A 144179-nucleotide genomic window follows, 5' to 3' on the forward strand; every position below is an offset into this window, starting at 1 on the left:
ACTGACACTGTACTTTTTTCAGGTGATACCAGAGAAAAAGATTTGATTGTGTAGAAAGGTGGCGTCTTTACTGTGGAGGCTTGACAGCCAGTCAGGAAATGGGAGCCTAGAATGAAAAGAGAAGGCTGCTATCAGCAGTTCTGCATCTGAAGTCTTTTCAATTTGAGTTGCAGTACTGCATTTTCAATCTGTGTTCACTGACCCCCATCCTGATAAGCGAGTAATGAATTTAAAAGCTCTGGGCAACAGACTGGAGCTGTGATGCAAACTTTGTTTATCATCTAGATTGAAAGTATGTCTTCCTTGCATAATATCCATTTTCTCCATAGCCAATCTTGAAGCATTGGTTATTGGCACTTTCTTGCATGCCTCTGACTCACAGTTTTCAGTTACTTCCATTGGATGCAGATGTTACTATGATAATCCTTGTTTCTGATATGTATTTGGGTTTATTTCAGTGTCTTTCAAAGACAAAAGCTGGTTTTAAAAAAATAAAAGGCAGCTGTCATTCACAGTGGGGTATTTCACATGGAGCTGGCTATGCTCTCCAAACTACATGGCCACCTGAAACTGTCAGCTTCAAAAAACAGAGCTTTAGCTGTGTGGCAGTCATTGATTGTGAGACTAAGTGTGCTACTGGAGAGGTTCTGGTGATGTCTGAGGCTGTGGAACAGCTGGGCTGTATGGAAAGTGCCTGGGGAAGCAGCTATCGAGAAATACCAGTTTGTATAGAGAACTGGTATAGGTTCTCCCTAGATCCGGACAACAGTGATCCTAAGGTTTTTTTTACTATTTTTTCACACTGGGCCATTCTGTTGCTCTCTGATGACTGCTATTACATATTAACTTATTACAATTACGACTTAGATGTGCTACCTACTGGAAGCTCAGAATTGACCAGCATGTGCTGGTAGGTAAGGGGCATGTGCAGACCAGAATGATTTTTGATATTAAAATAAATCAGTAACGCTACTGCTATAAAAGTCTTCATGGTAATGATTTGCAAAGTTACTTACGTTCTAAATTAGCTGTGGTAATGAATTTGGTGATATGAAGTCTGTGTTAAGGCGGGCTGCCCTCTGACGGAAGCTAGATGAAGCGGAGGAGACTCCTGCATTGCTGGACAGCTGCACGGGTTGCCATGGGATGAATAAGGGACACCCAGGCAAAAAGCAGAATCATCTTCATTGCTTCAGCGGGAGACCTGAGCCTAAATAAAGTACATGCATTCGTGGATACTGCGGGTCTGCGGGCAAAACGCGTGCTGAGAGCTCAGCGTCCAGCTGTACGGTGCGCCGGCACAGCCTCAGCCGCCACCTCCGTCCTCCTGTCAGCGCGACCGCGGGCGGTTCGCGCCACCTGCCTGAGGCGATAACGGCTGCGCGCGCTGGGGCGGTGGCAGCGCGGCAGACGGCGACTGCCCGGCCCGGCCCCGCCGCGCGTGCGTCTGCCGCGGGGCTGCGCGGTTTGGGGGTGGGGGGTGGGGGGGTGTAAAGGCGAAGGTGCGCGCGCGCGCCGTTCTCGCCCGCCCTCGCGCCGAGGTAGCGGGCTCCAGTCACGGCGGAGCGAGGAGGCGGACGGGTAGGTTCCGCGGTGCGGGGCCGCCCGCTCACCCCCTTCAGTCTTCCCGGCCCCGCAGGAGCGAGGGCCTCGCTCTGCCTCCGCCCGGGACGCCTCGGGTCGCTATGAACCATGAAGCCGCCCGGCAGCTTCTCCCTGAGGCGGCCCCGCCGCGGCCGCCCCGCGCTCCTGCCGCTCCTCGTCGCTCCGCTCCTGCTGCTCCACGGCTCCGCCCGCTCCCGGGCTGCGGCGGCAGACGGTAGGTATGGCGGCTCCGCGTGCCGGGCGTCCGCCGCCCTCCGCGCCCCTCTCCCGGTCCCCTGGTCTCCCTGCTGGGCGCTGAGCCCCGCACGGCGCGACGCCACCGAGCGAGCTCTTCCTCCGCTCCTTGCAGCTTTCTGTACGCGTCCGCTGCTCCGTACGCGGCGCCGCGCTCGGTGGCTTTCTTCGCTGTTTTGCGAAACGGGACAAACGTTAAGGCTTCCCCGGCTGCGCTCCGCTGAGGCGGTGCTGCAGTGCGAGGAGCAGCGCCCGCTGAGGAATGCGACAAAAAGGCATCGGGGGCTTCTGCGCGTGTGAGCGGGAGCCGGCTTGTTCAGCCGTGCCGCCCGCCGCCGCTCTGCGGGTCGCCTCGCTGCCGATTTCACGCTGTACGTTGGCTGACTGCATCTTAATGTGAGAAGATAGAGCATTTCGGCTGAAAAGGTGCCTCCGAAGCGCAGGGCTCTTGTTAACGGAGTGGATAACAACTTCCGATTATGTACCGTGTGTGTGCTTTTAGAATTCGGTTTGTCTTAGAAGGGTGACAAGCGTTCTTCGTCTTTTTGTAGATGTGTATTTATTTTGTGTGTGTACGTGTATCTTTCAACATGGAGGAGACCTTAGCAAGCACAGGAGGCTGTACGGTATAACGATGCGTCCAGTAAGGCTCGTCAGCCTTGTTGGCTGAAAGGTGTTGAAATATTTATAATCTGTGACTGTATGGGAAACGTACGTATGTGCATTTAAATAATTAATGTTATTTCCAAAACCGTTTTATTTGTGAGTATGAATCAGATCTAGCTCAGTGAATAAACTGTCTTTTTGTTTTCTTTAGAAGTTGATTAAATATTAGAAAACTGCAAGTTGCACGTGTCATTTTTAATGGAAATAAACATATTCTGCCATCTAATTTATGGCCGGCGTATCTTTTTTCCTCAGACCTGCACTGGAATGAAACAGCAGGCAGAACTGAGGAGGTACTGACAGATGGAGAGAATGCATTTCAGCCAAATAAAAGCAGCAACAGTGAAAATAACAGCTACAACAGTGCAATCCAGAAAGAAATCACACTGCCTTCAAGACTCATTTATTACATCAACAAGGACTCTGAAACCCCTTACCATGTCCTGGATACTAGGGCAAGGCACCAGCAGAAACACAATAAGGTGGGGTAATATGAGGCTTCTTTATGGCATTAAAAAAAGGAAAAAAAAAGAAGTAATTTGTAATGCAGAACTGCATATGTTTTATTTTGTAAATCTTCAGGACTTAATATTGACCCTTACTGTTGTTTTTAGGAATTAATATTAAACGTTATTAGACAAGAGTGTTATTTCCCATGTCTTAATTAAAAAATATTTTAATTTTCAGTGCAGTCCAGTAGTTGAACTGTAGATAAAATGAATGGTAATCAGTCAGAATTGGTCGGACATCGGTCGTTTTTGTAGCTTGACTTTATACCATCGTCAGCATAATTTTTCCTAAACTGCTCTGCAATGGAGAAATGTTCCATGGAGTTTTTTTCTTTATCAGTCTAAACTGAAGATGTGAGTTACTTGATGCTGAGTGGATCATGCTCTACCTAATAAATGCAGTATTGGTTTCCTGCCTGTGTATGACGGGCAAAGACCAATGTAAGATTTTTTGGGGTTGTTGGTTTTGTGTCTTTTTATGGTCTAGTCTTGTCTAATATTTTGTACGGATAGAAATGTTTCTGAAATCGCATGAGACTACATAATTCTTTGTTTTATTTTTATTTTTTCATTTGGAATAACTTGATATAGAGGTAAACCTCTTCTAAACCTTATTACTTTGGAGGCACCGCTTAAAATTACTCCATTATAATTTTATAAATTTATATTTAAAAAAATAATAATCATTTTTTTCCAGTAAGTTAAAAAGGCAAAATGAAGATAGAGTGTTTGAGTAGGAGGAGGTTATCATGGTAGAAAAAGACAGTAAAGCAGATAAGTCTTCCAACAATACCATAGATCAACACTTAGCTGTAGTGTAGTTCTTACCTATCAAATTGCACGAGTTTTGGAATATGGATTTAGTATGTGTTCGTTTTTGTTGATACTGTGACATTTCAGATGTGAAATTAATATGGAGTTACTTTATAATGTTAGAAATAGTTGTATAGTTGTGATATTTTCATGAGAGGAAAGGTTACTTCTTGGACACAGTGCGTTCAGATGGGTCTAAATGCATCAACGCGTTGGATGGTGGAGAAAAATTGTCCCCGTGTTGGAAAATGAACCACTTAAAATAATACTGTCCTCAGAAGTTACACCACAACCTTCTTGAAGCATGTGAGATTTTCATTTACAGCATGTTTAAAAGTGTCTCAGATGTTATTTAGGAAACAGTGAGCCGTGTCAGTGTTATATTACAAAAAAAAAAACAACCTTCCTTCCTTCCTTGCCCCCACAGCACGCGTGCAGACTGAAAGTGCTCTGTTTATGCAAACTTCAGAGACGTGGAAAAAGTGTAGGTCCTTCCAAATTCTGTTTTCTAAAGCTGTTCATGAGTATTGCCGTAGCATTTCCTTTCTTTGGGGAAATGCAGAGTCTCATCCCCTGACACCTAGGGAGCTGCCCTGAAGTGAGACCGCTCTTCAATTAGCTGACACACTGTGGGCTCTGTCCCTTCTTTGGAGAGGGATATGGTGGAAAGGGATGTGCAGTTGGTTGGCAGCCTGCCTTTGGGAGCATTGCTCCTTCCATGTTTCTGTGTGCGTTTTTCATGAAACGCACAGAAGTGAAAGTCTTCTGGGCTCTTCACTTATCCAGCATTCTCACAAGAACATTACTGCCATTGCCTTCCCTTCCTGTGCCCTACCTCTCTCTACTTATTGGGGTAAAGCTCTGCAGAAATCAGTGCTGACCGAGTTGGTATTGATTTCCTTGGGTATGTGTGGTGCTGAGTGTTGTGTAAAATGGATCTTTCCCCTCAGTGTCAGTTTGAAGTCTAGCCATTGCTAACACTGTGGTTCTTCCCACAGAAAGGTTCAGATTTGGATTTTCATGGAGGCTGACATTATGTTGACTTTCTTCTTCTGGCATAGTACTTATTTTGCTTTGTTGCCTTTAACTGAATAAGAGGGTTGATTGTATTCCTTGTCTGGATCCATTGTATTATTGTTGTTGTTGTTATTTTTATCTTATTTCTTTTAAATTTCCTCTTCCTGGAGCACCACATAGAGCTTCTCTCTCTCCTACAGCTTTTTCCCTCACCCAGTTTGATTCTTGCATCTGTCATTGCGTGTGTTTGGTTTTTTTTTTCTTCTTTGCTCCTCCTTCTGTTTCACTGATAACACAATAACCAATAAGTATTTTGGTTATTTTGTCCTGTTTAACATTCACTGTAATCAAGGAAGAAAAAAATCTTTCTAAGATGCCAAGGGAAAACAACTCAGAAACAAAACAATAAAAGTGCCACTACTTCTACTGGATTGTAGAAGGTGCACATGAGAGCTGTCTTTCTGGAGGAAGAGTGAATGAACTTTTTAGTGCTTGCTTTTATCCCTTTCTAGATTTAAAACAAATGCTATGTTTTAATAAATCCTCATTGTTAGATTTTACTGTCTCCTACACAGCTAATATAAAGAAAAATATTGTTATAGTTGGGTCAAGAAAGAAATCTGTATTTAGGATTGATGGTTTGCATGCTGAAAGGAGAGAGACTTGCCCTTAGATACATTGGGCAGAAGTGGAATTAGAATGCCAGGATGGCTTATTTTTCTTTTTTTTTTTCCTGTGTATATATTTTCCCCTCCATTATTTTTAGAACTGTATGTTCTTTAACCTAAATTTTCATATACATTACATGATATATTAATACTGATGGTTTGTAGGTATAGATATACTCTCTAACTGTGTATGTTGTTGAGGAGACCCCTTTGTGTCAAATTTCACTATAGTGTCAAGAATGTAAGCCGTTAGGATAGTCTGTGGGGTTAGGCTGGAATGCTTCAGAAATGCTGAATCACTCTGAAGGAGGGGAGAGTAGTAGAAGTTATGCATGTGTGTGGAAAATGAGGCTAAGCTAGAGAAGTACAGTTACGTAAAATGATTTGAAATAAAATCTGCTTTTGTCTAAAAATCTCTTCATAAAGTTGAGAGTCTGCAACCTGCTTCACTTCACTTCACTGAAGAGCTGGCTAATAGAACAGCGGACCAACAAATCCAAAATATTAAACTGCCTTCTTAGCTCTCATCTGCTCTATCTCCTTCTACATCTGAATTTGTTTAAACACCATTAGAAGAGGGCATGCACACTCTAAAATGTTGGTAGAATCTCTCCCGTTCATTCTTGTTTTTTCCAAGCACATTTCCTTGCTGTGAGCAGAAATGCATGTTCTGCGTGGCTTTGACTTGGTGAAACGGTCCCTCTCCAGGGAGGACAGAATTCTAGGGTGTAGTCTACTTTCTTTTTAGGCACTAAAAAAATATTTTGAATACTTGATGCTTGAAGACTCTCCAGTCTGAACACCTCTGTTTCCTTATGGTTAAGGCTGGCTTTTCTTCTGAAGTTATTTTTAGTGCGAAATGCTAAAAAATGAGTACCTTTATAAAAGCATGCCAAAGAAGCTTGCCAGAAACCTGAAACTTGCTGAAAAACTGAGTCATCTGTGTTCTGCTTGTGTGTCATTCTGAACTTCTGCAGGTAGAAGCAGCCTTTTGATAAACTCTTGATTGAACCAGATAACTGCTTTGATACATTTGCACAGATTGCATATACAGATTGTTAGGACAGAGGGGGAAAACTGCACAGGCCACAACTTGGTACGGAATGCTAGGAGCAAATCCTTGTGATGGTGATCAGAGGAAAAACCTGTGGTTTTGAGGTCACAGTTCAGGGCAAACAGAAAATTTTGAGTGGAAAAAAGCTTGAATTAAATCATAAGCTGTGAGGAAGCAGTGTATTTTACATCTTCATAATTCTTAGCGTAGTTTTGGAAAAGAGATGCAAAGACAATAATGGCTGAAAGAAATACGTAACAGTAATATGTAGTAAATGAAATTCTGAAGACAGTTCTATCCCCCAAAATTCTATTAATCTTGTGCCATTTTCCTGGGATTTCTTTGGTTTCTTCTGCTCAGATCAGTTGTTAGTAGTTTAAAAAAGAAAATATTTCTGCCAGGCTTAATGCTGTGTTTTGTGCCTTTACCCTGTTTGAAAGGTTGAGGTACCAGTAAGTCCCAGTTTGTGAGACTTGGCTACTTTCTTGGTACGTAGCATGTCCAACTTGGAGGAGGCGACCTCAGAATGAAAGGAAAACAATCCTATTGTAGCCGTAGTGAAGGAGGTGGTATTGAGGAGAAAACAGATCTGTTTCATAAAACTTGGGAGAATATTTATGGTTAATAACCTCTGAAAAGATGGCATTGTGTGAGGTCTTAGTGAAATCCGGAGAGAATCATATGCATTAATTACTGTATTCCCTTTGCCTGTCTTAGGACAAGTCTTTGCTTTAAATCCTTTTGTATTGAAAACGTTACAGTTCTGATTTAAATAATCAAATTAATGAATTAACTTTATGTAGCTTTGGTATGAGTTTAATAGACTGTTGGGGAGGCTTTGTTGTATTTCAGCTGATGTTTGCATTTGTGTCAGAATTTTCAGTGCTGCAGCTCCAATTCAAAGTAGTTGCAAGTGGATGATTACGTGTGCGTTGTCTTTTGATTCCATATTGAGTTTGTATTAATGCAAAGGGCTTATGTGCACCCTGCAGCTTCAGGAGTTACTGACAGTAGCGTTGAAGCTGGTCTTCACATCTTCTGAGAGTAGAAGGACATCTGCTTTATCCAAACTTCTCCGCAAATATGAGGGTTGCTCCAAAAGAAATGCCTCCTATTTTACCATGATGGCCTGTGACCTCAGAGGCGGATGTTGGTAGAGGAGAGATGTACCTGCAAATGTTCCACTACCCTTTGTTGCCACATGACAGATGGCAGCAGAGGGGCAATCTGACAGAATGGTGCCTGGCATAAAAGTGCACGAGAAGCAAAGGTGTGTCACTGAATCTCCATGTGGAAAAAAATCCTCCCCGCTGACATTCATTGATGCCTACTGAACGTTGGAGTATTGCAAAGTTTGCACCTGGTGGGTCCTGCAAATGCTCACATGGGAGCAGAAAGAACACCATATGCAAGCAAGTCTGTCAGGACCAGTGAACCAATATGAGGCTGAATGTGACTGTTCCCTGGATCATATCATTTTATGTCTTCCCATATTTGTTTTCTAGCTGAAATGTTGGCTGTGATATTTGTGAGAAGGAAATGTATATGTTCTGTCTAGTACTTATAGGCAGTTAGGTACGACAAAAAAGTGATCCAGGGTATGGATGCACTAGTTTATAGAGTCTTGTTAGCAAAGCCTGGAGAGAGAGATGATTTTTAGAGGCCAGTGTCAGCACTGTGTGTGACTGAGCATCATGCTGTGGGAATGGTGGCTTGCTGGTACTGCTATCAGAAGGAAGTTCTAGATTGAGAAGTGTTTAGATAGATTTTCGATCAAATCCTGGTTTAGATTCCTGATTCCAGAGTAGGGATGTTGGAGCCCTCTGCTCAGCAACTAAAAGGAGAGAACTTTTGGCCCTTATTTCAGTCAACGTGCAAATAAAGAACTTATCACGTGGGCATCGTTATCTCTATGAATATAGCAGACCTATAGGTGGTATCAGTCAGTTAAATAATACTGTGACATTTGTGTAAAGACTTACGGCAGATTTCAGTATTTTTTGCATTCAGAGCAGTTTTACTTTGAAGTTCACTTCTTGTGATGATCGTTACACAATTCCTGAAAATCTGGCAAATGGGAATTGTGGACAAATTATGGTCAAGCAGTTAACAGAAACAAGCTTTTGAGTTGTGACAGCAGAACATCAGACTCCAGTTACAAACTTCTACTCCTTTCATATCCTGAAACTTACAGAAAGCTAATGATTGATGTGAAAGAAACTGGAATTCTTTATGTATACATACAGATTTTTGATGTGGAAATAAAACAGAGATGCTGCATTGCACAAAAAGCTATAGTGGTCTTGGGGCACTCCTAATATGAAGAATCTTTTTCACAGTGACAGTATGAGTAATCTGACCACCTAGATCAGTGAACAAAAATGTTTCTCTTATATGTTTCTAATTTTTATTTAACTCAGACTGAGGGAGAGGAGAATGTTTAAAGATTCTCACCCTTCTTCAGCTCATTCCTGTATCAGCACGTCTTTGCTGCAGAAGAATTGCACTGAGTGTTGCTGCTTTGCAGTTGAGGCAGCCTGCACCCATCAGAGCAGGCAGCTCTGCAGAGAGTTTAAAATAATAAACACGTACGGAGCTGGTTAGTCTCCTGTGTACGTAAGTAAAGAACGTGCATTAAAGTGTTATGCAGGATGAAGTGTAACGTGCGTATCCAAGGAGCACCGATTTTCAGATTATATTTGAGGCATTGCATTACACAGTAGCTGATAAGAGAATACTTTGAAATGATTCTGGTATATACCTTATCACAGATAATTTTCTGAAATGCTGCTTCCATCATGATGATACACAGCAATTGTAGTGGCTAAAACACTGGTGGCAACTCGCTGGTGGCTTTCTGTTCTGGTCTGTGACAGGAAAAACGTCAGTTTCAGGATGAAACAGTTTCATTACCTTTATCTGATTTCTGGCTCATAGCTTTCATACGTGGTTGTACATTATTAAACTGTATGAACAAGATCAGTATTTCACCGCAGCAGTGGAGTATTGTGTTCACCTGAATTCAAAGCAGTGCTTTTGCTGAACGGCAGGGATTTAAAATCTGGTGTTCTTTTTATAACCAATGGTTTGAGCTGAGTGTGCTGGAGAATGTGCCCTACTGCAGGGTGCCAAATCACCTTGTCAGCTGCTTTACAGTAATTGCTTATGTGTACAGGCTTGCATGTATTGTAAGTGAAGCACTGTAATAGATGTTCAAAAGTAATTGCTTTCAGAAATAGCACTAATATTATTTTTAATACTACCGAATGAATCTTTTTTTTTTCTGGTGATACTCTCAATTGAGATTAGAAGTCGCTTTTAATAGCTTTAAGTTGCAGAAATGGTTGATGGGTTAGAAATTACAGTAAGGAATGTTACACATATCACCAAATGGGCTTGAGTGGACCAAATAAAGCTATAGCAGATCAGACAGGATATGTACCTATCTGTCTTGAAGAATAGATGTCCAGGGAGGGATATACGGTGTAGCGGTCGTGGGATGCTATTGTCTAGACTGATTTTTCCCATCCTTCAGCAATTGCTGAATCAGGGCCAGAATTTGTCATTTGGATTTAATAGAACGTGATAGAATTCCCAATCTTTAGATTGGAATTCTAAAAGGGTTTCTTTCCTTGTATGCATAAACTTTTGGTATCTGTGATATCTTGTGCAAAAGTTTCAGGTTTTTCACAGATTTCAAAAGGTGAAGACATAATTACAAACGTGCCACAAGCGTTTTTGAAATGTGTTTTATACGTTATCCTATGCACTTAAGCATTTCCTCGTTTTGAAAGTAAATATATTAAAGTGTTTTAGTTACTAGGTTTATAATTGGCATTTAAAGCAATAGTAGTGGCAAAACCAGAAAAGTACTTCGTACAATACTAAGTGCTTGCTGTCTCTCTTAGATGATTATTTAGCCTTGATGCTGCTTCTGTCCTATCAAGTGTTTGAGAAGAGTAGATATTTTAAGTTAAGGTTAGTTTGTTAGAGGAGGTGAAAGAAATGCTGCACCAAGACCAAACTGAAAGGTTACTCTATTTCTGTCTAAGCTGATCCTGGAAAAAATGGTCACTTTTGACGTTACTTTTCTGTTCAATGTAATCTGAGGGTAATGTTGGGGATTACTTTTCTTTTTGTGTAAATTTCATCTTTGAAACAGACTCTCTCCATCGAGTCTCCTGCTTCTATTTATACTCAAACTGCTTCAGCCTGGTAATTCAGAGCATCTGCAAGCTCACCTTGCCAGCCCAGTGTTATTTCAGCAAATTGCTGAACTGCTGAGACAACCTCTTCATTACAGAAAAGAAAAAAAAAAGATAAAAAAAAACCACAAAAAAACCAGCAAAACATCAGTGCCCGATACTGGTTTGCTTCCATATTACTGTAGATACCAACCACCTAGCAATATTACTTTTAAACTTATTGTTTAAAGTTTTTATATTTCTTAATAAAAGGAAAACAAAACAACCTAGGCTTTGGATAGGGGCTGTTTATTACTAAAGACTTTTTGTCGCTATACAATCTGTGTTTTTTTTGTTTTTTTTTCTTTTGTTCTGCTTTGCCTGTTTTCAAAGAAGCTTTGTAAAGTATCTTAGTTGTAAGGTAAATTACAGTTCTGGGGGAAAAGAGCGATAAACAAAGGAAACACCAAAGCCAAATTTAGATGCTCTGGCAACTTTCAGAAATAGATTTTTAAATTGACATTGAAGAGTTTTATAAAATATGAATACGTTTGCTGAGGAAAAACAAGATGAAAGTCAGCGGTACTCCACATAGTGCACGAATGGAAGAGGAACAAAAAGGAGTCATTATCTATGGAAAAAATTCCAAAGGTAAGCCAGAGTCACAGGTCTTGTGGGTTGGAAAAGGTAACCTTCGTATCATCTCAGTTATGCAATAAACAGGCAGGACTTCGTGTGTTTTGTGATGCATCTGAGTATCTACTGTGGCGTTTAATTATAAAGTAATATTCTTTGGTCTTTTGATTAGAGGGCACAGTATTCCAACTAAATGTAGTTACTTATTTTGTTTCTTATTAGTATATAAGTAAGCATGATTTGATTAGTGAATATTGATCAGTGAAGTTCAGGTGCAGTCTATTTCTCCCTGCTGGAACACTGTCTTCACAGGAAGAAATTCTTGGACTGCCTTCGCTTATTTTTCTAGAAAGCAGCTGAAGGTGTTTTGAATGTCTCTTGTAAGTGACATCAAGGTGACATCAAAATGTACTGAAGTATGCCATCCATATAATTGTGAAAAACTGAATATTATTAAGGTTAACTGCCTATGTGAGACTAGCTAATGTTGTTTTGTTTGTTTGTTTTGAGTAGAATCAGTCTTCTATATGTTGGTTTGGTTATAATGCCAGATATAAAGCCTTTAATTGATTATTTTGAAGTAACTCCTTCATAATGTGTAATATGAGCTTTGCCCCAATTTTCTTAGAAGCCTTGTATCGCAAATGCTTTAATTATTTTGGGTCTTTTAGGATGAATGAATGCAATAAACCTAATTAAAAGAACAGTATACTATGTTACTTAGGCTTTTGTTACACAGCCATCAAGCTATGACAAAAATAGATATTTATATGAATCTCGTTGTTTGGGAGAAAATGAGCATGGTTTCCGTAACTTGTGTCACAGATGTTAGTCACAAATACTTCTTGCATATAAAGCTCAATTATTCTTTCTGACAACTTACAGTGTTTTGCAAAGCTCTATAGTATTGCTGTGTATTCATGTTTACAGGCTGTACATCTGGCCCAGGCAAGTTTCCAGATTGAGGCCTTTGGTTCCAAATTCATCCTTGACCTCACTTTGAATAAGTAAGTGCACTATTTGAGGTTTCTTTCTTTCCTGTTCTAATTGTCTTCAACTTACAGTACAAAGTCAGGGCATGTGAAATTCCCTACAGAAAACTATGCTGTTGTCCAAGGGTATTAATATAAAACAACATGGAGTCTTTCCTAAGCAAGATTGCTATTTCCCTTTCTGACATCCGTAATATGCCTTTACAACTTTGTGACTCAGGAGGGATAATGGTACTTAAAGATAAGTATAAATTGATAGTTTGGTCCTCAGAAGCCTGAATGTAATAGTGAAAGTTAAAGGTGTTTAAAGCTGATATTTATGTTTAAATTTGTAAAGCTGTCTTTATATTAATACGCATTCAGTAATTGAATTGCTGCAATGATGGATTTAAAAATCTGTAGTTCAATTCAACCATAATTAAATTGCTGGCTGTTGGAAGTTGATGCTACCAGTCTTTTTGGTTAATTAAAAAAAGACCCTCGATGATTAAGAATAAAAAATAGCATTATCTTTGTGTATTTTATGTGGGATTTTAAAAAATGTCTCATTACATCAGAAGTAGTTACAGAATGGATGACTTTACTGCCTATGGTTTCTAAACCTGTGTGATAACACCATAAACCACAGTAACGTACAGTGAAAATTCTTCACATGTAGTAGTGAGATGATGGACAGGTGTTACTAACTTACTTCCTGTATTGGTACAAAATTTCCATGCTCACTGTATTTGCAGAATGTTACAGAAAACGCTATGTACAGCATTTCTACTTGTATCCTGGTACATCATTCAGCGTACTGGACTGTGGCTAGAGGTGTTTGCCATTGTCCTTGTTGTTTCATTTACATGTCTGCTCCGATTCAGGACGATAATATGTGTATTCATTTCTGGACACCGTGCACTTGAAAGCGTAAAGACTAGATGCATGTACATGTCAGTGGCTTATTACTCTCCATTTATAGACAGAGAAATTTCAGTAGCACCAGTATTTGAAAGGCGTTGATTTTCTTGTTTTTGATGTTGGTTTTTTTGATGATAAGATAGTGATGAACTGTCACGTAGAAGTTATTTTAATTGTTCAAGTTGCCATGTGGGAATATTGCTGGAAAATGTATTATTGTCACAGTAATCATGAAGTTCCTAATGAAGTTGGGAGTCCTAGTGGTTTGGCTGCACCATAGGTACAGCCTAGAATGTATTTACCAGTAAACAATTTTAGGTAAATCTCTGGTCAAGAAGGTCTAACGTGTAATACAGGTCAGTGTTGGTTTAGCTGCTTATATCACTTCTGTTTATGTGTCCTCAGCTGGAGATAGGGAACTGTTTGTCTTAAAATTGGAAGAGAGCTTTTGTGCCCTGGAAGTTTGCACTGATAGTTTAAAAATAATGTAGAAGTATATAAAATGATAGGTAAAATAATCTTTCATTATTGCATGAAAGTGCTTTTGCAGCTTCTGATGTCATTGGGCATTTTTGCACATTTATGGGGAAATAGAGATGTGACACAGCATTGTCCTAATGCCTGATTTATATATATAAAAAAAATAAAAAACAACAAGAAACAAAAAACTTTGAAACTATGTTCAGTAATTAATATTTTTTTCCTCAAACAGTACTGTCAATTTATGTAAAGAATGTGTGTACTTAATGATTCCAGTGTATCTGATCTGGTATATCTAATATATAGAATATATATTTTTTCATTTTTGTATGATGCTTTAAGAAAACGCTTGAGGTGCTGCTGAATTGCTTTCTCTCAGTCCATCTTCACCAACATGTGAAAGGCAAAAGTTTAAATTGCAGTCTTTCAGCTGAAGGAGAAGCAAACCAACAGTTTCTGTGGGTAACTTGTGATCTGTTCAAAGTTACCAGTATTTATGTTCTGATGTCATACTAAAACATATTAGAGAGAAATGCTGCAAAAAAGCAGTGAGTTGCAGACATGTACTTGGTGTTTTTCAGCGATGAGGGCAGTCGTCTGTATTGTCTTTGGAAGAGAAGCAGTAGTTTTTCGTCTGATGGTTTTGCATGAGCCTCTAGGTGAAGGATTCTCCTCCACTGGGGGATGGAGCCATGACAGAGCCTTCACCTATAGGAATTCTGCAGGCTGAGGAACAAATAAGCAGTAACTAGTTCAGTTACAGTTTTTGATCCTGTCATTAAAGCTATGATGAAAACGTGTTTTATAATATGGGTATGTTCAGTGTTGTGCAGTCTTCTACCACTTGCTATTCCAGCAGTGCAGCAGGAGGCAGCACCAATCCTACCACTGACCAAGAGCTTTCCTTCTTGGCTTAACATCTCACATTTTTCTCAGCAGTATTTCAGCTCCTTGTCATCTGCCTCTGTCATTCCTCCTAGAATTTTCCAAATCAGTCTTTTAAATATTTTTATTTTTTGTTCTCAGTTTTTCCACCATCTCACCCCGCTCTTTTTGGCAGAAATTTGTAAGATAAAGTGTGTGTGTGCACATTTGTTTTAATGGAAGTTTCATAGGAGAGAACTTACAATGGCAGCCATAAAAAATAACTTTAGAGTGCCTGACTTTCAAGCACACAAGTTTTGGATTTCTTTGTAGTAATGAAGTGGTGCTCCTATGTATGTTGCTGTGCAGTGAATGGCTATCAGTAAAGTCACTGACACTATAGCTTGCTTCAATGGGATACAAGGAACTCAGGCTACTTCCTGTGTGAAACCCCACTTTAAGTGCTGATATAAAAGCTCTTGAGAAGCATGTTTGTGCACAGAACATAGTGGGAGCCTCTGAGATGTCTTAAAGAATTTGGTTTTAACAATCAAAAAGCTGAGTGGATGTGCTGTTTGGCTTATTAAAATGCACACGGTGTTGTAAATGTTAGCCTTCTTGTCAGGGCACTTGCTTTAGTGTTGAAAGTACTTCATTCTGTGCATTCTTTATCCTGGAGTTAATTAAGTGTGGATATTAGACACTTCTAAACAGTCTTGAATGGTGGTCAGCTGAGATAGGACTACAGCTGCTGGACTGGTGGACTGTGATGGCCACAAGCATGGGGTGTGACAAATGCATGTATGAGGAAATAAGGAAATGCTCTGAAAATCTGCGTGGCAGAATGAGGATGTTTATTGCCTTTCCCAGCTACAGACATCAAAGAAAGGAGGTGCTTCTCACGAAAGACAAAATGCAAATCTTGTCACAGGACACAGTGCATATTACGCTGTTTACAAGAGTTTTAAAGGATTGGTTGGAAAAACTTACAGGATTTGTTTTGAATTGAAGGAAGTAGTTAGACCATTCTAACGAAGATGGCATCCCTCAACCTTATGTCAGAGGGTGATAAAATTCATGCTGATAATTCAAAGTCATCTGTTTTCCCTGCTGATTATGGAAGAAATGGATCAATTAAAATGCAGTGCTGAATGAATTCGAACCACGGTTTAAATAAAATCTTTATTTTGTCAATTGCTCTACTAGGAATACTCTGTCACAATGAATTGGACTGAAGAATTTTCCATATTACGGGCCTCATTTTCTGTAATATTGTCTAGCAGCTCATTTCTTCAGAGCCTTTCAAGTAGTGCTTTTTAAAGAGTTATGATCTTTAGTGCTGTGGTAAGAGGAAGTTCTGGTGGAAACTGAGCAAGATGCTGTTTTTAATAGCCTGAAAAACTCTTCAAACTACTGCTTTTAAAATGCTTGATGAATTAACCATTAAAATGTAGGTATTGGTGTCAACCAAAGTAGAAGCTCCTAGTTTAAGGAGATGTTTTTTTCCAATTGTATATATAAATTTAGTGTTTCCTGTGGGAAATGTTGAGTAAAAAGTGTCCTTGCAATACTTTGGTGGTTAATTTTGACAAAGTATAATCACCAGAAGTGCTAAATATGCTGCTGTAGAACGATTTGTGAATCTACCAACTAATAGGTGGTAGATTGCGTTGCATTCGACAGAAGGATTGTTCCCAAATTAAAGGTGCATTTTGTTCACAGTATGGTGTTTGGGAAGTATGTCGTCAAAAGCAGGCCCCTACTTTCTTTGTGGGGCGTTTGGAGGGTTTCTATTGATGTGCCTTGTATCCAGCAGGTCCGCAAGGCAGTAGAGCTGGAAAGTCAGTGATGATGGAAGTGAATGGTCTACTGGAAAAGCATGTCTACTGCATGCTTTCTTTATGTATGTGAAATATATGTAGGAATGTTCTGTCACAAGTATATGATGTTGGATACTCTGTAGAGCTTTGTTTACTACCTAGATGAGGGAGCCCTTTATAGCTGGAAGTAATGTGAAGCTGAAGGGTGGAGAAGGACATAACTAAGTTACAAGAGTAGCCCAACTGAAATTCAGGAGAATCACACTGAGTTCTGGAGAGATTCTGCAAAGGATGGACGAAACAGCTTTTGAGCAGCTCTTACATCGCATGCAGTGGGACAATTCTAAGGGGGCAGGTCTTGTGATTAAGCTGTATATGGCTGTGAGTCTGTGGATACAGTAGGGGACTGCTCACTGCAAGTCTAACAGAATGCCAAAAGCTCTGGAGAGTAGAAAGCCGTTCTGAGGACAGCCATGTATTGTGGCTGTGGGAGGATTTAAAGAAATAAATTTCCTTGATTTGGAAGCAGATAAATACAGATGCTGTCACTGGTTTGAGGAAACCCAATGGAACTTGGAAATTAACTTCCAAATGAAAGCAGGAATGCCTTTAAGAATCTCATTGCAAACAGAAAAAGTACTTGTGATCTTGAGGTTTGTATTAAACAAACACTCAAAATCAAAAGAATGACTCTGGCTTTTGCATGCAGTACTAGCGTATAAGGCAAGAAATATAAGCAACTATAAGACTTCAGCTTTCAGCTGTGGAGAACTATGTGTTACGGTGTGAATGTGACTTGTGCAAGAACAACTGTTTTATACTTTGTGTGTCAGTTCAGCCTCACCTCCTGAGATTAACCTCCTCTACTGTATGAAGCTGTGATTGGCTGTGATCAGAGACTAATCAAAGCATTTACTGAGCACAGTTACAAGCACGGGATGATTGAGATTGAAGTGGGAACAGTTGAAACCACTTGGTTAAGGCTGTTTCTAGTTCAGGATAGCACGAGGTTTTAACCTGGAATGGAATTTTCCATTTTCCCCTCTTGTGTTGCATCCAGTCTTGCTTTTACCATTCCTTTAAGTAGTTGAGGACAGCAGTTCTTATACTCTATAATAATTGTGAAAAAGACAAAGAAGTAAAGGATGTTATCAACGCTCTTAAGTGCTTTGTATATATAATCCTCTTTAGAAGCTTCGAACCTTGTCACATTAAATGCAGTGAGTGTTTGTACTGAAGTCAAGCACTTGTGCTCTTCAGAGTGTTTGTGTTTTCTTGCAGAAAAGGTATTGTTTACTATGATGCATATGGAGAAAGTCAAAATGATTTTATGCATCTGAATTTATTTTTAAATCAGCACTTTAAATGTGTATGCATTTAAATACTGCTATCAAAATGAAGGTTAAAACAAATGATGAGAGACCTCAGTAATTATTCATGGTTATTGCTGTTTCTTTTGCCCATACTGTGATCTCTCAGTGCTTTGAGAAAGGACTTTTAAGAGAACCACTGGTGACTGACTTCAGCAGGAAGCCTGATAAATGCAGGATGAAGAATTGATTTTGTGAGCCATTACTAACAGTCAGTGTTATCCGGACTGCTGATAGGGTATCTTGTTTTGAGACATGTTACTGTAAGTACCTGTTAGTCGTGAATTCCTATCAGAACTATTTTGTTGCACCAGGCTTTCATCAGAATGATAGTTTTTATTCATAGCAGTAGTTTTTATATCTGTGTCACTGTCAGACGCTTTCACGACTTTCACGGTCTCAGACTTTCCTGTTTGCAAGGCTCTTAGATACATTAAAAATGCTGGGAAGTCAAGCAAGGTACAGGTGATAGAGATACACCGTTGACTTCAGGACAATCGTGTATATATTTGTCCATTCTTGCATATAATGTATATAATTTTTATATATATAAAATGTGTTTGAAAACAATAGTGAATTAAGCATAAACATAAAAAGTAATGGTTATGGGCAGCTAGCAAAATTCTGAAGTCAGTGGATTTTTGTGTATTCAAGATAATCGTACTGAGAGACTGAAATAGGAGTGGAGGATGGAACATGCTTTGTCTCCTCATGCATAATCAAACCTGGTCACAAGCTGCTTGGCTTTTTTTAGCTAATTTACCAGGAAAGAAAAAATGGTTTGAAGATTCTAACTTAAGCATTAACGTGGCTGTATAAAGAGTTTTTCTCATGTTGATGTTTCTTCTTTGTTTTTGCTTTGACAGCGATTTGTTATCTTCCAATTATGTGGAGATTCACTATGAAGATGGGAAACAGAAGATTTCTAAGGTACTATGCTTTTAAAATGCAGCAGATTGGCATTTCTGAGGGAACACTGCCAATAATGTTTTTAAAAAGGGTCAAAACACCACAAGCCTTTTTATAGGCACATCAGGAAGCTCATCTGGGCCGGGGTAGGAATAGACAGTGATGGATGATCCGAGTAGTGCTACAACAGTTATGCCTTGTGAATTGTAGGGGACAGAGGGTTTTAAGTCACTGATAGTGTAGACTTTATTACATGTACTTAGCAAAAATTGCAGGAGGAATAGAGAGTGGGAATGTCAGATGTACAAACAGAAAACTTGCAGTGACATTTCTTTGGAAGAAATATACAGTTGGGAAACAGAAAATGAAAAACTTAACCGCTGGAGTCAGTAGAAAGCTAGCATGTTGCATGATGTGTAATTAATTTAGTTTTTCAAACTGGCTGCTAAGTTGAATTCAGTGCCAATAAGCTATTGATCCAATGACCAAGAGATAAAGTTATGCAACATAGTTTAGCACTAAGGAAATCAGAATCAACTTTTGATTGTATTAACAACATGAAGACTGGTAGGTTCACAGGGAAATTACACAGTACATTTACAGGGACTGACTTATTTCATAGATGAGATAAATGCTGGAACGTTTGTTGGGAGCTTACTATGTATGAAACGTGCCTGTATGTGAGTGGAGAAAAGCAAGCAGTCACATTACATTTACGCCTTCAGCGAGGGGGGACTTTTTTGGCCAAAATTAAATAACTTCATTGTTTTGCCCTTGCTATAAAGAATTACGAATAAAATGAAATAGATTAGGTCAAAATGAAACAATTACATTGCAACATAATTATTGCAATGAATTTTCTACTGAATATTTCTACTGAAAATAAATCATTATACTAAGAAAGTGATCTCTTTCATTAAGAATCGGTACTGTGCAGAATGGGCAAAAAAGCTAAGTGATGCAAGAGGAGAACTCCCTGTGGAATTTGGACCAACTCATGCAGTTGTTAGCTGCAGCACTGGCACTGAGCACTGCGGTTGCTGAATCATGAATCTGACTGGAAAATTATATCGGAACGTTAGACTGAGCAAACGTGCTGCCTTCGCGTGCTGCAGCAACTTGATCCAAACTTCCTAGGGGATCTCTGAATTTATTTGCTTAGAAACAATAACTAAGCTTTAATTTACAGCTTTTAATTAATGCATTGAAATCTTCATGACAAGTTCAGAAAATATACAAACAATTAAGGAGATCAAATGAGGACTGCATCCTAAGCTTTTTACAGTATCTTGTAATCCTTTTTAGACTAGAATAAATGATTGTTCTGCTTCTGGATGTGGATGCCAAGATGTGAGCCGTGATGAAAAATACTGTATTTTACAGATTTCTAGTAAATGAGTGAAAACGTGACAGAACAAACAGTAATTTCCTCACTAGAACAACAATCTATAAAAAAGAAAAACATTGGAACACTACTTGTGCGAGGAAGATGATCAGCAGTTGGTCATTAAAAAGCATGTTCTGAGTATTCTCACTAATGGAAAAGTAAATACGCAGCAGTTGCTTTTTGTGTAATGCTTTGATTTGATTATACAGAATGGAGTCTATGGGGAATTTCATTCAGAATTTGAATAACTCATTAAATAAGATCAAAAATGGAAATATTGGTGTGCATAATTGAAAACATTTACATTTTTTGGTAATTCTTCAAGTCAAATAATTGCAAATAAATGGTTCTAGTATGTGTGTTGGAATTCAGGTGCTGTATGACACCAGAATTGAGACTGTTTTGATGATGAATGGTACATTCTCAGTTGATGTGGGAGCAAGGCAACTTTACCAAAAGGTTTTTTGTGTAGCTGTTTGCGAAGATTTTTTAGTTCCTATCGTGGATGGATATTAAAGACCAACTGTTTAAATAAAGTACACCAGTGTCATTCAGTTTTCTTATTTTAACTTCAATGATGTTTAGCAGCAGAACTTCTGTTAATTAAAAGCTTCTAAGTTCACCAGTTCTTTCAAGCATGCTTTGGAAAATCAGAATAGTGTTTTGGTTTCTTTCTAAACATTTATAACGAGAACAGTCCTGTTCCTGATGTTTTCTGCTGATAGAAAATAAATACACTTATTTACTAGAAGAGTCAATCCGTGAAGCTGGTTTATTCTACCCTTGTTCACAGTAAGTAGTTCTGTAAGCCTTGAACAGTCTAAGCACTTTGTTCAGCAGTGTTTTATGGAATTTTAGGGATTAATGATTCTGCTGTCCAGCACTAAGGATAGAAAAAGTTCCAAAAAATCAGATTTAAAATTTTAACACTCGCAAATCTTATATGCAAATAGATGGTGGTTTGACAATACAAGTATTTCTGAATTTCCAATCTGAAATGTTTATAGTCTGGCCTTAACATATTTCCTAGCAGCCTCCCGGCCTCTGGGTAACAGAGTTGTGCTTCCTCTTTCTGAGTTCAGGAATCTTTGAGTTTTCTACAAAATGAAACTGTTTCAGCGTGTTTTACTGGACTCAGAGGGGGTGCAGTGACACATGGTAGCTGTAGATGCAGTAGCCATTAACTTGTGAGATGGGGGATGTTTCTGGAAAGTGGAGATTCAAATTAATTCTTCTCAAAGTAACCTGGGAAACTTGGGTTGAGCATTGTAGGCATTAACCAGAGGAAGGGCATTTTTATGGCACTGGTTTATACTGGAGAAAAAAGCCAACACAAAACAACCAACAGTGAAAGCCACTGCAACTGTGTTTTGTGAGGGCCTTGACCTTGTCAGTCTCTCAGATGCATTCTCAGCATCCTTGAAGCCGCCTTGGATGGTTTGGCTGCTTCTATGCCCACTTCAGAGAGAGCTCAGTCAGGAGCCAATTGCTTCAGGAGAGGAGAGCTCAGTTTAGTTTGCTCTGTAATAAAGAATTGGATGAGTCCAGGGAGCTTGCACTTTGAATTCAGAGGAAAGCACACAGTTTTCACTAGAGTTTGGGTTGCAGATGAGTAAGGCTTTTCTGGATTGGAACTTGAATATTTTATGTACCAATTTTTCTCTGTAGCATTTTAATCTTGTTTTGACCTCTTCCCCTCATATATACACACTGCAGCTTGACTAACCTTCCTGTGGAGAGCTGGCAGATATATCCAGAGTTGCAGTGAATGCCTGTTTGATAGCACATTTGCCACTAATTCTGTTCTGTCTAATCCTTGCAGCTTCTGGCTCTTCAAATCCTGCACTGCAGCATTCAGCAGGGTCTCCCTCACTTTCTATAATTAAGGCTTTAGAGAACTGAGGTCTTGGGTGTAGCTGAGTGTTGAGGTGTTGTTGGATTTGTTTTTGCTTATTTAAATATGGATGTAGGAAAGTTAAATGTTATTTTTTTAAGAGCAGGAACTTGTCTAAAATATGACTGTATATGAAACCATAAAAATACTAGCTTTTAAAAATAGATTTTGCATCTGTTCTTAATTTTTTTGTAGTTAAAATCAAGAATTGACTTCAGTCTATAGATCATAAGAGTAATAAAAAATTTAACTGTGCATTTTAATGTATCTAAGCCACATTTACTTTCTGGCTTATTCATCACCAGTAATACTGGTATATGCGTTTTAATGATATAGTGCTTAAATTAATACTTTTTTAGAGAGAGAAAATCAAAGTTGAGTTGGTAGAATGCAAATTGAAGCCAAACACACGCCAGGTGACTGATGAACATCGTATTACTTATAACTGCAGTGGACCTGGAAGGCATCTAGGAACAAGTCAGCTCATGTAACCTGCATTATGTAACAGTTCTATAGAATCAATTCACAGTGAAGATATGCATTTAAAAAAAGAAAGATGAGGAGTGCTGTGACATCAGCAAGAGAATAACATTATAATTTGAAGACTTAAAATATTCTTTACCAAGCAAGCTTTACTTTTACTATTAACCAGTAATAGTCACTGGGATATAGTTTAACTTGAGACTGCCTTCTCTGAAATCTTACCTGATAGAAGATGTTAGGTATGTTTCCCCTTCGATTTAGACAATAGATATGAAATCAGTGATTTTCTGTCTTTTTTTCTTTTCTATTTTTTTTTTCATGTGAATAGGGTGGGGAGCACTGCTACTACCATGGAAATATCAGAGGTATCAAGGATTCCAGAGTTGCTCTTTCAACTTGTAATGGACTTCAGTAAGTGCACTTTCTCATCTTTCAAACAAGGCTATTAACCAGTTGCTACTCTTGAATATTATATCGAAATGTGTGATGGACTGCAATTTTCCATTGAGATGTTTGAAGTTGCAAAATACCAGTGCCAGTTATGCCAGTCTGCTCACACCTTTTTTAAAGTCTTTTGATTCTGTCTCGTGAAACTTTGGTAAGCGGCAATAAATATTTCACTAAAATGATGTACTACAATGGAGAACGAACAAGAATTGTACTGTAGGGGGCTGAATTGTACTGTAGGGGGCTGTTTGCTCAGCATTTGCAGATGAAGCTCAGCCCACAGAAGTATTTTTCTTTTCGTTAGACTATTAAAAAAAAAAAAGTAAGAAATGAGTTACTGTGAAGTGTAACTTGCTTCATGCTGGTGCTGATATCTTAGGACTCCCTGGACCTTTCTAGGTCCAATATTTATACTCAGGTTTTTGGTCATTACAATTACTATTACATTCGGTGTCAGTTTGTTGAACTGTGCCTGATTTCTGAAAAAGTAACAATAAAAAAATTCTTAATTTTAGCCACATATGATGGTAATCCATATAGATGTGAAATTATTTCAATATTGATTGGACTTTCAGCAGTAATTCTGGTGTTATTTTGCTAAAAATCATATGATCGTGTCAAGTTAATTCTCCTGTAATCCTAATGTCAGTTCTGCTTCTTCATGTTCTAGTGGCATGTTTGAAGACAGTGCTTATGTGTACTTGATAGAACCAGTGGATTTGACTCACAGTGCAGTAAGTTTATTTTTATCTAATTTTCACTTGGTTTGGGAAAGAGTGCTCAAAGAAGAGCAAATAAAAATACTGGAATCAATCAGGAGATTAGTGATCTGTGTTGTGCACTCATGGAAAAAAAAAAGTATTTTAAAGAAGTCCAACCAGGTGTTTTAAGGCAAGAAATCTGCAGGTATGAACTGTGTAACATTTTTCTTTGCTTTTCTTTCATTTTTCTTTTTCCTAGTCATTGTTAGTCATTTAGCTGTTGGAAGTAGGGAACTAAGATGTTTTCCATAGCAGATCTCTATGCACTGTCAAAAGGTGTTTATCAGTTTGCTCTAGGACTAAAACTAAAGAATTCATAAATTTCTAGGAGGATGTGGAAGTCATCCCTCAGAAAACAGTTGGATCCAAGTTGCTCTTTGCTCTCCCATATTTCCAGTGAGATCTTAATGAAGTAGATAATTACATCTGAGTATCTATAGATGTGTGTGAAGTCACTCTAGCTTAAATTATTTTGATCTGGCATAGTCATATATTCAAATATTTATATGGGATTTAGGACTGTATTTATGCAAGAATCCTGATAACTGTGATTATTTTTGTACTTCATGTTAACTATATTATAGCACAGCTGTTCCTAAAACCATCTGTTTATAGAACTGACTACATTGCAGACAGTAATGAAACCAGGAAGGTTTCAACATCCTGAATGGTTCAAAGGTTTGGTTTTCAGCAGAATGTTTCTGTATCGTTGAGATATAAACCGTGATGATTTCTTATCTCACCTAGTCTGCAGGGTCTATTCCATGTGCTGTACCACAGCTCTCAAGCACACCTCACTCAAGTACTTAACATATATGATAAATAACATAATGCTGCAGAATTTGTGTGGTTTAGTGACAGTTAAATGTTAATTTGTAGCCCAGGGAAAGATCTGCAAAATCTTTGACTCCTGAAGCTTTCAAAGAAGGTGAACTGGCACCCAGAGGAATTGACATCATCTAGCTGGTCAACTCTTGGGTTGTGCAGGAAACTGTACAGATGCTGAAAAACGTTACATCCAAGAAGAGTGATGTTTCTCTGTCTCCTCAAAAACTGTATTAGGTGCCATGTGTTATGCCACGTAATGCATTCTGGTGTAGCACATATTCATAAAGACTGCAAAGCTGAAAGCTGACAGTACAGTTACTGTAAATTTGTGGAAATTACATTTACGATGTGTCCATGCAGCAGTCAGAGGAGAAATTCTAGAACTGAGATACCATCTGCCAGTTCTGTTAAAGATTCAAGTGGTAGAATTCTAAATGAAAAGAGGATGGATTAATGGTTTTTTTTGTTGTTGTTTTTTTTTCCTAAATGCTGAAGGTCAAAACAATACAGCTTCAGAGAATGTGCAGAGCCTCATATGTTTTATTTTTCTGAGTGAGATAAATATCTTGGCTGCAGCCTTCAGACTGTAGATGGTTCAGCTTGGTTAACCTTAACTGTAGTGGATGCTATATAAAACCAACGTTTTTTTCCAGAAGAAATTTAAAAAAAAGAAACAAAACCAGCACAAATGTGCTCTTATTCCCTTCAGTTCATTGCCTGTTTCTCTCACAGGAGTTGCAGAGCAGTAGCATCCTACCCTTTGGAAAGAATTGCATGTTTTGGCATCCTCTATAGCAGGAGTGTTACAGAAGAAAAGAGAAGTGTCTTCTAGTGATACTGAAATGTGATAAGCTGGAGCATGACAGACTTTCTAAACAACACAGGCATTAAAAGGTTTCTCATAGTATTCATGTACTCAAAGCGTAGAGTGAAACACACACACCTCTTAGAGAAGATGCCATATTGATTAGTTTCTTCCATTTTGCTGCAATTAAGACCATAGATTTTTTGCCATAAATAGAAAATGTATCCTTACATTTCTTCGGGGAGTGGAAGATTTCATCTGAACATATGCTCTTTAATTTGATTTATTGGAATAAATGATTTGCATTCTCTAGCGCTAAGGATTTTAAAGGACTGTTTTCAAGTCATCTCAAAAACATTTCTGATACCTGAGTTTTGTATGCCAGTAAATGCTCTGTGATTTGCTTAGGATTGCAAACATTTCTTCAAATGATTGCTATGTGAAATTGGTACTGTGGTTGGTTGTGTTTTGTGGAAGTGGAATAAAAATGAGAAATTTTGAAAGAAATGCCTTACTTTTCACTCCACAGCAATAGTTGCAAGAAAACGTTGCATATTTTTCTTAACAGGAAAGTAAAAGTAGGCCACATATCATCCAGAGGATCTATGGAACACAAGCCTCCAAGCAGCTGCGGGACCTTGGTATGGTTTTGCTTATGAGGTTTTTCAATACTGGAAATAACTGTATATACAACTCAAATAATTTGAGTGTTAGGCTAGTAGAGGTATTTAAAATAGCTGATCATTTAGAAACACTTGAAAAATAAATACTAAACTTATTTTTTTATAAAAACTGCAATGGAACTCAGAAGAGCAGCTGACAGCCTTTCATCTATGAAGACCAGCCAGCTTTCTTCTGCATATCATTTAATTTAATCCGTGATATGAATGCAATTGGGGGCAAGAAATGAAAGAAAACATATATCCCAAGCCCAGGCTACGGTTTTTCTACGTCCCCTTGCATGCTTTAACTCTAAATTTAGATTTCCAAGTGACTTGAGATTCGATATGAAGTAGTACTTTATGTATCCATATAATGTATATATTTTTACAGGAATTAACTTTTCAATATGAAAAGTTGTTCTAACTTTGGTGATCTGAATCTCTTTTTGGACATTACGCTAGTAGTTCAAAATAGCACCATGAAATTCTTAAATTCTGATTTGTACAGAGACTGAATCTAGTTCTGAATGGCCCTTTATCTCTGAACTACCATGGCTGCGGAGAAAGAGAAGAAGGAGAGCAGTGAGTAGAAATGTGACCCTGAGTTAAGACCATTTCTGAAAACAAAGCCCAAACCATCTGTTTTGGATTTTGAGTGAGCAGAAGCTTTAGAAAATTAATATTTCGGTAGCTTAAAATTGTTATGTACTACAATTATCAAACAATAGAATTACTCACATAAAAGGAGAATTATACATTCATCAATTGAATGGGAGTTTAATAATGAAAAGGACTTTAGAAAGTTGGGTGAGTTTTAGATTTGAAATCAGCTTGATAAAGATTATTTCTGGATGAAGTATTGCTTTTTGAAGGTAGCCGACTTGATTTTCACTCGGCGTGTTAACTAGCACGATCAAAGAAAAACTCCAAATAAGGACATCTAATTTGACTGGGTTACTGAGAGAACAAAAGTTGACAGTTCTCATGATCTACACATGCATATGCATGAGAGCAAGGGGAAGAACAAGGTTTAAGAAAATTAATTTGTATTTCTTCACTGACTTGAACAATCCACGGCTTATTTTTGGAGGGCTCATCTATTTTTAGAAACTTCCTCTTTAAGTCTGTGATGAATGGTACTGAAACCTACGAGTTTCTGGGGCGTTTAAGATTCTTTTCTCCTTTAAGTGAGGAGGGGAGCAGTGGTGACTTCCGTACTGAACTGAAAAGTAAACTCTAAACTTATTTCAAATGATGCAACTCAGATTCCCAGCCATTGTCAATTACCAAAACTCACCAAGTTTGTGGAACGGTGACGATCTACCATAGCTGAAGGTCTGACCCAGTTCTTACAGACTTACAAACTCTACGTAATATTTACAGGTAATCCTATTAAATCAGCAGCTGCAGTTATTTTTGAAAATCCCTCCATCTTCATGATTTCTCAGAGAATCTCTTTAATCCACCAGGCATCTCGTGGTGTCTTTGAAGAAATGAAATATCTGGAGCTCATGATTGTCAATGACCACAAAATGGTAGGTGTATGAATTCACTGACTTCTTTTGATGTTAATTAGTAGAGTGATGAATGACACTATACATTATCAAACTCCTTTTGGGTCAGATATTTCATTTATCAGCAGCTGCTACTGACAGTGCTGTAAGGCGTAGGCTGGAGTACCAGTACAAGCTGTTCGATTCACAGTGTTTGTTATTTGCTTAGAAAGAATTACTTCTTTTTTCCCTTTTTGTCTTGAGGGTAAACTGGAAAAAATGAGCTGATATTTGTTATTTAAATGTTAGTGCTTTCACAGATGATGCCAGGTAGTGTATCAAAGTGCCATTATGATATCCCTGTTAAAAATTGAGAATTGCCATGGGAGTTTTGCGAATACCATGTCACAGTATTGAAACATTTTAACCACTGAACTATTGAACGGAAAGTTGATTGTTGCTGTCACAGTCTGAAATTTAAGTTACATATTCTCCTTCAACCTTTCTCTCAAATTTTCTGTGATTTTTTTTTCTGCTAAAATGCAGCTGTCCCTGTAGTTGGTAAAGGATTTTTTTCCTCTGTAGGAATTATGAGGTAACTCTTAAGTCTCTGTGCAAGAGTTCTGTGTATTCCCTGTGCTGTGCTTTATTCTGATGAGTACTTTTCATTTTGTTCTTCTAGACTCCACACTGCTTTGGTATTCTGAAAATGTGGTAGGCATATTTTCAGAACTTGTTTGAAGTAATCCCTTCTTGGAGTCCAGCAGTTACATTTAAGCCAGAGCACATGGTTAAAATATTAAGTATAGGTTTAAAAATTTTCTAGCAGTGAAGGCTGTTCTGCAACTCACAGCAAGTTCCTCATAAACAATTTGATTTTGCCTCATTCTGAGCCCTTTTCCTTAGCTTTCCCAACTTGAGAGGCAGCTAAGTGCCTCTTAGTTTGATTTTGCTTCTGTGTGTGAAGAACCTTTTTTAAAAACCAAGTTGTTTATGAAACAAATTCAAATTATTTTATCTGCAAATAACAGTTTTGAGGTTTCTATAAAAGCTCATTAAATCTATCATGTTGCATCATGTTTTCCCAATTATCTTTGTTGTTACGGACTCTTGTCAGCACTGAAGGATGATTTTAAAGAGCCGGTCTCAGAGCAGGACACAGTATTTTGCAGATAATGTCACCTTTCCAGAACTATTTCCTAAACTACACACAAATATTCTGGGTTGAAAATAATTGATATTTAATTTTTGTCAAGTCAGCATCTTAGAGGGAATTTGAAAGGGTGGGAAGAGTTGGACAAAAATGTCTTCAGCCATTTTCCTTTGTAAACCTATCTGCTAGAGGAAGGGCGCTCACGTGTTAGGAATATAGTCCTAGGGTACAGTATCTAAAGTTGCAGATATTTGTCTGAGATCTGTGATTCTTATCTTGCCTGTGATCTGTGGTTGGTACTTCTTATAAAGAGAATGTTTCTGTTTGGTTCCTCTTGTGAGCAGACATGCTTACAGGACAACCATCCTGTTCCTTACGCTTCTTACAGATGGTAACTTTTGTCTCCTCTCAAGCTTTATTTGTTGGATCTTAAGATCACAAACACTCAAGAAGATTTGCTTCAGTTGTCAGTAACTCAAACTTCTTGTCAAAGAATAAAACAGATATACTAAAGGAAGCATTCATGAGTCCAAAAGTGGACTTTTAAGGTTTCCTGTTTACCAATAGAGGGCAGATTTCTCCTGCAGAAGAGAACATGTAGGAAGCAGTGTCTTAAATCTCTTTGAACATTGCTTTATTATGTGATTAATGTCTTTTCACAAAGTTTTCACTTCCTCTAGCACAAAAAGCACATGCAATTGTATTAATTTGAGTTGTTCAATGATTTACAGATAACTCTGCTTATTTTCTGCTTTAGGAGCTATGTTTAAAGACGTGCCCAATATTGGTATTGATTTGGATATGTAAATAGTTTTCTGAAAGCAAGAACGCTTTCAAAGCATATGACTGTACTTCTCCACATCTGAGAAGGTTTGATGTTGCGTCAAATCAAACATAAGAAAACAGCTCTTCCCCCACTGCTTTTGTTCTGGTGTATCCCGGTTCCCGGGAGCAAACCGGATCTCATCATGTGGCCGCTGTTGTCTGCGTGCATGCTAAGCACCAGGCAGCACCACAGCCGGGAGCGCTCAGACAGCCTTCCGGAGCTCAGCAGTGAAGACGTGCATCTGTGGGAGAGAAGCACACACCGTTCTGCAGTCAAATGAATGCGTCTCAGCCACTGTGCAACAGTTCACTGAACTCATGCTGTCTCTGTGGCATTTTGTCTGTATAAAATTAGCTCACTTGTGCAAAACTAACAGATGTGAAGTGGTGGAAAAAGTGTTATCTAATATGGAGGGGGAGTCTTTGAGGACTGCAGATCATTGCGTAGTACAATTTTGTTTTATAATTGTAGGTTTTTTGATGTCATGAATCCGTGCTTAGACACTAAGGCAGTGTCTTTGGAAAAACTGATAATGAGCAGAAGGGATTGATGGTCACCTTAACTCTTTTGACTCTTAAAACACACATTTACCACGTGTTCCCTTTTTCCTTGTCGTAACTAATGCTGCTGTCATGAAAATCTGGTGCTATAGTAAAGAAAGAATACCCTTGCAAAGAGCTGTGCATGAGGCAATTGATAAATGCTTCCACTTCAGGTTTCATAGTTACTGCAGTGGAATGTGGCTGGTACCACCTGATACCTAATCATCAGGTTAAGCACAGCTTTAATGGGTACAGCATTTGCTCATTACAAGCTCACCTTTATGAGCTCAAGAGATGCAATGAGTTTATCATATGTAATTTTGTCTTGAATGTTTGAACTCTGCTTCTAGATACAATATTTCTTGTGGTTAACTGATCTTCCAGGGATTCTTGAAGATGAAGTGTAGGCTGTTAAGTTTTGAGTTTTTCCCATAGTCTTTCTTAAAATATTAATTTCCCTTTCTTGCTGTAAAGATAGTAAGTTAGTAGTAAATATTTACATTCTCACTGTGTTCTTCTTTTTCTTGTAGTTCAAAAAGCATCGTTCTTCAAATGTGTACACAAACAACTTTGCAAAATCTGTGGTGAACCTCGTTGATGCTGTAAGTATCAGTGTGTCTTCTGAAGACTGTATCACTGGTTTTATCGGCTTAGCACTGTATCTAAAAAGTTAACGTTAGTGGACAGCAGGATTAAAAAACAAGCAGCTGTAAAAATTTCATTTTAAAACTCATTGTTGGCTTCTCTGTAGCAAGATAGCGTGGGGTGAATGTCAAAGAAACCGACAAATCATTCTTGGCATTTTTCTCAAAGCTTGTGTCCACCTGGCTTTGCCTTTATCAGGGTGGATGTCAAACCTGAAGGTACTTTCAGCATTGGTCACTGCTTAAGGATAAGATTTAGTCAAGTTTAGATTAATGAAATGAATCTAACGTTGAGTGGTTGAAGCTGCAAATTTCTTCACTTACATGTTGGGAAAAAATTGTATAAAAAATGTTCTCCTTTTTAAATCCATGTCTATTTAAATTTATAGATTTAAACAAAAACGCTGTTGTCGCGGGTAGCACTGATACAGGTACCAAAGCTGTGTTGTTGACAAGTAATTTTGCATAGAATACACAAGCTAGAAGTAAGATTTGTAGTAAAGCTTGATGTTGCTTTACAGAGCTGTGTTTGCAGTGAAAGCAGGATGGATTTTGTGGCAGCGATGAATACAGTGACTTTTTGTTTTGTTTGTTCAGCTTTGAGGAAGCAAAGCACTATTTATATTTGGTATGTTTTATGTAAAGTATGTTGAAATTTAGGTGAGTATAATTATAATACACAAAATAATGAAAGTGTTTTAGAATATTTTTGTGCAAACATCTGAAATTGCTAAATAATAGAAATAATGTTGTTAGTGTTTATATTGCATGTGCCCAAAGAAAGGGTGCTAGCCCCATCTCTTTCTCACGTGATCAGTATGTTTAGGTACTTCAGCATTCTAACAGCTATTTTTAACCATCTTTCCTTTCTCTGATCATTCCTTCTGTTTTTCCATTTTCTTTGCCATGTGTGTTTACAGAAACATTCTGCATCTCTCCAGTGTAGAATTCAGTCACATTGTAGATCTCTTGCTAAATGTCATCCTAGTGGCATTCTCTGTAACTGGAGCATAAAAGAGAGCAGAAATGTCTGCCTCGTTCTTCCCTCGTGCTCCTAGGGGCTGAGCTGTATATTGCTTATTGAATAGTATTCAGAAAGAGATACTGGCTTTCAGAGACTTGCAGTTACTCTGCTCTCTCCGCTATCTTTTCCCTCCTGTTCACTTCAAGAAGTGCAGTTTTCATCTCAGCAGGCACAAGTAAAGGCTTTATTGATTCAGCCATATATAATCTGAGTTTTAATGTTTATCATTTTAACCATCCTGTGCCTGTCCTCAGCCTGTCTCCCTCACACCAAAGCAGATTAGTATTGTTTTCTCTTTAAAACCTGTTGGACAAAATTGAGCTTGTCTGGTAGCACTCTGTCTCTTCTGTATGTTTCTCCTTTGCTTCTGAATATTATGCACTGATGTTTTTTTAAAATACATAGGATCATGCCTCGACTCCACAGTCTATAGCGTGCTGGCTGCTGCTAGCTTACTATAAGTACCACATATTAGCAGTTCACATTGCATATCGCAGGTATGACTTGGAAACAAGCTATGCAATACATATTTTTTGATATGGTGCCGTGAGGAGCTGACCAAGTAGCTATTACAAATTGATGGATTAAGCAGCTAATGGGTTAAATGTGAAAAGCTTTTTAGGTCATAACTGAGCATGTTTCATCAGTAAGTGTTCTTCGTGTCCCGTGAAATGCTTCAGATCAGCAGGCTGTTTGTTATGGATAAAGAGTACATCTTGCAGATCTGCGATAACTCTGGTTAGCAAAACGTGGCCTCTTATGTCCTGAGCCTAAAGCTGTTTTCTTTCTGTAGCAGATGCCATGCAAAGTGCTAAAATGGGTATTTTAAAGATATTTTGCAATTGTTAGGGCCTGGTTGTCATTTACTTGTCTACTGCTACAGTGATATTAAAAATGAATGTAAAATATAATATTCTTATGAAATTCTGGCATTGCTTGAGCTACATGAAGTGATGATACTGTAAGTGAAAGAGCTTGCCGTGCCTTAGATGTTGGAAGTATCAGAAGGTTATTTACTCTTGACTTAAGAACTATCTCTGGCTATTCTTTTTTATTTTATTTTAGATCACCCTGTGTACCTTACATTTCTACTTTGCTGATTATTGCACAAGTTTTGTACAAAACTGATTTAAGTCATTTGATGTGAGAATTATAAAAAGACAAGAACCACTTTGTAAAATTTTGTTATGGTTTGTTTGTTTGTTTGCCCTTTCTATCAAAAGTTAGGTTGATCAGATGATTAACTTACAAGAAATCCAAGGCATTGCCAGCTAACTGTTTCCCCATGTTTCCCTCCTGATTTATCCCTCTTGTCCTTCCGCTTTACTCTTACTGGCTATCTGTGCATGTTTGACCCAGTGTTCTACTCCTGTGCCTGTCCTGTCTCTGCCCTCAGATATACAAGGAACAGCTGAACACCAGGGTGGTCCTTGTTGCAGTGGAAACTTGGACAGACAGAGATCGTATTAATATCCACCCTGACCCACTGCAGATGCTTCATGATTTCTCCAGATACCGGCAACACTACATCAAGCAGCACGCTGATGCTGTGCACCTTCTCTCGTACGTACTGTTATACAATTAAGACCATTATAGTTCTACCTACTTTTCTGTCTATTGCTTTTGTCTACTTGTCTTTAAATTACTTTTTTGCTTGTTGCTCATTACATCAACATCTACCCGCTTTAGCAAGTTACAATTACTCTTAGTGCATTAAACTATTTGTAATGCATGTAGCGTGTACCGTGGTCATGCTTAGATTTTTATGCATATATATGCAAAATGAAAGCTTGATGTCTTTGCAACCTGGAGACAGTGTCAAACAGTTTAAATGTCTCCTGATGAGCATTTAAGAACACTTGGTTTTTCTATGACCTAATGATCTGTAAGGCCCAATGCAGAATGGGAGTGGGCATACTGACAGCAGTATGTGCTGCCTAGAACGTTTGCTGCTACATGTAACTAGTTTCATGTTACTGTAACAGGAGGTGGTCTCCTTTGGAGATACAATAGACCTTTAACCTAGTCGCTGTGTTTTTGAGGGAAATGCAGCTTGCATAGTTAGCCCCAACATCAACCTTGAGCAACTGTATCTGTTACTTCACAGCATAGTAGTTAAAGAGGAGGAAGAGTGTGGTCCCCTGTGCAGCATAAAGATTTTAACTTTTTCCCAGCCACAGTATGGAGGATGGAATAACAAATACTTCATGTGCGATTCTCCTAATATGCATTTTTTACTGAGGAGGATTAAGATAGAGGCTGGAGGAAATGCTTCATCCCCTCACATAGCTGCACTGCCTTAATATAGATGTTGAAACACAGTGCAAATTTTGTTTCTCATAAGGTACGCAAAGCACTGATGATGTGCACTTTAATTAATTTTATGCATGTATTGTCTTAGTTGCTGAATAGATGTTCTGACTCTCTGTTACTTTGATTATGAATCAAGATTCTTTTGTAAAGTAAATTTCAGCTTTTAGCAGTGACAAGTGATTGAAGACTGCTACAGGGATCTTGTCTGAATTGCTTCCTGCTTCAGTAACTGAATTCTCAAATTGCTGTTGATTGATATTTTATAGAACAATCTCTTTTAAAATAACCAGAATAAGCTAAATAAAAGTTAGTGGTGTGGTAGGATGAGGTAACGAAGAAGGTGAAATTATAGCTGCTATATAAAATGAAAGATCGGGGTGTTCAAATTAATGACAAATCTGAAAAGTATAACAAACAGCCCAAGGCTGGGCCTGACTTTCCTAAAGGTAACTGCGTATCTGATAAGATCCCATCTTATGTGTGCATGCTGGTCAACTGTCAGTTTTATTCCTTTTGCTGCTTATTTTGTTCAAAAAATGAAAAAATAAGAGTTTCTGGTAAGATCTTTCCCAGAATGTTCTGAAACACTGCTATTTCTCAAATGAAAAAGTAGAAATGACATTTTTGAGAGGCCATTTTTCTTAAATGGAGCCAGTGAACACTGACAATCTAGTGTTACTGCACTCATGTGAGAACCAAATTTGAGACAGTAGAATCATCGAATGGCTTGGGTTGGAATGGACCTCTTATCATCTAGTTCCAACCACCCGCTGCCACCAGCAGGGTTGCCAACCACTAAATGAAGCACTTTACTTAGCACGTCCATATTTTAACTTGGAGTTGAAACCGGAATTTGAGTGATTTTGCTTTTAGATGGTAGTTCTTAATGGTGATACATTTCAGTACAGAATTCCTTCTAGGTAGATAATAAACTGGAATGTAGTACTGTAGAATCACCAAGGTTGGAGACGACCTCCCAGATGATCTAGTTTAACCATTGTCTGCATCACCAGTTTTTCCCCACAGAGTCTTGTCCCTCAGTACAACATCTAATCCTTAAACGCCTCCAGGACGCTGACTCCATCACCTCCCTGGGCAGCCCCTTCCAGTGTCTGACCACTCTTTCGGAGAAGAAATTTTTTCCTAATATCCAACCTGAACCTTGCCCGGTGTAACTTGAGGTGGTTCCCTCTCTTCCTATTGCTGGTTACATGGGAGGAGAGGCTGGTCCCCACCTCACCACAACCTCCCTTCAGGTAGTTGTTGAGAGAGATAAGGGCCCCTGAGGCCTCCTCTCGTCCAGACTGAATCCTGATTCCCTCAGCCACTCCTAAGAAGACCTGTGCTCCACACCCTTCACCAGCTTCGTTGCCTTTCTCTGCACACGCTCCAGAGCCTCCATGTCTTTTTTTGTAATGAGGGCCACAAAACTGAACACAGAACTGAAGATGTGGCCTCAACAGAGCTGATTACAGGGGGACAGCCACCTCCCTGCTGTCAAAATATTCATCATTATATTTTTAAATGGGATGTTTTTGTTGTATTTTCTTAGGAATCTACCTGGTTTGTTTCTGACTGTCTTGTCTGTGGGTTGGGACTGATACTGACTCTTAAAGATAAAAATAGTATTTTTTGTTGCAGTTTGTCTTACCTCTTTTCGTGTCAAGTGTTCTTTTTGTAAACTTACACCAGCTTTTGATGTTAGATGAGCACTACTGTGCATGTAACATGAGTGGAAGTTTAATCTTTCAGTAAGTTCTTGGTGCTCAATGTTAACATGTTATGCTCACTTTATTTTTATTTGTTCATAAGGAATGTGACATTTCATTACAAACGGAGCAGCTTAAGTTATTTTGGAGGGGTTTGCTCTGTGACCAGAGGAGTAGGAGTGAATGAGGTAACTTTTTCTACCACTAAATTGAAGTAAAATAGAAACTTCTATAACCATAGAGTTCGTGTGTTTCAGTATTCAGAACTTTAAAGATCATTCATAAAGACTCTTTGCGATCTACCTTCTTGTGTTATCACTAAAGTACTGCTCACTATGCATTCCATTTAAAAACGCATCCCCTCTGTTTGCATTATATTCTCATAAGAATCTTGAGGGGTTTTTTTAGCGTGTTTGGCAAATCTGGACCAAATGTCTCAAAGTAGGATATTTGAAATATAACACTGGAATTCCTCCTCTTTTCTTCTGTAAGAGCTTTGATCTTCTGAGGTACTGCTGATGAAGTTCTTTCTTAACTTAAAAGTTAAAATCATTAAAGCTACCCCCTGTATATTGATATTTTTCTTATTGCTATTATTAATCTCAGTGCAGGGTTAAATCTAGTATGAAAATCTGAAAATCTCTTGTTTTGACATGGACTAATCATATTATACAATAATGATATTACATATATATCAAACAGACTGTTTTGTGTAGGTTGACCAGTGGACAGGGTTCCCCTCAGAATTAGAGAGGAGGATTCTTTTTCTCTTAGGTATTTCACTGTGTATGCACAAATAATTGTGACTGGCTGGACAGTTACTTTGTGGAGCAGTAGGTGCACAGGAAAGCAAAATGAGCTGGCACTGTAATCTTTTTTTTTGTTTTTGTTTTTAATATTGAAATGTAGTATGGCCTCCCATTAGCCATGGCACAGGAATTATCACAAAGCCTCGCTCAGAACCTTGGAATACAATGGGAGCCAGCTGCCAGGAAACCAAGTACGTACATGAACATGGAGCCACTCTTGTCCTTCTTATCTAAATCTGTAAGAAACTGTTTATTTCGTAATATTTTAAATGAACATCATACTTTTAACCACAGAACAAGCAATTCTGTTTTTGGAAATGTACTCACCAACATTTGGTTTTAACCAATGTAAAAATCTCCAGTTTAGCACTCGATTTGCAATGACTTCAGCAATGTCTTGAGTTAGATTAAATTAATAATCACCATTCATGTATTGTGTAACAACACTGCTTGCTTAACAACCATGGGCCAGACTTAAAAACAAACAAACAAAAAACCCTCTTATTTATAATAAAAGAAACTGTAAAAATAATTCTGGGTGCTAAAGAAAAGTTCCTTTTTTTCCACTTGCATCTTATAAGCAATTTGGTTACATTATCTCCTTTGTTCCTTCTGTAAAACTGAATAATGTTGACTTGATTTTGGAATCACTTTCAGAAATCTATGAATTAGGAAGCAGTGTGAAGGCTGTACTTTTAAAATCATCATTATCGTGTGTACTCATGCTGCCTGTACTGAGAGTGCACAGGGATGAATGTTCCTGCTATGTTTAGCATTGTAAACTGCCTGAAATATTGTCCTGAGTCAAGTGTGTGCATGTACGATGATGGGAAAGGACCACATTAATTTAAAGTACACTAATATTTCTTCAGTTGGTCTGTTTTTTAGGGCTGTATAGTGAAGCAGTCAGTTAATTTTTGTATAATTAGTCAAGGTCCAGTTTAATGTGAGTACTTGACTTTTATTGCAAGCGTATTTGTAACTGTTTTACTTCTCTGTTGTATCTTGATCTTGTCTGAGAAGAGTGTGACTGCACTGAATCCTGGGGTGGCTGCATCATGGAGGAAACAGGGTATGTCATTACTATCAGTTACTGAGCTGGAATGAGTTCATAGTTAACAGTCTGACATTAATATTTTTGTATTGGACTTCGTCCATGGGTTTCATTCCTAATAAATGAAAACCTGGAAGCAGTTGAAACAGTCTAAGCGTATAAACCACTAACCTCTATTTGTCAACAATTCATCTCTTTTTTGGTACTATTGCCATTTTAGGAAGACATTCAAAAACCCTACATTTTGAGGTACAAAGGAAGATTATCTTTAATGCTTTATTACACTTAAAATAATTCAAAAGTGAAAGGTGTCATAATACAGTTTTGATAACTGATATTTCTATTTTCCCCATAATTTTAATAATTGATGTTTAAAAATTGTAATTGGGAGTGATCAGATCTCTCTTCTCATGTTCCAGTGGATAATAGTCCAGAATAGTCAGTGGAGTTTGAAGGGGAAGAACATCTAAATGGCAGAAGATCAGGTTTCAATGTTCTCTCCCTTCACACACCTCCGAAGATTCTTTTCTTTAAAGTGTAAGCAATTGAGTAGAAAAGGAGAGCTTCTGAAATGTAGGTTTTTGAATCTGAAAATCCCTTCCTGTCAGAACTCTTCCTTGCAGTGAAAGTTTGCTTGCAAAAATCCTGGAAGAAAATACTTATTTCTAATCCAGAAGGAGCTGGGTTTGTTCATATATGATAACTGGGAATTGGTTCTGCAGCGGAATTATTGTGTGTTTTCTCCTGTGTGCTTGCAATTGCCAGTCACGAATACAGTAAACTACTTTTGTAAAGTTTGCTTCTGGAGTAGAACTTAAGACATAGATCAGAATACATACTAACTCCTTAATATGATGAACTCATCAAAGTATCTGTCTCTTTAGTAGAAAAGTTTGCAGAACAAACCTCTTCTATAGACAAAGTAACAGTAAAAGAGAAAAAAATTGCCAGGAGCAGGTGATAGTCACCCAGAAGCTGAAAAAGAAATGATGAGTGAGTAGCTAAATAATTAGCTGCAGTGTAAAGGCATTAACTTCATTAGTGTCAGAAAACTTCTATTTTAATACAGTAATTTGGTGGGGAAATGACAGCTCAGTAGCAGTCAAGATAAACTTTAAAAAAAAAAAGTGAAAATAATAGAGAACATCCTCATGGCACTGTTACCCTCATCTTTCATAGTGCAAAGAGTTCCAATGCCCAGATCTCAAAACACAATGAACAAAATTATCACACAGCTTCTGTATGAGAAATGGCTAATAAAATGTATTTTCATGAAAAGGGGGAAGAGATGGTGGACAGGTAGTAGGAGAGAAGTCTTATCATAAACTGTGTGTGGTAAATAATTACTGTCCTTCTATGTAAGAACTAGAGAGACATGAAATAAGTCTGCAAAATAGATGGCAAAAGTCAGGATGAAATGGTTCTTGTCCCGGTCTGTAATTAAGTTGTGAAATTTTGTTACATCTTGTAAATACTAAATCTATTTGGGAAAAGTCATGGGAGAAAATGCAATGAAGATTACTAAATAAGACAGAACAAAACTTCCTGAAAAAGTCTTGGAGCTGAAAATTGTTGGAAGGTGGAAAAATGCTTTGTAAGAAGTAGTGCAGTGCTGTTCTCTACTCTTCCTTGTGCATTCTCTTAGAGTCGAAGTCAGAAATGAGATTTTAGAAAAGTATTTTTTCTTTGGTCTGACCCTGTACAGTTACAAATGGCTAAAATACTTCTGCTTTAAAAATTAACCTTATTAGCAGGATCAAAAAAGTTGAATGATTTTAAACCCCTGGCATGAAAACAGTGATCTGGGACATAATCCATCTTTCAGACTGAAGCTGTGGGGAAAGAAGTGAGAAAAAACAATTGTATTCTGCATGCAATCAAGAGGATGCATAGCAGCTTTTATGATAATGTGTTTTCATATTATTTAAGATGATGGAAGAATACAGTATCCCATCCGATAGTTTGTATTTTTGTATCTCTATTATATGGATCTCTTTTCAAAATCTTATCTAGTTCTGATGTTACAGTTAGAGATGTAAGAGTAGGCTGATGTACTGTTGTGCAGCAGTGGTTCTAAGAAACAGAGATTTACAAGAATAAAACAAGGTACGATCCCTCTGCCCCCTTCCAGTTGATGTTTCGAGGCATTTACTCAGCTGATTCTTTCCTATTTTAGGGTATATCATTCCAGAAAATTCTCCAAGTGCAGCATAGCAGAATACAAAGAGTTTTTACTTCGTGGGGGAGGTGCCTGTCTTTTCAACAGACCAACAAAGGTAATATGTGTATCGGCTGTCACTACTGCTGCTACACCTAATGAAAATGAAATTGTTCCACTAAAACATCTGTTCTTGGATTATTAAAACATCAATGTGGATGTTTTCTTGAGGTTACTTGTGATTAACCGGGTGTTCACTTCCATAACATTTAAAAATAACCTTAAGAGGAATCATATCATGTGCTTTCTATTAATCCTTAATTTTGCAAAGAATGATGAACTTTGCAGTTGGTCTGCATAGCCACCGACACGTCGTTTTAGCATAAAGGCTCTACCTGTTAAGCTGGAAGCAGTGCAGAATAAATTCAGAAGGGAGGTTGTACTGCATCCCCCTCGTTCACTCAGTTCTAGGGCTTTTTGCCTGATGTTACTGGAAGAACCTAATTCTTACTGTGTTAATTGGCAAATCGGTAGTTTACTTCATATAGATGGCAGCAGCTTCTGTTTTTACATTTCATTTCAGATGTACGGTTAACAAAATGTAATTGATAACTACTTACCTGTACCGATCATCCTTTGTTTTTTTGTTAACAGCTTACCAAGGTAGTATTTTTTTTCTAAGGTGATACGAGCATGACATCCCTCTAAAGCAGCCAAGTAATGTAACAGTGCTCCATGTGGCACTTTTTGCAATGCACAATCAATCCAAAGTATTAATACTGTTTAATCATGTCAGACTTGCTGTCCTTGTAGAATTTAGTGTCACATGGACTGTTAAGAGTGTTTTTTTCTGTGATGTGTCCTTAGGGAGGCAACTACCTTGCACAATTAACAAAAACAATATTGCTTGTTGGAGTTTTTTAATCTTGAGGATTAAAATACCACTACCTCAAGTAGTAATTCTTGCTTGCAGAATAAGAATGTGAGAATTTTACAGAAGTGAAAGTAGGGAGAAAGGAAGAATAGTGTTTGATCTTTTGTGATTAAAATAAGACAATTGTCTAGCAGGGCAATGTGAAGTGATGATCAGATTGACTGCATATGGAATAAAAATGTGGTTTACTTCAGTAAAAATGGTCCCAGGACAATGGTTGAATTCTACCTGTGTTAGTAATTTGCAGTTTGGAAATTATAGGACTTTGGGGTGAAAAAAAAATCAGACATGATTTTGAATCTTACTGTTTAGAGGTAGTTGTGAGGTGGAAAATAGCGTGTTCAACTGTTGATAACTGTGTTAAGCAGTAAGCATGATGCCAGCTTTAATTTAAACTTTTTAGTTTGGCTCTCACATGTATTTCCTTTTTATTTCTTGCAATTCTGATTGACCCCTTTTCATTATCTTACCAGCTGCAGGTCAGATCACCAGGTCTGTCTGATGGAGAACCAAATTTTGGGTTCAGAATAGCAGATCTTGGCATTTCTGCAGAAGCATAGGAGTACCATAGCTTACTGAGGGGAAAAAAACAAAGAAACAAACAAATCAATTTTCTGATTTGACATTGCTGGTTAAGAAAAGTACACATGCTTATTGTTTCAGTGTAGTTTTGCCTTTTGGTACCCAAATCTGTTTGTTCTATTGATCACCTGTGTACTTTGTGCTTTCTTTCCTTTAAATGAAGTATTAGTATTCCCTCAATTTATTTTTTCTTAAGGAGTTTTAAAGCACTTTTATACGAGTAAGCTATTGTCTGGCTGACTTCACCTGTAATAACCCTAAAGCATTTGCAGAAAGTAACGGGTTGTTATTGGCAGTAGATACTCTGAGAGAACAAGGAGTGGGTGGAGAGGTGTAAAACAGATATACGAGCAAAAAATGTAGTAAGGATAAATACTGTAATTGAGAAATGAGTAAGAATATGTTAATTAAAAACAAACAAACAATTATTCCTCTGATGGCTTATTGATTGATGTCCTAACTGTGTCTGTCAGAACCACTGAACTGAAGAACATTCATAGGGCCTAGAGGTTTTAGCCTAATGCTATGCCTGAGGCATGACAGGAATTTTGATTTTACTTTATAAAAAAAACCAACAAAACTACACTTATAATTATCTTCAGCTTTTCGTTCTTTCTACTGTCAGAAAACACAGTCTAATTTGTGAATTACCACAGAGTTAATTTCCTGATTATTAATTGGCTGGGGGTGCTCTTCTGCTTTCAGCTCTTAGAAACTGCTGAGTGTGGAAATGGATATGTAGAAGCAGGAGAAGAATGTGATTGCGGTTTCCGAATGGCAAGTAAAGAGTTGTTATGTATAATTCCACAACTGAATTCTTTGTCCTGGTACATGATAGTTTGTTATAGATAGACGGGAAAGAAAGAAATATTTTAAATGGATAAAAAGATCACTTAATATTTTCTTCAGGAGTGCTATGCAGACTGTTGTAAGAAGTGCTCTCTTTCTAATGGAGCTCATTGTAGTGATGGACCTTGCTGTAATACGTCGTGTCTTGTGAGTATTTAGTTTAGCTATTATTCTCTCTGGTTGTCATTTACAGTCTGTTAAAATGAAGAGTAACAGCTTAAATATAGACTGACTGTTATTCCAGACAATAATGTGGCTAATGCCCCAAATAGAAATGGAATAATAAACTCCATTAGATATGTATTCATGTAAAAATTACTTTATCTTTACTTATACATCAGTTACGTTAAGAAAACCAAAACTGTATACTTCAGTTTAGCCTTTAAAAGATGAAGAAACTGAAATATTTTTTATCACTTTGAAATAGTTTTTGAGACTGTATTCTGTGACTAGAGAAAACCAAACCAAAACCAAAACAACAAAATCCCACCACAAATACATATGAGCATAGTGCTTGCAGAACATTAAAATGAGCATTCATTCCAAAGAGGAACTTTCAGTTTTGCTTGTATGTAATCTCATTATATTCTTCGTTTTCTAGTTTTTTCCACGAGGCTATGACTGTAGGTATGCAGTGAACGAATGTGATATCGCAGAGTTCTGCACGGGAGATTCTGGCCAGGTATGTAAGGAGCTTCTCTGCTCACACTGTTAACGTTTATTTGCAAGAGGAAAATCCGGGCTAACAAAGTGCACTATTGTATACTCACAAATAACTGTGCTGGGGAAAGAGAGGGCTTTCTTTCTCTAGAATTAGCTGTGATGTATGTTGTGGCAGCGTACCCTTTTCAAACTTTTGCCAGTCTCTTTTTGATGAAGAAACGCACCGAGTCTAGTCTGCTCTTAGCTTCAGAAATCTTGAGGCTTTTGCAGTTACACCAATTTTTTTTTCAGTACACCGAGATAATGACAGCATGATCATAGTAAAACACGTGTCTAGTCTGTGGAATGGTAGGCTACAACTAACTGCTCACTCACTTTCTTAGTGGCACTGAAATGGGTGCAGTGGAAACGCTGCATGACAGCAAACGTATCCCCATATATAAGTTACCAAATATCCTGTTAATAAGTTTGTTTTAATTTTTATTTTGCCTCAACTCCTTAATATTTTCTGGGGACATGCAGAATATTAGAATCAATCCTTGTTTTCATGGCGCATGATGTTTATTTCTTCATTTTTAGTAGCTATAAAAATTCCTGTAGCGATTATGTTGCCTACTTCCTTTATATAGTTTTGCAGTTGTCATTTAAGACCAGGAAATTTCAGTATGTGATCTTTTAATGTATAATCTTTCTTCTTTCCAGTGTCCACCTAATCTTCATAAGCAAGATGGATATGCTTGTGATTCTAATCAGGTGTGTAATGTTCTAAAACCCCCCAGCACATCGACTCATACAAATCAACCAAATGCAAGTTTTCTCTCTCCCTCTTATTTTTCTTTTTTCAAATCCTGTCTTTCATATTTATGCATAGATTTTTGTCTTTTGGACATCGACATTGTTTAGGCATTACATGAATAGTAAGAATTTGTAGCTTGAGTGAAATCCATGTGGTATCTTATCTACTTTTTGAATGTAGATATATTATCCATGTAGATACATTCTCGGTAGCTGCGTAGATCAGAAGTATAAAGTAGCTTCTGAAATCTCTGCATCGTAGACATCAACTGATCTGAGCCAAAACTGTGCTCCATCTGCCCCCTTTCATGAAAACTTACACATCCCAAGATGTGGTTTAAGAATCAAAATCAGACATTTGTCAGGGGAAAGGTAAGGTAACGGTCCTCAGTTCTCATTGCTAACCTGTTGTGTTTTGTTTAGGGTCGTTGCTATAACGGTGAATGCAAGACAAGAGATAATCAGTGCAAATATATCTGGGGATCTAGTAAGTTGACTGCTACTACCTTAAACGTATTTTATTTGTAGTTCCGTCTTTGTACGTTCACTTTTTGTTCTTGTTACTGTAAGGGTAGGGTTCCTGTTCAGTAGAGTGCTGTGTGAAACTGACTTGATTACAAAGTGAAATTTCAAGCGTGAGGGAGCGAGGACACTGAGACTGTTCTGACCTGATGTAGGTAACAGACATGGGTAGGACAGCAAATTCTTAACCCTCGTGGGGTTAGGTGAGATTAGCAACTTAGATATGTTGTTATGGGGGGAAAAGCGGGTTTGAGGATATTATTTTTCTTTAGTTCCTGACAGATGTTTTTGGTTGTTGTTGTTATTGTTGCTTTCATTTTAATGACAGCTGTGACATTTTAATGACCCTTATCTTAGCACTGGTTCACGCTAAAGCTGCTCCTTCTGTCTTGAATATATCATCCTGTATTCAAGATAGTACAGTAGTATAAATTTAAATGTCCAAATCACAAACTTAATCCCAGATGTGTTGGATAAAATTGTACCTGTAGACTGTGCAGCTGACAGGGGATAAATATTCTGTTCAATGACTTAGAGACAGTTCAGCAGAGGATGTCCTGTACTCTAGAACTAAATATTTTCTTGTATTTTGTCTAAACATAGCATCAAATGCTGATGCTGCCTATTTGAGACTGAAGAATCTACATTTTTGGGGGATGAGAGGGGGAGAATATAGCTTTACCCTTTCTTGTCTCTCTTAACACAGTATAAGATAGGGCATATAGTGTAAAATTGGATACAGACAACATTTCCATTGTGTTCTGATGCCTTGTTATGCTACCCCCCCACACTTACTGATTATATTAAGAAAAGTAGAAGTTTTTGTTAACTAATTTCTTTGCATCTCATGTGCTTATATTTTAAATCATTCGGTTTGTCTTCTATACATGTGATTCTACTGCAAATGACTCTTATTTACCTTAGTTTTTAATTGTCTTCGGCAGTGGAAAAAAATAGTTTAATGTTATATGCAGACATTAAGGAGCAAACAAAATCAGGCTGCAGATAAATTAAAGTGGAGAAAACAATACGGTCACTGATGAGGTTGATTTTTAGAATAGTTCCAAGCAGATTTTTGAACATTATCTTAGAAAAGCCATTTTGTAGGTGGTGTTGGTATGTTTGGTATTCCCATACCAGGAAACTGCTGCAATAAAATACTGTGCAGATTTTCGTAACCTGGGGAAAGTACATTCCTCTTTTTTTCCTTCTTCAACAGAGTCTTCAGGATCTGACAAATTTTGCTATGAGAAGCTTAATACAGAAGGCACAAAAAAAGGAAACTGTGGAAAGGATGGAGACCGATGGATTCAGTGTAGCAAACAGTAAGTGGGGCTTAGTAGAGCTGACTACAATTTTAAGAAAGGATTCATATTGGTTCAGTGTTTTCTGCTTTTTCATTTATTCTTCGGCAGTATTTTGCATTATTTTAAATCTTCTCCCCTTCACAAGGTTTGCAGCTTGAAAAAGTACTACAGCTGTTTCTGAAGAATCCATGTGTGACTCAGCAATATACTTTTAAATAATTCCAGATCTTAAGAATATAGCATAACTTCAATAGTCTCAGAGAGGTTGAGGGACAAAGGCTGCAAAAAATAACACTTCTATGTACAAATGCCTGAGATTTGGTGTGTGTATATATATGTATAAACATATATAATGTATAAATATATATAAAATATCCACAAATCAAGTAGGTTCTTTACCTGAATTAACACACTCACGGCTTGTCATTATGACTGTGTTTCTATGTTCCTGCAAGTGAAATAGAAAGCAATTAAAATTCACACTTCACATTAATGTGAAATGTTGAAGCTGTTAAATGTGTGTAAATGTAATTTAGCGTGGTATTACGAAGCTGCAGACAATTTGGTTCCTTTCCATTGTATTACCTTTAGAACATGGATGAGTTGTTCACATAATAAATGAATGCAATTTAAATATTGTGCACAGTTACGTTAGAATGCATGACTGCTCATTTTCTGCCTCTTGCCAGTTACACCAAGTAGTACTGTAGTTCTAAACTCACACTCTGAATGTCTGTCATATGGCTTATGTTAATATCTTACTTACTGTTGTTAGCAGCACCATATCCAGTCTTTCCTTTTTGCAGGTTTACTTCGTAACACATCAGTAACTCCTCTGTTTTTGTTTTACAGTGATGTTTTCTGTGGCTTTTTGCTCTGCACTAATCTTACTAAAGTTCCACGAGTTGGTCAAGTTCAAGGAGAAGTTATCCCAAATTCTTTTTATCATCAAGGACGAATAGTAGACTGCAGGTAAAAGATAATGGAGCGTTCCAAGACGGTTTTATTCTGTCAAATCTGATTAAACAAAGACAAATGTAAAAATGTATGATTTAAAAATAATTTCTGTCTTACAGCAAAATTATTATTTGGATGGTATTCCTTGTGATTAAAAGAAACCATTCTATATTTAAACAGGGTGAAAAGTGGGCTGCCCTCTCAGTCATTCTGTCTGAAATAGTAGCAGAATAGCATGGTCAAGAGCTTAATGTTCAGCAGTATATTTTTCTGGAAAAAGTAATTGTAACTGCCAAAGATCCACAGATTAAAGATAATATATGCAGGGAAATAACTGTAGGAAAGTGATAGTTGAGAGGAAGGGAGTTCTAAGTTGTTTTGACCAGGTAAGATCTTAAGATACAGTTCATTTAAAGGGCGGGTAAATGGGTTTTAGTTCACTGTGAACACTACTGGACTTTTTTTTTTAACAGATATTGGCAAAATTATTGTCGTGTTAAGAATACTCTGTTAGGTAGCTTGAACATGAGTGATCCATTATTCTCAACTCTTCTGTTATTCCACAAAGCTGTGTGTTTACATCATTAGCTAGACAAATCTGTGGTCTGACTACTGCAACACCGTCAGTACTGTGAACAAACATAAAGACTTTAATTTGGTTTTATCTTTCTGTATTCTTGAACGTGAGAGTCACAAGGATTTTGTTATCTACACTGACGTGTTTAATATTTTAAAAAGACTGCAGTCATAATACTAATATTACCTTAAAACTTATTTCTTCTAGTGGTGCTCATGTTCTTTTAGATGATGATACAGATCTAGGCTATGTAGAGGATGGAGCTCCATGTGGTCCTCAAATGATGTGTCTGGACAAAAAGTGCCTGCCAATTCAATCCTTGAACATAAGCAGCTGTCCCATTGGTTCTAATGGAAAAGTCTGTTCCGGTCATGGGGTGAGTCTGTGCTCGGAGTTTGCAGCTAAGCTTCCCAGCTGTTCCTGCTAGATCGGATCTTAACATATCCTGTAGAGTTTTCACCTTGAAAGTATCCCTGAGACCTGTTGATCTGAAAACAAAACACAAACAGAAGACGTTACGATTCTGGGGAACACTGCCATTCTGTGAAGCAAAGACAATTCATTTTCTAAAGCATCATCAAATTAGTCCTGCAGTTATATCCAAGTGGTGTTCTGCTACTATCAAGAAAGTTTTATATCAGTTATTTTAAAGACTTCTGTAAAGTGTTATCCATATTTCAAGCAACTTGTCATCTTAAGTTAAACTTCAGAGACCTCTGCTACCTTTTCTGAGTTCTTCTAAAAAAAAAAAAAAACTTCAGTTGATCAAACCTGTAATAAGATGTATTTGTTATCATCTTTCTAGGTAAGTTTCTCCAGTGAATACTGCAAGAAGCAGAGCGAGATAAAAGTTTAAAAATAAACAACAAAACAAACAGATGCTACTTTTAATCCTTAATATGTGGGTCACTTAGTCTGAGTGGCTGTTTGGTATTATGTTCCAGTGTCCAAAAGGTATAATTAGCTGACACCTAATGATTGATTTCCCTTGGAATCCCACAATCAAATCTTCCTTCTTTTTGTCTAATTCTCATGTCCTCTCAAGATGACACATCCACTGAAAAATCTTCAGTTTTTTCTGGATGGGAGGAGGCTGTAAAGCTTGACCAGGTCTTGAGCATTTTTAAATATGAATGCTTCTATTCCTTCCGGACATCCAGGCTGAAAGGTTTCGTAGTTAGTGAAGCTCTAATGACTCCAGATAATAATAATTATAATAATAATAATAATTTAAATAATTATTATTATTTGTTATATCTTACATCCTATGCAGGCATGTAGTGCAAATGATGACAGAACCACTGGGACCTCTTCTGCTTTTCATAGCATATAAACATGTTTAGAAGGTTAAAGCAAACTTCGAGGCTACTGGTGTATTATTAAATTCTTAAACGCTCAGTGCTATTGCTATAATATATAAACAGAAAAATTTTCATTCCATTAATTAACTATCTAATTACTTATTTAATAAGCTTAAATAACAGCAGTTGTTTTTTAACTATATTTACTTACTTTCTTTTCCAGGTCTGCAGTAATGAAGCCACATGCATTTGTAATTTCTCCTGGGCTGGTACAGACTGCAGTATTGATGATCCTATCAGGGATACTGGTAACAAGAAAGATGAAGGACCCAAGGGTTTGTGTGACTTCAGTTTTGATATTATTTCAACTATTCATTATATGTATTTTTTTTCTGTCAGTACATGGTGGTAGAAGAAAAAATACTATGTGGTCCTGTTCAGAGCCAAGTACTAAAATTCTGCTTCACTTAAATGATGTAGGTCTTCCTCCTTTGAGGATTGATTAAACTTATTTTTCTAATTGACATTTTGGGGAGATTTCAGTAGGTTTCATTAGTATGTAGTTTCTTATTTTTTAGTCTTGTTTCTTATCTTTCCAATCATTTTCTTTGTGATTGGAAGCTCACTAAATGTAGCTTGGAGATTTTACATATCCAAGCATTTATATTTTATTAGAGAATTTCAGTTCCTTTAGCTATCCTCACATAGTTCAGTTAGCTGTGGAAAAAAACAAAAACAAAAATAAAACAAGAAACAGGGGAGTGTCCCTAGTGACAACAGCTTTGGTTCTTGGGCATCAAAACTTCAAGGGATAGGAAAAGATAAAAATGTTAAGGACTTGTATTACTCTTACAGCCGTTATTGCTTACTCGTTTATACAGGGGGGTATTCAGTTCAGCTGAATATGAGGAGTTATTGAGGAAATATTTAATCAAAAATGTAAAAATGTTTTCTGAAGAGGAAGAAAGGCATTTGAGATTCAGTCTGACTTCTCTGCCTTGGGCTGTCTAAGATTTTTAAGTTTTTCCTGTGATGAGGACTGCCTTTATCCAGAATTACACATCTACAGACAAAGCAATAAGCAAATTACAAACCTGAACAAAATTCTGCAGCTAAAATGCATTTCTGGAGTCTTCAGTTCACTGTATAAAGCTGATGGAAAGAAGCTTAAAGGTGTAGTAGCTTACACTGCAATTGATCACGTTAAAAGGTCCAGGGCTTCAAGGGAGCTGGACTCAATGGCCTTTGTGGGTCCTTTTAAACTTGGGATCATAGAATGGCCTGGATTGAAAAATGAACTCAAAGATCATCTAGTTTCAGAATACTTATTTTTGTATGTTCTTACAGTAATTCATGGATGTTGAATCACCTAGAAATTAATTTAGGAGCCTGAACACTGACAGCTACTATAAACTCTTCCGGTGTGCTAATAGAGGATTCCTGTGGTAGGTGATGTCAAAAGAATACAGAAATATTTTTCTATAGTTTTGTAAAGATCCAAGATACTAAAATAATTTGTTATTTTATCAGCACTTGTTTTTCCTTAGCCCCGAATTTCTCTTATATTTCAGAGACCACCCAGTCTCCTCAAAAATAAAGATAAAAAAAATAGAACATAGATTCAATTGTGAGAACATCATAATCTCTCAAACAAATCCAGCATCATAGAGTGACATCTGGTATGACCAGAAATCTAAGGAACAAGCTGGGATGAATATAATCTGACTTTCTAAACTAGGGCAAATGCAAGAAATGAAGCCTAGACAAAGGTAACAGCCATAGCCATGGTACTGGTGTCAGACCTTGCCATTTTTATAGTTTTGATTACGGTTACTGACTGCACTTTATGCATGGAGAGTTTTTAAGCAGTTATATTCTCATGAGTGGAAAACAGTGACTTTTGGTTTACTTGTTCTACACGTAAAGAACATGTCTATGTGCAAAGAAAATTTGAACAAGTTTTTTAAGTATCACATTGAAAATATACTTTTTTTTCTTCTGTATTAGAAAGTGTTGGATTTCCATCTCTACATGAGCAAAAATGTCACTTAGGGCAGAAGGTGCATTTTGTTTAGACTGCCAAAAGTCTAGATTTTTGACAGATTCAGACTGAAATCTCCCAGGAAGCACCTGCAAAAAGTAGAAAGTTATTTTGTATTGTAAAAAAAAATATATTAAAAATTGCTAATACAAGAACCCTGGGAAATGTTTTCCAGTCCTTATACAGTTCTATTACGAATTGTCTTTTAAAATAAATCCAAATTACTTCCATCTACTTCATGCCTTATACTACATACAAGAGACACCAGCTCTTTCTTACAGGAATAACCTCTTGATGATGAGCTCTTTGCATTAGATTTAGTACTTCTGTTGAAATTGTTATAATTTGATAGAAGAGGGGAAAAAATGTAAATTATCCAGAATCCTCTTGGTACATTGTGAAAAGCTTTGAGAAAAGATTTGCTTAAGTTGGTAGCCCTGGTATGCTATGGAGTTGAGGGCTTTATTCTGGTTTCAGCTGCCTGCCATAAGAGCAGATAATTATTTAGGGAGAGGTTATATACTTTTTCAGAGATGTGAAAATTCATATAAATAACCTTAATTTTTCACACCATAGCTTCTATCATTTTTCTTACTCTCTTTTGACTATCTATAGCAAAGAAGTATTGCTATTTGTTTATATGTTATAATGATAATGGATAATTTCCACTTCTGCTGCACTCAATTACTTTTGACTCCATTCTGCATGAGAGGATTTAAAAACTAGCGGTCCTTAATTACCATAAATCCACAGGTCTTACATTAGCATAAAGTCTTCAGCTTACCGTACCAGCAGGCCCACAGGAGAGCAGCTCAGGACGGTAGGTGTTCTGGGAAGAAAAGGAGTTCCTGCTGTTAGTGTTCAGCTATTGCAGAAACTTTGAATTCTTTTATGGTGCTGAGAAGTAGTTTTGAAGTCATACGGGACTCCATATGCACACAAGATCTTTCCTTGTGCTTTAGTTTACTGAACTGGGCCTATGTTTGACTAGTGGAATGCTGTTTGTTTGTTTTTAAACAAAAAAATTATGTCTTAAGTGTGTGTGTGTGTGTGTGTGTGTGTTTGTGTATATGAAACAAACAAAATTAAGAAGCAGTTTCAAAAGAGACCTCCAGCGCAAAGATTAGAAAGTCTTTGTCCCTGAAAAAAGTTCCCCTTAGAGAATGCATATGCTTGTTTATGGTCAATTATGATGCAATTAATCTATCAACTTTTTTTTTTTTTTTTTTTTTTTTTTTTTTTTTTTACAAAATATGAAATATTGATAGTCTGAAAAAGTTTCCTTCAGAAATGAAAAATAAGGCCTCAGCATATTCAGGCTCTGGAACACTCTGAAGTTGTAGAACATTAGCTGAAGTACAATTCCAGGGTAGGCTTTACCTTTTAAAAGGTATCTTATGTCTTTACATTATATAAATAGAGAGCGGTAAATGCAGTTACAAAGAAAAGTATTGCAAAGTAGTAAAGGGATTAATTTATATCAGCTTTCGTTGTTTTTTTTCCCCATACAAAGGAACTGTTTCCAAATGAACAGTTTTCATTTGCTAAGTTTTATACTATGGATACAGTATGTTTCCAGTGATCAAAAGGAAGACTTCTTGTTGGTGATTTATTTATGTTTTGGCTGTTTTAAACTTAAAGCAGTAAGTGGAGGATGTTCCCTGTTTAAGTAAGTAAACAAGAATACAATCACAAGCTAAAAGGAACGGTCTTATATTTCAGTGAGAAGTTTTCCCATAAATGTTTGCAGACATCCAAATGAGACAAATAAAGCTTACGTCTAAATTTTTAAAGCTACAGTATTTAGTAAATAAGTTTGATAGAAGGCTCGAACTATTTACCAGATAAAGGTTTACAAAGTAAAATATTCCTCTGAGGAATTATTTCATGTTTTCATTTCAGACATATATGGTGTGATCATTTCCTTAAAAAATCTTCCCTTTTCCCTCCACACAGTGAGCATGGCCACTAACAGGCTAATAGGTGCAGTGGCAGGGACCATTCTGGCCTTGGGGGTGATTTTTGGAGGCACAGGGTGGGGAATAGAGTAAGCACTTTTCTTAGTTTGAGTTTTATGTTTGGTGCCTAGTGTGTGAGGTAACCGTACGCACCTGAGCCCTCTGTGCATTACCCCTTTAGCTTTGTCATGTGGTGATCGTATTTGTCTGTGATTTGACTGTGTCTGTGTCGTGTGATTTGCTCATGCAGTGTTGAACCTTCTCCTGTCTGGGATAATGTGGGGCATAAAAAAAAATGAGTTTGTGAATTTTTACATTGTCACGGTGAAATTATGTCTGAATGTTCACATTATGCCAAATTCAGAAAATAATAAAATGTAAGTTTGTAATTCTTCTGCGAAACAGAATCAGGGTAACCTGGGCTATTTGATAAAAAGCATAAACTGTTACGTTACTGGGGGCTTTTAGTCTAATAACTCACACAGTCTAGACAGGAAAATGAAAGCTGATGATAACAGAATATATAACTAGTTCCACAGTAAGCTTCCAATTATTCTGATTCTAGTATTCTTTACCTTGTGACATAGAATATTGAAGTATAGAATTCATATATGAATACATTTAAGTAGTTCTTATCATCTTCATAATTTTGGGGAACTGGAATCTTAAGTGTTAGCCTACTAATTCAATTTTAGCAGTAGCTATTTGATTTTTATATATGTATGCACGGCTTTCAAGAAAGATAGAGAAGGTTACCAGGGTCTGTAGCAACGTGATGAGGGGGGCAGTGGTCTCAAAATCAAAAGGAGGTAGATTTAGACTGTAAAAATCTATTTCTTTTTCAGTCTAAAACAGATTGCCCAGGGAAGAGGTGGATGCTTCATTCCTGGAAGCATTCAGAAGCAGGTTGGATGGAGCTTTGAGCTACCTAGCTTAGTGAGAGGCACCCCTGCCCACTGCAGGGAGACAGATGATATCTTTAGAAGTCCCTTCCAACCCTAACTATTATATGAAAAATAGTTATTTAGGATTCCTCTATTATTTAACACTGTTGAGTAACTTGTCCATTAATTTAACCTGTCTCATATCTCTTCTGTTTGAATTTTCATCAAATTCTTTCAGTCTTTTTTCAAACATTTAACAATCAGGAAACAAAGTAAGAGAATAGATGTTAAAAAGTGGTGGTTTAGTAGTACATTTTTATCTAATTTAAGTTATAGTCTAATCCTTGTACTTTTTTTTTGGTGGGAAGATAGCATTCTATGGCTGGGATGAAATCAGCTTTAGACTTTTTCAAGGTTTCTAAAATTTCTTACAGGTAAACTAGTTTCTGTGTTTACAGTCTTTTGTTGTGTGCAATCATTTGATAAAATCCTGAGTAAGTCCTACATCCAAGTTGGATACAGTAGCTCGTTAGGTTGCAAAATGTTAAAAGCAAGCCTAATTAGGAGAATAGTGCCCATCAAATGGCATTCATTTACCCTCCACCATGCTCACTCCTATTAATTTAGAGCCAGGTGTGACTTCAAAGGTAAGTCTAAGCAAGGTATTTTCTAAATTGTGAAAAATTACCTTTTAATTATTGTCAACTGTACTGTTCATACCTGTAAAGCTCACGCTATTTCTTTTCAGTTTTTTTAAATTAATATTTGTAAATACTCTTTTTGTATGAATTGCAGGAAGCAATTTTTAAAACAAATCCTTCCAAGCTTTTGGGATAATGTTTAAACCTCAGTCTATTATTTTGCTGTACTTCCTTGTAGCAAATAAACAGTCTTCTTGAGACATGTGTAGTCCTTAGATAGAAAGTATTCTACTGAAGTTCACAGCAAAATATAGGGTGGATTTTTTTGTCGTTTTTTTTTCCCCCATGAAAGATGAGGGGAAAGTACTATTTTATTATACCTGAATTTTATGCATACTAATTTATAGCAATAAATCTTACTTATTTTCAGCATCAATTCATGACACGTTTGCAGAATAACTGTTTCATTCTGATTAGCGTTAAGAACAAAATCTGAGGGCTTAGTTTTCTTGTAGCAACTCATGTGTCCCACAGCACTGCTACAGTAAACATAGCATGGATACAGTGAATTTAGGTCACAGCTCTGGGACCTGGCACTAGGTTTAAAATGTTGAATTACAGCCACTGTCCTTCCTTTGCTGATCTCTGGCTACTCCTTTTTCTTCCTTATATTAGCTGTCCTATGGCATTCAGAACTCAGTTTAATTTTATTACTGCGTTGAAGTGTTGATTTTGAGAGGCTGGGATAGGAGGAGCTAAGAACTGTATCTAAAGACTATTCCTGAATATTTAACTGTTTAAACACAGTATGCAATACATTACAAAATAACTGTTGTGTTGGTTTTATTTGCCTTGAGCTTAGACGCAATTAGCTTTACATCAAAGACTGCTCAATAGGCTTTTTTTTTTTTGTGCAGAGCAATTTAAATGGTAAAATAGTCAATTGTAGCACCCTGTGTAAATAGAGCACCTTTGGGTCAATTATTAATTTCTTGGATGATCTCTTCCTCTTCAGAAATGTGCACAAATATGTTTTGTGCTGCTGCTTTTTTTTCCTTGCTTTTTTTTCCTGCTCCACCCTTCCTTACTTTGTTGTTAAGTAGCTTCTTGAGGATGATAAAGAGATGCTTTGATGTTTGGGAAGCTTAATGGGACTGCAGCTTTTATGTTTACTTCTGTTCCTTATGTAATTCTTTCCTTTGTCAAGCATTGTTTGTAAATTTAGCATTGACGTAATTAGGAGTCAGGACTCAGATTAGCAAGTGGTGCTAGATGCTGTCAGCTTAATTTAAAGTATCTACCACCTTTCACAATCTCTATTAAAAAATAGGGGGCTGTGATTTTTTTTCCATTTACTGTAGTCATAAAATGTATGGCATTTATACTTTTACCTTTAAGTTAAGGAATTATTAGCAAATATCTCAGTGACCTCCTTAGTTGAAAGTTAATTCATCAGATAACAGTAAAGTCACAGTGGAATTTGCCCTATATTAGACATTTATCTACGGTAGAAGTTAACTTAGCACACAGTGCAGAGACCAACAGATTTCTTGTTAAAAGTAAGCTGGGCCTCCTGAAATTGTGTAGAAGCATCACCTTGTGTGCTGTGTATATTCCTTGACTTGCTGACTACACTTTAAGTTCGTTCACTTCATGTGAATAAAGTGGTTGGTTCTTATGTCTTTCTTACCGTAATCCTTTATCACAGGTCCTAGTGCCACCAACCTTATTATAGGCTCCATCGCTGGTGCCATCCTGGTAGCAGCTATTGTCCTTGGGGGGACAGGATGGGGCTTTAAGTAAGCAATGCCGCATGTCTTCTCTTCAGTGGCTCTGGCAGTTCTATTTCTTGCTTTCATCACTAAATGTTGAGTTCCTGCTACAAGAGTTTTAAGTTAACTTTGCACAATTGACAACAAATTAAAGATAGCAAGTTACACGTGTGCTGAACAAGCAGTGGAAACGGATTCAAAAGTAGCCAATGTCATCAGGATGCAAAGCTGAACAACAGTAAAAGAAACAATTTAACATTCATATGCAGTTTACCTAACAATTAGCAAGCAAATTCTTGTTTTCATTTCCAGCTACTAGTGTCATTTTCTTTCAAGAGAAATTGAATATAGGGGTTTAAAAAATCCAAATGATAAAATTTCTCACCGTAGCTGTGGCTTCCTCAAGATTAACCTTCCCTCTGTAGCAGGCAAAGCCTTCCTGTCCCTTTGGATTTGGCTGAGCAAGTATCAGTTACTGACCTGTGCAACCTGCAAAAGGGAACCTGCTTTAGTGGGGAGGGGGGAGAGGGTTGGATTCCACAATCTCTTGAGATCCCTTCTAACCCCTGTGATTCAGTGATTCTTTTCTTGAGGACTGTTTGTTTTGAATGATATAGTACATTAAAACTGATATTTTTTTTTTTTAGTAATCAAAAATCTTTTATGTGAAAATGCTGAGTACTGGCAGTAGGTGAGTAGTTTTCAGTAAAAAAAAGTGTGTTACTGAAACAGCTGTCTCAGAAATAGCAGGGCTAACTTTTGGCTCTCAGTGCTGATTTTTATTAGTATTATTATCAATTCGCAGCTTTTTTAAGAATATCAGCTCAGGTTAGAGAGCTTGAAGTGTCTCCTGAAAAATGAAAACCTTTCAATTCAATGCGTTTGTAATTATTGAGTGCAGCACAACAGTCATTGTACTTGTGATTGTTAAATGAGAGCCTCGTACAGAAATTCTTATTTCTCGGTCGGTGTGAAGTCCGTATGCCCACATGGTCCATATTTGGCCTACATTTAGAACCAGTCATTTTCACCTTAGAAATCGTGGAAGCATTAAGCACAGGAACAGGTAAATTCTAACAGTATTTGTTGCTATTGCTTTTCAATAACATGAATTAAAAGCAAGCCATACTATGACAAACTGTAATTTCTCAACAGTCAGGGTTATAGAATAAATGAAAGAAATAATATATGGTCTATATTCATATTCTATGACTGAGTTAAGTAAAAGAAAAAAAGTTTCCTAATTCAGAAGGTTATCAGAATAGAAAATAACGATCAGGCCTGTTTATCTGTTGATTCACTCTCAGAGTCACCTAAAAACATTTGCTCTCTTATTTTTGACTATTTCACTTTGTTAGGATCTGGCAGCCTTAATGATGCATGCATATAGAAGAAAAATAAAGCTAACCATCTCTCAGCCCAGGTGAAAACAGAGAGCAGTTTGCCCTTTCCTGAAAAAGGCAGTTCTTACTTGATGTTGCACTGCTTTCCAGTCTCAGTGCTTGCAGGAGGACCCAGGACCCGCTGCATTCTTCCAGGTGGTTCTCCCAGCGCTGCTGTGGGCTTAGTGCGGTGCAGCGGAGCGGGGGGAGCAGTGGGCAGCAGCACTCCCTGCACGTCCCCTTGGCACTGGCACAAGCTGCAGGCTGCGTGGCGGTAATGGAGTTGCAGCACTGGCATTCCGGGCTCCTCGTCTGCTTCAGGAAGAATAGATCTCATACAGAATTTCTAAGAAACCTCTGTCAATCTCTTTTTTTTTTTTTTTTTTTTTTAAGCATAGGTATGTTATCTTTTAACACCCGTGGATAGACTTACCTTGAGCTTCTGGTTTTGTTTGGTTATTTTTTACAGCTTCTTCTCAACTCATCTGTATAAGAAATACCCCCGGGTCAGCCTCCAGTACGTGCAGTTGCCAGGGTGTGTCTCAAGGCAACAACATTTTAATATAGTCCCTTGTACATTTTGTAGTCTCATAGTATTTCTGAGATTAATATTGTTCCATATTTATAATCAACTTTTAAAAAATACTTATGAATACTTAATTTGTTGTGTTATTTCATCATATGCATGCTCAAAGCAAGAGAGTTCAGTGAGGTCTGTACTTCAGATTATGCAGTGACAGATTTGGATTCAGGTGTGGGTGACACTGAAACTGATAGACTGAAAGATGTCTTTATGTGTAGGTGCAGTCTGGGCATTGAGCTTTTCCTCATAATTTCAGTACACAATGGGCATATTCTATAGCATTAACTAACACATGCACACGTGATGCACTTTTTTTTTAAACCGTATCCCATAAGATGCTAAGTTATAGGAAAGAATTCTCTTTTTCCCTAAACAGAGCATATCAACAATGCAGAAGAAAAATCAGGTTAGATGCCACAAGCTGATTTGTTGTTTGTTTTTAACACTTAGCTGTAATTAGCTTTTTAACTAAATAGAACCAAATTTTCTGCAACACTCGTGTTAACATTTCAGTTAAAATCATTCATTTTTGGGAACTATATTATATGGACTTCTCAACTAATAACGTTAGGAACACCAGTAACTACATTTTGCTGGAGGAAATGAATGACAGGTTTTACTTTTGGGTCGTTGTTTGCTGTCAGATATATGTGTGTTAATAACATCTATATTTTTCTGACAGAGTATTTACCCCTAGTTAATAAATTTGTAATGCAAAACACTTTGTTTAAAGCACACTACAACTCATTAAAACACAAAAACTTTAGGCGTTTTCTTCCCCCTTTTAAGCACGCTGGTGCCTTAGCAACCAGCAGCCCAGACTGAAGCCCCTCTGCAGCAGCTGCTGGCAGTTGAGCAAGCAGTGCAGGCACTGACTGCTCATTTCTCCTTTGTGCTCCCCATCCCTTTGGCTCCTCTCACAAACGTTCCACTTTGCATCCTGCTGTCAGTTCTTTGCCCACATACTTCTAGAAACTTGTTATCCCTACAGAGAATCTGTACTGAAAAAAAAAAGTCTCTCAAAGCTGCTCTTCTTAAAAGAGCAAGACACAAGCATTCATTCTGTAGCAGAACCTCAAGTACACTGGCCTGGCCTAGCTCACAGCTTGAAGTGCATGTTTCTTTTGGGGGTTGGTGGCTTTTCTACTTGTGTACAAAAGAGGGCTAGCACACGTAGACCCTCTCATACTTTGCTTCAAATCTATCTGGAGAGACAGATGAGGATTTTAATGTGTCCTCTTTAAGCAAGCGGTATGTTTAGCCTCTGCAAATATGAGAGGGTAGCTAATGCTTTACAAACTGGGAGATGTGATTTCTGTTTCACAGGTTATCAGATTTTCATATGAACATACGGTACTGTGGTGTCAAGTCCAAATCAAACGTAAGCTGCAACTAAGCAAACTTTGTTCATGAACTGAGATGGGGTGGGGGGAGGTTTGAGGGGGAAACATCAAAGAAGGCTTGATGCAAGCTTAGAGAAATGAGGTTAAGACTTGCAGTTTCAAGAACGAATTCTAGATTAATTTTTCTAATCAAGTTGATATGTAGATAGGATAAGGAAGAAGAAATTTGACTGATTGAATTTTCAGGGACATAGTCTCATCACAGCTCTAAAAGGAAACATCCTTAGGAGGTAGATTTTACTTCAGTTGAGCCCTCGATAGTACTTCTAAAGCTGCTGGATTTTAAATTGCACTACATATTTCTATCTGTACTCTACTGAGCAGTATACAGAAATAACAGCATTTATGAAACACGACATTAATTTTAATGTGGCAAGTCTGTGCAAGATTTTGGTATATGGCATTTTATACAGGACTGATTGAGAAAGGACAGTGAGAGTAGTTTCTATGCGGGCTTTCCGCATTGGGTGCAATATCAATTTCAGGGACATATGCTTGCTTATTTTTCTGGCGTATATTCAATTTTGCAAAGCCACTGCAGTAATACAAGCCAATTAAATGCTTTTGCTGTTGACTTTAACCAGTATTAAGGCAAGTAATGAAACAGTAATGAAGCAGTGCTGCTAAGGAGCAATGCTAGTAAAAGTCAGGTGAGGGAACATGAAAAGCTGCTTCTCGTTGTCACAGGTACTATTCTGCATAGTTTCAGCATTTTTTTTCTTGTCTAGAGCTCAAGTTTTCTGTTTTTAAGTGGAGGCTTAGTGGTGGGACCAAAGATGTGCACACTGTATAGATGCTACGTTTTTACCTGGTCCGTGCAGATGCACGTAGACCCCCCTAAAGCTTATGCAAAAAAAGACTCCTGTTGAGGAATGAGGTTTCAGTCCCTTACCAGCACTTCCTTAAAGCATGTAGGATGACCTGGCTGCAGCTATTGCCTACACGAACATCAGTGTTAGAATCACACAATGTATTTTCTCACTTTTTTTTGAGCTATTACAACAAATACCAGGCCAACATTTTAAGCTGCTAACTTTAGCTTCTTGTTTTCTTAATTTCAATCAGGTATTGGGTGGGGATTATTATTATTTATTAAAAAGCGCTATTTAATCTCTTAACCAGTATTTGAATCCCATTTTAGGGATGCTTCTGAAAACACTGGTTATTTTAAAATGATTAAATAATGGTTATGTAGTTTGGAAAAGGATATGCAAATAATTTACTGTGTCACCATATTACTCATTAGTGGGAAAAAATGCTAAGGATTACAAAAAGATATTTCTTGCAGAAATTCAGCCTTCTAAAAAATATTTATACTGAAATACTTCTCATTTGTCAAGACGATCATATTACACAGCATTAGCTGTATCATTTTACAGTGTAGTATGCTTTTTTGATTCAGAATAGTCTAAAATTCTGGTTATAGAGGTTCCTCTTCTAGTCAGATTACAGACTGAAAGGCTATCATTACCTAACCAGGCATTAAAATATTAACTGCAAAAAGAAGCTAATATTCTCACAGGTTTTTGACATGAAACAACAAAGAAATGCAGCACTCTCCTCTGTGGTCTCTGCAGGTCCCTTGTAGCCCCTAGCTCACAAATTGCTTTTACTGCACTGTTTAGAGAAATTTTAGATAGAGATCTGTAATACTTCAGTTGTGTATCACAGGAAAATACTGCTATACATTAAAATGTTCCACTGATTTTCTAAGGGAAGAGTTAATTTATCTTGTGACTTAGGGTCTAACTATGCAAGGTTTGAAACAGCTTTCAGCACGTAGTAGTGCAGAGCAGCACTGTTGTGCATCCTGGGCCATGTGCTCAGAGCTCCTGTTCTTCAAATACTTCAGTTGTATGAAACTAGGCATGACTATGGGCCCAAAGTTTTAGGCAGGTAGGAAAAAAGGCCCAGGAGAAGTATCTAGTTAGATGATGTGATTGGATCAGAGCCATAGAGATTTAGCAGAAGCTTACTTGATGTTTAGCTTAATGCTGTATGAGAACCTTGTGCTACTATAACACAAGGCTGCAAAATGGTGCTGACTGCAGCTACCCAGGATGTGATAATCACCTAGTTTCTTTTCTTTCTGTTGTAATTTTCTACAGGAAGATAGAACGAGTTGCTATTTGCAGATTTAAAAAATACTGCTTTCATTTTAACATAAAAATGGTTGATAACTCATGGTGAAGTTGTAAGGCAAGTTTGGGTAGCACCTCACTGTCCAGCTCTGTAAAGCACTAAGATTGCAAAAGAAAGATGTGGCAGGCTCTCACTGACGTTCTACACATGTGTACCATGCTGCCTTGTTCACCCCATACCTGACATTTTAACATTTCAGAGACTGTTTCAGGTTTTTCCAGTGTCTCAGGTGTTAAGTTTTTTCCCCCTCATACAACACTGTTAGTAGGATATCCTAAGCGAAGAAAGGCAGTAATAAAATTAGCATCACGTTCTTTGAAGTGCACATTTCAGCTGGATGAAACTAGGGAACGAGCGTTATTTGGTCAGATCACAGAATGCAGGCATTGGGAGGGCATTATATTCATATTCCTTACCCTATGCAGTTACTGCAAGTTGACCTGAAAAAAAACTAAAGTATTTGCTCACCTCAAATTTACCTGTGGTACAGAGAGGATGCATTGAGATACTGAAGTAGCGTCATCCTAATGGGTGTTATAACAGTCCTTGTAGAGGGCAGCTGTTAGAGAGATGAACATAGTGATATTTTAAACACCAGTAATTCTCACACAGTGTGCACCTTACAAAAAATAGACAGGGGTACTCAAAACAACAAAAGAAAAGATGCCCAGGAACTACCAGTCTTTGGCTGTCTTCTCTAAAAGAATTTCCCTCGCACACATCCATAGTCTCTTAACCACCAGGAAAACTTTGCGAATAGTATACTTACTAATATTGCAGCAACCATAGTAGTTAGCAGGCCTGCAGAAAATAGAAAATCCTGGGGATGGTATGTAGCTTTTAGGGAATTTGTGAATTCCTGTTTCGTATCTCTTGCATGTCAGTTTGGTGGCGGTAGTGGTGCATATGCCCAGTGGGAGAACTAAATGCATGAGCCCCTTGCTTGATGCCCCACATAAAGCCAGATACTGGGGAGGTTGCACCTAACTTTTGTTGTTGCTTTGTGACGTCTTGCTGTTTGACATAGGGTAGATACCAGCATCGTAGGAGCCTGGATATCACCTATCAGCTTGCTATCCGCTTTTAACATTAAATTCTGACCATACAACTTAACAGAACTGTCCAGTCTCCTTCGAGTGCAATGTCAGCATTTTGCACCTTACTGAGATTCACAGCAATTGTGGTCAATAGTGTGATAAGAGCTCACAGAGGCACTCAAGGTTTCCTCACATGGAACATGCAAACTAAATTCTGATATAACCAAAGATGAGCACCTGCTATGAGAACTCAAGTCTGTGTGTGCTTACGTACTACTTACTTTTGGCTCACTTCTACTTAGGCATATGCATGCTTTCTTGGCCTAGTGGAGACAAACTACTCTGGTTTCAGCATTTCTACAACTTCAGACCACTTGAAGTACTACAGAAATAACACGTACACCATCATGATCTTTAGACTTGATAAAGAAATTAATACTTGTTACTACACTACAGGAAGCATGCAACCAAATTCCTTAAAACATTACCTCTTGCAAACATTACGTGTTGTCTCAGTGTGAGCTTTTTACTTTACTATGACCATGGCATTGGTTTTGCTCTTGTTATATCTAACTAACAATCTGCCCTTTTTTTTCCCCCTAACAACTCCTTTTGATGCAACCTGGAAGAAATGTCAAAAAACGAAGGTTCGATCCAAGTCAACAAGGCCCTATCTGAAAAAATGCTATTTGAAGAGCTGCTTCTTTCACTACTGGATTTTGGGTATGATATCTTTGCCGTAGCTGTGCAGGAACTAAATAAGGAAGAACATAAACAATAGCTACAACCACAATGTTGAGATGTTGAGGAGAGAAAAAAACATCCTTCTTGGAGATAAATTGAAAATACTTTCTCCATTCACCTTTCACTGGTTATTGTTAACTGATAAGTTAATAGCAAACTATTTCAAAATCAGCTGTTTTCTTTTTTTTCTTTTCTCAAACCAAGGGGGAGACGAAGACCAAGTGCAATAAGAGAACTTGTCAAAAATCATGAAATAGCAGATTTTTTTCCAGCCTACGGGCACTCTTAACTTCACTTGTGTTCGCATGACTTCCTTTTTCTTAACAAACTCCAGTGGCATGAGAAGCTTAATTTTGAAAGGGTAACCTGCATGGCTTACATTATAAACAACCAAGCTAGGAAGCTGACCCCACGCAGAACCTGCAGCCCAACAACTACAAACCACCAGGAAGCCAATACCAGGCTCTGACAGATCTTCCGGCCATGCGGTGCACTTTGTCACCAGGCCTCAGAGCTCCCTGCTCCATGAGCTCACTGTCTGCTGGGCCAGGAGTCTGTTGGATGTGGGAGCAATTGAGAGATGGATGAAGTTCTCCCAAGAAGGAAAAAGTGTAAATATGGAAATAAGATTTTGATGCATCATTTTCACAGAATATAAATTATATATATATATATATATACATACAGAAAAGGATTTCCATATAAAAAGGTTCTATTCTTTATGTAAATCTATTTTTGATGTTGGTATTTTTTTGTTTTTTTTCTTTTGCTCCCCTCTTATTCTGTCGCATGTTTCACAGCCAGTGCTCTGGGCTTGCTCAAAAAAAGGCAGAGAATAGCATGCAGACACAGGGAGTTCTAACACCAAACAGATGAGATCTGAAGTTCGTATACTCAAGACCAAAAACAATTAAGATGTATAAATGCATAACTATGTATCAACTGTAAGTCTGAATTACTTTTTTTTTTGCTGATTTTGGCAGATTTTCTGTACTATAATGTAAGAAAGTAACACCGTCAAATTAATCACAGAAGTGCCAAGCTTCTTTTTTTTTTTTTTAACATTAGCCTTTTTTTCCTCAACTTGTCTAGAACCTGTGATATAAAATCTTCAATAAGCCTTAAAATACTTGCAAAACGTTAAAAGCTCAGAATAGCTTTTAATTCCCTTCTGCTTACCCAAAGCAACTTGCAAAGATAACTGATGTTTCTAACGCACTCCCTGTATCTCTGTGATGCATTCCACTTTTCCAAGTATAACGCAGATTCTATCTTTTGACACTTTGCTGCTGATAGCTAGTTTAAAATATGCAAAATCCATATAATTTCAGGGGGTTGTGTGTTGTAATTATTTAGATACACCTTGTGTACCACTGTCTTTCAGAAAAGCGCTGGGCTGCAGTACTGCTCCTGCAGTAAGCAGGCTACCTACATATGTCTGACATGAGAAAGATATGAAGAGAGCTAGTTTAGGACTCCCTAATAGGCCTGTGAGATCTGGCTCATCCTGTTTATCCTTACTTAAAAAAATACCTGGAGTAAATGATTTAAGTGAAGCAACCTAGAAACTTTATTGCTGCGACTGATAACCGGAATTAAAGACTTCTGCAATTTTGTATTTAAAGGTTAGATATTAGTAACTATGGAACTGAAGGTACACAATGTATTCCATCTAAAGTTAGCTTTAAGGGTTGGAACATTGGAAAAAACATTGGAAAAAATGCTGCAGATTTCCTGTGACTTAAAAAAAAAGTAATCTTTCTCATTTCAGTTATATTTCTTATGATAATGTTGAATCCAACAGTCTCACAAGAGAACTACGATGTATTGTTTTGGTTGACGGTCATTAATAAAAGTTTCTGAACAGCTTTAATAATCACATTAAACACTTAATACATTCTGAGTGAAAGGTGCTGCACACAGGTAGTCAATATTTATACACATTAAGTCATATTCTGAACAATTCCTACCTGACCTCAAGCAAACCAAAAATCCTTGCAAATATATCAATGCCCTATAAATTAGTTTGCTTGGGAACACAATTCCCAAATTTGTTGGAATTCTGCTGTAACCACAACGGAAATACTACGGTTACAAAAATTAACATCAATAAAATCAACTGGATGTATGTAAGCTACCTGTGTAATAAACCTTTGAGAATCATTTCACAAACAGCATTGTAAATGTGCGATGTGATGTTTTAAATCAGACCACAGTGGTCCCCAACTACTATGTACATACAGTCAGTGCTGGAGTAACTTTTTATTTACCCCAGCAGCTTCATAGGAATTATGATTTCTTGACTGAGTTTACACTCCACTCATCAGCTGTTGCCTGTACGTGGAAGAACGCGCTGGCTCTTTGCCCCACGTGTACAGAACACAAGTGATGATACAGCACAAAGCAGGTCGAGGCTGAAGTGCTTTCTGTGGCATTAGACAATAAAAGCTGTTGTAGCTAGATGCTCATTTTCTATGTCATGCCTTTGCTGTGCTTTGTAAAGTACACATGCATTTAATTTGTTCATCATGGTGTCATCAAAAGACACAGTCGGTAACGTCTGCAGTTCACCCACTGTATGTTTGCTGCATTATTTACCTATTCACTTGGACAAGAAACTGTGGTAACTGTACAGCTAATTCCAGTTTGCTGCATGCTCTCACTGAATGGATGTGATCCTCCTAAGAGAGAAGACTGCTAGGCAAATTAACAGATGTATAGGTGCATGCTAAAAGATTGCTTAAGGCTGGAGCCTAACAAATCTTTCTTTACTATGCAAAGATGGGTATTGCACAAATTTAGGACAAATGTCTGAGGAAATGCCATAGAATACTTGAAGTTATACTTTAAGCCTACTCAGTCATGTTTTATATTCATTATTGCTTCCACTAGTTTTCTTTCTTTTAAAAATTATTTGTAATTATTTTTTAAGTGCACAACTTGATGTTAGAAATCAGTTTTTGTTTGAATATTCATACTTTGTTGGCTGCTAGTCAATGGAAACTCAGTAGTCTTTGTTCTGCATCTTAGTGAGTATTAAAAAACTTCATGAACATGGAATGGAGGAGTTTTTAATTTTCATTTTTTTTCCTTATTTATTCCCTGTTGTTTTGTTTTTGTAAATGTATTTGCTCAAGATGTCATCACAGCTCTAGCAGGGGAAAATGACAGGAATTTAACCAAAGATCTCAGACTGTCCCACGTCACAGTGAGGTTCCCTGCCTGGCACCAGGGGCTGAGCAGAGCTGTGTCAGTCCCCTCTGCTGACTGCAGGGACGGGAACGAGACGTGTGGCAGCAGTTAGCGGAGGGGAGCCTTAAACATTCAGATTTGTGGAATGCAAAAAGTCCAAATGATGCAACTATTAAAAAAATTTTTTTGAAGGCCTTAATATACACTGTGGTCATCATTTTAGTGGATTTAGTGGAACTCAATTGCTGGTTTTGTTCTTTTGTTTTTCTCCCCATTATTATCAGACCTACTCTGCTTTCTCAGGCTCCAGACTAGAAAACAAGCTAGCCTTTGTCTCAGTTCTCCCAGAGATATATATGTGGAATTGGCATTTATTGGCATTCTGTATTGGCATGTAGAACTATAAATTAATGGATCCACTATCATTCACTTTTATTTCCTACCATTTGAACACAGAAGGATTTGTCTATAAACTGAATATTAGCATGCAAACATTTTGGCTATAATCACAGTGGACACGTTCCTTAAAACAGGAGTTAAGCCTTTTCTAAGATACAAATAAAAAAGCAAGAGTGTAGCATCACATATGCCTTTAACTTTACAAGATGACATAAATTGTAAAAAAAATTCAGGTCTTTCTTTCACTATTAGAGCAAGAGATACTGAAAAGCAACCTTCCTACATCCCTCACTATTTAAAACAAAATCAACGCTACAACAACTGGTCACATACATAGCAGAAAATCCCTCTTACTCCAAATGCACTTATTGCAGATTCCTACTGAAAAGAGGTTAAAAAAAAAAGGTGAAATATCAGAAACAATGGAGACTGGAAAATGAAGTTCAGTAACTAAAAAGTTTAGTAGTAGTGACACCAGACCCAACACTATTGAAAGCTAAAAGCCACAGGATCAGATCGATCTCAATACTGCACATTATAATTCCATACAGAGATCTATTGCAGGCAAAGCAGCACATGGCCAGATATTAGCAGGTGTGTTGGAAAAGTGATTCAGTCAAAGCATGCAACATGAGAATATAATGTGTCCTGTTAAGTACAAGGACCTCAGATGAGAGCAGAACAGACATTCACTTAATGCCTATTATAAAACTGAGCGACTTCACACTCCTGAAGGCAACGTAATTCAGAATGCTCAGCTGTACAGAAGCCCAGCAATCAGATGCCCGTCCATTTAATTATCATTAACATTTTCCTTTACAACAGCTTGTCAGAAGGGGGGGGAACACCTCTCATCTTACTACTGTTAGCATAGCAAGCTGTGCTGTAGCGTGCACTTTCTGAGCCAGCACAAGAGTTCCCCATCAAATCTGTTTAACTCAAAGCATGAAGCAATTAAGTGGTTTTTGTCCCTGTTTCACAAGCGTGGCTGTGCCCAGTCAGTACCCACGGTACAGCTGGGGATTTGTCACAGTCTCCCAGTACTTCCTTGTCCTGCCAATGGTCAGATTTGGTCCAATGCACTGACTGAGGGGAATTGCTCCCCTTTTAGGGACACACTTCTGTGACACTTCAGCACAAAGAGGCAGAAACCAGAACAGCAAGCCTGGTTGAAGACCAGTTCTCAGGCTTCACAAGCACAACACTGCAACACCTAAAAAATTCTAACTGTTCATGTCCTAGATGGACAGATTTCCTCAGTCATCGGACCAAAATTTATAAACTCTTGATTTGCTTTCAGGACCAAGAAGCAAGAATTTTTCACCTGCAATGTGTGTGACTGTTTATTGCTTGGAGTCCTGCACAAAAGTTGAACACGAAGTATGAGAGAAACGCAGCTTATTAAAACTCTGCTTTTAACTTAGAAGCAGGCATGAGTGCTTGGCCTGAGCGTTGCTTTGCCAACTGGCAGCACTTTGCCTGCACACGTTAGATCTGAGGTATAAATTTGAAAATTCGCTGTGAAACAGAATAGGCACTAACCTTAACAGCTCAGAACAGTTTTCCATTGATTTGGTCTTTGGACAGTTAAGATGAGTTTTTAAATAACTACTATACACCCAATCTTTAAAAGAGACTCTTCAATACATATTAGGATCCACGGAGCATTGAAATACAGCTCCAATTATTACACAAAAGCTTTACTATTCCCAGAAAGGAGCATTCAACATTCCAGAAAAACACACAGATCAACCACCAGTGTCCAATGCAGGCAACAACTTGCACTAAGGTGATGGGACCAGTACCAAATGGCACCTTTTGCTGTCAAGGCAAAAGAAGAGCCCAGAACGTGCTGGCAGAACACACCCCTGCTTTGTGTTGGTGCTTGTGCCAAGCTGTGGGGCAGGAGCATTAGGGACACAGAGTTCCCACCATCTATAGCACTTAAGGTTGGCAAAGCCTGAACATTCATCCTTAGAGCGGTCACACAAAGTATGCTTCCACTCATCTCTTCAGCTTATGCAAACAGAGATCCGTTTATCTTCCTAGCGAGAGTCTTATTTCTGAAATGTTCTTTGTAGCAGTGGTTTGCTCCAAAACAGACCAGTAACTACGTAATTAGAGAATGACTGAGCAGGACAACACTCGCAGTACCCTTAAGTAGTACAGATCAACCCTTGGAAGGAGAAAGCTCAAATCACTTTCATAAACAAGCACCACAGACTAAGCCTAAGTACTGCTCTTGTACATTTCTGTAGGCATTTGACATATTCTGGCCATCTGTTTCATCTCCAGACCTATTCCCTTGTTATATTACCCTTGGAGCGGGGCACATTGACAAAGAAATCAGATGAATGCAGACAAAGTGCACAAGCAAGCCTGTTTGTTCTGAAATCATTCATTTCTCCCCTATTTCCTTTCAGGTACATCCGAACCCTACGTTACTATTGCAAGACTTGTTCCATTTTGAAGTTACTGCTAACAATAACATAGTTTACAGACAATACATGCTTGACTGGGATTTCTGTGTAATGAAAAAGCATGAATAGTTCCAAGAAACTGGAACTATTATAGTACCCTCCACCATTTGCTAAAAGCTTCAGGAAATTAAAGATTTTTTAATAGTCCTTCGTTTAATGATGAGGCTTTGAACTCAAGACTCAGAAAACTGCATTATTCAAAAAAAAAAAAAAAAAAGAAACAATTCCCTTACATAGCAGAATTCCATCTGCATGCTGCTGGAACAGAGGGCTGGACAGATAGACAAAAAGATTCATACTTTGCATCAGTTTTCCTTCCTCTGACTTCGCTGAGTATTCTCCACCTCAAACAGAAGATCTCTAGGGCAAGAACCATCTTACTCAAACATGACCTTCAGCACCTAGACCAGAGGGCTCTAATTTATGCAGCTGCCCAAAATGGTTCTGACAAGCCTGCACTATGGTATTCGAAGTCATTTTTCACAGGGTAAGCTGCTCCTCAGACGTGCTTAATGAAGAATAGAACAGGAGAGAAAAGACCTCATTGAATCAGAGTAGAGTCTCTCCAAATGCTCAAGAGCTGATTTAAAGATAAACTTGCTACATAGAATTTCTGCTCTGGTGTCACCTTTGTGGTATACCTTCGAAAGCAGGTTTCAAAGGGTACACTTCTGAACAAAAAACAAAGCTTCCTTGTTTCACAAGCCTCCTTGGAGCAAACAGAGCCTACTAGGTAACAATAATAAAATCATTTAATTAAATAAATAATCTATCTGCCTCTGTCACAATGCTCCCTAAGGAATCTCAGGGTTAGGGAGATGTATGTACCTTATAACAGCCAAGAAACCCTAGGCTAGAACTGGCAACAAAACCGATTAATAAAGTGGATTGTTTGCTGGTTACAGCAGGTAACAAAGGAAAGCTGAAGACTCTGCTAGCCCATCTTTTTGCATGAAACAAGATATCCTCATTCTTCCCAGAGCCTCCCATGACTCCCTTCCTGGCCCTTAAAAGTTTGCTCCAGTTCACTCATGCAGACCAGTTCCCCAAACAGTCTCAAAGCCAAGCAGGCAGCCTCCCACCATCACACCTGACTGACCAGGAGAGTGATAGCTACCAAGCTGGCACACTTCCCAGCAGCATGGCAACCTCCTGGAATGCATTTCTGAGATGAAACATTGGACAGCCACTGTCACGTCCTTTACAAAGGTTATTTGCATTTAGCATCACGTGGCACCAATAACAATTTGAAAGAAATATATGGGGGCCGCTCTGAAAGTCATGCCTCCTATTTTATTCTTCTGGTGCACAATATCACAGGCAGATGTTGGTGGTATAGCAGTAGAAGTTGAACCTTCCCACCAATATTCCATTACATGTTGCTGTCTGAGAGATGGCAGCAGAGTGGCAGTCTGACAAAGTGGTGTCTGGCATGAAAATACATATGAAGCAAAGGTGTGTTACTGAACTCATCCATGAGGAAAAAATGGCACCCACTGACATACATCAGCACTTGCTAAACAGTTATGGAGACCAAACAGCATACGTGACTACAGTGAGGCAGAGGGTGGTGAGTTTCAGCAGTGGCAACAGCAGGTCACTTCTGCTGGTGCAGGGTTTTTTAATTATTATTATTTTATTTATTTGTTTGTTTATTTTTACAGGCACAGCATGCAGGCTCTTGTTCATCACTGGTGAAAATACACAGCTAATGGTGGTGACTGCATTGAAAAAAAACAGTATTTTGTAGCTAAGAATTTGCTCTATCAAATAGTGTTATTGTGCTCTTTGTTGTAGATTTTATGTAAATAAATAGAAGGCACTACTTTCAGATCAGCCTACACATTAGTTTTCTGACCAACGTTCCTTAGCTTGCACTTACAAAATAACCTGCTCTGGATGGCTTTTCAGAGTTTACATTAAATACACTTTCTACAAGGAATATCTTTTTCATGAATTAATTTATAGTCAGCATCAGCAAAGACGACACTTCAATATAGGACTAATACCACCTAAATTTGCTCTTGGGAAGATGCCCCAAACACACTTGTGGTGACAGAGCTGCTCAAATTTGACAGCTGGTGGATAAGATGACAGAACAAGCTTTTACTAAAGACAGATCTCTTAATAAGGAGCTACTGAATGCATGCTCCAGCCATTTGCACTACGGCTCCAACTTCCAGCGATTCAAAAGGCCTTCATAACCAGAGTCCCTTCACACTGATGGAACAGGATGAGAAGCTCAAGCAATACAAGTTAAACCTTCAAGTGTTACATATCACACAGTAAAAGAAAAAAAAGCATAGGAACACAACTGATAACAGTGACAAAGAGGGTGTATGGCAACTGCTGAGTCACAGCCTGAACCTCTGATTGAGTACCTGGAGAAAAGACCCGGTCGGTTCTGGGAGCACAGGTAAAGGCAATTCACCTGGGCAACCAGAAGGGGTGCAGCCAGGCTAAACCCCTCTTAGACCACATTTAAATGCTGACTGCCACAGAGGAAGGATCTCTTGTTGGAGAACCCTCCTCTGTGGAGTTTTCCCTTGCAAGCCTCAATCCTGAGAGCAAGTGAGCACTCTTTTTCCCTTCTTTTGTAACATCTACTTGATTGCACTGGACCTATTGCCATCATATCATTCCACAGGGAGACAAACAAAACAGGTTGAAGAGCTTGCGTTCCACACAGATAGTCACCTAGCATCAGATTTATCCAGCGAGGTCAAGAAACACAAGTTGTATAAAACTTATATGAGCTTGGACCCGATCTGCTTACATGAAGCACTACGAACAACACCAGCACACAGATTTGCATGCATGTTACTCCAAGTATTCAAGCAAGTACTGATTAGTAGCAACCAGAAACACACAAAGATATATAGAAGGCAAATACCACAAACACTTGCCTGTAACTCAAGGTATGTTCTAAACTCTAAGTGTCACAAAAGTCTAGACATACAAATAATCTTGGAATTAAACATGAAATTAGACTGTACAGTCTAGGATGCTTTAAAGATGGGGCTTAACAGCAATGAAAATATCGCTTTCAAAAATTACAAGCAAGAATACCTAGATACAAGGTACATCAGGAAAGAAATACCTGAATGTTGCCATTTTGAAATGGCTGAGGTGCAGCCAAAGGCAACTAATGATCTAATTCTGTAACTTGCCTTCAAGTAACTAGAAGGATAACAGAGCCAGGTTTTTCTTGATAGAGCTACACTGGGGCAAGAGAACAATAGACTAGGAAACTCAGCCTAAATAGCAGGAATAAAAGGGTCCACTGGAAGCATTGCAGTGCACTAGAACGGGTAGCCAGTGAGGCTCCTAAAATTTCACCTGTGAAGACCTTCAAGACTCAGCTGGAAAAAGACAACTGACGACCTGATGCTAATAACAGACATGCTTCAAGCCAAGTGTCCACACCACGACCTCTTGTCTCCTGCCCTTCCTGCGGGCCACTTCATCAGAGAATTGGGTCCAGAGGATCAGTGGGTGGGAGCAGTGTGGGGTTGAGAAACACATGGTGCTAGCTGATTCAATCCATCAGCTTGCATTGCAGGAGAAACTAGGGAATTGATCAGGAATGTGACTTCTAATAGCTTAAAAAGTAAGATACGGGGGATCCCAGCCTATGTCATTTGCTGACAGAGATGACAAATGTGTTCTCACGGATGCTCACAGGATACTTGCACTTAGATAAATGACAAGGCTGTATCCCCACTGTCCTTAGGCCTAGCCCTGATAATGGCTTTAAATAATAACTTTGTGAGACAGGGCAAAGAGTAAGCAACAAAGTCCCTGGTGTGATCTGCCATGACTGTACAAAACTGGAAGAGTGCTGCTGTATCCAGAGGACTCAGCTGAGCAGAAAGAATGAGATTACTGTGAAATCAAAGATAAGACATAACTCTGAGCAAAATGAGTTGGACATAAACAAAGAAAGCCCACAAATAAGACCAGTACTGCATTACATGCACCAGTAGTCAAGAGTCAACTTCCAGTAAAAATCCTAGGACAGGATAAAACCCACGCAGGGAATTTGACAGCTGGCTTTAGCTAGGACAGGTCACAGACTCAATTACAACAAGGCCCTCTACAACTTCAAAAAGGAAAATCTTCAGTAGTCACATAAACCATTTATTGCAAGCAACTTCCTTGGCACTTTGCTCTAGGGAGATAGAATTAGACATCTCTTTATAACTGTCTGCAAGTACAGATACACGGCCTTCTCAACTTGATTACAAATCATCTTCAGGCACTTCCTATTTCATGCAATGCTGCAGGTATAGTGGAACAGAACTCAGCAGGACACTATAGTATGCCCTTTATTCCTTAACTAGACTGGAAGATAAAGCATCTTTGTGATACTTGCATGCCCTAAACACAAGTTACCTTGCTGCACACATTGATAATCAACCAACCAGAGAAAGCACAGTCCTCTGTAAACAGTTTGTCTATGTGTATATACAGCAGGTATGTTTGATCACATTTTGAAAGTAGGTACAGGAAAGGAAAAAAAAAAAATCACTTGACATAGATATAAGCAATTCATTTGATGAAGAATTTTTTCACTGTTGACCTTTTTTTTTCCATTTACAGAATCTCAATCTCCTGCTAATATAGGCTCCTTACTATATGAATTTACAGCAGAAAAATTTTTTTTTTGAACAGCCACTCAACTTTTCAAACAAGTTCTGCATTCAGAGGCTTTCACTGTCCTTTACTAGGCTGTAGTGAAACTCTGTGTCCTGACTTGAAGCCCTCTAAATAACATTTTAAAAATTAATAAAAAATATTCACAAACAGACTTTGGATTGAGCATAAGTATTTCATTTCCAAGAAGCTCTTAGTTATTTTTGTCAGGGAGCCAATTTTTATCTACTGCTTAAAAGAGAATTTGCGAAGATGTAAGTGGGATTTAGATCCCCATTTTGCCTTTGAAGATTTTGAAAGAGAGCAGAGGACAAAGAAGTCTCTTCCATGTACTAAAAACCAACAGACCTTTGAGGGGAGGAAATCCAAAAGAATCACAAGTTTAGCATTTGCTGCCACTTGACTGGATTTCATACAAAAGTTTGGATAATAAGGAACCCAGAGAAGCAAAACATGAAACTTCAGATAAGAGTACTTCTTAATTTCTTATATGAGCAATGAAACATGTTGCTTTGAACATCATCTTATAAAATACAATATTGGCTTTACATGTGACTGCTCATAGAAACTACAGGCAAGGGATGCAGTGTGAGTATCATCATACTTTGCTGCCTGCCTCTTACGCTCATATATATATATATATATTTAATTACATTCAGCAATATCTGTATAAATGCTTCTATTACTCAAGTAACTATAAACCCTTGTCTGTTAGCTGTCAACACTAAACCACACTGAAGAGCTTGCAGGGAGCAAAAGCAAGAAGGGAACAGCACTATATGTAGTTGTTTATGCCCTTACTCCATTCAAAACAGAGATATCCATGAGATGCCACTCAATTATTCTTACCCCTTCTCCTATAGTCTAATCATTTTAGCTTATATTTTATTTTGGTATTTTTCCTGGGAGAAAAAAATTCTATAAAACATTATTTCTGTAGGGTTACAGGATCTGAAATACCTTTCAGCTATGCATTCAAGAAGAAACATTTCTTAATAAAAGTCACCTTTTGCAAATGACTCTGGATATGACCTACAGTCCATCTGAATTAAATCCAGTCATAAGATATGGAGATCCACTGAAGACATGAACATTGGCTGTCAGGGGAATACATTGTGATGTACAGGGAAATAAAGATTATTCATAGCCTAAAAAGGGCACAGAAAGCTTTACTGAGAGCTCATAGAAGGGTTTGCCATCTCATTCAATTCTGTTTCTTCTCCACTAGAAGTTTGAGGTGATGAATCCAATTAACAAAAGCATCTCTCCCAGAAATAGAATGTGAGTGCTCTGGTTCAGAGGGAACAGAACACAGCAGGCTCAGGAAGTATCTGTGGAGCCAAGTATTTTATCTGTAGCAGTATTTCCCTTGAGCAGTGACTCTCATTTCTCTGAGAACACCTAGTTCAGCACCCTTGAGTCTACCTGAAGGACTCTGAATGGAATGAAACAAGTCATTCTTGATCCAAAACTAGATAAAGCGCTCCCCAGAAGGGAACTCAATTTACTCACTTCTTAACAGTGAATCCATGAAGGTTCCAGCTTGGCAGAAACATATCAACATATCAACTCTGAAGAAACATTTTGACTTTTCCTTTACAGTTGCAGCCTTTTGCTTTATACTCCACAGCACAAATTATAGCCCTTGGAGTACTTCACCATAGACCCAGCAACAGCAAGCAAAAAACACTTCTATGGCACCTTAGCCCTGCACTAGTCTGGCCTCCAGTACCCAGGCCAAGCATAAACACGAGCAGACTCAGAACCTTTTCTACTTTGGAGCTGCCTTCAAGTTGCATCACAACACCCATGTCTTAACAGCAGTGCTTTCTATCTTCAGGTAACTAGTTCAACCCTCACACACAAAGGCTAGGAGAAACACACTTGTTACTCAACTCTTCTACTTGCTAATGGAGCTCCAGATAGCCCAAGGGCCTAAAGTCAGCTCCTACAGGACTGGCTTTAAAAATGCTTAAGGATCCTTTTATTCCTAGAACCTGAAAGAAGACAGGCTTCTGGAATAGCCTGTATTTTATAATAATACAAAGCAGAAATACTGGAGTTCCTTCATGGAATAAGGGACTTCCCTCTGCTGTTTCTCAAAGGCAGCATATTGCACTCTTCACTTCCTCTTGAAGTCTGTCAGCATATTTGGTGCTCAGTGTTTGGTGCTCCCCATTCCCTCATTCCTAACTCCATACTCCTTGAAAACATAAATGGAATATCTGGAAATTTGTCAAAGTCCTACATCACAGTTAACTACTGATTCAGGTCAAATGTTTCCTTGCTCCCCAGAAATTCCTTTTGCTTCTGTTAAAATGTAATACTATTTACACACCATTCACTCTCATATGGATTGAATAAGAAATAAAGCACCAGAAGAATAACTTTTTATTGTTATGGAGACATTGTAAAATCATGAGTTCGGAGAAGAACATGCTTCTTCGTTCATATTAACTAGATTCACAGAAATATGCAAATTATAAATTTACAGAGAAGTAACAAAAAAAAATCATTGTTTTAGGGCAACTTCTGAGCTGGTATAAACTAGTGTGGCCCCATTGACTTCAAAGATAAACCTAATGCCACTGAGACATGGGTACCTCGTGGAGAAAGGATTGTGGTTAAAAGCACAATGACAGAAGTGAGTTGCCAGTCAGTCTTGAAAAACTGTGCTGCTTCCCACCTGGTATGGATTGGTGCAGCTGCACTGACTTCAGACAGCCAGCAGCGTGCTGTAGACAGCACAGTCATGAAAAAGTGCGGTGTCACTTGCCCTATTTACTTCAGGTAGCTAGTGTTAGAACAAGTAATGCTGGACACCCACCAGTAGTGGGTCCTGGAGCCCCAGCTCTTTGTGCTGTGAGGTTTATGCATGTCATGGGACAGCTACAGCACACACACTGAACGTGGGTAGAGTTACCACTTGCAGAGCTGAGCACAGTAGACAGGGGATACAGCTGAGAAGCTCACAGAGAGGAAACACAACAGCAGTAGACCACATAACTATTAATTTGATGTGGAAAAAATGAAGCCTGAGTCCTGCCCTTTTGGAAGACACGCAGCCTGGGTGGCTCTACTTTACATAGACCTGTGTGAATTGAGTTTTAATGAGCAGCTCAGTTCTGTGGCTGCAGTTTATTTCTTTACTGGGATCTTTTCTGGTTCTCCACCTGGGTTCCCAGGAGAGCTGGACCTGCTGCTACACAACTGAGCCTGGTCCAGGCAACTGGAGCTCCAGTACGAGGACCCCCCTTTTTACCCTTGCCCCCTCAGTGCATCACTACTGGGGGAGGACAGGGCTGCCGCTCGGGCAAGTATCGGCTCAGGGACAGTTCACCGACAGTCTCTTCGGAGGGGCAGAGGAGCGGAGCACACCTTACAGCAGGGGCAGCTCCGCTAAGAGAAGCAGCTCATTTTCTCGCCGGGGGGAGGGAAGAAGCGCCGTGTGCTCTGAACAGCGGCCGGGGCTCCGGGGGTGGGGGCTTTTCCCCGAGCCCTGACGTAGAAAGTAAGCCGGGATGCCCGCCCCGGCTTCTTAAGGAGCGCGGCGGCGGGCACGGAGAGCGCCCTGCCCGGCCCTCCCTGCACGCCGGAGCGCCGAGGTAAGGGCTGCGGGCGGCAGCGGGCGGGGGGAGCGGGGCGGCAGGGCACGGCTGGGGGGGGGGAGCGACCGCGGGCAGTCCCCTCGCAATCTCTTCTATGCCACCGGCTGCGGCGTCTTTAAGCTCCGGGATCGAGTGAACGGTCCTAACTGGGAGCTCCAACCAAGGGGAACGATGATAACCATGAGCTAATTAACTTTTTTCCCTTTATTGTATGGTACTGTTCGTTACGCAGGTTGGAGGGGGTTGTGTGTCGGGGGGTCAGTTAGAGAGGAGAACAAAAGAGCCGCCAGGTGTAAACAGCACACACATGCAGAAGAAATTTATGGACAGACTGATCCTAATAGTTGGAGTGCAGAATACACCATGAGCATAGGTAAGGCACTAATGAAAACGGCTACTTCCTGAGCATCCCGCAGCTCCTGGCCATTGAAATAAATCCTGAGGCTTGCAGAAGGCTAGCTGAAATAAACTCTCCTCAACTTCAGCCAGCAAGCAAAGAGCAGCAGCGCTGGGTGCCGACCCTGCTCAGTGCTGCCCACACCACACCTCGCCTGGCACAGCCTCCCTGCTCCCTGCCTACATCAGCCCCTTTGGTTTTTTTTTTTTGCCTCTGAAGAGTCTCTCCTTGTCTTGCCCAGTTTTCTAGCTTAGAAAGCTTCCAAAAGGGAGTTGGAGAGGGGGGAGATGGGACAGAGAAAGTGAAGTAACCAATGGTATAGCCCATCCAAATGGCAGCTAATTGATTTTAGTGTAACTCCTTCACCTGAACTATTTGCGTTGTTTCTTTTAAGTTATTCTTAAGTTAGGTTTCTTTCAAGTTTTAGCTTAGTAAGCTTCTTTTTAAGAAAGTTAATTATGCCCCTCTAAAAAGAGAAAGTAAGCATATATATATCTTAGGTGGTGCATAGACACAGGTGCCTGATGTGCACTGGAAGGGCTCTGATGCACACTCTAGGAAGAATGGAGTAGCAACTCTCAGCTTGTCCTTAGATTTGCCTCTCAGAAAGCAATCTAAACCTGCCTTGAGCAGTAGGATACAGGGAAATGATGCTTCTGGAGATCTTGCTAGCACAAGATCAGTTCTGTTACTACCACAACTGTCCGAACAGCATGGGAAATGTATTTAAGGAAGAGGAGATAAGAACACAAGTTTTGTTTCCATGGCTGCCAAGTCAACTTTCCTCATGGGATCCTAATTCAAACTGAATACAGACTTTACTCTCCAACTGCTTACAGTTAAATACCTCCAAACTTCCCAGAACTTGACTATGGAACCATATGGGGCTAAAGAAGAACAACACTATCAGGACTAAAAATCACAGAAGAGTCCATTAGACCTGCAATAATATATGCTCAAAAGAGCAGCATAGCCTTCTCTGTTCTTGCACACAAGCTGCGTCCAGGCTACTTTCACACACATCATCCCACTGCATGCACACATCCTGCCTTTGACATCTTTCTTCACAAAGTAGAAAGATACTGCTTTTGTTTTTGATGAGCACTCATGGAAGAGTCACTAAGTTAAGCTGGTTAAGAGAGGTATCTTCTCCCTCCCCATTAATAGAAAAAAAACTTCAACCCCACACACAACCAGTTACCCTCTGCAAGCAATCAAAGACCACTTCATGTGTGCTGAGTTGTTGCCTTCAAACAGAATTGTTTGTCCTAAACACTGATCTCAGATGCTAGTTCTACAAACAGGATGTTCTCCACACACCATGATCTAAACTAAGAACAAACCCCAAACTTGTTCCACATCATAAATAACAATAGAAACACATTAGAAAATACGCAATAGAAGCAGGTACTGTAAATGAAATCTGATGGAGACTTTCTGTCCCCAAAAGATTATTATTTTCTGGATTTCTCCCTCTGTAGCTGCTGCTTGTGAAGTTTTACGGTGTGAAACAGACAATTGTCACTGATCTGTGATAATCATCTGCACATTTATATACATGAACATATATATGCTGTACAATGCAGATGTTGTACTATGGCTTTGCTGTACCCTCTTTTCAGAATCGTTCTGCATTTTAGCAGGTAAAAACCCCTGCTCAATGGTAGTGATCCAATCACCCATTAATTCATTAGAACACGCTTTCAACAGTTTTCTACCTGCACCTGCAGACCCCTGGGAGTCTGCAGACTATTTTAAAGTAGTTGGAGAAAAGCAAGACTTTACTGCAAAAAAGAATGGATCTTTACTGGAAAAGTTTAAGGATCCGCAAATCTGCCAAAAACTTTCAATACAAAGAACTTAGAGATAAAGGAGTTTATCACAGGGATCTCAGAACAATTGTAACAGTTTTAACACGTGCTTCTGCAGCACAGAATAATCCAGTTTCACTGTATTTATACAAGAAAGCATACCTGGATTTTTAAAGAACAGATAAACTATTATCAACATCTAGTGCCTTCTATGTAGTGCAAGGTACCAGGGCTTTTGTTCTTGAATCTAACAGTGATAAGCTTACGTTATTTTGGTTTTGCTATGTTTCAGTGACACAACAGATTTTGGTAACAGAGGGTGAATCCGCTGCAACATGAGGCTCACCTACTCTCTGCTAGTCATGGGAATGTTCTGTGTGACACCCTTCCTCTGCCATAGCCAAATTGATCCACTGGCTCTTGGGCGAGCAGACCCTCAGTGCTGGGAATCCTCCTCAGCTGTCTTACTGGAGATGAGGAAGCCTCGCATTTCTGACTCTGTCAGTGGCTTTTGGGACTTCATGATCTTCCTGAAATCATCAGAAAACTTGAAACATGGGGCTCTGTTCTGGGACCTGGCTCAGCTCTTCTGGGATATCTATGTGGACTGCGTGCTCTCCAGAACCCACGGCCTAGGAAGAAGACAGCTTGCAGAAACTCAACAGAAGATCACTACTCTACCTTCTCAGTTCACGGGGAGAAACCAAGGTTACTAACTCCTTTAATATGTCTCACAGGCAGTAAACAGAGTCTAGTAGGAAAGGAAGAAAATACAGTCTTACATTGCTGCGTGGTAATAGCAAACAGTTGACAGTGCTGCACAGCTCACCCACCAATCTGACACAAAACTATGCCAAAATTCAAAGCAATCACTGTAAAAATGTGATTTCCTAATAACGTAGATGTAAAAGCTGTCAGAGTTCCTTTTTATGTGAGTTGGGCAGAAAAGGCAGCAGGAGTAGAAAATAAAACATTAGAGGATTCAAACAAAGATAGCAGCTCAGCAACTGAGCAAAGATATTCTTCAGCACCAGCAATTTAACCAATGTTAAATTGACACAGACAGGTTAGTTCCAAGTTCCTCACTCTGAAAAGCACATTATTCCAGGAACAGTCACACTGGTGCTGCTGGGGAGAGCAGCACTCTTCCAGCAGAGGAGTAAGGATAGGTTCAATTGCCATTTAGTAGTCAACCACTACAGGTTTGTATTTCTAGGTAACTCGGTCCAACATGCAATGGGAACAAACCTAGCACTCAGGTGCAAGCAGGCTTTCAGACACAGGTACTGATTCAGGAAGAACAGGTTCTATGACACTGAAGTGCTGCAATTCCTAATCTCTAGGTTCTCTACCTGAGAGCAGAATCCACAAATTTAAAGTAGGCAGTAAGGCAAGAGCTGGTACGTCATAGTAGGATCCGCAAAAGGTCACCTGTCACTTAGCATCCCCATTCCCAATGGAAAGATACAGCATAGCTTTTCCTAAACCTCAGTCCTCTACAAGGATTCAGTTCTAATTGTGCTACCAGTAGGTGCATCCTTCCCTGGAAAATATCATCTTTCAGAAAGGGACAGTACTACTCTTTGAAAGGATTCAGATCCTTATCACCACTTCTAGATCAGTGTTTAAATTATTAGGATTTTGGGGTCAGTGTCCATAGAACAATAAAGAACCTTTCTGGGCAGTTACCTATCAGAGCGAAGAAGGGCCATGAAATTAGCATTTCCCTGCTCCAGTGACACTATACCACTGGACAGTCCAGCTCTTACTCACAGACCTTAACTTTCTGTGTGTGTGTGTGTGTGTGTGTGTGTGTGTGTGTGTTGGAACACAGGAAACAATAAGAAGGATCAAGAGGTCTTTACACCCATTACCTACAAAATGTATCTTAGCCATTAAGGTGGGAGATAGGAGCTGGGTTTGAATCAATCCCCCATAGTGAAGAGGAACTCATGCAGTAACAGTTTCTAAACTGAATCAAACAAACATTATCTCAAAGGAAACAAACCACTGTCCCAATCAGGCTAACGCACTTTTCTAGGTGCAAGCAGAATGTAGCTTTAGTATTGCTGCCTCATACATCTATTAAAAGCTATGAGAACCATCAAGCTAAAGCAGCAGATTAATTCTGTCATTTATTTTTTCCCCAGGATCACAGCTTTGAATTCTGTTGCCTAAGTTCCCTGAGCCTTTTATTTGCAACTGGTTCTTCATATCACACTTCGATTTTCATAAATAATTATTCCTCAAGACTAGCAGTCAAGATTAAGGGTAACAGCACGATGTCCTTTCAAGTACTAATTTTTTTTGTTTTGTGATTAATACCAACTTTTGTTTACTCTTACACAGAGGGTCTTAAGATATTACTGAATATTCACACTTAAAGAGAAACAAGAACTCACCCTCCTCTTCCCTCCCATCCACTGACCTCTTTGTTTTGTAAATTGCAACCAGCTGCTCTGGTTTCACTGTACAACTGATTATAATCAGTTGGAAGCAGTAGCTTATAGCATTATCAGACTAAATTTTATATCTTGAATGAGAGGTTAGATAGCTCCTCAAAGTCTCCCTGTTTCTTAACAAAGCCAGCTGTTTTAATCTTTGTAGTCCTTGACCCCACCACCTTGCTTAGTGAAAGCAGAAATCAATTGTTAATAACCACAGATATAAACTGCACCCTAGCAAGTGATGAGAAATAGAATTACCACCTATTATGTGTAAAGATACATACAAGCCTGTTTCCTTATCTCAAAGAGTAGCATTAACTGCATTTGATTGACCTTCTGTTCTTCATTCCACATCTACATGGACAGGTATGGATTGGTTTCAGTAGGCTAGTTTTAGAAGAGTCAACCAGTACTGTTACTTCTACAACTGTTGATAACTCTTTATTTGAAGTTTTTCCATCTTATACCTCTTAAGCATTTACAAGTGCAACTTTTTTTTTTTAATGGTAAATTGTCAGAAATCAGGAATGATCTGTAAATTATGTTCACTGTAGTTGAAGCACACTGAACTAGAAAAACAAGACAGAAGTGGACTTGGCACAGAAATGCTAGTGTTAAAGTATTATCACTGTCATCATATCAGATTGCTGAACTAGAAAATAAATCCCACGAGATCATTATGAAGACTGAGTAACACAGAACCATAAAATGCCCTGGGACAAAAGGGACCTTAAAGATCACCTAGTTTTACCTGCAAAGCCAAAGAAACTAGGAAAGTTCTTGGTAAAACTTTTAAGTAACAATGAACAGAACTGTTCTGCCACAACTAAGAAGCACCTCCATAGTTCTTCAAACTCTGCCCTCTGACAAATATCAAGTCTGATTGCATACTAAGATACTGGTAGAAGTAGCTCAGTTTCAGGCTTGCAGTTTTAAACACAATTTTCTGAAACAGCTCAGTTACCAACAGGTCTAGAGATACTCTAAACTCTACACAGTTCATAAAAAACGTAGCAAACAAACAAACAAAAAATCAAAATTGCTGTATTTGAGTTTCATGACAGACTACCTCCATCTGCTGAAAACCTACTTAAACTAACTGTATAAAAACTCCTTAGATAGTCTACAGAGAAGCACTAGTTACCTTTAAACTAAGCAGGGAAAACTAAGTTATTTGACCAACGTATCTTTAATCAACCATTCCCTTCCTTTCCCAAAACTCAAGCACTGCAAGAAAAAAAGGTTTCAAAAGAAAAACACTTCATATGTTACAACAGAGTAATTAGATACATCATAGTTACAACAACTTTCAATAAGCCAAATTAAAACTTTAAAAAAAACCACACAAGGAAAATAAAGCTTTTGTACTTACAGTAAATCCTTATGAAGATCTGCTGCACAAGACCCTCCTCAAGGAAACATGTAGCACAATGCCAGCATAAATAGTTGAAAATTATAAATTCAAAAAACTCTCTACCTAATTTTCTGCCTCTACTCTCCTCACCCAGCAGTCTCTATCTCATCACTCAAAGTGACCACAGCTGTACACACCTCCCTCACAGGTGCAAATAACTAGGCTCAGATGAGCTCTTGCACATAGCCTAGCTGCCAGGGACAAACACAGTTTGTTGCCCTAGTTCTGCTAGGGTGCTAAGGAGAGAACTATGGCAAAGTCTGATGTATTAAGTGTTTGAGGTCTGGTGAGTAAATGTATACTTTTTTAATAAGATACTTTTTCAGAAGACTATTACCTCTAAAATAAATAAAGCCACTCTGTTGGCTTTCGGAGATTATTGCTAAGAAAATATCCTGTAGTTCCTCAAGAAAATAATAAACTTGCTACTAAATAGCAAGAGAGATCTTGTTCATTGTGTAGAAAGGTTAACAATAAGCCAATGAGTTTGTAAGATTGAGTAGACTCCAATAAATAACTGCTCTAACTCCGCTAATTACAAGTGAAAAGATTTTATAGGAAAGCTAGAAAGAAAGGCCTGCGATGAAGGGGAAGACTAGAGCAGTTTGTCATTGAAAGGCAACTAGCAGATGAAAAGAGATAGCTATCACTAAAATGAGAGGTCTGGGGCCACAAAATGTAGTTACTACTGAAAATATTGAGAATGTAACAGCTGAAGATAGAGGAAACATGGATGTGGGAAACTGAGCATTCAGCAGCTCTTTGTCATTTTGAAATTAATTGCTTATATATTTTTTTAATATCATTTTTCAGGGATGTTCACTCATATTCAGAGGTCACCAATTCTGAGGAAGAAAGACTTATTTGAAGATGTAATAAAAAAGCACATGCATATGAGTAGATCTACATTACTTGGAAGAAACATTGGAGAGCTAGGGAGAAAGAGGAAATGACACATTTAATTCAAGATCTCTATTGGTAAATATATTTTTTAACTGTTTCTCTTTAATTTTTGCATTCAAAGTTGCACTGCTGTTAATTTACAGGTGGAAAAATGCTTGTAATTAATACTTTTTCTGATAAATTATAGGTTGTTGTTTCATTTTGTTTTTGTGTTTGTTTTTTTCTTAAGTGCCTATGAATTTAGTCTCCTTAATAAACTGTGTGGTTTATAAGCAGTTGCCTGCTTCAAACCATATGTATATGAGGCTTTTTGTGTTGCATGTGACCTACTCAAACTATTTTCTTTTGAGTGCCAAAGCAGGAAAAAAGTCCTCCAACAACACAGACAAACAGAGCAGGAACTTGCCCCAAACCTCTACCATCACCATTATTGTATCTGTAGCTGCACATGCATATAAAGCAACCACTGCTGAAAGACATCATCCTACTAAAGAAAAGTAGTACATATTTTTCTATTAAAAATATATCCCAAAGACACTTAAATTTACCAGCAAAAAGCAAAATGAAAGGTGTTAACAGGTGTCACCAGCTCCTCTGTTTGCTTTCATAGGATAGTTTTATGGTATATCCTTAGATTTCTAGTTATACAAGTGCTTATTAAAATGTAACGTTCTCACAAAGTATTTAAACAAAGGATTTCACATACATGACTTAAAATTGCTTTTTTCTTTTAGTTTGCAAGCTGTTTGCAACCAAGTCAGTTTTCTCTGACTGTTTTCAATCCCTCTTAATAGGGAACTTGATATAATTATGATATATTATATTGTTGATTATTATATTGTTGATATGCTGGATGTATGCAAATACAAAGTTCAGCTTTCTGGGCAAGTTCCATTTAGTTGCTCAATCAAGGTTTCTTTCCTTGAGCATATGGCAATATTTGTTCTTTCTTCACAAAATATCCAAATAAAAACTAATTTGCAGAAGCATTTTGGGTGTCCGGCAGCTTGTAGAAGTAAGTTCAAATAGAAAAAATGTGTAAATGAAATCTTGAAATGGCTACTGGACCTGAATAAAATAAATGTTAATCATCATTCCATTGGATGGAATACTGATTTTACAAAAGCAGACAGCAAACCTCAAGATGCCTACCAAATTCAGAGGGGCTGAATAAGTGCTTAAAGTTGAGCATTTAACAAATCATGAAAACATGCAATGGAGGAGGATCATGAAAGTAATGAGAGTACAGGAGCATGCCCCTGCTGCCTGTAAGAATGCTCTGCTACCATGTGGGAAGAAGGTAAGGGAAGTGATACAACAGATCTGCTCACTCTCATTTTACTGTTGTTATTTATCTAAATGATATTAATATATCTAAAAGCCCTGTTATGAACAGCTTTCTACCAACACAAGAGAGACTGCCTTCATTCACAGTCCCTACAGTTAATAAACTAGCAACAAAGCATGCTATGGGCTGGTTGCCCAGCCAAGTAGGATTGGTGTCGCACTGGCGCAGAAGCCATAGAAGCATGAGTTCCCATATGCTTCCAAGCTCTAGAAAACAAACAAAGCCAGAATCTGAACAAGTACTGTTAGACTCTGCTCCACAGCACCCTTTGGGAAGGGGCTACAGCATCCAAATTCCATATGCTCCTCCTAAACAAGAGAATCTCTTAGGAAAGGGATGCTGGCAGCTTTCCTCCTCCCTTCAGACAGCAACAGAAAGTGAGAAATACCACTGCTGGTCAAGCAGATGTTTATTTAGTCCATGTACTATCAGCAAAAAATATTTTCCTTGTAGCTGTCACCCTGAAGAGATACAGCACAATTCCTACGAAGTAACTAAAGCAAGGCTCATGAACAACTAAGAGAGAGAAACGGAAAATCACTTGCACTGCTGAAGAATCACACCAGTAAATTTGCCATTAGTTCATTCAGTCATACGATAAATAGTTAACAATCCAAAGACATATAGTACCTGATAATAACATTCAGATCTTTACCATGCCCCATCTTCACTCATTAACCTTCAGAATGGCTGTTACTAAAACAACATGCAACTATGACACTCTCTATCATTACAAATTATACCAGTGTATCTCACTGAAATCACTGGTGCTGTACGCTGTAAAAACAAGCAGCTAACAAGAAGTGATGAAAAAAAAGCAAGGAGTTCCTACTATTTTTCTCCTGGGATCTAAGTTCTTTCAAAGGCTTTAATTCACTCATCACTATAAGAAATTAACATTGACTATAGTATGAATGTACCAAAGCAGTATTTCTTCCATCTGATATATTCCATTCTCTTCAAATCTCAGCTTACTTGTGGCTGAGGACTAATAAATCCTTTGTAGTTTATGTCAACAAATGCAATCTACTACCATTAGCCTATCACCTACTTTCAAACTTCCACACAGTATTGTATGTTTACTCACATAGGCAGATGGACTCCTGTACATACACGTGCAGGCTTCACATGTATTTTTAATACTCTGGAAGTTTTAGATTCATACAATGCTAGCAACCAACTAAAAATGACTTCTCACACATTTTCGATGCTGTAGGTAATGTTACATTCTTATTAATCATTTTGTATTAGACATTACATTCTTATTAACTGTTCTATATTACTATATGTATATATCAATCAATGATGGAATGGCTCTTCTAGAGCAATCAAATTCCTTTAAATGTTCAAAGCTTTTTTTTTTTTTCCTTTAAATATGTATTTCTGAGTTTGGAATAATGTGACTATTGAGTATTAAGTTCTGAGATGTTTGACTGTAAAGCATTTATTCCTTCCAGTTGGACAAAGAAAACATGACTTGATGTCAATATATCACTGAAACCACATGCCTCAAGCCATTTTTATAGGAAAATAAATGTTTCTGGAAAACAATTCATTATCAGTTACATAGCAGCGAGAAGAGAGTACAGGACAGGACAGGACAGTTGTGGAAGCCAGTGTAGCATCAGTGATGATATATTCATTTTAATCAGTTGTCCCTGTATCTGCTGTACAGGAACCAGAAACAAGTAATGGAAAAGGAATGTTATCCTCTAACACTGCAGAAAACTGTTAGGCTCAGTTACTATAGCGCAACATCTGAGATACTTTAAAGAGTCTGACATGGCTTTAATTACCTTTAGTAGTTCACTGGAGCTGAATGGTGAACACCAGTTTCTGTCACTTCCAAGCAGGCAAAGTTACCTGGCTGACGAGGTCAGAGAATGATCTGCAAACATGTTCAGCTGTAGAGAAGAAATGCTGCTTCAAAGCCGACTGTTGATCTGAAAGGACAACAGATTTTAGTTCTTTCAGAAAACTTGGTTGCTGCCAGAGCTCTACAATATTCTTCATAATTCTCTATTACAGAATTCTTTAGAAGCAACAGCTTTTTTTGTCACTCTCCTCATTACATCCTTATTATCATCATGAGTGTTGAACAAAGTTTTGCTGTAGTAAAGAGTATTGCTTACAAAAGCATTTTGTACTGCTGAGAGTTTGCCTGGGACTGTAGCAATAGTCACTGTGTCACAGCATTTGTTGACAAAAGAAAAGACCTCCAGTGCCCTCATGAGTATGAGTTTGTTCCTGAATTGACTGCTGAGACTGACTTCCCCTTACATGCTTGTTTGAAACTATTCAAGTATTAGGTGCTATATTCTACCTTAAAGGAGTAAGTTCTGTACCTTACGGTACACCTATACTGCACCTTACAGCAATATTCTACTTTTACAACAGTGAGGGCAAGATTCTAAGCTTCCTCTGAAAGCTAAATGACTGAGGGATTTATAAAGCAATCTGGATGAAGGAGAGAAGACAGTGTCTAGATAACTGAGAGAACTGGTACCTGCTTGGGCTTGAAGAGACAATGCATCTGTCAGTTTCATCACTAGCTGCTGCAGTTCCACTTCATCACAGAGTTCCTTCTTATCAGGTGGTATCTGTATTGCAGCTTGAGTAAGAGCTGTATTCCTTACGATGCCATTGTGGTAGTTTTCCATCAATTCAGGCAGATATGTTTGATTAGCTTTTATTTTGTTAAACCGTCCCACAAAAACTCTGTCACTCTGCAAGGACACTGACTTCGGTGGGTCTTCTGAGAACATGAAGTCCACTGTAGCAGGAGCCTCAGGTGGCTCTAAAACCTGTATTCTATTTGCAAAGTTGAGGTGATTCAAAGCTTTCCAATCTGTTCTTGTTCTGGAAATGGGCTTTGTTTCAGCAGGATTTAATCCACCCCGCATTCTGCTTTCCTGAAGAACATGCTGATCTCTTGGCATCATATTCTGGCACAGTGAAAATGAAGGATGTGCTGTTGACTGTAACACTGTCTACAGTAGACAAAACACAGAAAATATATCATGAAAATAATTGATGTTTTTGTGTGTTGGTAATACTAAAACAAGTGGGAAAAATCATTTGGAGTCAGAAATATTATATATATATATAATTTCTGGTGTACTTAAACTAATTATTTTTACAAATAAAATATTGGCCTGCAGTGAAATAAAACTCCAAGTTTGGTTAAGTCTACATGGTCATTTTTTCCCACAGTTCCAATCTGAAGACATATGCTTTAATGACATTGAAAATTGAGGATAATAATGTTTCAAGACTGAATTTGCAAGAAAGTCACTCTAAAGGAAGTAAGCTAAGGGAAAAAACATATATGCGAATTAAGCACATATCAAACACATCATGACAGTTGGCATACACAATTCCAAAACCAGGCCGGTTTTCGTGCCACAATTCCATTTGGAATTTTCTATAAATATCAGGAAGGCAAACACCATTACTGCACGAACACTGAGTCCAATTAACTGGGTGGCACTGAACTAACTGTGCATGCACTGGGCACTTAACTGCATGTGTGCAGCCAATCCCACATGATGTGTACAGGACAGTGTCACAGCATACACACAATATAGGGACATGAAAGGTCACTCAATGTGCAAGTGATATAAAGCTGTGCACTGTGGATGTGTCTGGTATTCCTGTATGTTTGACCTGAAAAAACCTAAAAGTTACATGGAAGAAAATGCCACAGAATGCTGTAGTCAAAAGTGTGAGTTCCCTGTAACACAGAACCTTTTCAAAACCTCAGATATAGTTCAAATGAACCAGAGTTAATGTGACTGAAAAGAAAAAAAATATGTTCTCTAGGAGGTCTTTTTTACATCCCAGTACAAGACAACGATTAGGAATGACAGAACTGTTTTATATATTCTGCGCCTATATAACATTCATCTCTAAAGCAACAACTGCAGTGAAGTATCTAATACTTCTGCTGGGAAACATTTTCCCACTGTTATTGGAACTCTTCCTCATTATTTTTATTGCAATATTATCTAAATATCCCAGACATGTCTATCCATACTAGGTGCTAAATATACTTAGAATGAGAAGAAAATTCCTGCCACAAAGAGCCTATCTGCTCTCCATGAAGACAAAAACTGGAGCTGACTGAGAAGATAAGCAGAGAATGCATTAAACAGATTCAAGGGAACTGACTGGTCTGCAAGAAAAGTAGCAGTACCATTCTTCATTAATTTTATCACTATACCTTTACTTCTTGCTTCATTTTACGCAGCTCCATTTGCAGGTTTTCATGGCTTGCTCTCAGGCTTTCGAGTTTTGCCTCTATTTTAAAGCTTCTATCCTCCTGGCAGTTATGAAGAAGTTGTGTTTTGTTCTTCCATTTATTGAACTGCTTCTCCATGTACCTTCCAGGGAGACAGGAGTGTGGAAGTTATGCGTGTCTATAATGGATCTAGCAAATTTCCAATCATGGAAAAGAGCAAACACTGTAGAGCAGACTTTCTTCTCTTCATTAGTTCAGCTTCTGGCTAAGAGGACAGAAATTCAGGAACTGGGATATATACACAGAATTATCAAGAACAGGAATGTACTGTGGGAAAGATGCAAGCTGAGTGGAAGTGCTGCCAGGACTGAGTCTTGCATCTTGAGGTTTACCATTCCTATAAAGATAGTTGCAATAGGAATAGCAGTCCCCTTATCCAGGAGCAAACTTCTCCAGCAATTCTTAGGGCAAATATCTGACCTGCAAAAGATTTGCAGCCTTTTTCTCTAGGCATCATAGGAATAAAAGCAGCCTCCCCCTCTCTAATTGAATTCCTTCTTTCTCCTGTCATTCTGTAAAGCTTGTCTGACAGTACCAACAGTTCCTGCGCAGGCAATTTTCCCTTGAAATGATACTGAGACTTTCATGATTAGAAGCTTCACTCTCTCACACACAGAGAAGATTTAGAAAGTACCTACACAGAGCACAGCATGTTAAAACTACCACCCATATCTCTGGTCTAGAGTTGGGATCTCTCTAAGAAGTCTCATTTAATAATTTAATAATAATAATATCATTTAATAATAAGTCTCATTTAATAATGTCTCATTTAGTTACATCCAGAAGTTTATCTGATTCACTTCCTTTGTACACTCATTGGTTTACACAGACTACAGGAACATTAGCTTCCCATGAGTAATGCAGTTCATTCACCTAGTTATGATAAGCTTTGGGTCAAAGTGTTTTTATTTGCCTGAAACTGTTTTTCCAGTAATCTTCACTTGCAACTTTTGTTGCTGAGTTTTTTCATTCATCCCCATTTGATGGGAAATTATTTAAAAATCTCAAAATCATTCACTGGAGCAGTACAGCTGTCCTGGTTTTGGCTGGGATAGAGTTAATTTTCTTCCTACTAGCTGGTACGGCACTGTGTTTTGGATTTAGGAGGTCATAAGCTACTGCATTGTGCATCTTTTGTTTTGTATACTATTATTACTTCTCCTTCCTTTTCTGTACTATTTTACTGTCTTTATTTCAACCTACAAGTTCTATGTTTTTTCTGATTCTCTCCTCCACCCCACTGAGGGTGAGGGGGAGTGAATATCTTTTCAGTACTGAGCCATCTAAAGAGGTTAAACCACAATTGCTCAGCAGACCTTGGTCACTGTAAAAAGGCATTTACCTACCTGCTCTTAGTGTGAATACTTTTGATGGAATCACACATTTTTAACACATCTGCTTCAAAGGATGCAACAGCCTATAATAAAACAGAGAAAAATATCTGTTCATAACGTTATCAGCAATAAAATTTTATTTTATATGCAAATTCAGTTAAAAATGGGCATGGCAATCTGGGGATTTGACCTGTTTTATGGATTTACTAGCTAACTTCTCAGTCAACTGACTGCAACTAACAAATACATCAATGTATTTCTAATGGCTTTTAGAATGGACTGAAAAATTTGCTCAATATAGGACAAATTATTCGTTTTATGACACATTCAGAGTGTTTTTGAATATGTTTCCTCTCCCATCAGAAAAAAAAAATCGAATTCTTTGAAAATCCTGAAAAACAAAATATTCTGATTTGGGAACAGTCTCTCCCAAGTCACATAACAGCTTTGGGACAAGAAGATGTAGGAATACAGACTGGACATAGAATAGAGAAGAGAAACTTCTGGTCTTTGGGTGCAAGTAGTCATCTCTGGGCCATGAAGAAAAGTAGTTCCAGAAGTAACAAAGACAAAGCCTTTCCAGATAAGCTGGTTTAGATGCATGGTATGAACTGGTCTTGAAAATGGGCAACTAGGTGAAACCCATAGTTGGGATCCTAGGACCTTCAAGATTCTTCTAGAAGTTACCATAGGACTTACAGTTTGCATCTTTTTAAGCACTACTTTTTAAAACTATCGTTAGAAATCGGTATTAAACTGCTCCAAAAAATTTCCACCCAAAGGAAAATTGAACAAGACAGCAATGCAATTGACAGAGTACTGCTGTAGTCCTGTCTCACTGCCTTCTGAAATGATGGTGCCAACCATCAAAATGACATGCTTAAGCATTATCTGCTCACACTGACAGTTCTACCTCAAAAGGAGAAGCGCAGGAGTAGCAGCCAAGGGAGTGACCTGACCCATACAGGGTAGTTTGCAGTTACCGTGCTCTTGACTTCTGGGAGGAACAGAATGAGTAGATGACAAATCTGGTTTGAACACAACCCAGTGTTCCATATTTTCTGAGTGGGCAGAGCTATAAACCTCTCAAATAAATATAGAAACACAGAACTGCTATGTACTTATTTTTATTTGCACTATCTTTTCCTCTCCTCTAGTATTGCTTCTGTTCAGGGAACGTGGAAATACATTGGTAGAAAGCTTTTATGCATGAGCTATTTCAGTTGGAGTGGACACTACTTAATCCTTAAGAAGGGCCCACACTGTCCTCTTACATTGCTGTAGTGACAAAAACATCTAAGCCTATTAAGAATTAAGATGCCCTTACTTGATGCTTTCAGTTTGAGGTTGTGACGGCATTTTTTTTGCTGTCACAACAGAGAGCAGGCTCTAGTATTAACTAGTCTTTAATGTGCTGCTCTAAGATACATTGGAAAGAAAAAAGTTAACAAAGCAAATATTCCTACAAATTCTTCCAAAAGTCATGGAAGTCAAGGCACTAGTTACTAATCTTGTTTACTGAGCTTTCAGTTTTCTCATTCTTTTAGAAAGTGAGAAAATAACAGAAAGGTAAAGCTGTTCATTACATTTCTTTTGCATTTGTAATTAGACATCAATTAGATAGTTAACACGGTAGGCCTTCCTCCCAGCTTTAGTTCCATTACACCTTGATGTCTCACTAACCTGATTTCTTGTCTTGCCTTGCTCTGGTGTCTCGCTGTTATTTTCACTCCTGTGCATTACAGTTCTTTTTTCAGATACAAACTCGGGTGATTCCAGAATAGGATTGTTCATTGGGAGAGTCAGGTTTTCACATCTATGGAATGGTGAAGCACTGAGCTCTGCAGGGGGGCTGTATACCAACAAAGAAATACTGAGCAGAGAAAAGATCAAACTTATTATGGTTTTGATACCACTAATGATCGAGATAAAACCAATGTACTGTGAGCAGACAAACAGCTTCGCTACTGGTTAAAGGAAGAGGTATGGTCTGGCTATGTCCACTGGCAGATTTTGTCTGAAAGAATGAAATTCCTTAAAACAAATCCCACTCTTTTAACAGAACTTTGAAATCAGATTTTTCTTCCATTTATCATCAGTGCAATTTGTCCCTTCTACTTTTCACATTAGGTATTAATCGAAAGCTAAATATATTGGGAAATTCAACAAAAGAAAGATAGCAAAATGATGTGCTGTGCAGGTCATTCTAAGCTAGGAAAGCCCAGGTACCCATCAGCCATACAGCAACACCTATAATAGCACACTCAAATGCTTCTTTTTCATTCATTGCTATCCAAGCATTAGGTAAACAAAAACCACAGAGAATCACAGAGAAATCTTGATTGCTCACAGAAGGATTAAATGATATTCAAAAAATGAAGAAACGTATCATTGTTGAGTACAAGTGGGGATATATTAGCAATGGAAAATGTTTTGCATTTCACCGCATTTCAAAGAACAAACACTTGAAATAATAATCTTTATGACAATCATTGTTACTATCATCCATTGATCATAGTGTAAATAAAAAATCAGTTTCTAATAGCAATATATTTACCTAGTACTATAGCATAGTCAAGTTTTATAACCAGATCTTTCTATTCCTTCCCACAAGGATGAAATATATATACATACATATATATATACACACAACTCCTTTAGAAAGGAGTGACCTTTTTTCTCTGTTCTGGTCTCATGAGATGCAAAAGAGTTGCCAGGTCTTTACACAACAAGCAAGTCTGTGTGCTTATCTCATATAATTGTTCTCTTCAGTTTCTACATTTAAATAACAACCAAAATCCCAGAGCAAAGGAGTAACTACACATAAAATCTTAACACAACCTCTAATGCTTATTATTAACCCCTGCTATCTGTGGAAATACAGTAATGAATTTACAGATTAACTAAAAGCAGACAAAATAGAACTGACCTAAAAGAACTGGAATGGTGATGCAAAAAATTAGCTTTCCACGAACAGTGAGTAACCCCAAAGGTCTGCTAATCACTGTGACTTCAGTAGAATGCTACTCAGTGAAAGCATTGTGGGTCACATGGAGGAGGTATTCAGTTAATTTCCAATGAATCTGTCACAGAGGAGGTGCTTAAAAAAATCCACATCGTTTTTCCAAGACAGGTACTAAATATTTGCAATGCTTGACCTTAGTCTGAGCATTAGATATGGCATGGAAAGAAAGAGATGACATAAGTAAGCAGGGAAGGAAGACACAAGCACATTGCATTTTTTAAGCAACTGGTCATTAGGTTGTCAGCATGGTAATCATAGTTAAGCAACAGAACAATGTGCAGCAACTTCCCATTTCTGTTCTCAATTTTTTAGGGAAAAGTCACTTACTTAAAGAACACAATTAAGCAATATCCTACATCCTGACACTTTATTCAGAGAGTATGAATTCACTGAAAACAGGAACTCACAGAATCTTTTTCTGAGTAGGGAAATGTCTTTTCTCTGTTATCTCCAGAACCTTCCTTCTCTGAGCCTCCTTTCTTCCACAGCAGTCTTGAAACAGGTTGTTTCTAATAGTGCAGAGAAAGTGCTTTGCATTCGCCTTTGCTGACATCTGTTGAAATAAGGGGTAACAGAGAAGGGAGTGAATTTTCAAACAGGTGTAGCCCAAAAGTAGGCATAGCCCAAGGCAAAGGCAAGAAGGGCAAACAAAGATCCAGCTATTCAACAGTTGAAGAGGTTCGTGGCTGCTGTCTGAGAAATTGAGCTGAAGTGGATGATGATGCAGGACCACAGGCAAGATCAGTTCCAATTCTTTCATGCAAACAAAACACTACCTGGGCCAAACTCAAGCTGCCTGGAAATATTTAGTACAGTGTTTTTGCAAAGGCACAACAAGAATTCTGTCCAACTAGTTCATAAGTTCTCTTCTGAACAATAGAAAAAATATTTTTTAAATTTGTATGAACAGTTAATGTATACAGCCTTCGGTGTTTCACATCCTCCCCTTGTACAATACAATGAAAACCATAATTCCAACTGTCACAGCAGCATCAGGTAAAACAGCTATGTTCCACAGGTATATTATGGCAGGACACGAATCAATTATTCCCTAGAAAATGACTGACATTGGGAAAGGCTTAAGAGGCTGAACAGAAAAACAGAAGAAAATGTACAACACGCACACCAGTAATTTCTCAATGGCTACATTACCACAAGGTGTCAGCACAGTAAAGAACAAACAGTGCCAACACTTCAAACCCATTTCAGAATCCCACATCGTGGTAAAGACAAAGTGAAAATTTTATTGACCAAGGACTGCTAAAATAAGAATGTATGGGAAAAGAGCTTACTACCAATTCTTATATGATTTACAAAAAAGAAAGAAAAAAAAAGAAGAATGAGGGTAGATTTAGATGAGATATGAGGAAGAAATCCTTTATTGTGAGAGTGGTGAGACAACAGAACAGGCTGCCCAGTGAGGTTGCAAACGTCCCCTCCCTGGAAGCATTCAAAGCCAGGATGGATGGGGCTGTGAGCAACCTGGTCTAGTGGAGGTGGCCCTGCCTATAGCATGGTGGTTAGAACCAGATGTTCTTAAAGGTCCCTTCCAACCCAACCCATTCTACGAAACTTGAGTCCAGCAACTCAGTCCCGATATTGCAGCAACAACATAGTAAAACTTGAACTCATACAGTAGAAGAGAGAAAGAGGACTTGATTTTAAACCCAAATCTATTTCACTCACTCACACTAAATCACTCAAAAGTACTACTGTACATGTGTTCAGGTCTCTCCAGCATCCACATACCAAGGCGTATGTATCCGCATGGTATGACTACAGTGACTTACACTGACATGGAGGAAAAGAGATGTCAGTTCTCCTTCAGACTCCTGGGTTCCTTGTATTGTGCTGTTTTTTTTGGATGTACCTTAAATTCTTTTAGGAACTCACTGTCTTGATCTTTTGTCTCTCCATCTTTGCTCAGCTCTGTGGGTCATAAGGATTTACTTGCTGTCTTCTGTCTCCTTGGACATTTTAAAGTCACAACTCTTGTCCTTTACTTTCACATTATCATTTTCAAATGGCTTTGTCCTTGGTTTCAGGTTGTTTTTTTTTATTTTCCTAATCTGAGTGACCTGAGAAGCTGTGCGTATGGAAGGGCTATGATTTTGCTGACCAACTAATCTAGATTGCATCATTTTATGAATTTGACACATCCCTCCTGCTCTTCCTTCATGTGCTTCAATATTCAAACGTTCCAATGCATTCACCATTCACATTACACTGAATGTCTCTAATAGAAATCTCTACATGAGGAGATGTCATTCGATTGTTCTGTTCTCATGGAGCATAAGGAAGGATATTTGGAGGAATGAACATCTCTACATTATTTTTACTGATGATATTAACCACCTAAATATAGTTTCTCACACTGTTAAAGGTAGGATTTGGTTAACAAAGAAAGCAATGAAGTAAGTACTGACAGTTTAATGTTTTCTCTACTTGCAAGAGCATTCTTTAGTTTTGGTATAGATGTGAGGCTGCCCAGGTATGTTTCATGCTAAGCACAGGGTTTCAGTATGGTGACCATGAAGTCTAGCTTACTACAGAAACTTTCATGGCTGCCTTCCAGCTCATTCACTGGAACAGAATGTACTGCTATACAGACCCACAAAAGCTATCTGCTGTTGGTGGCAAGATCTGGAATCCCCTGCCCAAAGCAGAAACTGATCTTCCAATCTCCAAGATTCCCAGTACTGAACTTCACTGTTAGTGTGATGAAAGCACACTGTTAGTGTGATGGCCTGGCGATGGAGCTTACCTGGGCCTATGCTGTCTCTCTGTGCCATGTTCCCAATTGGTAGAGACAAATGAATCTTGTAGCTTTACAGTGAAGTTGAAAAGCTCCAAAACAAATGAAGTTTCACATAGGAGTTAGCACAACTTCAGTATGAGTATTAATTTCTGAATGAAATTAATGCTGGGACTGGGAGGAAGGAGCACTGGCACATAATGAAGGCTATTTCCACATGTTTGCAGAAAGTTCTGCAAATGGCAAATCCCCCATACGTGTCTCTGGGAAGAGGACTTGCAGTATGACATTTCATGGCTCTATTTAGTTATTTCAGAACAGAACCTTTCTTAAGTTAGAAGTCTTCTCTTTTTTCTTTTCCCTGTCTCACTGTTCTCAGATAAATAAATCCCAATGCCTCATGGGTACCATGGCTGATATATACACAATTTTATAACCAGTATAGTTCAAGAGTCTATTGTCAAATTGCCCATATAAAGAACCAGAATAGAGGAGTAGGACTCTACCTGCAAACAGTGTTCCACAACAGGATGTGAACTCTTATGTGGTTTTCTGAGACAGCCAGTGAGAAAGCAGACCTGGCAAAGGTCAAAATTCAGGCACTTCAGACAGCGATACCTGTGAAAGTAAACAAAAGGATTAAATGACTTCCTTGCAACTGAGATCATGGTGTAAGTGAGCTAGACTCCTAGAAATTCACATCCCTGTATTCTGAAATGCAGAGAACCACCTAAGTTAGAATAAAGATTTTCACCACCATTTTCTGAGTAACAAGCATTATTTTGCCCATGAGATAATGGAGTAATCTCCAGAACCCTGTTATGATTTTGGTATTACCAATTTGCTGCAATGAAATTCAGTAAAAAAAAACCCAGTTGTTCAAGTATCATTTTTGAAAATGTGATGACATCCTCACACGTTTCTTATAGTTTAACTCTACTTGCTTCTCTCATTGAACTGTAATGTTACTACATTAATGATGCAGAATCTGTAACTTCACAAAAACCAAAATTCAAAAAATTAAACACAAACCCTCTAAGCTTACTATTAGTGAGAAGACATTAACAGTAAAATGCTGTTCTATGCATTCTGGTCCATAGGTAATGTCTATTTTTTTATCAGGAGGCATTTTTACTCAGATGAATAAGGTAGTAAGATGGCTAACTTAACTAGTCAGTTAATATGCCCAACTAGATGGCTAACTTAACTAGTCAGTTTATATGCCCAACTGATCATAGAAAAAGAACTACAAAATGAGTTATAAAAGTTTAATTCTTGTCTTTACTACTGGTCTGCATGTTCACTTTCTGTAAGTGTCCATAATAATGCCTGTGCCAGTGAAATAAAGTGGAACAGGATGGAAGCCTGAGCACTGGCCTGGGACAGTCCCCTCTTTCCCACATCTGACTTGATATGCCCCATGTCTATTGCTTCATACAGTAGTTAAAGCCTGCAGAGTATGCAAACAGTAGTGAAAACTTTCTACGTGGATGCTATAGTCTACAGTAGTTGCTGACATACCTGAGGCCTGTAATGGGGAAAGTCTTGCAGACTCTACACCTAACATGGTGAGAAACCATTTCTGTGGCTGATAATCTGTAACACGTAGGGAGCCATTGCAGAAAAGAAGGTCCTGATCTCAGCCAAGACAGGAATTTTTCTTCAACAATTCCTGAATCTAGAACCTGGAAAAAATACACGCCTCAAGTTCAGACATCTACTTGAAAAGAACTAGTGTCTCATCTACAGTTATTAATAAAAGCTCTTATATTAGACTCTGCTAGCAGCAATTTCTTCATTCATATAAAATGCTACTGGGTTTAAAAGGTTTGGAATAAATGCAAGTCTTCAGTAGTATCTTATTGAGCATCTTTTCTATAGATATCACTCCCTCTATATCGTGAGACTGACTAACAGTATTGCCTCTTAAAAGTATATACTGGTGTATGACACATGGTGATACATTTGCAATCTTAATCTATCATCAACATTCAAAGTAATTTCCCAGGACATCTGAATTTCACTCACCTCATGGAAACAGCTGTGAGTAGCAATTTCCACACAAGACGGAGTGCAGCTTTCTCCTACAATGGCTGGGATCTGCATTAAGAAGAAAGGCTTAGAAGCATCTCAATAAAAAACAGATGCTCCCATCATGCTCAGATGAGATGGTGACAGCACACCAGTTGTGAAGCATCTACAGAAATGCCATTTTATACACTCTCCTCAAAAAAAGCTATTCATATTCATACCATCAGTGTGCATTTTCAGAGTTCAACATGTGTCAGAGTGATTTGCTTCTAGTTCACTTATTCTAATGGATCAATATACTGTATTGCCATGTTAGAATACTGAAGGATAGTACGTATGAACCTCAGAAGTCATTTTAAGACCCCATTTTTAGCACCAGTTCAGCTGGAAATACTTGCATGCTAAGGCATTATTTTGCAAATGCAAGCCACTCTAGTGAGCAGAAGCATCTGAAGTTTGAAATTGCTTTAGCAACAGCTGCATGCAACTGTTCCCAGAACCGTTAAGCTCAGGCAAAATGAATACACATAGATACTGATGTCAGGCATTATTCAGACTAAGAATAGCTAGAGAATTTGATTATTTTGCCTATTTTTCATGGCAGATCACTAAGTCCATACAGTGCCCTACTGATATCAGGCCTATAACATAATCAAACATAAAAAGTATCATCAATGTAAGTTCTTTTTTCAGATTAGAATTCGCCTTTGAGACTTGTTCCCAAAAAGCACTGCAGTGGCATTACCTGACTCAAGTCTGTTAGCAGGCATCGCAGAGCACTGCGGGTAATCAAAGCCTTCTTACCATCAGGAACAGCATAAAATTCAAAGAAAGCTGAAAACAACCAGAGAAAAGAAACTGGAATCCTAGCAGAGCTCGAAGAGTCTTCTAGCTATTTATTCTCAAAATATCTGCATGACTATTACAAAGTATCAAGTGAACTTCTAAAAAAATTCTCATTTACTTGTCAAATCCAGCAGGCACTCAGTCACTCCTGACTATACTTTCCCCAACAGGGAAAGGAAAAAGTATGAAAGTAAATTAAGAGTGAAACAATAACAATCTCTTATCCCTAACAGTTAAGACTGGAAGGATGAAGGAAACACAAACTTCATTTTCATGGCAGAAAGAAACATACTTAAACATGTCCTCTTTAAATGGTGAACTGTCAATTCCAAGTAATTTGAAAGAAAACACATAATAAGCAATGGGACAGTATGAAGTCAACATGCCTCTTGAAGTTCATTTGCTCTCTTTTTTGAGCATTCAATTCATGTGGAACCCCTTGTGCTGCTCTATGCACAGGGCTAACTTAATCTGTTATAATTATTTAAACATTTTTTTTGTCTTAAACTAAAAGAGCCCTAATGACTTCCTGGATCAGATAAATATATTTGTTTTCAGCTCTAGTGAAATTTAAAACAAGGTGTTCCTGTTCTTTACCACTAGGCAAACAGAACTTGGCCTTCATTACTGAGCTTCAACCATTTAGCAGAGATGAATATGAACACTGATGAAAAATTACTTCTCTGCATCAGCCTTTTCCTACACATAATTTACTTTCAGATTCAGATTTATACTCTTTTAAAATAAACAATAAACATTAAAAAAACCAAATCAGCATTTTCTCAACATTCAGCATTTTACACGGTATATAAAATGGTACATTTCAAACCTCTGTATTTAGCAAGTAGAATGTCTCCAGAAAGGGCAATTAGGGCAGCTGCAGCAGATCTAGTTTTGATATAACCCGTTCCAGATCTAGAAAAATGAAATCAATTACATTATATATACCAAGAATATAAAAACTGAAAGCTCCAAATAAAAAAATAGTTATGCTCTAAGACAACTTCAACATTCATATTCTTTTGCAAGTAGACAGCAGATGTAGCATTGTAGTGATATTTTATGTCTAGGACTGTTTGTGACTGAAAATGACTACAATGTTCAAGATACCATGCAAACTTAAAACAAAAATGCAGTATCTCCTTAAAAGTTCTCACATTCTAATTAAAACATAACTTCATTTTTATAGTACTTCTCCTAAAATTAATTAATTAATCATACTCTTCACTTGTGGAAGGCCTTGCCAAATATGGAAGAGAAAGCAGGACAATAATCTGGTTTTTGTACTATATCATCAGGCAACCTCATTGCGGCCCCAGATCTACCCTGCACCTACCTCTTGGATTAACTTCCTTTAACTTCACTGCAATTCAAATAGAACATGTCATAAAAACATATTTGTGACAGTTCCTATGAAGTATACAATCAAAAACCTTTATAAAATTGTATGTAAGTATGCAATTAAACAACCACACAGACATGGTAGAGCACTTAAATGCTCCTGCCTTGAAATACTTTCAGTTGGTAATGGAAAGTAGAAAACAGCACACAGAAAACATGTTTTGAAGAAAATCATAAGATGCTTTTTCTATCCTATACATATACATATATGGCCTGTGAAAACAAAATAAACTTGGGAAAACAGATTTATAAAAAGATAGTACAGCATGAAGAAAATATTACACTGTCCTTGCAAAGCAGGAAAAAAAGACCAAGACAGTCCTGTTAAGGAGATTCCTCTAAATGATTTTCCTGAGGTGATACTTAAAGCAAGAAAATCACTAAATACACTAGATGGTTTTAGATCTGTTTTGAAATACATCTATTTATTCTTAGACTTAACTGATTTTCTAAGTAAAAAAAATGAATAACGTGGGATCTTAAATAGTAGTGATCATAAGATCAATAGTAATTCAACACAGAATTCTGTAGAACATTTATATCTTACTCACGTTCTCAGTAAATAAGCTTTGCTCTGATGAAAGAGGTAATTAATTTCATCCCTGGTGAATAAACTCAACAATGAACTAAGTCTTTTCTTTTAAATCTGATACAATAATGATCAATCCTGCCATTAATGAATTAATCCATATTGTTTGTGAATAAGCTGGAGAAAAATGAATAATGGGAAGTGACTGGCAAAGTCTTGACCTGTGCATATACAAAGGCAAATAAGGATTTTTTTTTTCAGAAATGTATCAAAAAGCCCTGGCTGTCAAGTGAAGAGCCTCTCTTTGTGCAATGATGTTCACAGAAAAATTTAGTATAGGCAGGCAGACATCTGGACTTTTTGGAATTATCTTACCACCGCTTCTCTGCTAACACTTTGTGCTCTACCTTCCTGTATCTGAAATACATTGTGTGTAACTTAAACAAAATACTATCATCATGAGAGAGAGTTTTAATACAGAAGAGACGTGAAAGTGGTAGAAAGATCTGATCTAGCAGTACTTTGTGACGGGTTTATATATTTGTGCTCTCTCTCACCTGTCATACATGGCTTCTAGCAGGCTCAATGTGAATTTGGCAGCTCTTGGATCTACCTGGCCTGGCTTTTCTAATCTTGCCCTTTCAAACAGCTCCTTCAGCATTCCAGAGAGCTGCGGCACTTTCAGAGAAATCTGCTTTTCTCTCTGTTTCTGTTCACTTGATAAGACGTGCTGAATCAGAGAAACATCAATCAAATCCACTGTGGGAAAACAAAGGAAGAAACAAATGAGGATTCCTGCTTTCTCCTGAATGGAAGCTAGACTGTCCTTTTTTTAATCAAGAGTACCTAATTAAGATAAGTCTAGACAATTAAGTCTAAAACAGTGTGCGACACAAAAAGAAAGAAACTGGGAAAGGTCCTGCTGGGTTTAGGGATACAACACAAGTTGTGTGGTTAAAAGGATAGAATAGCTCAACTAAAATTCACTAGAGGAGATTTTGAAATAGTTAGGAGGGGAAGGAAAATAACATAAATTATCTGCATGCAAATTATAAATGAAAACAGCACAGTAAGTGCAACCAAATTATAGATCTAATTTTCATTGATAGAGATACTATAAATTTGTGCACCATTTTCTACTTCAAAACAAAGTTCATAGGACTTGTGTACGTTGTGTACTTTGGAGTGGGGCTCTTCTCATTCCAGATACGAAGAGAAAGAATATACTTTGGCCAAGAAAGTTGCTAATATGTTATAGTACAACATGTATAAAATGTATCATAACTAATACCCAATGGGAAGAAAGAGCTATTACTGCTTAAAGGTCACAACCAGTACCACAGAAGCATGATTAATTAGAGTCAATAATTAAAGATTTGAGTGTATGTATGTATTCATCTCTCACCACTCTCACTACAATAAGGCTGCTGAAGGAGAGAAGACCCCAGATCACATCACCAATAGTCTTTCCAGAGAAGACTGAAAGTATCACTGCAAGACACTGGTGAAGCTCTATCTGAGTGTAATTCTGGTCACCAGTGTTAAAGGAAGAGGATAACTGGGGTTGTTGCTATGAAAGCTGAGGCAGCATGGAGGTCTAAGCAATAGAGCTAATGAAAACCAGTGCCTTTGTGAGTTAGCACCTCTATGCTGTGACACAGCACCAGGCAGGTCAGGGCTGAAATCCAGCTACATATGCTCATGGAAGAGCATACTCAAATTAATACACATGGCCACAGCCAACAAACTAGTCATCTTTCTATGTTCCCCTAAACATCTCACCTGCAATGACTGTGTTTTCAGGTACAGACAATCAACAGTGGAAAATTCAAGATTTCTATGCTTTCTATCTCAATATGGAATTTAGACCCAGTTATTTCAAAGCAAGCTAGGTATCCTTGGCTTCAGTACATTTGCTTGCACGGAATTCTTACTTCAAAGCCAGGGAGAACGAGTGCTAGGCTGGGGTTTTCTGCCTGTCGTATTTTGGTTTGTTCTCATTTATACTTACAAAATTTCTCATTAATACTTGTAATATTATAATATATGCACATAATAATATTTATAATGCTGTAGTATACTAATTCTCATTAGTAATTCTAGTGCCTGTAAACACATTTCTGATTATCCATGATTACTTCCAATAACTCAACTCCTACAGACAATATGCAGATAAGGATTCATTAATTGCCAGTGATGTCTATATAACAATGTAGATAGTAATAATACCTCAGTTCTCGCATGAGTTTAGAATTTTACTAACATATTCCAGTGTATATTCAAACAGGGAGAAAAATGATTTGTATACAAAGAACTATCTAGCTCTTAAGCGTTTATAATGCACTCTGAATTTTTCAGGTGGAAAATGAGAGAGGAAAGTAGCATAATAACTCAGGGTGACAGCAAAATAGAATTTTTAGATTCCTCTTCCTGCCAAAGCATATAATTTTCATCTACTAACACTGGCACAGACTTTGTAGTGAGCGTAGTTTGAGGGCTGTTCTGTAGACAGAGCTCTGAATGTTCCTGAAAGCCTCTGTGAAAAAAAAAAAACAATAGAGTAGTTAAAAAAAATAAAGAGCAAAACAAAAATAACAATATTTTGACATGGTCAAAAACAACAGTACTTTTTCAAGGAAAATTCTGACAAATTTTGATAAAAATGAAACACTCTTTCTTTTTCCCATAGCTCTGTGAGGAAAATTGTATTATTGCCAGTGGCATGATGAGTCACAAAGATAGTATCTAAAAGACAAAGCACATCTGCTTCTTCAGGAATCAAGTCTATGGAAAATGGATATGCAGTAAGTGTACTTTCAGTTAAGATCACACTGAAACAGTATTTCTAGGCAAAACAATACTAAAATTAATACTAAAATTAATACTAAAATACTTAATCAGAGAAGAGATGCTTATCTACACAAAACAGTTTGTCAGTCTGTACAGCAGAGTTATTGTTTCGGATGCCTTTTGTTACAAGCATTAAACAAATTTTATGCCAACATCTGGAATTGTCTCATGAGATAAGCAGTTTACCAGAACAACTAGTTTTTGACATCTCTGCTTAGTAATCTCACTGAAGTTGATCAGCAAAATCCTATGACCTTACATTATTTCAGCTCATTCTTTTCCTATCACTAAGGCATGATTTTCTGAGTGGAAAGTAAGGGTTTCAGAACTTGACTTATGCCTTTACACACATATCTAGAGCTGCATGGCAAAAAATAAAAATAAAAAAAGGCTTGATCATAACAGCATAAGCAACAAATAATATGCATAAACGAGCAGAAATAATTTATGTAATTCTCTACCTGTTTAGTATGGAAATGGACCAATCTGTGTGCAATGGCTCCATACAAATGTTCCAGACTAATGTTAATAGTCAGCAAATTATGGGCTCTGCTGGTTCCCAGATGCAGCAGATAGAAATAAGCCCTACCTGCCATACCATCTGTCTACTCCTGCTCTTGTCACATTATGTTTCATGATATTATTTCAAGATCAAGAATAGCATGTCATACAATATGAAAAATGAGTTTTTACTACTCTGTAGTACCAGTTCTCTTTCTTCATTAATGTGATCCAAAGCTTTTTTGAAAAAAATACTGACTCTCAGTTTTCAGTAGACTATGGATGAAGTCCCAAATGTTTATTTTCTTTCTCCAAGAAAGAATATAAAACATTTGAAACACACACATGATCCATCTTGAATACCTTCCACATGCAAGATGGCTTTCTAAATAGGGGGAATCTGTTTCAATAGCCATTTGCTATAAACTTGTTTTCACTATCAATCTGTAATTGAAGATCATTCTTATATGCAGTATCTAGTATCTAAGTAGCATAGTAGGGCATTTTGTGCCAGTCAAGAAATAATTCAGCATTAACTTGCAAGAGCACACAAGTCAGCAGCAAAACAAACAAACAAACAAACAAAAACCAAACCAAAACACCCCAAAGTAAATATAAAATATTTCAAGATTATTATTTAGGAGAGACTACTTGGCAAGACAGAACAATTAAACACATTTCTCATAGGGATGGAACTTTTCCCTTGGATTGAAAACCAGCGTGCAATCATTCCGCAGAAGGTCAAATTTTACCTCAAGATTCATAAATGACTGTTGCTGACAAAAGTATCTTTACATCTATAGGAAATATATGAGCATATGGATCATCAAGGATCGGGCATGGCAACATAGTTGGGTAATTTGTCAATTAACTTTTATAGTAGAGATCCTGACAATTGTACAACATCATTACAATTCAGTAGTTTCCATGTAAACAGATACAGAAATATCTCCAGAGAAAAGTTGGTAAAAATGAGATAAATCCTTACCCTGCAAGTCTGGATTCATTTTAAGCGGGCAGATGGCATTAGACATTCTATAATAAAACAAGTCAAAGTGCAAAATCACATTACTGAGGCATACTGAACCATTCCAATCAAACCTTAGAATCTGAAAAAATTATAGAATGCATTTCATAGATTAAATTAAACAGAATTATATAAAACAATATAGTAGATTTGGTATCAAGTGTGGAGAAACACCAGAAATTTGCATGATCTCTGCTCAGGATAAAGTAGGGGTAACTGTACAAACTGCAAAATTGCATGAAGGAGAAAACTGTTCCCAAAGCAGCTGAAGAACAGGAAATGAGATCTTTGACTATTCAGGAGTCCAGTGTTCACATATACAATTACTACATAGTCCGTACTGTATAACTTCAAGATAGCTAGTGTCTATCTTTACATCAGACTGCTCTCAAGATAGACTGACTGCAATTTCTTGCCAGTCTATATTCTAAAATTTCCAAACCGAAGTGCTCAGGTAAGGTGACAGTACTCCTTTTTTGTCCTCAGAAGGAAGTGAAAAAGAAAGCTTAAGCATGAATCCACTTCCTAATGCATCCCTGAATACAAAAGTAGTTGTGTCACTGAAAATAACACAAGTTCTGTCAGAACTTACGCCTTCAAGACTTTAAACTACAGTATATTTTTAAATGTAAAAATATAAATTTAAATGTAGTATAGTAACCATCTGCCAGCTAATATTACAGTTGAAAAATACTAGGATTAACATGCCTAAGCTACTGAAGATACTGAAGGTTATATATGTACATACGTATGTATATATGTATACATATATATATATGTAACCTTTAGTATCTTCATATATATATGAAGATATAATCCACATATATGCATAGATTATAGTAAAAAAGAAATGTAAACTCATTAGAAATAAAAATTAAATAACTGAAAACTATTTGAAGCCTAAAAATAAATTCAGTATTAATACAAAACTTACCCAAAATTTCACTGCTTGACATTTTTACGGTGAGTCACTGATCATTTGCCATAAACATGATAGAATACTGGTCAATTATGAAGCACAAAAATTTACTCATCTATAATTATTGAATCACAAATATATTGTTCATCATTCTAATTGGTGAATGCAGCAACTTTGTGTTTCAGTCCTAAATAACCTATAAATATTTAAAATGATGGGATTCAGACTTGCTTTTATTACTTCCTCATTATAGAATACAATGCCACCATTTTTATCAAAGTCCCTCTTTAAAAGAAACACCACTGTTCCTTTTTCAGCATCACTCTATTTTCTTCCTTTAGCAAGGTTTACAGCTTGGATTCAACACTGAGTTCTGCAAGACTGCAGTTCTGCCCAACACCTACATAGGCACGCAAGTTTGCTTATACAGTTAGTACTAAAATGTGTGCAACATTATATGTCTCTGCATACTTTGACAGAAAAATCTATGTAGGGAAATGACTGAAATCAGAAGATCCTAAACAATGAATTAAACATAAGCCACAAATAGCAACCTAAACTCCATGTTTTATTGACAGATGTAAAAATACATAACTTGCCTCTTTTTTCCTCCTTTTGTGTCTCTACCAAAGGTATGTAAAATAAAGCTAGATGAAAATAAAAATGCACAAGCTAAAGTCAGAATTCAGTTTACTCGCTCTAGTAAGAACAGTATCCATAATATATTAGCACTTGATACTTACGTAGGATAATGAGCTCTCCATCCAGTACAGTGAAATGCTTACCCTATAAATTACTCATATAGATAAATACATTATACATACCTTCAAAGAAGGTATCAAGGTAAAGTACGTGCTTAAGTGTTTTACTCAACTAGTGGTCATGATGCAACTATAACATCATATGTGTTATACCCATTTATGAAAGACATTATTAACATATGTAGTCTTTATTTTTGTATACAAAACTCTACAGATGGTTCAGATCTTGACTGAAGTAGGATTGTTTGGCTGAAATGAGTTGGATCTACTCCACTGTTAGCATATCTACCTCATAATGAATACAATATGAAGGAAAAGGATCATCTGTCTACTAAAACATCACATCTGAGTTAATAATGGTCACTGGTAACTATTTCAGCCAGTGTTTTTGGCTGTATGTGCCCTTCACTAATATCTAAGAGCAATCCCATAACAAAAAAGGAACTATAAAATTAGTTACGAATGTACAGGAAAGAAATGTTACAGTCATAAATTCTAATCCCATTAACACAACTACTGTTAAGTGAAGTAGCCTTATTCTGGCACCCTACTATAAAGGGCAAGAAAAGTAACATGCTGTAACCACCATTTTGTATGTCCATACAGTTTCCCAGAATGTGTACTTTAGCAAATAAAATGCATTTTTAAACACTGTACAATTAAATTACAATACAGAGAAAGACAGATCAGATCGAGTAAGGCAGAAATCTCTCAATAGATCAACAGATGATCACAGAAGTCTCTCTTCTTTTGAAATCAGACAGACAACACATGAGAAGTGTTTAAAATATGTATAAAATAAACTACAATTACTTCTGTTTCCTTAGAAGGGTGAAAACATTCCACATTGTGTTCAAAGGCTGAAATTACTGTCTCCTCGTAAATAGAGTAACAGCTCTTACCTTTATTTCGGCTACCTCTAAAAGACCATAGGTCAGAAAACACCTCCAGAAAAGTCCAGTAGTTTCGTAGCACTTAAAAGTTGACTTCAAGACACAGTTCTAAAGGTTTTGCTTTTAAATGAATGCTGTTCTCAACAAATGCCTGGCAACAGCCAGATCAAAGTATCAGGTAATTGTCTTAGCAGTCAAAACAGAAAACACTAATTAATTAGTAATAAATATCTTTAATAATTCAAGATAAAACTTCTTTGATCTTTGTTTCAAAGCCAACTTTTCTTATCATTGGAGTGCAGTAATTTTCATTTGAGGGGGCTAAGCGTCTCCCAGTTGCTGAGAAACAGTGTTGCTATAGAGAGCGAAAAAAAAGGTGGAAGCTGGAACACTAAGGCAGAAAGCAGGCTGTAACAGTTGGTGCAACTACACAAAGAGAAAAAATAGTAAGCCCTAGTGTCAATGTCTTAGAATAAGGGACATTTCAATTACACAGAAAGCTTACACACTCTTCAGTAGATCCAAATATGGAGAATATATATAACATTTTTAAGATATATCCATTAACCTTAAGGGCCATTCTCATATATTTCTCAGTGTAGAACACATTTCTCAATATAGAATTCTACAAAGCTAAAAATATCTTGCATACACAGCCCCAGCAGTAACTTCTAAAAAAATATGTACAAGAAATTACTTATTTCTTATAGAAAAGCCACATTTGTCAATATATGACTAAGTCTAATGTGATATAATCAACTTTGAATATATTATCATATTTTACCTATCCTATTATTTTTATTCTGTCATACAGTCCTAAGAAAAAGTCAAGAAACTTAAATTTCTGTTCTGTTATGTTTCCATGAGTAAAGATCTGAATTTCCTTGCAGGCCACTTGTTAATTACTACAAATGAGTTAGTAACTACTAATTAGAGTAATTTAGGATCTAAGAGACATCCGAGCCATTTGTTTTCTCATTCTCCTCCAAATCTCTGAGGTGAGATTCTTTGTAGTTCTCAGGAAGTAACTCAGAATTCCAGTAGACTGCTTAGAAACAACACATTTCTACAATATATTTCTCATTAACAGCTGTGCATGAAATGCAGTTAGAATTATTATCTCCATAGGAAAAATAAAAGAATTCAAATTTTAAAAAGATTTTTCTATATTCCATATGGAAAAGTATAAATTTAAATACATTTTACAGAAGTTCTTGTCTTAGAATAAGAAACAAATCAAGTGTAGATTGTAAAAACTACTGATAGCATTCTCTCCCATCGGTCTCCCAAGACAACTCCAAATTCTCTTGAAGAATCAACCAATTTTCTGTGCATACAGTTCCAGAAACTAATTCTCTGGAGACCATTTCCAAATGAAATTAATGACTCCTATCCCCTTACTTCAAGCCTTCTTACAATTCCTGCCTCTACAACTTCCACATGAACTTCTCCATGAAAATACCCATACCAATGAAAAACCTTGCTTCTCCCATATACATTTTGTGTAAAAAACTACACTCTTACTTCCAACTCCCTTGTGAAATCCAGGTATCCTAAGCTCCTTTTTCTATGAACTCCTCCTTCCCCAGCAGGCAAAGAACACATAAACTCCTCTTGAATTCTGCAAGATGAAAGCTATCCCTGCTAAGAGTTTGAAGCTCTACTTTAACAGAAAAAATGAGTTATTCCAATTGCACAAGTTTAATTCAAAGAATAGGAAACTTTTTTTTTTTTTTTTTTGCTTTTAACTTTCACAAAGGACAAAAAATTAGCAAGCACAATCATAGTTCATTTATCATAGTCCCCATCTTTTAAGACACTGAAGGCATGAAAATGAAAGCAATTTCAACAACCCTTGTTAGACAAGGACCTAATTAATTGTATGTCTGACTTGAAATGTATGAGCAGTCCCTAGGAAACTAATGAAATAAAATAACAGAGATAAAAATATTCTTGTCACCAAGAAGGTGCATGCAGTTAAACTGTTATGTTAAAAAAACAATCTTGCCTAAGAATAAATATTTTCACACAAGAGCTGTTTATCATACTACTACCACCAGAAGAGGTGGGAATTTGGAATTACAAAACCACTGCTCTGTGATAACTTTGCTGAAAGTCATCCTAACATGGACATTTCAGACACTGAAGGATTTTTTCAAAACAGTTCATTCATGTGAAGAAGTTGGTGGACATAAATTAAATTCTAGACTCATTAAAGCAAGTGAATGTTTTGCTTTGGTCTCCAGATTAAGACTTCCACTTATACCGCTCTTGAGATATTTTTCCACCTACTGATTTCCAAGATTTGGATGAAGACAGCACAATAAAAGCTATGACAACGTTTAGCATTTCTTTGTAGTTTACTCTGTAGAGCAATCAAAACATTGTTTTAGCATGCAAATTTTCACCGTTTTCTCCTGAAGACAAGTCTTGCTAAACTGAGCCAGTAGGAACAGTTTCCATCTCTGTAAAAACAAAAAGCAAAAGTGGTATGTTTTTTTGCTAATATCCAAAAATTCTTAAACTGCAGGGAGATAAGCAGGGCACTTAGATAATTTTTGAATAATGTGGCCTTTGGTGATAATGTCAGAAGAGTAAGTCAAAACTAAACCGTCAGTTGCCAGCAATGGAGGGGCTCACTGCTTAGTATTTAAAACAGCTACAAGATCAGGGCAGCTCTAGAAAAGGAGTGCCACACAAGGAGAAAGCAGAGAGAAGAGGACACACCTATCTAACTGAGAATCATCTGTCTGGGTTAATCAAAATTACAACTAGAGGAATAATTACATTGTGCATTTGTCAGAAAAATCATCTTGCATCTGTAGTCCTTTTCTGAGAAACAATCATGGATAATAAAAGGGCCAATGTGCTCTCTAAAGGCTCTGTGGGTCAACCTCCAAATAGGTGCCCCATTCTTCAGCCTGTCCCTTCATGCATTCGATCACTGGGTAGGTAGATAACACATAGTAAGTGCAGGGACAAAAGCATTGGAAAGAATTCTAAAGAGAAACAGAAAAAAAACCCCAACCCTCAAACTAGAAAAAAAGAGCTGTGGGATTTGGATGTAGAAAGGAAAGGCTAGAACAGTGGGAAAGCCTGGAAAATATATGGATTTGGGAATCTGATTATAAAGATAGTAGAAGTTATGCTGAAATGAAAAACAGTCCAAACTAAGTAAGATAGAAGGAATACATAAGGATAACACAAAGGAAGAGGGATAAGCGCAGAAACAGCTAATTTGCATAAAAGGACAAAAGGCACAAGTGGGATATCAAAGAACAGTCAGGAAAAAGAAAGAAAAGTAAAAAAAGCAATAAAATGTACTGTTATCTGTTCTTACTTTGATTAATGATTATTCTTTCCTTTACACATTCTTAAGAGGACTAACAACTGAAAAGCAAAACAAGCAGGAAAAGCAGCACAAAAGAGACAGGAGAAAGTGTGGGGTTTTTTCATTCTGCATTGAAAAAGTAGATCACGGATTCAAGGGAGATTCACCATAGCTGTATCATGCAGCCTGAAGACTTCCCACACGCTCCTAATATTAGCTATGGATACTGGAGTTGTTCAATAGGTTTTTAGTTGAAAACTGTCATATCATTGCATATTGTAAAACAGCGTTGTAAATGATAAAATTGGCACTTGATAATAAACAAAGCAAAATAGGTCAATAACGTAGTGATTTTGAAAAGATCTTTCATCTATTGTAATTGGAAGAAGTGATAGATGTGAGTCCTCCTTTACTGAGATTGCCTTTCTTGTACCAAGAAGGGATCTCTCTTTTTATTTTGTCTGCTCTCTTTGGATATCTCAAACTTTTTTTGTTCTGACTAGCTTATAGACTAAAGATATTAAATGAACTATGATAAACAGAAAAATGAGGAATTTGAGTTCCAATTTACATTTTTCTTTCTCTGTTAGAAATTCACCTCTCTTCCTTGAGGGTAAAGAAAGTAAAGAATAGTTTCAAAAACCTTTGGTAAAGTATATGCTGGAAGTGCTATTCTTATCATAGTCACATGGTTTAAAAATATGTTCTATTCAATAATAATCTAAAATAAAATATATTCACTTTAGACTGGAAAATAAATCTAGTATTTTTATACCGAATATATTATTCATTATCTGTGAATGATATGAAAGATGTTTATAAAAATAAAGCAACTTCCACTCAGACTTGTCCTTCCTGTAGCATGTCCAGGATATATCAGACAAGCACCTGTTATTTATGTTCCTCCCTGAATGATTTTATATCCATTTTAAAAGAAAGGGACATAAAACAGGAATCCATTACTTAAATTCTCACTTAAAACTTGATTTTAAGGTTTGGGGGAAAAAACCCACCTTGAAACAAATCTTTTTCAGTAGTGAATTTATCTGCTGAACAAGGATGAATTTCTTCTATTTCCTTTAATGCAATGCGCTTTTCCTGAATGAAAAGAAAAAAACAGCTTTAATGCCACCTACTCCTGTTATTCACTCAAGTTTCTCACAAAAAATAAAATACGTTCAAACAAAGATAATTGGCATACATAACTACTGTGACTGAAGATGACCAATATTTTACCAATGCTAGGATATGGAATTTTGTACCGGTCTTTTTAGTAATTTCAATATTTAATCAAGTTAAATTCTTTCTCACTAAATGAAAAACAGCTAACAATGGAATTATTGCTTGCTGATTTTGTATTTGCTGAGGAATTCCTTTTTTATAATAATGTCTGGCCTTCATTCACAGAGAGACACAGCCATAAGCTTCCCAAAATACATGTTTCTTGGTACAGAACTACTCTGAATAAAACACAAAGTTAAGATCAGCACCACAGAATGTAAAAGCTTTAAAGCTAATATTTCAGTTTGCACAAAGCCTGCAAATGTTGGAGTGCAAATTTTACATTTCGATATGTAAACTTCTTTTCTCATCTCCTTTTTGGGGAACAGAACAATATTCTGTTCATTTCAATACATAAATACTACATTTTCTTTTTTAATACTCAATTTTACGTACATAAGCACGTGTGTACGGTTTGCATATGCAAACTATCATCTTCAGTAAGGGTCTTAGCACTCTGATTTATACTGCAGTGTAGCCATAGGTGGCACAATGGGCATACTATCAGATGCACAAAATCGTCACCTGTATCAGGTCATAGGATAAGCTTCCCAGAACTTTCTGTGTTTTTTCATTAATTTCTAATTCTGTCACAACTTCCCAGGTACCATTCTGGAACCTCACTGGCATAGAGAAGACAATCCCTTCAGGAATGCAAAACTGACCTGCAGAAGAATGAAAATTACCCACATATATTTATTTATTATTATAGATCACATTTTTGGCAGTGTCAAGAATAAGCCCTACAAATTGTCTATGACTGTGCAAGATCTCGATATAGAGCCTGACTGACCACACAATTCAAGGACTAAAGGGCTTCCCTTTGACTGTAATTCTGAATTATAGTTTGATGGACACATAATTATACACTTTAAGAAGTGGACAATTTAAATCTTTTCTTTCATACAAGGTTTAAATGGCTGTTGTGTACTACTCCATTTACTGGTGTGCATATCTTCACAAGAAGAACATGCCTTTATACCTTTGGCTCTAACAATTACAAAGATTCCATCTCCAACCATATACATGAAAAATATAATTTTAAAGACTAAGTGACAATCTGCAACAAGCTGATATTAGCCTAAGATACACATTTAAGAAATGAATGTCAAATAATGAGCTCAAAATAGCATAATTGTGTAGATTTGCAGGCTCATACAGTGAAAAAAATTCTCAATCTCCAATGATAACTATGATTTTTTTAAAACAAACAAACAAATAAATAAATAAAGGATGAAAAATGTAACATTATAGAAATAGGGGAAGGTTACAAGGAAGCTATTAAAGAATATCTGAAGCAGAAGTAGACTTACCTGTACTAAGTATTCCCATAGAAACAATCTCTCCAGGAGGAGAACCATGAAACCAGTATCTTAGTGCCGTGGCTATTGCATGAGCAGATAACATTCCTGCACAATGGCAGACACGGGACCTTAACGAACTCTGTGCAGATGTAAATTCTGAATTGATCCATTTGCTGACAAGGAAAAAGAGGGGAAGCCCTGAGATGACTGTAGATAGTTTTCTAGAGGACAACAGAGCTAGAATCAAGTGAAGATAATAGTTGCATTTTATTCAGAATTTGCTGAAGGCAACGCAATTGAAGGCAGGAAATAAGTATAGTAAAAAGTGGCTAAAGAGCAGACAACAAGCATTACTTGTCTATGAAAGGTCATTTACTCAAGTTATGACCTCTATTATTATTGCTATTCATATTTGTTACTGTTTTATGTAAGAATCCAGCCATGCACCATAATCCCCGCTAGGCACAGTACTTGTAAAGAACAAAAGAAATATCTGCTATCCAGTAGACACCGGAAGACTTGAAGCAGAGCTGGAGCTCTGCACATTCACGCCTGAGTACTTGCAACATCAGCTGCCCTTTCACTCCTAACATCCTTTCTCTGCTATCTCCTTCCCCAAGAAGCTATTTAGATGCCATGTATTTTTCTAACACACATTAACATATCTTATGGGAAATCGACAACATCAGTTCCCTCATGCCATAAATTCGATGTAATTCAGATATAAGACGCCAATATATGTCTACTGTTGTTTCAAAATTTTTTCATGCATTCTAGACATCTAATACACTATGTGGCTTTTCATTCTTAAAGACTACTATGTAGGAATATATAATTGTGTACAAAGTTGGCAGGGAATCAGACCTACGTATAGTAGCAGGAACTACTCAACTTGACCTCACGTGTAATTGATTTTTGTGTTCTTCTTCCAGGCCTTTTTTTGCAAACTCAGTACTTCAGCTTAAGTTTTCCTTTATGTACAGTGCTAGTCAAAGACAAATCTTGAAAACAATCATCATTCTTGATTTTCATTTAAAAGTTCAGATAAATTCAGATGTAGAAAAGTTATTTAGTTTTACTTTAAGAAACAAATGTGTACTGTACATACCTATCATAAATCAAATTCAACAAAGGACGTGAAAAATTAGCTGGGCCCCAAATAGCACTGTCATATCTGTAAAGCTTTGCATGTGACAAATCAATGTAGGTACAGCCAGTAACGTTGCCCCAAACAATCACATCTTTAACTCCTGCAACAGAGGAAAATATGTAGATGGACAAAGAGAAAAACAAATATTTTTACAGTATAGATTGAACTGGATTAATTCTGGAAGTCCTTTTGAAAATGAACTATTTTCCATTTCATTGTTTCATTTTAAATAGCAACAATGTTTACCTCTGAAAAATGCACCAAAGTTCTAGGAAACATATGAAACCTTTTAATAATCTGTAAAGGAACTTAAATTAATATCATGTTATTATATATAACAGACAAAACCTAGTAAACATTTATCTGATAGAAAACAAAACAAATCATATGACAAACATACAACAACTTTCAATTTAAAGTTCCGTACAAGCAAATACAGATCATTTACAAGAAATCTATTAAAAATATTCCAAAAATGTAATAGCTTTAGTACAAAATGAATTTCTTAAATAAACTGTTGATAGAAAATTCTTCCTACTAACTTATCATTCTATACTATCAGGTTCCCAAATATTTACACTTGTCACTGATGTTCATACCACTGCAGCACATCAGAGAATCTTGACGCTGAGCAGACCGTTGGAACACAGTGCTGCAGTGCAGCCCAGAACTCTGCAAATATAGCCAAGCTATGACAACTAACCCAAGAAGGAGAACTGATTAACCCAGAAATAATACTACAACACAGATTTCCTTCACTCTCATTGTCCACACAGAAGCATGTTGTCATTGATGCCATTTTTATTCACAGCTAGCAAAGTAACGCACTGCAGAGCATAAATGGGATTGCAAATGCAAGTTTTAGATCCTGATCTGCCACAGCTCAGTTCAGCTTAGTATATTGCCAACATAGTATAGGCACAATAGATGGGCAGCCTACAAGAGCTGGCAAGAAAATTGACTTTTATGGGATCAGGCAGAGATCCATGTAGCAGTAAGCAAAGAGAATGGTAGCACCTGCTAGTCGCACCCTGGCATTCTGTACAGCTGTGTAACTCAGTGTGTGCACTGCTGTGTTTGCAGTTTTGCACGTACACCAACTGTATTGTTCTATGAAATACGTGCTCTCAAGGATGTCTATCCACTGACCTCCCCAAATGCTCCCAGAATGTACAAATACTCACCTGCCACGTTCATATTAAGCTTCCTGGCCAGCGTGGCTTTAGCTGCACTTTCCCAGGATGTTGCAACAGCAATGACATTTTCAGGCTTAATGGATGGGCCATACGTGATAATCATCATTGCCTTAAGGTTTACAAAGGTCTTTCCTGTTGAAATTATTCTGACTTCACTCTTTGCATTCTTCTCAATCAGGGGAGCATACACTCGACAGATCTCACTCACTGTTCTAATGCAGTTCTCAAGGGTTTGAGTGTCTCTTTTGAAAAGGATATCATCAAGAACAATGATAACATCAGCTTGAAGAAAAGCCTTGTTGATATTAGTGTGCCCTGAAATACCACGGAGGAGTGGGAACGCCATGTCTTCAACTTCCATTACAATACCAGAAAGATGTTCCTTAAACTGGGCAGCATCAAGCAAATGGATACTGATTTCCGTGGTCATTCCAAACACATCACCACTTGCCAACAGGGGGATAAGTTGGTAGCAGGTTGGAGCCGATGCACTGACAAAAGGATACAGACAAACCATAGTTAACCACTATGCAGGGCTTGTACAAAAGTATTACATCAGTAAACACAAAGATCTCACCTTTGGATTCGATTATGTTTAAAAAGGTATACAGCTTGGACCCTTAATTGCTCTCCCATTTAAACATGTTAAAAATTAAGAAGTTGGAATGTTCTTTCACTGGAAGGTTTTCATCCTATACGTTTCAAGTGATGTCATTTAAAAAATAAGTGTCACTAAAGAACCATGAATTTGTGGGTTTTTTTAGGTATTTTAGGTTAGGTTTTTTTTTTTGGAGACTAGGGAAAACACATACATTTCTGTGGCTAGAACTGCAAAAGACTATTTATTTAAATATTCCCAAAAATATTTCATAGTTGCAGTACAAAATTCCTAGCTTGTTTTGTAAATACTTGCTTTTCCACAAGGTGATCTGGGGGGCTTGCTGGTACCTGTTCAGACACTTAAACCGGAACAAAACACAACGAAAATAGAAATAATTTTAAATTTACACACTGAATGGTTATAGTGAGGGATGCAGGATCTAATTCAAAACAATAAATTATATGATTTCATGTATGACCTCAGCTCGTTATACCTGATGTGATAAGAAAAATTGTATTCCTCCAAAACAGAGTGAAAATTCGTAGATACTCTTTTTACTCTAACCTGGTGATCCAGATCTGCAAAGGGTTGATAAGACTTCTAATCTCTTCCTGCTCTTTTTCAGATTCCATGTGTGCCTGTAAGTTCTCCTCAGCAATGTCTAACATTTCCTCAGTCAGCTTCACTGAGGTGATGCCATAATAGTGCTAAGAACAAAAACAGACGTTCTCTAATCAAATGACAGCTCAAACACAGCAAGGGAACACTAGGAAGGATAGCTTTATTTTACATCTGAAGGAGAAATAAAAATGAGCAAAGTTATAAGAAGACGTAAATGGTGGGTTTACTGTATTAAAAGTAGCTCATTACCTGAGCATATTCCAGAAATTCATTAAGTCCTCCCAGAAGCAGACCCTTGCCTCCACGGTCCAACAGTTCTCTCCAAATGATTGGAGACCATTTGTGCTCCCATCCATTCTTTTCACAAACATCATGAAGCCACTGCTAATGAAAACATCATCCCAGAAGATTTTAATATTTGTTCACATTAGAATTTATGTGTTACAGCTATAAACATTATTTCCTCCCAATACATAATTACAAAGTGTTTAAGACTTACCCACATACCAGCGTGCAAAAAATGGCAGATTGACACAAAGTTACACTGATGTACTACAATATTTCAGCAGCAGAGCAAAAGGTTTTAGTAATTTCCACTTGTCTTTACTGCTGTAGTTTTGCTCTATTATTTTAGAGATATTGAACACAGAACCATTGCAAATCAGCAAGGAATCTCAGGATTCTTCAAGCAGGTGAGTAGGGAAGAAGTGGGTAACCTCTGCGGGAGGGAAGTAGGCTGCAGAAGTTAACTGCTATTCACTTTACTATTTGACTTACTTGGCTGAGATGTCAAGCAAAGTACAATGGGTAAAAACATCACAGCGCTGTCTGTCTTGTTAAGTAATACTGCAAATTCTTTTCTTTTTTCTTTTTTCTTTTTTTTTTTTAATAGGGACCACACTATGGATGCAGCAATATGTAAAATAGAGCATATAGCAAAGTACCCGGAAAGGTCTGTCCATACTGTAAATACGAGAGATTTAATTTTATACTTCCATTGTAATTCCAAGCCCTTGAATGCCAGCAATCCTCTTGAAAATGACAGTGAAAGTCAGAGAACGCAAGAAATTACTGTGAGCAGCCACATATTCTCAATAAGAAATGACGAACTTCAGCTTCTTACCAACTAAGCACACGTGGCTCTCGTTCTGTGTCCCTGTCCTGCGGTAAGACTCGCAGCATTCAAACTTTCCCTCAGGCTGGGAAGCGTGCAGCGGCCGTGCTCGCACACCCAGTCGCTGTCAGAGCACAGTAAGACGTACTAGAGGTCTGCACGTCCCCACGTCTGGATCAGCGGCCCTTACCTGCCACCTGTCGGGGTGCAGAACCGCCTTGTGCACGCTGAGGGCTGGCAGCTTAGCCTGCAGGCAGTCGGCCAGGAGCTCGGCTTCGGCGTACTGGGGGCAGCCTGCCCTGCCTGTGAAAGCAGCACAGCTCGGCTAAAGGAACGCGGTGACTAATAAAAACATGTCCCATGCTTTTTGCACGGTTCCAGGTTCACGCAGAGCCTGTGTAACAGCCGGTCCCACACGAGACAGCATCAGAGCAAGTACATTAAGCAGCTACGAAAGGGTAATGTCAGGGGCCAAGCAATCCTCATCTCAACAAGAGTAGTACTTCACCGCGCGAGTGTCGGGGAGCACGAGAGGCAGAAGCTTCCCGACAAAGGGTAACGGGGCCGTCTGGAAAGCGGCTGCGGCGGCGTGAGACAGACAGCGCGCTAAGAGACATCAAGGGCGAGAAAGGCAGCAGAGCCCGCCGAGAAGAGAGACCGCCACAGCCTCGCGCAGCACACGGCACGCAAGGGCCGCCTCACCCGCCAGCACCAGCTTGGCCATGCGCACCACCCCGAACGCGAGCTCTGCCGTCGGCACGGCAACGCGTCGCGCGCCGCGACCATTTGTCCCTCGGCGCGCGCCGTCCCTCTCGCGAGGCTTGCCCAGAGCGTGCGCGCCGAGAGCGGATAGGTGTTATGGCGGCGTGGGGAGCGCGGTAAACGCTCCTGGGCGGCGGAGCCGGATTCTCTGCAGTCACGCGCGTGTACCGCGAGCTGTGCGGAGCCGCCGCACGGCCCCTGTCCGCGGGGCGCCGGCACGCGGCTTGGCACGGCAGCAGTGTGGCCGTCCCGGGCCGGCGGTGGGAGGAGGTTCTCCCTCCTGGAGCGGTGGCTTTGGTCGGAGGAAGAGCGTGCGAGTTAACGTGCAGGAGACCCGGTCCCTCTGCACATCGCTTCACAGCCGCGGTTTTTGCTTGTTTTTTTTTTTTTTTTTTTTTCGTGCCGGTATTACTGAATTATTTAAGCCTGAAAGTCTGTTGTGTATCATTTCCACTTGACCTCACGTGTAATTTATTTTTGTGTTCTTCCAGGCCTTTTTCCAATGGTAGAATTTCATCAGGTCCCTCACCTTGAGTTAGCGTTTTACATCTGTGTGCGAGACGTTTACAAAAATGAATAGTAAAATCGGGTATTTGTTGAGCACAGTCAGGTACTTATGTCGGTGCAGGCCTGTGCCCAGGCCGTTAGTGCCTCCCAGCATGCACGCTGCGCAGTGCGGCCCGTACCAGGATCGCCTGGACGATGTGAACTGCAGGAAATTGCTTCCAAATCCTTTTCCCTCTCTACATGGATCAACTCTTCGATTTCTGTCTCAGAAGGCGGATGTTTTCAGTGCAGGTGATGAAGCAGAGCAAGACAAGAGTAGAGAGGCTGCGGTGAGCGAGCAGGCTACGCACAGCTCCTTGGAACTGAAGATGCTGGAGGGTGATGCTCAGAGCTTCAGAGTGAAGGCAGTGCTGGATCAGAATGAGCAGTTTTTTAACAGCCTCCAGAAGTGTACCTGTCCTAGCGACGTACTGGACTTGGCCGCTGAGTCTGCTGTCTGCATTAAGCAGTTCACGAACTGTTTAACCACCATGTGGAAGCTCTTCAGAAACATGTCAGAAGACCGGCGGCGCTACGAGAAGCAGCTCACCTTTGAGCACCCAGCCTTTGTCAGTCTTTGTCAGCAGCTCCTGCGGGATTCCAGAAGGATGACACGGGGTGACCTGGTGTTCAGTTTGCATGCTGTGGTGAAACTTGGTGTTCCTCAGAACACTCTCTTAGTCCAGACTTTGTTGAGGGTGTGCCAAGTAAGTATCAAAACCTCCATGGAAGTTTGGGCTAAAACACTACCATTAGCTTTTTGAGGCTGTACAGTGTCAGAGAGATTTGGGTTATGTCTCTGTTTTAGTCTGATATTCTGAGGAAAATGACAAATCTAGTTAGAAACTAATTAGAAAATAAGTTAATCTGCGTGCAAGTCTAGTTTCCTTCATTTTTTAAACCACTGGCTAATTGCACGCACATAACCGAGAGACTTATGAAAAATCATTACCCTTTTCAGATGAAGTAGGAGACTGTGAAGTCAATGGAGAATTAAGCTTATGAGCTGAACTGTAGGGGAAAGACAGGATGGCAGGTACAGACTTAAAGTTATTCTTTTCAGAAAGTTTTACTGGTTTGAAGTAATCAATCTAACATTGTGAAAACTCTTTAACAGGAAAAGCTCAACCAACTGGATAACCGCTGCATGTCAGTTTTGGCAACTACGTTAGCAGAGATGGATAAAGACAAGAATGTGAGCGCTCTTCAAGCTGGATTACAGTGAGAAAAATATCTTACACGTTATTAGTATTTAAATATTGTTTGAATATATGTGTCTTAAAAATAATCGAGGGATTATTAAGTCTGTACATAAAAGATGTATAGTAGTTCTAGGATCTAAAGCTGTCTCTTACACAAGATAATGGCTGTACAAGGTGGGTATCTTTGCCATTGTCTATTCAGTTCTAAGCAGGAAGACTTTTGATCACACAGGATGTTAGACCACTCTGCAGCAATGAGTATTCTGACTGTATCTCCACCACTGTATTTTGTTATGGTCAAGTCCCCTCTCTTGCCTCTGTTTTACCTGTGTGTAAAAAGGAGGTACTGAAGCTAGCTTAAATTATAAACTATTTGGGTTTTTTATCATGAAAAATATTGTTCAATAGCCAATGACTATTTCCTTTTAATTTAGTAGGGAAAAATTAAGATGAAAACAAGTTCTGATTTTATCTATCTATGAATCCAGCAGAGCTTTCCTGCAAGTGCTTTGTCAGAATAACTTATTTGATTGTAATGATTTTCTCTAGGCCAATGAGATTTGCATGGGTATCCAATCTTCTGACTCACGTGATTCTTTTTACTGAGGCTGTCACAAAACTTGCAGTAGTTTAGTTCTTTTGGTCCTCAGTCAGGACCTTTTCTGAAAAGATGGGTGTGTTAGTGGCATGCAGAATGCAGGTTTTCCTGTAAGCTCAGGTACACAGTTCTTGTAGGTAGGTGGATCTCCTGTTTTCTACCAACAGGCTATTCTGTCCGTTTGAGGGAGCAGCATCTGCAGCAATGAATTTCAGAGCAATATATTGCCTTAGACAGTGACACTTCATACTTCAGTAGTTGTGTAGATACATTTGAGAGTTGATTCAGAGACAACAATTACAGTACTTCTCTCTGAGCGAGAAAAGGCCTTCATCATGAGCTTATGTGTTATGATATCCCCTTCTGTCTCTGCAGCTCACAGAACAGCTTGTTCATTTTTTTGCACCAGGCTGTTGTCCATGTCCGTTTGTAAGTTTCCTGGATGTTATAAAACATGTATGGTTTTCTACAGAAGTGTTAATTCCTTAATGCTTAATAGCATGCACGTTAGCATTCACATGTAGTACCAGGGAAGGTGTTTCTGATAATTCAGAGTTTGTGAGGGAAAACATTTAGATATCAGGAAGCATTAGCAAAACATACATATGAACCAGTATAATTATTTCCAACTGTGATGCAGCCCCATCATGTAAAATTGTGCTAGTCTTGCAAGTAAGTGGTGTAAGAGGAACAAGGAATTACTGCTTTAACTTTTGGAATATACTAATGAGGAAGAGTGAGTGTACCTACCTGTTGGGCTGAAAATAAAGAAACCGTCTCAAGGCCTCGCATTTCTTTCTTCATCAGATTACTAGTGGAGCAGCGAATCACAAGCATCAGAGATATCTTTATACTGCAAAACTTGATGAAATGTATGGGAAAGGATGTTCCAGTCTTCCTGAAAAAGAAATTAGAGGTAAACTTGTGGGGGGGTTCATTTTTACTTTCATAAAGCCTGTGCTTTTGCATCATTTTATAAATCGTGTATGGTTCCTTCCAGGTGCACAAAATAAATACACAAAGGTTTTGGTGTATGAACCATGGTCCTGCAATATATGTGTAAAAGGAACTTAAATTTGGAGCTGGGAGTATTACCCCATGAAAAGGGGCAAAAAGCAATGGAAATTGCACAAAACGAGTTGAGAGTAAAATAGCAGTTCCCTTGCTTCTCGTTTGGGTTGGCCACATAGTATTTCAGAACATGTAGGCTGTTCCCTGATTCCCTTGACCAACCTGTAGCTGGAAGACTGACAATACTGCAGACAATGTCTATTATAGGTGCATTTTGTGTTTACCTCGATATACATGCAGTAAGAATATTGTTTTTTTAATATCCAGCTAGACTCATTTTTACTGTCACTTCTATTAGTCTAATTGCTACTTCTATAAATGAAGTCCATTCTGTGGCAATAGAGCTACTCTTCTGTGTCTCAGTGCACATCTGTAGCTGGATGTTTGTATTAAAAATATGCTACTTAGTATGGGGTTGGATCATGCTGGAGACTTACATTTCTCACACACATCCAAACTAGTAATTGCAGTAATGTAAATGCCAACTGTGTTAATTATATTTCTGCTACTACTTTTTTTTTTAAGAGTTAGCATAATGTGTATATTCACAGCATCTGAAAATAAGTTTTAATGAGACTTTTTTTAAATCCATATGAAGGTAAATCGCTGTGAACTCAGTGACAGATCTAAAAAACTTGATCTACTCTAATTGTGTACTGAGAAACTGAAAGAAGTTACTTTGTTTTTTCTTTCTGTTGTTCCTTTTTCTCTCTTGTAAAGTCTGAACAGGTTAAGAAATTTGGGAAGTTTTAGTGAAAAGTTTTTGTTAAGAAAATAGTGGTAGTGCATGTGGAGAATGAAGGATTTAATAAATTCTAATTCACTCTAGATGGCAGTTTTGAGAGAAATAGACCACCTGACTTACCCGAATGCTCACCGTGTGTTCTTGGGTCTTGTCGCAATGAATTACTGTTCTATTCCAATCCTGAATGCCTGCAGTCAAAAGATCCAGGGTAAGAAAAAAAAAAAAAAGCATTTATTAAATTTCCTTTCCATGTGCCAAGTTCTTCCTCATTATTGTTTCACATACCTTTCTTGATTTCCTTTAAAACTCGGGAAACATCCTTTTTTTACAGGATAAGATAGTAATGCAGAGTGATTTCATAAGTGTCAGGACAGAAAAGTACTGATGGATAGTGATAACAAATAGTTCTTGTAGTCTCTACCCTTTTAACGTTTTCTTGAATGATATATTTTTCTTTGATTTTCTCCTGTATGTATTATTTAGGAAAAAAGAAGTCAAGGTAGATTTCAGATAAGCTTTTAAAACTAATCTGAATGGGAAATAGATATTAAAAGATAGATCAGTGGTCTAGAGCAATTTATTGATAAAGTAAATGGAATATAGTTTTTCCCTGTTTAACTGGATTTCATTCTTGAATGCTGATTAATAATTGACCTCATGCTGCAGCTTAAAAAAATTTAAATGAAAGTTAATGCTCTCTTTACAATGCTATACAGAGTCAGGATGTATTGATTCACACTTAAAATACATATGAATGTGTCTCAAAAACCATTAAGATAGCAAAACAACATTCTTAACAACTAGGAAACAAAAATGTTTGGGTTGTTACAGTCTTTATCTGTTCTGTGAATTAGGATGCAGTCTTTAACTCTGATATATTGCCTTTTACCATAGGAGTCTACCACACAGACATAGACTACATGGCATTCAGGGTCAGCAGCTACTCAGTACATTTTTCTGCATATTCTCAGGACTTGCTGCATGTTGAGCAAATTATGCTCTGGGCACACTGATTTATTTCTTGGTAGAAACTAACCCTTTCAGAGTTGGAGATAGAATAGGAAGAAGAGAGAGGGGCATCCTTTAGGTCCCATGGTGCAAGGGAATGTGCTAGCAGGTTTTACAAGATCTGCTCTGTTGCTGGGACTTTCAAGAAAACAGTGCCCTCTTCCGTATCTAGGGACCTGACCATAATTGTAGTAACTGTGTATTTCATAAATTAAATTAATTTTTGCAGCAGTGATGACCCAGTGGTGATATTCATTTTCTAATTACTCAGCAGACGGAAATTCAGATCTAAGTGTCCTGTAATACAAGATTCCTTTGGCCTATAACTAGTATTACAAATCACGTCATCGAATGCGCAGCTTGTTGTCTTCAGTTGCAGTTGTCAGTACTCAGCACTTCAAGAAATGAGGTGTTTCGTGCTAAGCCTAGGATGCCACTGAGCACAACTCAGAGGATGTGAATTCAGTTATTTTCCTGCTGTCGTCTTCAGTCCTCTGGCAGGGGAAGCAGTGAAGTGTACAATTGATGATTGTACAATTGCAGTTGTGCTCTTTTCTCCTGCAGTCATTATCTTTTATGGCATGCATGTCACTCATTGCAGCAAACAATGTAGGAGTTCAAAAAGAGCATTGTTTCTTGGTACTTCATCTTTTTCAACTCAGGTTTTCATTGATCTGTATCATTTCTTCTTTTTTTGCTTTTATGTTACAGAGAATATTCATGATGCTCCATTTCGGCAATTAATTGTTATTCTGGAAGCTTGTCACAGTCTCCAGTACCGTAATATAAAACTGTTTTCCGCAGTTGCAGACTATGTTAATTCTGTTGTCTGCCTTTTGGACAAAAGACAGGTGAGTTTGAGACCAAATCATTTGTAGTAATAGCAGTAAAATGAGCAGTTTATGGTTTGTTCTCTTACCCTTTTTCATGTATATCTTTGGTCTCTGAAAACAAGATTTGTATGAATTCCACTTTGAAGTTCATGCAGTTAATTTTCATAGATTTTTCTTTGACTTACAGAGTAAATTAAGAAATAAAAAGGTTATGTTAAGGTTTTAAAAGTTTGCTTTCATTAAAAATACTTTTTATTGAAAACAAAAGATAAGATCCACTTCACTGGCTTTCTTGACCTTATAAAAATGTCTTGTTTTAGATTATCCATTTTCTCTCTGCCTTTGAGACACTTGGCTTTCAGCCAAGTGAACTGATGGGTGTTCTTGCTGAGAAAGTTACAGAAGACTCCGAATTTCTGGACTTGAAAAGCCTTTTGATTGTTCTTCGAGTGTATTCACGGCTCAACTACGTTCCCAGAGACCAACATCATTTGTAGGTTTTCATTTGAGAATGCCTTATGTTACATAGCCAATATAGAGTAATATAGGAAATATATGGAATGGCAAGTGTGTTTGATTTCAACTGTGAAAAAGTCCATATCTGGATTTATTAATCTGTAAGGTAAATTTGCTGTGCTTTTAGTATTTTTTTTATACTATATAAGAATGGTTTTCTATACCTGAAAATGGATACTTTCTTGGAACTAGACTGATGAAGCTACTAAATCTGTTGATAGGCAACTGTAGCCTCAAAGATTCTAATGCTAGTGGTGGATTAAACAGCATAGGATTATACAAGGAAATAATGATTTCTAGGTTGCATTTTTGAAAACTACATCTTATATAGCCTTACTTGTGTATTTAGATATTTTTCTTCTGCTTTTGAAGGTTTTATGAGACTCTTCATAGCTGCTTGAATAAGTACCTTCCCCAGATTTCCAACGCAGAACTGCTGAAGGCAGTGTATTCACTTTGCATCTTAGGATATATTCCTCATCGAGCACTCGATCAGCTGCTGAAAAAGGAAAACTATGAAGAACTTGTGTCAGGTCAGGCCTTGCTTTGTCGTATTATTTAAAAGCATAGTGCATCTCCATAAATAAATTGTTTTAATAGTGCTAAAGTTTATACTTAGACTTAAGACAAACACCATTAGCATTAAACATTACATTTGCAAGAAAAAAACTGATGTAGTATCTGTGATCTAAGTGACACCACATTCTCTAATTATGTACTAGGGCATCAAGTTTACTGTCTTGGGCTCCATGGTGGCTACAGTTTAATAGTTTGCACAAATGAATGTGAGATTGGTCAAAATAGTAGAAGTGTGCTGAGAGGTAAGGGTTCTTATCTTCAGCAGATATTCGGGCATTTTTAAAAACATGGGAGATCTTAACATTTGTAAACCAATTTCAGTACCTGGAATCTGAACAGATTCTGGACAGACTGCAAAATGAAAAATGCTGTGGGGTGATACACTGAATGTAAATTTTTTTATTCATTCTCAGGTGATCTTTACAAGGAAAAAAGGGAAACGATGCTTCGCTGTGTGAGAACGTGTATGGAACTTGATAGCCCTTCCTTCTTGCAGCCTGCATTTCTGCCAACAGAGAATTTCTCCTCATTAGTATCATCTATTAATCTCAGAAAGGCTCGGGAGGCACTGCTAGAGCTTCTGGGAGATGAGAACATGTTTCGGCAAAATGTCCAGCTGCCATATGACTATCATATCGGTATGAAGCCAAATTGCTGTCATATGTCATTACTTTTTAGTGCAGATTTATGATCTCTAAAATAATAAGGTGGTAACAAATCTGCATAGATTACAGATGAGTAAAAGGTTAAGTTTTGAAGAAAGTCTTTAAAAGATGATTTCCTTGACTGCTCAGTCTTATTTTCTAGGGTACTTCTGTTAATGTCAGTTTACTCAAACATGATTGCTTTTGTTTACAAAACTGATTTGGATTTTTTGTTGAGCATCAGCAAGCAGATTTTAACTGCATCCAATGTATCCAACTATTTCAGATAGTTGACCTCTTAGTACTAAAACTAAATTTAAAACAAAAAGTCACCTTCTTTTGTTCTCTGACTTGTTGCTCCTTTTAAGCTCTGGATAATGTGTGGGTTCAGCTTTCATTTATGAAATGGGATATTGTCTTTGAAGGGTGATCATTTCATAACATTTGGTTTCTTTTACATTTTGATTTACATTTGCAGCAACCCAGATTATCAGGTTTATTGTGATATTTGTATTAATTTTCTTAAGCATTTCTAACTAGGAATCAGACTAAAGGACAATCTGAGTAGGTGTGACAGACTCAGATCCAAACTAGTTTATTTAAACTAAGATTTCATTTTCATAAACTTATGTCCACAATTTCAAAATAAAACCCTCTTTTCCTGGAGGTGTGAAAGCTGTAGCTGTTCAGATTGACAGCAGGGAAGGAAAAGCCATCAGTAACTTAAATTGCTGGAGAACAGAGATTGGAAACAGCAGTGACAGTATCTGGTAACTTTTTCAAAGAAGCTACATGGGTTGTTAATTATAAACTGTTGCAGTGTTTAATGTTTTGTTGGTTGTTTTTTTTTTTTTTAGATTTTGAAATCTGTATGGATTCAGGAAGAAAGAAAGTGCTCCCAGTAATTGCAACAGACAGTCATACCGACATAAGTGTTCAAAGGTGCCTTTTTTTAACTGGATAATTTTTCTAGCAGGCTAGTTTTGCTTTTATTTATTCTATCCAATTACTATTTCTACTGATTTGCGGAAGCAAAGTAGATGGTTTCTTATTTGTACTCACAGAAATGTACAGAAATTGTCATGCATTGATTGAGCTGAGGAAAAACAACCCATCCAGCTCACTACCTTGTTCTGATAGAGGCTAATTACATTATAGAGAAGGAGGCAGGAAATTTCACAGGAAGGATAGTCTCAACCTCTTGTAATAGATACAGATTTTGAAGTATGATTAAAATTGGGGAAAAAAAATTATGGTGTAAAATTCCAAGTATTTCTGTGTCCAATTAAAAATTTAGTTATATTTCTAAGTCCCCAAAATTTGCTTCCCAGTGATATATTTTAGCAATGAATTCAGCTGCTGAAATATAATTTGAAGAAAAAGCATCATCTTGTGTGAGAAAAGATGACCCTTTGCTAACTGAAGTGGGACATGCATCATTCTAGTAAGGCTTAACTAGAATTGGGTAATATTAACACCTGTGTTCTGGATCACTGTACAGCAATATATTTTGTATCATTTGCTTTAGCTAGTGAATTGTGTAATGAAAATTGTTTTTCAGGTATTCCTTTTCTTACCTTTCTAAGTAGGATTTATGTCAAGAAGTAACTGATCCTGAATATTAGCAAATGATAAAAGTAGATGAACAAGCTGTCAAAATAATGTGGAATTTTGAGTGAGCTATTTCCTTCTTATGGGGGAAGTGGAGATCTAAGGACTTAATTCTGCTCTAGGAGTCTGGGTAGATGCTAGTACTTTTGTGAAGCTCACAAATATAAAAAGTCAAAATTAAGTCTGGAGAAAGAAAAGGGATAACAAAATGTGCGTGGTCTTAATATTTTGCCTTTCAGAAAGATACCTATATATTCTGCAGTGTTAAAAGATAATACTGAATCACGGTCTTACACTTTTCTTGGTTGTAGATTGGCTTTTCTCTTTGTTCCTATGTCTGTTTTTTGTTTGGGTACAACACACCCCCAAGGGAAACTTGCAATGAAGAAGCGGCACCTAAGTAAACTGGGCTACCATGTGATTCTGGTAAGAAGAGCCCTTCTGTTTTCTCTTGTTTAGATCATGTTATCAGCACAGTGATGAGTATGTTTATTTGGCAGAACAGGCTCTATTGGGAATGATGGTTATCCGAAGTGATAACCGTGTAGCATATCTACTTACAAGGTGTCTGTGTCGTAAAGAACAGAAGAGCTCTGAAAGACAAGTACCACTTAGTATTGGCAGTGAAATAAATATTACCTTAGCTCAAGAATGAAAAAACAACAAAAAATAAGGCCTAGCCACTGAATTGTTTGTAGCTAAAAATCCATGGCTTATTTCTATGGGGGGGTTTTGTGGGTGTTTTTTTTTTTTTTGCTGTTGTTTGTTTTAACAGAATTAATTCTTCAAATTAACTTCTCAAACTACATTAAATCCCTGTGGCCATGATGTCAGTGAAGGTTTGGATTATGAACAGGGTTGTTTGCTGAAGACTCTAAAAATAATGTTTCCTTTTGTATTCCCTTGTTCCAGGTCCTAAACAAGAAGTTTCAAGCATTGACGAATGAAGGTGCAATTGAATTTTTGAAAGGAAAAATCTATGCTGAAAACATTTCTCCTTTTTCTGGAGTGAATGTGTGTGATAATAATTAAAGTAAACCAACAGTTTTAGGTGTCTGTCTTTTTCCTGTTTAAATAGTAGGCTAATTTAAATAGAAGATATAAGCAGTTTTGGCATAACTGCCTACCCCAAAGAATTAAACTTCTAAACCTTTAGGTCAGCCATGTGTGCTGTTAGTAGGAGGTTTCTTTAGTAAAACAACTACTTGATTAATCTGAGGAGTATCCTGGGCATCTATCCCTGTTGAAGTAACATAATTTTATAGGCACTTCCTCTTTCTGTGTTTCAAGTCAAACTCTCCCATCATGAGCAAGTTCAGAGTTTTGAAATCACCATTTCAAGCACAGTTGGAACCTAGCCTACAAGCAAGCACTAGAGACATTTTCTCCAACATCCTTTCCACATTTTCTTCTGCATTAACCATTATGAAGAGCTCTAGCAAATAACTCAGCCTTAGGGATGTATTTAAAAATTTCAAAGTTACATTGAAAGTTCCTAAAGAAATCAACACCCAGTTTTCAGAAGTTTGGGCAAAAATGGTTCAATTAGTTGCATGTTCATTCTTTTGAAATTTTTTGCTCCACTGCTCCTGTTACACATTTTGAGGCATCTAGCCTCAGAACGTGTTTATGTCCTTATAAGCTCTGTGTTTCCAGTAATCTCCACAACTTCTTAAAGTGGTGTTGCAGTACTCCAGTTTGTTGTTTGTATATTGTGATGCACCTGATCTGTTGTGTAATAAAAGAAAATAGCACGGTGGAATTTATTATGTTGGCAGAGGCCTACATGTTCAAAACAAGACCTTTGAACAGGCAGAGCAGAAGTAACTGGTACATCTTCTCTTTTCTTGATAACATTTATAGGTTAAATACCTCTATCGTGCTGGAGTACATAACACAAGAGTGGAAAGTCTGAACATAACTGCATTTGCAAGCAACAGCTTTTTTTTTTTTTTTTTTTTGTCCTGCAGCACAATCAGATCTTCAGTCACAACTTCTTGTGCCATAACCACAGCTAAATCATGAAGGGAAACAATACTTTCAGCAGTGACTGCATGTTACCCAAAGGGGGTGCCCTTGCTTCACTTGATAAGCTACAAGAACTATGTTCTTTGTCTTTCTGAAGTAGGATCCACACGTGGATAAAATACTACAATGATGAGATGCAATGAGAAGAAAGAATGCTTAAAAAAAATCACTGCAGCTTTAGAAAGAACATATAGATAAGAGCATGATGCACATTTATGAAGAAAATTAATGCAAATATCAGTCTGGCATATAAAGCTCAGATAGCTGTTCAACATTTCAGTTGAACATGAAATGCAGCAAGAGCTGAAAAACAGAACTTCTGCAATTGCAACACTTAATAATTGTAACTTAAGTTTATTGTGCTATTTTTGTATTTGCTGCTTGAAGAAAATATTGCTTATACAAACACATCTGGAAGTCAGATGGAGGACCATTCTGATGCTCTTTGCTGGCCAGTTAATCACAGCTGGCACTGGAACAGGTGAAAAATACTTGTCTGTGCTAGAGTGGTGCTCAAAGCTGTGTTTGAGATAGCATTTTGTGTTGTTCAAAGGTGAAGCCTTGCAAACTAAGCTACTACAGTGTCAGCTGTGGCTCTTACCTGGACAGGGGAACTGCTCCCTCTGCTTCAGGCTTTAAAGTCAGGCTCTCAGTAACAGGTTCGTCACTCCACCTGTTTAGAGGCAAGAAAGTGTAGTTACCTTGGATGCCAGCAGCCTGGACAGAAGCTGACAAGACAGTGGCACAGCACCTCACACTGAATTGGCTGATCATCTTTACTTTCATATTTCTAAACATGTTACAGATAGATGGATACTTTTGCAAGCAGTGTGGAAGTATAGTGGTCTACCTTAATGATCACCTTGCTTATTAAAATATCTCACTTTACACTACTGTAGTACTTTTTATTGTCACCTACACTGATTCAAAGTTAGAAGCAATACAGCTCTTAAGTCTCAGGCTATGTGAGCTTCCTGAATCTTTACTTCTGCTTCAGAGCTGTTCTGCTTCAATGTCTTAAATACAACCAGATTTCTTAGTGTCCTATTCATACAGTAAAGGAGATGTGGTTATTGCAACAGAATGTATTTTAAAAGCTTCACCTCTCCCTGAATCATGCTTACTAAAGTCAGAGGGAAAATATTGACAATAACTTTGCTTTAGATTTTGTTACTACACGGATTCATGTGTGAAAGGAGCAAACCCCCTTCTTTTTAGCCTAAATAGATGTATTTAGCCAACCCACCAGTGAAGCTAATGGGATATGACCTGCCCCCCCGTTTTTTTAGTTACCACTTTCACAGTCTGCCTGCAGACTTAAGGAGGCATGTGTTTCTAACCTTTATTCACACTCAGAACATTTTCTAAGTTCAGTAGCTGGAAAATTTCTTCTGAATGTGGAAGCTTGAATATGGCTTTACTTTATACAGCATGTAAGTGTATCTTATTAACAGATGGAACCCAGATACTTGCTGTGGTGTTTAATTCACTAAAGATATTTCAGGGGTATATCCAATCTGTAGCAAGTTCTCAACCCCATGTGAAATGAAAGTAGATTATTTAGTAGGTAAACTAAATTGCTCACGGATGGGAGGATCCTCAGCGAATTGAAGGCTATTTAAAGGAGATAAAGCAATTACAGGACTTAAAGTAATTATGTAGCTATGAGTTAAAGATAGTAGAGTCAGCTGCATGGAGTAACCATTCAAACAGACTCATATATAAAGGCAGCATGTTTTATTCCTGATCTGCAAGGCAGTCTGAAAAGTAGACCAGATCCACACAAATATTTCCTTCTGTCTGAGCTATGAAATACCAAGCTTGAGTATCTATACTGCTAATCTCAAAGGAAAAGATACTGCCTGTTACGACTCCCATTGTTTTTTGAGATGTCCTATTTGACATTTTTTGATGCACAAATCTTACTTTGTTACAAAATACTAGAATGCAATGATAAAGCGGGCTTTTCCTTAGAGTAAGCACTGACTATTCACCTCTTCAGTTCTCCAGATCATTTGAAAAGTATTCACATTAAAAAAGGGGAAGAAGCTCCAGTCACTGGCATACATCATATAATTAGTAAGAAAACATTGTGCAAAGAGTTTACAAATACATTAGACAGCAAACTTCTCTGGCCCAAGGATGATATCAACCATTTTCTAAAGTGATGAGCAGATGTGTGCTACAAGGGTCAAGAAAGCTCTGGTGTGAACAGAAAATAAACAAGTACCATCTGAGCAAAAATGAAACAAAGTTTGTAAAGTTATGCAGAATGAAAACAGTGAGGGTCTGGAAAAAAATACAAGCAGCTGAATTTGCAGACCTTGATGACCTGCATTTATCTCTCCTTCTTGGATTTGCTTTTGTCTGAAAACACATTCCATCCCTTCCTCCATTCTTCTAAGGCAGTATGAAAACTCAACCACTTATTCTTGAGAAACATCCCAGAACTGTCTCTAAAACATCAACCTTACTCTCAGATTGGTTCAAAAGTGACTAGGAAGGAGGGACTGGCAGTACACTGCAAGAGTTCAATTTTTGTTAAAGAAATCAGAAGCAAAATAAATTTAATCTTGGAATTCAGGAATGGAAGTCTGTTTCTTAGATATTGCAACTGTTTCTGTATATGCAAGAAGTTGAATAATGCTCTATATGCAGAAGATAAAAGACATGGCTCTTAATTTCTAAAAAGAAAATTGTAATATTCAGAGCTGATGATAAGGCTTTCCTGCTTGTTTTGTGTGCATATGGTTGGTGACCACTGCAACAGGAATTATTTTATACTGCCATCTATAAATGCTGAATTATTCATTTTCCACACAAGTCTCAGAGCACATAACCTGGTGTGAGTGAGGTATCAGTTTCACTTCCTTCTTGCTGGCACTAGAACATCTGAATTCAAGAAGAATTGCAGGTATACTACAGAACTCAAAAATGTAGAATATTTACTCCTAGGTCAAATGTACTGTAGCTAGTTTTCTCAGAACAAAAGTAGAGTCAGTAAAAATCAGAAACAGAATACAATGGTTATCTGTTATTCTCTGCAGGCATACATTTAAGAATTGATTTTACTGAAAACAAAATCTCATTCCAGCACTTCACTAGTAACCACACATTTTAGTAGTTCTACACTGTTCTTTTATGTGATGCAAATATGGCAGATGGCTACTTCTAAGATCTGTCCTTCTAGTATAAGCAGTTTTTTGTTCTTTATTTCATTACTTTTGAATAATTACAGAATTTCCTGAGCTGAAAGGGACCCACAAGGATCAGTGAGTCCAACTCCTGGATCCATAGACTACCAGAAGCCCAGACTCAATGTCTGAGAGCACTGCCCAAATTGTCCTTGAACTCCAGCAGCTGGGGGCCATGCCCCCCACTGCCAATTGTATGCCCTCTACTCTCCAGTAAAAAACCTTTTCCTAACCCCCACCTGACCCTCCCCTGACACAGTTCCATGCTGTTTCCTCAGGTCCTGTCACTGTCACCAGAGAGCAGAGATCAGCTCCTGCTCCTCTGTGTACAATCCAGCACTTAATCTTGTTAAACTTCATGCGGTTGGTGACCATCCAGCCCCTTGGTTTGCCAAGATCTCTCTACCCTCGAGGCAGCTGACAGCTCCTCACAATTTAGTATCATCTGCAGACTTGATACACCTTCAAGTCCCATATACAAATCATTGATAATAATTTTGAAGAGAACTTGCAATAAAATGGAGCCATGTAGGACCTCACTGGTGACTGGCTGCCAGCCTGATGTAACCACATTTCCTATAACCCTTGGTACCTTAGGGTGAAAATATGTGTGTGGTGGTGACTGTAAATAACAGTCCAGGAACAATAAGGAGGATAAGCTGTCTTTGAGACTGCAGCAAAAGTCTTTGTGTCCACAGACATTCAGTGAGCTTCCCATCTCACCCCGTTTCCTCTCTGAAATTGTTCTCATGTAATACTCCAGTAACACTGTTGCCATGGCACCCATCAAAACCCAGATATGCTCTTGCTTTAATGTAGTGAGATGCAAATTTTGATAACAGGAGAATTTCTTTTCAGTTTTCACTGCTATAGGTATAGGATTCTATCTATGCCTCCAGCCAGAGGCAATTTACTAAAAACTCTTTTGTCATTTCTGAATATGTTCCATGGCTTACTCTTATCAGTTCAATTCACAAAGGGTTCTTGCTAAATTTTCTCTGTTTGCCTTTTTGATTTTCATGGTACAGATTACTCTATGTATGTCATCTGCACTCAACCACACTTTTAAAGGTGGGGTAGTGCATGGTGTAAAAGGGAGCAGCACATCATCTGGCTTAAGTTATATTTAATGCACCACAGCAATGTACGTCAGCTGAGATTCTGGCTCTGCATCTTCAAAAGAAAAACTTGAACTGTTATGCTAGCACAGTTTTCTTCTTCGGCAACAGAAAACAGCTGGTGACTGTAACTCACTGTATGAAGCCTAACGTAAATGGTGATAATTGTCACTGAAGTCTTGATTTGTACTGATACAGCTTGTTGTAGATTACATATCTGTATGATCAGACTTCACTGGACAGAACAGTTAGGAAGGGAGAAGTGACCAAGCACAAAGCTCACATTTGTAACCATGTCAGTCACGTCTTAAATGACTATTCAACCTTTTCTTAATACGCACATGAAATACCAATACTTGGTTTCTTGCTCACCCTTTGTGCTGGCTTGGTAATTCGGAATTAGCTTTAGTGGTACAACAGACTATTCCATCACAAAGGAAATTCTCTGAAAAGTAGAAAAGCAACCAAAGCCCCTTGTACACTGTGGTGTATGTGGTAAGGAGGAGGTAAAGATTGCTAATGCATCTGTCCCTGTTGTCTTAGAACATGCTCCATTTTGCATATGAGTGATTTGTTCAAGGAACATACCATCTGGTAAAGCAGTCTGGGTCACTTTTGTATAAGTGTTTGGAAGATTACAGTGATCTGAAAAGTTAAGTTGGAAAAAAATATGCAAATATGTGCGCATTTGGAGGTTTGATCTGTATATGTCCAGGTTGAAAAAACAACAAAATGATCGATGCTTCTCTGATGTCAGCAAGAAGACTTCATTCTCAGCAGAGTCAGTATTTCCCCTGAAAGGAAGTACTGAGCTGGATGAAGGTTGGCTAGATTTCTGCGCATGCAGAACAAAAGAACATTCCAAACTTTTCAATGCTGCTCCTGAGTTTGATATTCATTTGCTTAAACCTGAAAACTCTGCATTTGAAGAGAGAGAAAAGAGCAGAAAAACAATAAAAGGTATCTAAATCACTCTGTCCAAATAGAGCATAAAATCACCTGACCCCAAGGTATAAACAGATATGGGCAACCTCTGTTCAGCTCCCTGCTTGCCCCCATTTACTGTCTGCTCATGGCAGGTCACTTATGTGGTTCTCCTGGCACACCCAGCATTAATGCAAAGGAATACTGTTTGACATTGGAGATACAATCACAGTCCAGCCCAGGGTCTGCATTCCCCACCTGCATTATGGGAATGTCCTGATGTTGATGTGTTTGAATTTGACTGCTCTCTCAAGCAGAACTGGTTGATGTTTTTAAATGTCTCTTTTGCAAATAGTAGTGACAGTTCAGCTATGAATGTAGAGAAGATTTTGACTAATCACAACAAACAAAAAAACCCCACCAGCTCTCTTCACTAAAGAGACCCAACACTCATGGCTAGAACTATTCAGTGCAAATCAGCCAAGTCAGTAGCCTTACTGCAAAGCCCTCTCACAACAAGAGCTTCAAAGATACATGAAGCACTCTTTTCTTCAGACAGTACCAGCAGCATCCATTTATTACAAAGTCAAACACCAAAAATGCAAGTTTATACTGCTTGTCATACTCATAGACACAACACACTCCAATCCTGGCTTATAAATTCTTCAGAGCTCTTTTGCAAGAATACACCAAGAATTCTACCAAATACAAGCTGACTAGACTTATCTAGCTTGGACAAGTTCTGCATCAGAATCTTTTGCCAGGTACTGCTGGTTTCATTCATCATTACTGAGATACTTCAGAGACATCATAAGCCTTTCTACCAAATTCTGATGCAGTTTGAAGAGTCTGTAGTACTCTTCACCTTGCACAGAAACATATATAACTGTGTGCACACTAGCAATATCGTTATGCTTGGTGGTGCTGGTAATAACTAGAAAACACAGTATTGGGTATCACTGTTATTGGAACTGAGGCCAAAGGTTAATATGAAAATATTTCATAGCTGTAAAAGCTAATTGTCTAACTTAAAGTAAATATTGTATATATTGTTTGGGTCTAAGAAACTGTATTCAAGGCTATTTGCACTTAATAATTCATGGCATGCTTAAATAGCTCATACAGTATTTTAGGGCTTGTAATAGAACTCATTAAAAATGATGTTGGTAATTCTAAAACGCAGTGCAGTAAGCTCATTTTTTAACCATTAAGCAGTAATAGAGGCTTATGTGCTGTCTTCTGCAGTTCTGCTAGGAGTAATAAAGTAATATTGGTTTATTTCCTTACAAAAGTCATTACAGCATTTAAAAATATGAGTAAGATAAGCATATAACATCTTTTGACAACAAAGAAGTTTGGCATCTTCACAAACATCAAGGATTCTTACCTAATTCTTACTCACTCAAACTCATGAAGGGACCAAACACTTCTGAAACTCATTTTGCCCTAAAGCAATACCTTTGAGATCATAAGATCTAATCACAGCATCAGGAGTTATTCTTACAAGTAAAAGTTTTCAGGACTAGAGATGAGCGTGAAAATCTAGCTGATCTTTATAACGGCAAGTTCAGACACACAGAAAACTGTCAGTAAACTGAATCTTTCCTTTTTTCAAACTAAAAGGGCAGTATTTGGCAGCCAGCTTGTAAGCATGGACTTGGAATTCAATAATTTACCACTGCACCTGAAATACACTACAAGTATTTTTTTATTTTTTTTTAAGTTACATTGCACAGTCCTTACTCAGATAAGATTCCAAATGGTGTTTACATAAGGACTGCAGGATTTTGTGCACAAGTCCTAGTAGGGCAGATCACCCTTAACACCAAAAACTGAAGCAACAGTGTTTGTTGCCTCTTTCTTATAAACATTGTCCAAAATTCAGATCCTGTTTTGAAGGATCAGCTAAAGGTTCCTTAGCAGTAACATTTTGCTGTCTAAAAGATGAAGGCAAAAAACCACCCAGCCTAACTGTTACTAAGGAAAGGCAATTTACTAATAATATCCTCCTTTCCTGGTTAAGGAAAAAATGGTATCTAAGGAAGCTGCTCTGCCAGCCTCATTAAAGCAATACAGATCTTGCCAGTTTGCTTCAGCTTGCTTCCATAAGGAACTGCTTACTGAATGGGTACTTGACACTCTTGTGAGACAACAAAGCTGTCTATAGGCTGTATCACAGGACTTCGGGAGAAAAGATAGGTGTTATTTTATACACAGTACACTCAAATTTCTAGTTTCAGCTCAAAATTTGTGTATATGCGCAGTAAGAACTATTGGAACACCTTAAAGTAGTCTTAAGACATAAATGTTTACAAATATGAGATCATAAACCAATTGTCAAAATAGTTTCACTGAGCTAAAGCTTAAGTCTTACGTCAGCTGATGATCTGCCAGACACGGTTGGCTTAGTGGAACTAATTTTAAGGTTTACTGGCAATGACATTCTAATCTATTGTATATTGGCTGGAATCTTTTCTAAAATAGCTTTAAATACCAAATGCAAGGTTAACAGGGTGTTTTCTGTGCCATCTCAGAGAAATAGAGAAAGACTCCCCAGTATATTCTCAACCACACTAATATTACAGTCTGAGAACTGCTGGCACTGCCAAATCACAATGAGCTCCAAAAAGCTTCCAAAAAAACCTCTCTCTAATGAAGCAAGAAGGCTGAAGATTTAGTGTACTGATTTGGATTGTAGAACAAACAACGTACTGCACTGGAATATTTGGAACGTTGCTCAGAAAGACGGAGAAATCTTTTTGTACTCTCAGAAAAAGGCAATAACTATACAGAGTCTCCTATGACAAGTCAATGGGAAACAGAACTATCAATTTGTTGTGTGCTTCCTCAAAGTAAAGCGACAGTGATAAACAGAGGATATTTTAGTAAAACAGCTAAATTATCCAACCCCTTTATTCATTGGAGCAGAAGACCAGTATTTAAGGCACGTTAGTAAGCATGCTACTGTACTGATCCTGCTTAGTGATGATTTTGACTTGAAGATGTACAATGAGCATTCCAAATCAATGACAGGGGACTTACTGGAAGATATTTTTCTGTCAGAATTGAGCTGACAGTTAAAAAAGAAAAAAGTGACAGTGTTGAAGTCCATCTAGTTCTAGTTTGGTTTAAGTCCAGATGGAGTCAGTGTGGAAGCCAGCTGTGGAACTGGAAAAGCTTGATGTGGTGAACTGATGTTTGTGGAGAGATACAAGTGTGTAAGATGGCTTTTCTTATTAAGAAGATTGCTGTCCTTGAAAGTTACATGAAGCTCGGGAGAAAATATGGAAGCAAGCAGTTACCAGGATCAAACCCACTACTATATGATGGTTGTTCAAAACACGTGGTAAGCTTTGGTATGGAACATTTAAACAGTACAGTTCTAGCTCATGGCTGTCACTAAACAGACAGTATGGGGATAAGTCACAAATAGCTGAGCATATGCGTGGTGCAAGGTTAAAACAGCAATAAGCAGGTCAAATCAGTCAAACACTGGAAATCACTTTGACACCATGCCAAAAGCTTAGCTTGCGATGATATCAGTATGGGATAAAAAGAGGATGAACTAACAGGCTTAGTAGCCAGTTTGCTGGAATCAGCATATAGTATCTATACTTCCAATAGGAGAGCAGATGGTCATATATTTAAGGAAGCACCAGATAGGGAATCAGGAGATCAGAGTTCTATTCCTGGCTCTGCAGCAATGTTCCTATGTCATCTTGGGGACTCAGTTTTTTCCTCCTTCTTTCTTAATCTTTTAAGCAGTGGAAATAATATTTTCTTGTTGAGGAGGCAGTTGTGAGGCTAAACTGATGCTGAAAAAGTGCTTTGAAGCTCTAGGAAGAACAAAGGCAAGATCCAGAAAGCAAATTTGTTTGGAAGAAAGGACACTACATGATTTCACATAGCCATATACATATGACATTTCCTCATCTTAGAATATCCCATGCTTATTCACACATGATTTTCCAGAAGGGAATAAATGGATTAATCTGCATTCCACGTTTGCTAGAAAGATAAACCGCTGCCAGTAAGAACCTGACCAAAGAACAAGCTTTATTAGTGAGAGAGGCATATTTATGCCCAAGAGAGCAATTGGCTTGTTGATGCTATTTGTCCCAACATACTTTTATATTAGAGGCAGAATAACATCTCTTATGGTTTTTATTCTGAATTTAGCTGTGCTTCTTGCAAGCTGAACATTAAGTACAAACTTAAGTATCCTTATCTCAGAATAAATCTTGTGCCAAAGTCCCCAAACAAGTCTATGTTTTTAGAAACCAGTCAGAAATGTCCCTGATTATACCAAACTTTCATCTAAGGCCCATTAAATTCAACTAGACTTCAAAGGAATTTGAATCAAAGGCCTAGCAAGCAACCGTCATTCATTCTAAATCCTGTACCCAATAAGCAAAATGACCCTATCTATCCTAATAACTATTTGGCGTCAGAGGAGTAATGTTTTCACCACAGAACAGAGTTTCTGCATTAAGAGAGAAGATGCAAGCTTTGGGGTAAAGTTGAATTTCAGTACGTCACAATTTGTGCCATTTTTTTAGGAGGAAAAAAAAAAAACAAAGGAGAAAAAAGGCTTCATCATGTCTCCATTTTTCTTGTTTCAAGATTCTGTGTCCCTCTTAAAGGTTTAAACTCCATTCACAGCCAGTTCTGGTAAAGGGAACAAGCAACACTACAGAAAAATACTTCAAAATACTAGCCTACCTTGTTTAGCAATGTTGAAGTCAAAGGAAGCACAAAGAAAAGTTAACTGAGCAAAGGCCCTTACCATCAGAACTGAACATGGTTTTCCTACATGAGTTTGTTTTTCTTATTAGAGCCAACTTCATTTGTGAAGGAATCTTTTTAGACAGATTTCTTCCAGTTCTTCTGGAAGACACTGTAGGTTGGATATCTGCATGGGAGGAAACAATTATTTTCAGGATCCAGCCAGTTATGGTATGGGACAAAAATATGTGAAAGGTATGATTTATGAAGATCACATTCTTCTCTTGCTTGCAGCCCAGTTTTGTGAGAATGTGCTTTTGAATCAAACTGACTGGTTCTGCAGCCTGTTTCCTTGATGACAGCCTTGGCTGTAAGTAAGAGGACTTCAGTTTGCTGAGAAGGATACCATAACAATTAAAGTTTACTGCACATACATGTGAACAAACTGACCTACTGGACTATCTTCACCCCAAATCCATGCAGTCTGCTGCATTAAATGATAATGGGAAGGCTTTAATTCAAGAGAGAAGCTGAGTAAGAATATTTCTTTCTATAGATACATAGCACAATTCTAACTGTATTCTATTAAGGAAGAAATTCCATGACTTACACTTGACATATTAACCAAAGAAGAAATGAAGTATCTGATAGCAAGCAACCCAACAATTTGAGTACATCAAAATACTTCTTGTCAGTGTACAGTTGGTAGTCTGTGGTGAAAATGATCTTGCCCAACAGAATATAGTTTACATAACACTGGCATCCTTATATTTCCTTTCTAAAGGAACGTTGATTGTTTCTTTCATATCCTCTTTATGCCTATTCAAATGACAGAATAGCAGTTAAAAGGCCAAGAAAGCATTCCACAGAGACACAAACACAGGAAGATAGCAAGGATGGAACTTATTTTACCACTGTTCCCTGTAATTTTTATAATCCTCTCTAGGTTCTTATGTGGTCACCAAGCAACTCTCCACCATATTTGAAAAGTTGTGAACTCTCTAGTGACTAGAAAAAAAGGGGAACATCACTCTCATTTTTAAGATGGGGAGAGAGACCTGGAGAACTATGGGCCAGTGAGCCTCGCAATCTTTTCCTGGAAAGACCATGGAGCTGACCCGGCTGGAAGAGATATTAAAGCATGTGCAGTACAAGAAAGTAATCCAAGACTTCAGCTTTGCCAAAGGCAGATGGTATATGACTAATCTGGTAACCTTCTATGGTGAAGTAACAGCATCAGTGGACCAAGGAAGGACAACTCATATCATCCACCTGGACTAGTACAAGGTCTTTGACATGGTCTCACATCACATCCTGATATCTAAAATGAACGATATGGATCTGAAGGCTGGACAAATAGGTGGATAAAGAATTGGTTGGATGTTCACAGCCAGAGGGTTATGGTCAATGGCTCTATGTACTGGTGGAGGCCTGTCATGAGTGGTGTTCCTCAGGGGTCTGTCCTGCTCCTCAATATCTTTATCAAAAATGTAGACAGTGGAATCAAGTGTACCCCTAACAAATTTGCTGATGACACCAAGCTGAGTGATACAATTGACACAATAGAGGGAAAGGACACCATCCAGAGGATGGACTTGGACAGTCTTGAGAAGTGTCCCTGTGTGAATCCAATGATCAACAAGACCAAGTGCAAGGTGTTGCACTCAGGTCAGGGCAATCCCAGATATGCACGCAGACAGAAGAACTTGTTGAGAGCGTCCCTGCAGAGAAAGAAATGCTTCACTGATAAAGTTGCTGATTAAATATGCTTGTAGTTTGGGGTGTGGAACACAGAGCTTGCAGAATTATTACAAAGTACAACTACTTCAAAGCGAAGTTAATCATTAAATAAGGGCATGTCTGGTTATATATGATAATTGCACAAATTGAGAGTTCAGTCCAGATTGATCAACTATTCTGCATTCTCTGAACAAAGATGTTGTTTTTTCTTGGGATGTTTTTTTCTCTGGGGATTCTAATTCCTGGAAAACTCAGCTTGAAACTGCAATATGATGGGTGAGTGTGAAGGGGGGCATGAATAATTGTGCATGTACTATTATTCTCAAGAACTGTGCAAAAATGACAGTAGTAATTCTGAAATGAAAATGTGGAAAGATAGTTAATCTTTAAGTCTGTAAGCTATGGAAAGAAAACAGAAAGAGGAGAAAGTAAGGAAGAGTATGTTGAAATAAACCAACAAAAACAACTGCAGGAGACACAGAATGTCCCTGCAATACACTTCTCTACTTCCATTTGCTAAAAATCATTTGTTTAATTATCTTTAAAAAAAGTTTGGAAGGAACAATTGAAATCAGATGCTATAGGAATAAAATATCTTTTCTGAGTACAAAATGATTGAGCAAAATTATATGTACTAATAAAAGAAGTCTGCAGTCATGAGAAAAGAAGGTGCCTCCAAAGCAGCTCAGATGCTGGAATCTTGTTGGAGATCCATAATAACAACAAGAAAAGCCAAGGAAATGGTCCAGGCAATGCTTATACAAAGGTGTTCACAAAATGAGATTATCACTTTTTCCTGATCACAGAATCATAGGGATTGGAAGGGACCACTAGAGATCACCTAGTACTACCCCCTTGCCAAAGCAGGCTCCCTAGACCAGGTTGCCAAACATACAGTGTGAAATATGCTAGAAAAGCATGCTATCACCTCCATTCACAACTCTGCTTCCTCAACAAAAGTATAACTTTCTATCACTCGTTGCTGACCTAAATAATTGTGCTCTATACAGCCTCCATTTTACACAGAATGATAGGTAACCCTCTGCCTTTATAGCACTTGTGGGCTGTAGGAGGGGCACAAAGAAAGTATGGAGACCATCTATCCACATATATCTTTATAAAT

At 37.9% G+C, this 144179-nt stretch overlaps 6 protein-coding genes across 6 annotated transcripts in view; 4 read left to right on the forward strand and 2 right to left on the reverse strand.

Annotated features, from left to right (window-relative positions):
* Window positions 1-2429: 2429 nt before the first annotated feature.
* Window positions 2430-63678, forward strand: ADAM23 (ADAM metallopeptidase domain 23). Its single transcript, XM_065750969.1, is given in 28 exon segments — window positions 2430-2460; window positions 2761-2987; window positions 12317-12393; window positions 18679-18742; window positions 22814-22896; window positions 23603-23666; window positions 25895-25967; window positions 26497-26570; window positions 27458-27523; window positions 30533-30604; window positions 33067-33233; window positions 35796-35880; window positions 36602-36692; window positions 37525-37573; window positions 39732-39831; window positions 41935-42006; window positions 42139-42225; window positions 42680-42760; window positions 43444-43494; window positions 43960-44023; window positions 45278-45383; window positions 46218-46337; window positions 47107-47275; window positions 48424-48535; window positions 55433-55523; window positions 58788-58842; window positions 62673-62780; window positions 62783-63678. Coding segments are annotated over 28 exon segments (2481 nt in total). The 3' UTR covers window positions 62825-63678.
* Window positions 63679-79665: 15987 nt separating this feature from the next.
* On the forward strand, window positions 79666-84233 carry FAM237A (family with sequence similarity 237 member A). The gene is made up of 2 exons (XM_065751064.1): window positions 79666-80038; window positions 84005-84233. Exons 1-2 carry the CDS (start codon window positions 79666-79668, stop codon window positions 84142-84144), a joined length of 513 nt encoding a protein of 170 aa, XP_065607136.1. The 3' UTR covers window positions 84145-84233.
* Window positions 84234-87281: 3048 nt separating this feature from the next.
* On the reverse strand, window positions 87282-106048 carry DYTN (dystrotelin). The gene is made up of 14 exons (XM_065751215.1): window positions 106003-106048; window positions 104125-104199; window positions 102221-102422; window positions 100563-100648; window positions 99633-99721; window positions 98885-98956; window positions 98378-98541; window positions 97363-97474; window positions 94509-94654; window positions 92760-92928; window positions 91089-91159; window positions 89665-89824; window positions 87949-88432; window positions 87282-87385 (listed from the first exon to the last, which is right to left on the reverse strand). The coding sequence occupies exons 1-14, from the start codon at window positions 106046-106048 to the stop codon at window positions 87282-87284; spliced, it is 1980 nt and encodes a 659-aa protein (XP_065607287.1).
* A 4916-nt stretch (window positions 106049-110964) lies between these two features.
* MDH1B (malate dehydrogenase 1B) lies at window positions 110965-119936 on the reverse strand. Its single transcript, XM_065750448.1, has 10 exons — window positions 119915-119936; window positions 119403-119515; window positions 118348-118482; window positions 118042-118184; window positions 116865-117367; window positions 115639-115780; window positions 114540-114703; window positions 113752-113891; window positions 112959-113043; window positions 110965-111079 (listed from the first exon to the last, which is right to left on the reverse strand). The coding sequence occupies exons 1-10, from the start codon at window positions 119934-119936 to the stop codon at window positions 111048-111050; spliced, it is 1479 nt and encodes a 492-aa protein (XP_065606520.1). The 3' UTR covers window positions 110965-111047.
* Window positions 119937-120442: 506 nt separating this feature from the next.
* On the forward strand, window positions 120443-130377 carry FASTKD2 (FAST kinase domains 2). The gene is made up of 11 exons (XM_065750447.1): window positions 120443-121227; window positions 121638-121741; window positions 123128-123236; window positions 124221-124344; window positions 125856-125995; window positions 126298-126470; window positions 126866-127026; window positions 127486-127710; window positions 128574-128658; window positions 129639-129753; window positions 130240-130377. Exons 1-11 carry the CDS (start codon window positions 120547-120549, stop codon window positions 130357-130359), a joined length of 2037 nt encoding a protein of 678 aa, XP_065606519.1. The 5' UTR covers window positions 120443-120546; the 3' UTR covers window positions 130360-130377.
* A 12875-nt stretch (window positions 130378-143252) lies between these two features.
* CPO (carboxypeptidase O) overlaps window positions 143253-144179 on the forward strand; it is a 13305-nt gene continuing 12378 nt past the window's right edge. The window contains exon 1 of the mRNA XM_065751074.1: window positions 143253-143332. Within this exon, the coding sequence (XP_065607146.1) occupies window positions 143253-143332 (80 nt within the window). The remainder of the gene's footprint in view (window positions 143333-144179) is intronic.

Source organism: Cyrtonyx montezumae, unplaced genomic scaffold (genome assembly GCF_038088225.1).
Source record: "Cyrtonyx montezumae isolate F1298 unplaced genomic scaffold, pur_monq_1.0 scaffold_7, whole genome shotgun sequence".
NCBI lineage: Eukaryota > Metazoa > Chordata > Aves > Galliformes > Odontophoridae > Cyrtonyx > Cyrtonyx montezumae.

What these genes read in the sequence shown, in the direction of transcription:
- FAM237A (XM_065751064.1), top strand. Translation starts at nt 79,666, where the DNA reads ATGAGGCTCACCTACTCTCTGCTAGTCATGGGAATGTTCTGTGTGACA. An exon ending in GTTCACGGGGAGAAACCAAG is followed by an intron (nt 80,039 to 84,004) that starts GTTACTAACTCC and finishes ATCATTTTTCAG; the next exon opens with GGATGTTCACTCATATTCAG.
- DYTN (XM_065751215.1), bottom strand. Translation starts at nt 106,048, where the DNA reads ATGTCTAATGCCATCTGCCCGCTTAAAATGAATCCAGACTTGCAGG. An exon ending in CCTACTCAGAAAAAGATTCT is followed by an intron (nt 92,929 to 94,508) that starts GTGAGTTCCTGT and finishes GTTGGTATACAG; the next exon opens with CCCCCCTGCAGAGCTCAGTG. An exon ending in GTCTCTTCAAGCCCAAGCAG is followed by an intron (nt 87,386 to 87,948) that starts GTACCAGTTCTC and finishes TTGTCCTTTCAG; the next exon opens with ATCAACAGTCGGCTTTGAAG.
- MDH1B (XM_065750448.1), bottom strand. Translation starts at nt 119,936, where the DNA reads ATGGCCAAGCTGGTGCTGGCGG. An exon ending in TTGCAGATCTGGATCACCAG is followed by an intron (nt 117,368 to 118,041) that starts GTTAGAGTAAAA and finishes TCCTTTTGTCAG; the next exon opens with TGCATCGGCTCCAACCTGCT. An exon ending in TATCCTATGACCTGATACAG is followed by an intron (nt 113,044 to 113,751) that starts GTGACGATTTTG and finishes CTTTTCATTCAG; the next exon opens with GAAAAGCGCATTGCATTAAA.
- FASTKD2 (XM_065750447.1), top strand. Translation starts at nt 120,547, where the DNA reads ATGAATAGTAAAATCGGGTATTTGTTGAGCACAGTCAGGTACTTATGT. An exon ending in TCCTGAAAAAGAAATTAGAG is followed by an intron (nt 123,237 to 124,220) that starts GTAAACTTGTGG and finishes AATTCACTCTAG; the next exon opens with ATGGCAGTTTTGAGAGAAAT. An exon ending in GCCATATGACTATCATATCG is followed by an intron (nt 127,711 to 128,573) that starts GTATGAAGCCAA and finishes TTTTTTTTTTAG; the next exon opens with ATTTTGAAATCTGTATGGAT.